The 144,179-nt window shown below is 44.7% G+C and overlaps 2 protein-coding genes across 2 annotated transcripts; both read left to right on the top strand.

The window, feature by feature from the left end:
- Window positions 1-23,258: 23,258 nt before the first annotated feature.
- Window positions 23,259-140,536, top strand: LOC148038851 (synaptotagmin-5-like). The gene is made up of 13 exons (XM_087674742.1): window positions 23,259-23,473; window positions 26,626-26,730; window positions 32,208-32,258; window positions 72,407-72,527; window positions 72,607-72,728; window positions 76,076-76,177; window positions 76,285-76,359; window positions 107,058-107,137; window positions 107,215-107,365; window positions 107,440-107,673; window positions 130,553-130,849; window positions 130,926-131,039; window positions 139,816-140,536. Exons 1-13 carry the CDS (start codon window positions 23,369-23,371, stop codon window positions 139,966-139,968), a joined length of 1,710 nt encoding a protein of 569 aa, XP_087530868.1. The 5' UTR covers window positions 23,259-23,368; the 3' UTR covers window positions 139,969-140,536.
- On the top strand, window positions 118,740-130,334 carry LOC148038852 (uncharacterized). The gene is made up of 2 exons (XM_087675568.1): window positions 118,740-119,458; window positions 130,312-130,334. Exons 1-2 carry the CDS (start codon window positions 118,771-118,773, stop codon window positions 130,332-130,334), a joined length of 711 nt encoding a protein of 236 aa, XP_087531694.1. The 5' UTR covers window positions 118,740-118,770.
- Window positions 140,537-144,179: the final 3,643 nt, after the last annotated feature.

The following is a 144,179-nucleotide window of genomic DNA, read 5'->3' as shown; positions in this document are numbered from 1 at the left end:
TAAGATCGTTAGAATAGGAAAGAATAAATCCACAGTTTTGTTAGCTGACCTTGAGGGGATAGAATTTAAAAATAAGGTTAATCTTAATAAGATTAAACCTTATTACTTCTGATTGTACTAATGCTATAACTGCCTTGCAGGTCTAGGCAAGATTGATCAAACATCTGCAAGGAAATCGTGATAGAGGTTGATGGGTCGTCTGATCCCTTATTTAGAACACCCATATTTGGAACAGAGGTATCATCAGGGAAAGCTCATTTGGTGGAGCAAAGGATACAAGGTGATTGAGCAAGAAGGCGGGACATTTATTTGGGAAATCAAGGTCTTCTGCCATCATTGCCTACAACTTTTGACGAGCATCCCTGTTGAATTCAATGATGATGGAGGGATGGAGCCTACAGTCCACCCGTTGAATATGCTGAATTTCGATTACCATAATTACGAGTAGAGTTCAGGATGGCAGGATATGTAAACCCTTTATGGACGTACACCTTGTACTTTGATGGGGCGTCCAGGGGTGCATGCAAAAAAGGAAGTGTAGGAGTTGTCATCCGAGACCCCCGACGACGCATTGTCATGAAGTTAGCTGCTTATCTTGGGGTGAATTTTACCAATAATATGGCAGAATACAAAGCCCTGATTATGGGTTTGAATATTGCAAAGAAGGGTGGTATCTGCCAGTTGTTGGTGAAAGGGGACTCTCAGTTGGTTTTAAATCAACTCAATGGGACGTACATGGTGCGGAACCCGATCCTTTGTATGTACCATCATACTGCCATAGCCCTGCTAGACGAATTCGATAGAGTGTCTTTTCAGCTGATTCCACGGAATTGGAATCAGTTTGCCGATTCATTGGCTAATCTTGCGTATGAAGAGGACCTCTTCTTTAATTGTGGCCCTTGTCCCGATATATCTATTGATGGTGAGACAGGACCTGGTCGTTTGTGGGGTATGCTTTCTGAACATGCCCTCTTTGGCAGACGATGGTTGATTTGGGTGATGCAGAGGGTAAGCGAGACTCATCTACCTTTATTATCTCAGACCCACAGACTGATTCGACGACATGTGATGCGCACACCTCTTGCGATGTACGCAGGAGGGATAGGTCATAATTTAATGCACCTAGTTTAGGGCTATGCGCCTTTGTTCCCCTGGGAATAGTATGCTTTGATGTCTATCATGGTTGTTTCCAGGAGGATGTTATGCATAGTATTGTTTGATTTCATTAGGCCAAGAGGGCCGATTCAGTTTTGTACCAAAGTCATGTCTGATTTCATTAGGCCAAGAGGGCCATTTTCCTGTCTAGTGCGGGTGCGTTTAATTGGGTTTTTGTTGAGTGTTGTGCTAGACAGGTTTCGTGGTTCGTGGAATTTGGTGGAGCCTGGAGGAGCCTTTGCTACGATGGAAGCTTCTTGTGGCCACTCCAGGTGATATTTCTCCTTTACGAGTACCTTTCTTTCCTGTTATATGTGTATTTGTACTTGTTGAGGGGATACTTTTTGTTGGGGACCGGCGACCAAGGCATGAAGTCCCAGGTTTAGGCTAAGTATGTTTGAGGGAGGTCGAAGTAGCCATTGCCTCCTGTAAAGACATTGTTAGACATTGAAAGATCTGTTTTAGAAGGAAGCCCTAGTGGCTCTATTCTGCTAGCCTGCTAGGCAGCCGTTCTAGGAGTTCTTGTTAGTAGTGAGGCAGTTAGAGAAGCCTGCTAGAAGATAATAATGATGATGCCAAGGAACCCTGAACATCCCAAAAGATGAATATAAATGCGAAGGTGTGTAAAAAGGGGTTCTAACCCCTATCAATGAAAAGAAAAGAAATGAAAATATATAAGCAGTTGATCATCGCCTTGCGAAGGCCTGGTAGGTTCCTGGGGACGAGTCAGACCCGGGGCCGATACCTTGTCTTCCTCGGGGTGGCTTCTTGCTGGAAAAATAATATCAAAACAAGGAAGGTTGGAGCGAAAATAAAAGTGAGCGTTAGAAAAGGATTAAGTGTCGCCTTGCGAGGGCCTGGTAGGTTCTTGGGTGCCGAGACAGGTCCTGAGACCGATGCCCTGTTCTCCTTGGGTCACTACGCTCAGCTCCCTCCTTTTTACATGCCCAAGTATGTTCATCCAATCAAAACCCTCAAAGAAGAGATATACTGAAAGAAAATATCCTTTGCTCAGGCTATAGGAGTCCTCGCCTTGTAGGAGCTCCTAGTTGTGTTGTCTTTAGTTGGTCAGTAGTTCAGACTACCACTTAGGGCAACCTCTTTGGCAGTTCTTTTTAGTTTGGCTGTGTTGGAGCAGCTGGTTAGTGACTCACTTCGGATCTTCTATTAGATGATGCTAGGCCTATTCCTTGTGGATGTCATGCCTTGGTTCTGTCCAGGGTAGGGGGAGCATTGTGCTGAGTTTTATGATGATAATTGTTTTGTATCAGTTTGATGCTTCTTTGGTTGTTTATGTGCAGATATGTTCGTGGATTCGACGGGCTGAGTCGCCCTATCCCGTGGTCGCCAATGAGAGCGGAATTTAGGTGACGGGAAGTGCTTAAAAATAGCTAAAAATTATGAATATCAAGGGAAAAATATTCACTGTCAAAGGCGGCGGCTCGATCTAGGACGATTTTAAGCGCCAAAGTGCTTTAAAGGCGCCCGAGCGACACTTGTTGATTTTTCATAATTTTTCAGACAGTTGTGCGGGTTGACACAAGCTACTGGCCAATGCGGGATGCTAAGCCGGACGCCCAGGATTTTTCAGAGCTCAATTCGGAGTCCGGACAGGAAAATGGCCAAGGAAACGGTCAAGATATGAAAAGGTGGACACTTGGGAGGCCAAATTTGAGCATGCCTTTTGAGTTTGGACCCCCCCCAAAAAATTTATGCACCTTATGAAGCAAAAAACGTGGAGAGAGAATGAAGAGGCATGAAAAAACGTGGAAGAAGATGGCGCCCAAAAAATGCGCCATGAATGGATGAGAGGCATCATGGCTGCTGCAAACAACCCCCCCAATGGATTATGGGGCTTCATTCCCCTCTGTCTGTGGACTCTATCGCCGCCCTTCGCCCGTGGAATGATGGCCTTGTTTGAAATTTCTGATTCTAGTCTTTCTCTCTCCTCCCTCTCTCTCTTCTAAGAGGCAGTTCATGTGTGGGAAGGAGCAATGAAGAAAGAATGATGGAGACTTGTCCGGCATGGACCGGATTGCTACACGGGCTGAGAATGGTGATTTGGGATGTTGCTGGACATGAAGTGTTGCTGTTTTCCAAATCTACAGCCATGGACACAAAACCCGAAACACGCGTTTAAGCGGTAAACCAAAAAATTACAAAGAAAATTTAGTGTTTTATGCTTTTGATTGATGGAATGCCGTTCATATGGACTAAGATTTGATTATGCTGCTGATTCTTCTGAGTTCTTACTGTTTATAACCAGAAATTATGAAAAACATGCATTTCATGGCCCGAAATAATGTCAAGAAACCCGAAAATGCATGAAAAATGGGGAAAAACAAGGGTTTTGGGCATATAAATGGGGAAAACCGTCGATACACATCAACTAATCTTTCAATTTTGTTGCAAATGAACTAAGGGCCACAGCCCACAAACTGGTTTTCATTTTCAGCAATTTAAAAAATACAAGAAAATGAAGAAAATGGGGAAAAATGATAAAAACACCATGAAAAATAGGGGAAAAATACATTTGGGGCTACGAAAAATATAGAAAAATAGGATTTATGTTTGTTGATGTATAGCAAGGCTGGGGCATGAAGTTATGCTTCAGTTCAGCCTTGTTTATATGTTTTAGTGCGTGTTTCCTTCCTTTCTCCACATAAAAATGGCAAGGAAACCCTGAAAGAAATGAATGCAATGATGCACTATCAACGGGGAAGGGTAGAGTTGTGGAAAAATGGTTAAATGCCGCTGAGCATGAGGAATAATTTGCTGATTTTATATGCATTGCATCTAGGACGGAATAATAATGATAAAAATTAAAACCTAGTAGCACGAAGATCACTTCGGTGCTAGGTGCTGCAGCGAAGCACAAAGCGGTTAGAAAGAAAAGCATGAAAGAGATGTTTTGCACTTGCACGCTGGTGGTTTTTAAAATGTTTGAGCACTAGGCATCCACCTCTTTGCATGATCATTTAGAGGAAATTAAAAGTATCAGAGTTAGCTCCTGGATATGCATAGCAATTGTTTTCAGCAGGCCTGTGACCCACCGTTGAGAGTGTGAGGTTCCTATGCTGTAGGCTAGTCGAGGGTTATAGGGGAAGTCAAGTAAGGACAATGGTACATTCTTGGATACGTTTATTTGGTACCTTGAGTGACGTTTGTGCGAAATGTCTAAATGTTGAGCGGCGCATCGAGGGGCCAATCCCCAAGGTGTAGGAGAGTCGCAGAGGGTTGACGGCATTCAGCCGTAGGAGGAACCCCATGTGTATGTAATTCGAGCCTTTTGGCTATGTGGAAGGGACTCCCTTTGAGGAGTAATATTGGGTTAGGATCAGTTGGACTACAACGTATTACAAACGCAATGTTTAGGAAGGCAGAGATTTTGATAGACGCTCCTGGCCGCGAGGCCGAGGGGGTTGTCTTGCGCATAGTGACGAGGTCCGGCTAGTGCATGAGCCAGTGCCGGCCCGTTTTTAGGTCCATATACTAATGTACTAGCATCAATGGCACACATCAGTAGTGCATATAGAACACCCAAATCATAGCTAGAAGTAATAGGTATATAAAATCCATGTTAAAAGAGGTTCAACCTTGCTATATAGAACACTGAATATATTGTCAAACCAAGCTATATTAGTACCAAAATAATCTCCAAATCCAATCCATAACATGGGCATAACATTCCCATACATGTAGTCATCACCCCAGCATAACCAGGCATCATAAGACCAACAAAGATTACCATAGAAGCATCAAATAGAGTGATGCCCTATATTTCCAGCCAAAAAACCTTAGCAAAAACAAAGTAAATGAAGTGGTTAAATCATTCCAAAATCAACTCTAAGTAATGACATAGCATCCCCGAATATATAAGCATCAACTAGGCATTATCGGGCATCATCTAACGAATGGCAATGAGTATAGACATCAAAGATAAGTGCTACCCTATTTTATGACAGTCTGTGGACTATTATAATATTTTGAAACTAAAGCTTAGCACTCAAATCAAATGCCAAGAGTGAAAGGATCAATGCCAAGCATCAAAACCAAGTATATAAGTGCTTGTTGTATAGCTGCCTAATGAAGAAGATATGTTGTAGGAGATGAAAAACACAAGTTGCTACTAAAAAAAGGGCATGTTTCACACAACATGATGCTCCACTAGTAGGGTGAAGGCTATGGGGGGCTTCTCCAACTTGCTCAACAAGGCTCAAAGAGTGCCCAAGAAGAATACAACCGATAGGAAGCTCGAGCGGAGTGGCTATGGCTCCCAACAAAGAGATGACTACTGTAGGTATTTGAATGCTAGCTAAGAGTGTGCCAAACCAAAGCTCAAGCTTGCAAAGAAGAAGACTCTAATACCAATTGAAGTGAGGTGATCCCTAAAGCAGAAGCATGAGTGGGAGTAAGAGCTATGGTGGAAGGAGCAAGAGCAAGAGAGAGACACACATACAATGTGGGAACTTCAACAGTAACAATGTGTGTGACCAACCTTCCCTTTATTCAAATGTCATTGAAAGAATAAAGAATGAAGTGACAGTGATGTGCGCCCATCGCCTGTAGTGTGTAGATGTGAGTACCGTCAGTGTAGTAATACATAAGTGGCTAGGCAAAGGCTACTTTAACCCCAACAAGGACTTAGGCTAAGTTCAATGTGAGGCTCAGTATCTGCGTGGCTGCGTCATGGGCATGCAAGCATTAGGAAAAAAATGAACTCACAAATGGGCCTTTTACTCCCCCCTCTCTCCTCCTTAAAATAAGGAAAAGAGGAGAGAAGAATAATAAAATAATCATCTTCTCTCTCCACTTTTGCAATCTTGATTTGCCTTTTTTATATTATCTACAAAGATATACTCGGATTCCTTTTCTCTCCTAATTCAAGAATTCTTTTTCAACCAAATTTTATATTCAAAAAGGAGTTATTTAAGGGAGCGTGGTGCTTTGTTTTCATTGCAAAATGATTAGTAGATACGAGGTTATTTATTTTTTAATCAAGAACAAGGAAAATGAAATTTCGAAAGTTCCTTTTGAGATATTTCGGGGATTTTTTATAATCTAGCTTTTGGTCAAAAAACAAACCAAGTGGTCAAATTTCGTGTTTTTTGGAAATTTTTTTGGACGTAAAATAGAAATGTCTAAAATACGAAAAGTCTTGGACATCCCTACTCTCTGAGCTATTTTTCCCCATATCTATACTCTCTCATGGATCTATTGTGACCTCTTCTCTGTGTTTATGTAAGCTTCATTAATAGAGTAAATTATTACACCCTCCTTTCCCTTGGCACCTTTGTGTGCCTCTCTATGTATCTCCACTCTATCTCTTAGGACAACCAAGTAGGCTCCCCGTTTCTATTAATAGTAAAATGAATACAGGGAAGAAGGAGCTGCATATTGAGGTAGAGATTGAATACGTCCCATTATTCAAAAGAACCCAGTGTACCAATGTCAACCCTCAGGTTCTCTAGAGTTACATGCAAATGGGATTGAAACATGCGGACTTGTGGGTTGATGGGGGAATCTACCCAATTGACCCCTTAAAAAATAGGCCTCCAACTTTCTTAGGAATCACAAATTTGTTGAAGTATATGTGCAAAGGTGAAAATGGGTTGCTCGGTTACATTAGGCGGCTCAATGATCAGGCATTCAAAGTATTTACAACTTGCCAAGCAACCATAAAAATTTATCATGATGTGATCGTTGTACATCAACTTCATATACAACAACTCATAGAACAAGTGGTATAGTTCAACAAAAAAAATTAAATTATTTCAATGCATAACACTATCCATAACATTGGTATTTCATATGAGGAGGCAAAAGCACAATTGGATGACCTGAGAAAGATCAACAGCAAGCTAACACAAGAGCGCAAACGAAAGAAGAAGCAAATCAATGAGTTAATTGTGAATAGTGACCAATGGAAGTGACATATCAAAGCATGTGGTAGCTCAAAATGAGAACCTAGGTGAGGGTGAGATTGGATCACGTATTAATAGATTGCTAAAGGCAAGTACATTGGAAAATGCTTTGAGCAATCCTAAGTTTAAGGCTGTAAAGGAAAAGGTGATTGAGTGTACCTTAAAAGATGTGTCAAATGAATTCTCAGTTGTGGATGCACAATCCATTTGTGACAGGGCCGGTTTTAGCACAACAACTTACTCAAAGATATTCAAAGGTGTGAAGGATAGTTTTGGACATGTGCTGAAGAGAAATAGAATTGTGCCTCTTCTTCAACCTTCAAAGTCAATAGATGCCCGACGACAACTTAATACAAAGGTTTTGGTGCTAATAGGAGATCCCATGTATGTTCAATACGTGGAAACACTAAAGGTTGGGACCAAAAATGCATATGAGGTGAAGTTCACTAAACTCAATAATTACTATTTAGATTTGTACAAGGTGCAGTCGACAATGGTAATGTACTACAATATGTCTGTTGAGGAATGTAATGGTAAACTATAGTTTGTTATAAAATTGGATGAAAGTGAGGTCATCAAAGGAGTAAAACTTAAAAGAGTTAGTGTAACTTTGATGAATAGAACTTTACAATTCAACAAGAACAACCCAAGGAAGTTTAGTTCTCAATCCGAGCACCATGTGTGGTGGCTCACTGCATTTGAAGTTCCTAAGGAAACATTTGAGATACTGCAGCTATTCTTTACACACACAAGCATTCCAAGTATCATCGATCATCACGAACATGGTGAGATGCTCTGGGTTGAAGGGTATGGTCAATACTTGGTTGAACGGCATCTTGCAGGAGACTTAAAAACTTTAAAATGCATGTGTGGAATCTCCAATGGTGCAAATACAAAGAATCCATGCCTATATTGCTTGATAGAGAGGGTGGAAGGAAAGGATGAAAAGAAGAATTGGCAAAGGGTGACAAGTGCTGCACTGACGTGCAATAGAGAAGATCCCACTTGGAAGCCCATATTCAAAATTCCATTGGATTATATTCACATTTGTTCATTACATGCTTTTGTCAAAATCATGGAGAAACTTGTATATGAATGCATTTTCTTTGCTTATAGGATGCAACTAGAAAAAGAAGCCATTGCAGCGTGTAAGAATGTGGAGCGAGTGCTATCAGAAATTGGGCTACACAAGCATTGTGAAAAAGATGAGAAGAGATCAGGAAAACCTGGTAACTTGCCAAAAAAGCCTTGCTTTGGAGGAGCAAAGGCTAGGAAATTTCTCTCAGGAGTTGTCCTTAATGGTGGTTACTAGTTACAATGTCATGCCAACATGATTAGTTCTTTTGAGATTTTCCTTTTTGTTTTGGTTATATGGACATATAAGGGATACGATATGTCTTGTTATTTTTCTTTTCTGCCTGATAGGGGGATCCAGGGTGTCTGATTGTAATGCATCACATGAAGCTTTCGGTCGCACGTGTGTAGAGGTTATGCTGAATTTTTTCTAGGATGTGGATTGGTTGGGATGGTCAATTAGTTGTTCGATTCTGTGTTCATTCCTTCATATTGATATTTTATTCCTATCCTGTTGTTTTTCGAGCATTTGTTGTGATTGTCTCTGTGTGTGTGTAATCCATCTGAATGGCGTCCCGTACTCCTGCGCCAATTCAATACGTCCCATTTGTGTCTAATGACTATTATTTATTACTGGAGTTAGATCTTATTAAAAAAGCAGGCTTAGCCAAGTTCTTCACACTCTCATTGCCACTCATATTAGTGAAGTGCCAAAAGATATGGTTCAAGAGGAACAGCCTAAAGTAGAGGAATTAGATAAGATTCTAGTTCCTGAGTAGATCCTGGCATATAAGGATAGGAAAGTGAAAGGTAGAGTTATAAGAAGATTTTTGGTGAAGTTCAAGAACTATTCACCAATGGATGCCAAATGGATGGAAGAGGCTGAATTGGCAGATTCGCCTCAGTTATTGCAACTTTACCAAGAAGCTTTCTTACTAGAATCTACAGTGACTTAGAATGCTTTTTGAAGCAATGTGCATTCTCTATTGTACAATTGAATACTACATCTCATTGAATAATGCACAATGTATGGTTTACTTTTAGCATCAACATGTGTATCATTGAATGAAATCTCTGTGCTTTGAAGTTGTATTTGTTACACTTCAATTGAATGAATATGCATGTTGTGACACTAATAGTTCGCGCATACGTGCTATCCCCCTATGTTGCATCCAGAAACCCAGAGGATACTGATACTTGTGATCTGTTTCTAACCTCTTATAGTAAGAGGTTTGGCCCTGTCAGAGGAACAGCTATCCTACAGACACCTAAAAGCTTGGGCAAGACTCTGTCTTTACCCTATCGGGGAGACTCTTTTCCTATTGCTAGACAATTTTTCTCGAACGAGGATATTCTTAAGTTGCTGCATAAGCAAACACAAGATGTGTTGGATCCCAAGAAGGTTCTTACTACTTCTGGCATTAGTGTCTCCATGATCTCTAATCCTGTGTGAAAGAAGCTATGTCAATTTCTTTGGGACAAGTTTATGCTTGCCAAGACGCCCTCTAATTACCTTTCAAAGGAGTTGTTTACAACTTCCAGAATGGTGTTGAAATACATAACTATTTATTGGAGTTCCTACCATTTGTCAAAGATTGATCAACACTTCTTAAGAGCCACAGGAGGTAATGTAACTAATGTTACATTTGGTTCCTACCTTTCTGTCTTCTTGACATATGCCGCCTCTCTGAAAGAAGTTCCTACCTTGATAGTTGATCCACCAGAAGCTCCTCCTCCTACTGAACACTCTAATGTTGTCATTGAGGATCTTGATCCTATCCCCCCTGTGGTAGTTTAGAGGAAACGCCTTAAACGAATGGCTCAATCAGCCCCAGCTCCTCCTCTAGTCTCCATTCCTGTTCAATCTAGCAGTCGTCAACTATCATCTTTCCTCACAACACCGAATCTTTTCAAAGCACATCGTGATGGTACTATGGAGATTTCCATTCCTTTAGTAGAACGCTTGGTAGCTGGAGATGCAATTCTCTTTCTTTGTCAAGACACTCAGCGTTCTATTGAACTCTCAGTGACTGCATGTATCCAATAGCTCTATTCCTCTTGCTATGATGAAGTTCAACAGACCAAAGAAGAGCTAACAAAAGAAAATGATGAGCTTGCTTCTGCTCATGAACGATTTTCTGATCTTTGTACCCAAATGGAGTAGCAGACTAAGATCATTGATGCTCAGAAAATAAAAATTTCTAGTTTGCACAATCAGTTGGTTGACACTAAAATCCAAGTGGTTAATGTGACTAATTATTAAAGGAATCTCAAGAGCTTCAAGATTTGATAGTTGTCCAGAAAGAGGAGCTTAAATTAGCACATACCACCCTAGAACAGAGCAGCATCCAAATTCAGCAACTTAACGATCAGTTAGTTCAGTCACGTTCTTCTTCATAGAGCCCTACTGTACATCTAGATTCTTCTTTGTCCCCTATGAACTTGACAGTTTTCCAAAGACAAGCCACGTTATGCCCTTTGTTCCAGGCTAAGGTGGAAATGCTTTAGTCCAAGATGGACTTATTATGGTCTTCATTTGAGCAGTTCCAGGAGTATGTTCCTTCAAATCACTCATTTTTTGTGCACTATCAACTACAAAAGTTGGCTTTCTATATTAAGCTCTCAACGATGGATCTACCTCTTTCAGAGGATGGAAGCCTGGTCTTCTGATTTATTGACTGAAGTTGTCCGAATGGTCTTTGAAGACTTTGTGACTTTGAATACAATGATGATATCTTATATGTATTTGAGAGGTGATCTGTTGGTTCCAGACGATGAAGATCTAGCTTAGTATGTTTGGGATCTGGTCTTACAAGTTGCCTTATATGTCAAACATTTGGAGTTGTTGATAGATGAAATGTTTAAGTGTTATTCTTCCTAAGTGGCTGCTTGTCCTAACATTTCATGATTCTATAGTCCTGAACCAAAGATAGAACAAAGCCTCTAATCATGTGTAGAACATTAACCAACTGAGGGTGGAGCTTTTAGCTTATCTTTCCAAGAAACATCCATTTGATTCATCTTTCTTTGATGCTTACCATCACCGATATGCTTTAGGTCCATCTATTCCTAGCTTATCTTATTATCAACAAATGGCCCATCGATATTATGCTTATTTTTCCCTTTATAAATTCAACTCAACAGTCATTTTACCTCTCATTTTCCAACCTCAGGGTGCCCCTCAAATTCCAATTTTTATCTATTGTTTTTTCATTGAAGATCGAGTATTTTTCCCTTCTCCGTCTTGTCCTTCCCTATCTATACATATTCCTTCCACTTTTCTTGCTTATCAATTAACACCTTTCTTAACCGATTTGCCTAAATTCTCCGCTAATCCTTCTTTAGCTTATTCCTCATTTTATGATTTTGCCTACCCATCTCTTCATCATCTTGTACCAGTTTCTCTTCCATCTCCTACCACTTCCATTTCTCAGCCCCCTCAATTGATTAGTGGATATGAAGGGTTTGATCAGAAGATTCCAAGAAGAAGAGGATGGAGCTCAACTGATTCTCTTATCGGACCACATATATTTTGGCCATTCATTCCAGGGGAGTGGATGACTGCTAGTTAAGCGTACCAAAATTATCTCCATTTTGCCCAACAATATTCATAATCTCCAAATCCTTCAATGAGATTGACATCCCACTTTCCTTGTTGGTACCTAGCATATATACATAAGCATTCACATAATGATCAAAAGGCCATTCCAAAGTTATGTATGAATGTCAATGTGAACATTGATTCCCAACAACTAGATGTACTATATTTTCATGTCCTTTGTCTACCTAGCAGATACCTTGTTTTGTTAGAACGGATGTACTACTGTCAATTCTTCCAGAATCCTCCAAAAACTTTTGTAGATGAATCCTTATCCATGGATCGTTTTCGTAATCATCAAGCCTTCAAGAGGGATCATCTTCATTGATACCTTTGGATGTATATTTTATGCTTCATAATGATATATCTTTCTTTTGGAGGTGCCATTCAGATGGTTGTTTTGTGTTTGTGTTGTGTTAATTTCTATGTGATGAGTTCGTGGTGGTTGAATATTGGACTTGTTCGAGAGCTCTCTTTTCAACTATTTGCAGTGATGGTAATGGTGGATGGAAAGCTCAGGATGCAAAGTTGAAGAACCTCTGATATTCTCTACGAATTTTTTATGATTTGATGTTGTTTATAAGAGATGTTAATGGATAAACATTTTTTCTTTTTTTGTATTCTTTATTAGAAATAGGTTATAAGTTGGGGTCGTGGTTGGGTGGTTTATTGAATATCCTAAAGAAGATCAAGTTTATCTCTTTAATGAACTTGTATTCCCTTTTTCTTAGGTCACAAGGATGCTCTCTTATTAAGTGTGGGGATATGTTGAATGCTGAAATGACTAGGTTTTTTAGTTGATTTTTGTTGTTTTTGAAGGCTGAATGGTTGATTTTTGATGGATTTTGAATTATATTTAATTATTTTGGAAGTGTTTGAGAGTGTTTTGGATGAGATTGATTATGTTTTGGAAGTTCATGAAGATTTTCAGTAAAGATAGGAGGCTCTGTGATGTTCTAATAGGTTTTGATGCTTTCTGATAGCCTGAGGGGTCCAGTAGAGTTTACCGTATGGTACCATGTGAGTGTAAGGGAGGGGGGTTATTTAAGGGAAGGAATGTACATTTTATAAGGTAATGTCCCATAAATAGGGGGTAGATAAGGGGTATTTTCATATATTTCTTGCACACAGGTGATGTCTCCTTATTACTACTAGTGAATCCCCTATGTTTGATAGTTTTTGATTAGCTTCTATTTTGTTCTGATTTTCTTCTGTATGAAGGATGGAGTAATGATTGATGAAGGTTGAGGTTGTTTGAAATCTCAATGAATGGTTTTTAATAGTTTGGAATGGTTTTAGTATGAGTTATGTGGTTTTAATATTTTCTGTTGATCTTATGTAACCCTTTGTTCTATTCTATTCTGTATGCCTCTGCAAGTGTTCTGTGGAATGTATGTGTGAATTTGGGAAAGTTTTCTAGCCTTGGAAAGAGATGAATGTAAATTCAAAAGAGCTCAAGGAAGTGGACGAATTAGCTGTTGAAGACTCAAGAAAAGATTGGATTGAAGTGAAAGTGATGAGCTATGAATAGTCACTGAAGTGGCTCTGGTGACCTTTCATATCAGACACACCTTTTGAAAGGGGTATCCATAACCAAATAAGGATTATTATGAGTGATTATTGAGTATTCTAGTTAGAAGATGATGTACTATTGATGGAGAGAGAGAGAGAGAAAGAGTCAAAGATAGCCAATTCTATGCAAAACAATGTATCTATATATAAGAGATTATGAGAGAAAGCTAGGAGATCTTTGAAGATGAATCATATGTGATATTTTTCCATTCAAAGTGGAGTATTCTTTTGTGTTTCCTATATCTATCAAAGAATTTTATGAAGAATATGAAGAGAATGATGGATTTGGTTAAAGTTAAAGCCGTGGGAGAATTGATTTTATGAAGCTGTGTGAAGATTTTAGAGACATACTCATATTATTTGACCTTAGGTATTTTAGCTTATACCCAAACTGGTTCTCAAGTAAAGTAAGCCAATGCTAAAATGTAGCCATGATGACACCAAAATAAGCACAAAAACAAGGCACAAAAGAATCCAAGCATGCATTATATTTTCATTTTTTATCAATAGAAAAATATTAAGTCGTATGCAAAATCACCAAAAAGAGATAGAGATATGAGGGGGCCACATCCACATCCATGATTAATAAATGGTATACACAAAAGTGTATGTGCATACACTTCTAAAAAGCTAGAAAGAATTAAAATGTAAAGGCTAAAGCCTTACAAATATAAATATATTTAAAAAATCAAAGAAATAATGATAATAATATGAAGGATTGTGTGTCTTTTGGGGAAAAGGTGGGGTGGAGTGCACGACTGATTATATGCCTCTTTCTCTCATTTCTTCCAAGACTCACACTTTCTCCTTTTGTATGGTGCCAATATTTCTCTCTCCTCTCTCCTCTAGCTTTTGTGCAGAAATTCCTCTTTTCTCTTTTATATACTTAACCAAATATCTAGAATATCTACAGCCGGTTCTAGTGGTCATAAAGTCAGATTCTAGAATAGTTTCAAGTTCAAGGATTTCAGTTTCTTCTTCTAACAAAGGAGGGTTTTCATAGACAGATGGACAAGTAATTGGCCTCTAAACTATTGTAGTAAAATGATATGAAAAGTATTATGTATCTTCCAATGTTGGGGTAGTTCTAATTTAAATGCATTGTCATTGATCTTGTGAATTATTTTGAAAGGTCCATAAAACCTAGGTGCTAGTTTAACACATGGTGTTTCTCAACACTTTGCAATCTTCTCTTTTCAATGAGTAACTATACATAATCATCAACATTGAAACTCGTGGCTTTTCTTTTCTTATTATCTTGTGGAATTTTGCTAGACTTTCGCAATCATATCTTTAACTTGAGCAAAAATAGTAGCATGCATATTGGCAGTATCATCAGAAGCTTTAACTTTATTTGACAATGATGTGACAGGTGTACACAATCTATGTCCATAAATGATTTCAAAATGTACTTTTTAAGTAGCTGTGTGTGGTGTATTATTGTATGCAAATTGAAGTAGATGTAAATGTGTATCCCATGTTTATGGTTTTGAAATTGTGTATGCATACAAAAGATCTAGAATTGTACTGTTAGTAGCTTCTGTTTGTCCATTTGTTTCAGGATGGAATGCAAATGAGAAATCAATCTTAGTATACTCAAATTAGCAAACAAAGTAGTCCAAACATTATTACAAAATCTAGAATCACAATAAAAAATAATAACTTTTGGCAAAACCATGGTTAGTGAAAAAGTCTTCAAAAACAATTGTGCAGCTTGAGATGCAATTAATGTTTTCTTGCATGGTAGAAAATATGCTTATTTGCTAAATCGATCTACTATAGTCCAAATCATATCATGATTAGCTTGTGTATTAGGCAAACCAGTTATAAAATCCATTGAAATATGTTCCCATGGACATTCAGAAATTGGTAAAGGCATTAGCAAACCATATTGCTTACCATGATGTTTCACTTGACTCTTTGGCAAATTAAACACTCAAAAACAAAGTTAGAAACATTAGATTCCATTTGTGGCCAGTAAAAATCTTCAACCAATGTTCTTAAAATAGAAATAATACCTCTATGTCCTTGATATGGAGGACAATGAATTTCGTGCAACACAAATGATCTAAATTGAATAGTGACACACAAACTTTTCTTATAAACATAAATCCATCAAAATAAGACAAAGAATCAATTGGAATCCAATTATTAGTAACTAATTTGTTACAATCATCTTGAAAACTAGAGTCATGGTCATAGGTATCCATTATAGGAGTAAGGGAATCAAAAGATAGAACAAAAATATTATGGATACTTGGTCTTCTACTCAATGCATCTGCAACAACATTCTCTCTACCTAGTTGGTATTGGATAAGTGGATGAAAACTTTGAATGAAAATAACCCATTTGATATGACGGTCAGAAATTTATGGCTGACTAAGGAGATGTTTGATACTTTGCTAGTCAGTTTTAACCATAAATTTGGATCCCATTAGATAATGTTTCCATTGACTTAAAGCTTGTACTACAGCTAAAGTTTTTTTATCATAGGTGGAATACTTCAATTTAGAAGGTTTAAGTTTGCAACTATGATAGGCTATGAGATGTGAATCTTGCATGAGGACAGCTCCTATTCCTAATCCGCTAGCATCAGTGACTTCTAGAAAGAATGGTCGATTAAAATCAAGTAATTATAGGTGCATGTGTTAAAGCATGTTTCAACAAATCAAAAGACTTTTGTTGATTGTCAGACCAATGATACATGACACCTTTCTTTAACAATTTCGTCAAAGGGAATGCAAGCAATGAAAAATTTCTCACAAATTTTCTGTAAAAACTGGCAAGACCTAAGAAAGAGCGTAACTCATGCACATTTTTAGGGATTGGCCAATTCAAAATTGCCTCTATCTTTTTAGGATCAACACAAATAGCATCAAAAGAAACAATGTGACCTAAGTATTCAATTTGGGTTTGGAAAAATTCACTCTTGTCAGGGCATACAATTGACTTGCTCATTCTCATTCTTACTCGAAACTAAAATATCATCAAAGAAAACAATCACACAATTTTGATACTTCAAAAATATACGATTCATCATACGATTGAATGTAGCTGGTGCATTGGTCAATCGGAAAGGCATAACAAGAAATTCATAATGACCAAACTGAGTTCTAAATGCAGTCTTGAAAATGTTAGGTGTATCCAATCATACTTGATGATATCCAGATTTGAGATCTATCTTGCTAAAAATAGTGGCCCCTTGTAGTTTATCCATGAGGTCATCTACCCTAGGAATCGGATATCTATTCTTAATTGTGATTTTGTTTAGGGCACGATAGTCAATGCACATCCAAGTGAAATAGTCTTCCGCATGGACTGCATGTGACAGCCTTTGCTTGTTGTGAATCGGCTCTGCTAAGTTACAAGTGGGAACAGAGGCTTGCTGGAACTACGAAACTAGTTCGGGAGTTACCACAATGCAAACACCTGCTATGGAGGAGATTGAAGATTGAATTTTTAGGCTTTAGTAAAGCTTAGGAACTTTAAGATTTTTAAAAGCTTAATAAATTTTTGGAATTTGATGAGGATGGCGACATGTTCTGGTCGAAATCGACACCGTTGAGTACATACTTCCGCTGCCAATCGTCGAATTTCGGAGGCTTAAGCCTTTCTTAAGCTTTTTAAGCTTAAAAACTCCAAACTTAGTAAACCTCTTCTCTGCTTCTCTATCACAAAAAACGACTTACAAAGGATCTTCAGATGTGGTCCTTCACCTCCTGCGAGAGGTCCTTCGCGATTTGAGGGTACAATAGGGGGTTCTTCACCACAGGAACACACCTGTATTGACGGTTCATCACGAGACAGCCTGTAGAGCCCATTCGTTCCAGGAGCTTCGCCTTCACGTGAGATGGTAAGCAATTGGAAGCTCTTGATCTCAGCTTCGCTTTGATACCATTGCTGCACAGATTAGGGGTTGTATGCGCACGTAGTGAATGCCGAAAGGTCCCCAAGAACAAAGAACTCTACAAAAAGAGAGTTTGCATGACATGAGACAAAAATACCAATTGGGTGCAATCTCCCCCCATGCCTTGTGTAAGCACTTCACAAGACATGTATTTATAGATTTATTTATCTCCAAGCTAAATAATAGCCCACTTTACAATTAGCATGCTTTTTGTTTGCTTTTGCCTAAATATAAAGTAAGGTGTTTGGGTGTCCAAAAGTCGAGCTGTGCCCAAATATAAATACCAAATAATGGAATATTTAATCGAGTACCTATGCGCATACAAAATAAAGAATATTTGTCAAGCGCTTTAATAAATAAGCACGCCTAAATAAATATTGACGCCATGCCTTTAGTGATAAGGCACGCGCCCATCAAAAATAATAATTATTCTAGTTATTTTGAATTCACACCATCGCCCAGTGCTATCCAACACCTCTGCTATGCCTGCTCTACACATCAGTTGAAGCTTTCACAATTGTTAGAAAATAATAAGGTAAAACCCAACAAAAGTGAATACCTAGCAGTCTTCAACTACAAAATAATTAAATACGTTGGAACTCTGTCCTAACCTTAATTTAAATTAAGTGTGCAATCTAAACTCATAAACGCCCATTAATTTGATATGTATTTTGTACAATCACCCGATGTGGAATCACCCACGTGCACATTAAATTAATATGATGCTTGAAAAGCACAGGCGTCCTCGTCAACTTCTCACACAAGGAATCCACCTTGTGTACGAGCCTCGTCAAATAAATATGGTTTTACGAAATCCACCGAAAAACCTCACAAAATCCACCGTGGAATATGCCTCCTGGCATCAGAGGTAGGGCATGCATGTCTGTGTAGGGCTATGAAATGGTATAGAGGGGAGTTGCAGAGGATGTGATAGAGAGAAAGCAAAGATCAACTATTGATCAGAGTGCTAGAAGTTGCCATAATTGTTGTAAGTATTAAAAACACTATAACTATTGTACCCTTTGTCAAGGTATAAAGAAACAAGATATCGACATGTAGGATGCTATGTTGCTAATCAAACCTATATATGAGTATGGGGCTAAAGTTGTTGTAGTGGCTAAGATCCTTCTCTAGCTTGATCGATCCCGCACTTCTATTTGAAACTTGTTGTTGATACTTGCTATGATTAAGAGCATCATTTGCTACTGCATCAAATCCAATCTACTAGTTAGACCACCATACATCCATCATCATGGGCTCATGTATTTTGTCATCTCATGTAGATATGCCTACAACCATCAACGTCTAGCTCTTGACCAATGACAATAGCATTGTTACCGACCTTATAGCTCTCACGCACACATGAACAACCATGGCTGGGTCAATCAGTGACAAGTGCCACTTTCTCAAAACTTCGATTTCACCAAACCATGTAGTGCATGTGATCAACCATAGTTAGGGTGGTTTCTCATAAGTCTAGCAACAGAAAGTTCAGTACAAAAGCTAGTTTGGAAAGGGGAATGCACATCCAATCAATATGAGAACATCTTGCCATGGTAGAGTAGTGTAATAGACACTTTCCCCATGATAATTGGGGAGAGTATAGTTTCTTGCTAGATAAGAGAACGTGGCCCAACCATGTCATAAATATTTAGCTAAGTGCCCTGGCCATGTCATAAATATTTGGTTGTGTGGAAGCCAATAAGCAACTTTTGCTATAAAAAATTAGTTAAGAGAGGAGGACTAGTACAATCGAGAGGTCAATCTCCTTTCTTATCTATGACAACGTTTTTTCTTTTGAGAATAGCCTTTATCACTCAATTTGGCTTTTTAGCCTAGGACCCTCCCAAAAGAGGCTAGAGTGGTTGATTGTTGTGGAGGTTGAAGAATGTTTACTAAGAAAATCATTTTAAAATTTGGAGAACTTATTGGTTACACTTTGCATAAGTCTCGAAAAATGTATTTGAGGGCTATTGTATTTCTTAGCACAACTACTAAATTTAGTAATACATGTTAGCTATAATTCTTTCTATTGGATATTGTTATTTGAATATTTTGGAAAATGGTTAACCTTCATGATAAAATTTTACTTATTACTTATTTCTTTAGTTACATACAAGAAAAGTATTAAAAAGATATATGAGACAATAAAGGAGATTATTGACATGATGTAATCCAATTTTCATTCATTATTTACCCATGTAAGAAGTTAGATGCTACCCATAAATTGTGAGGTAGCATAATCTCTCCATCATAAAGGTTAACAAGCTCAAATCTCACTATATGCATAGAAAAGTTCAATGTGAATTTGCTCACATCTAGTCAACACAAACCATATTTCTCCTAATGCAACAAAACCTTTGCAATATAGTCAATGAAGTATCACCAAGTGATAGGATACACAATTAAGTGAAAAAGGACTAGTAAGCTTTATCTCTCATACTTTGGGAAAATTCTAGTAGTTCTAATTCTATCAAAAGTGAAATTGTTATGCATGAATCTTAAAGCTAATAGATCTAGAAAAAGGGGCCGGGGGGGGGGGGGGGGGAGAGGGGCACTTATCCATCAAGATAATGAACCAATATAACCTACCCTTGAGGGGAGGGTTCTTAGAAAATCAAGGCTAGAGAAGAGAGTATGAGAAGAAAGGAAGCAAACATGTATGCACAGAGAGAGAGAGAGAGAGAGAGAGAGAGAGAGAGAGAGAGAGAGAGAGAGAGAGAGAGAGAGAGAGAGAGAGAGAGAGAGAGAGAGAGAGAGAGAGAGAGAGAGAGAGAGAGAGAGAGAGAGAGAGAGAGAGAGAGAGAGAGAGAGAGAGAGAGAGAGCAAGTACATAAAAAGCTATATAATAGTCTACTTGGTTTGAGTTTCAATACAATGAAGTTGACATAGACTTCACATGTTTCCAAGCTTCCAACTTGGAGCACTAATTCTCAATATTTGTTCATTGTCCACTTCATTACTCTTACCATGCTTTATTTTGTGAGTCTCATCCACTAGAGCAAGCATTGCTCTAAATCTGTGTTTTTTGAAGACTCCAATATCTCAACTAATTGTGCTTTATAGACAAAGCTTTAGCCCATAGAATTGATAGATCCATGATTCTTCTTACAGGCTAACTAGATTGCCCCACATATTCTAGTCCCATTCGAGTGGCCATGCTTTATCCAAATATCTATCGAGATATCTATATAAAACTCTTCTACATTAAGGAATCACTCCAACACTATGTGCTTCCACATTGTGACATTGAGTTCCAACACATGATATATCATAGGTTCCATTAGATCTTATAAGTGGAAGTTGCTTGCTCAACAAACATAGAATATGGTTTACTTACTTCCACGAGACTTGTGATTGTGGCAATTGCCTCCTAAATAGGCATCAATACATTCTTGCATAAACCTACTTGTAGATATACATGTCATAAGTTATAACTACATGGCCATAGAGCAACACAATATTTTGAGTTCATTTACTAAAGCTAGATCATAGCATATAAACAATGATCATCCTTCCCTCACACTCATCCATTGAATATGACCATTAGATGTAGCAATATTCAAATCCTTCAGGGCACACTTCAATAAAGATAGAGTGCATTTTACATGCACATCTCAAACTTTTCTTTTGAGAGTTTAGGTAGCTACTAGAGTGGCATCCACAACTCCTTTTCTTGAAAAAGTTCATCATTTGATGGCATCCCTAAACTTACTTGTTGATGATGTTGCAACAAGCATCCCTTCCATGTCTTCTTTGGGTATTTATGACTTGACTACAATCTAGTCTTCTACCCCTTACATCTACTTATTCTCAACATCATCCACAACTATTGAGTCGATGGTGTTGCCCTTTCTATTTAAGCATAAGAAAGATTTTCAAAAGGGGTAGCATCTTGATTAAAGGACCATATATCTATTAATGTTCAATTTCATGAGGGCTTTCTTCAATGGCCTTCAAGTAATACCAAAAATATCAAATTTCCACATCATAACGTTTGGAAGAAATTATTTAGGGGGCATTTGTTGATTGCCAAAAACTCTATTCTCCCACTTCATGTCAATTATATTGGGAGCATGAAGGCTAGAGTAGCCTATTACCATATGCCTTGATCAATTGGGAGCTAAAAATATTATTTATGCATCGTGGTTTGTGGCAATTTGTTATGTGTGAAAAGCTAGGTGCACTTTCAACAAGGACACTTAACCTAGGGGAAAAGCTTATCTTTTAAAGTTAAATTGTGGGTTGATTGTTTTTTCCCCTCTCAAGCTTTTCATGTGAATTGGTGATGATAAATGTACACTTTGTCTCTGACCCAGGAGCTTGATGCCTAAAGAGCATGCTTGGCAATGTTGGATTGATTTTTAGTTTTGTCTTTTGTTTGTGCTATTGACCATGCTTTGTATGTTGGCTTGTGAATCTAGTAAAATGTGCGGTCATCAATTTGGAGTGTAATAGAAATGTTAGAGTTGTAGTTTTTGCATCTTAGGGCAAATCTTCTTTGCTAGTTCAATATTCTCAAAATATTACTTTTGCATTTGGTTTGTGATAATTTGTTTGGGTGTGAAAGTTAGGTGCACTTTCAATGGGGACACTTAAATTAGGGGGAAACCTTGTCTTTCAAAATCAAATTGTAGGTTGATTGTTTTTCCCCCTCTCAAGTTTTTAGGGCAAAGGAACTAAAAGAATGTCTCCAAAAGTTATAGGCATCCATTTATCAACAATGAGCATTAGTGGAGGTTTTGATTGTTTAACTAAAAGAATGTCACCAAAAGTTATAGGCATCCATTTATTAACAATGTGCATTAGTGGAGGTTTTGATTGCTTAACTAAAAGAATGTCACCAAAAGGTATAGGCATCCATTTATTAACAATGTGCATTAGTGGAGGTTTTGATTGTTTTTGTAGTGGTGACTATGCATTAATAGGCCATGAAATAAAAATTATTGCATTCGATGACATCTTCTACTCCACACAAACGGAAATGTGCAAAACTTAAGGACATCACCAAAAGTTACAAGCATCGATCTATCAACAATGTGCATCAATGGACGTTTTGATTGTTTTTGTAGTAGTGACTATGCATTACTAGGCCATGAAAAAAAAATTATTGCATTCAATGACATCTTTCGCTCCACACAGATGAAAATGTGCAAAACTTAAGAACATCACCAAAAGTTATAGGCATCGATCTATCAGCAATGTGCATCAATGGAGGTTTTGATTGTTTTTGTAGCGGTGGCTATGTATTAGTAAGCCACAAAAGAAAAATAATTGCGTGCGATGACGTCTTCCGCTTCACATAGATGAGAATGTGCAAAAATCAAGGACAAAACACTCCCAAATTTGTAGGACACTAACTAGTGTTAGATCTTGAGGTTCGAAAATGTTGAGGACAATTGACATGTTGCACAAGCCCGCATTAAAAAAAATAAAATTGACGTGTTGCACAAGACGATATGGAAACGTTTTGGCATGGATATGTGTTACCTTCTTGGGGGAGTGTCACATAATTGGCTAGTGTAACCTAACATTGAGAAATGTCGCATCTTTAGGTAAAGTGTCCAAAAGACTCCGGATCAATAGTGCTGCGTGCACCTCACTTTTGGCAAATTTATTTGGCAGCCAAGAGAATTAAGGAGGCTCTAGACCTTCTCACGCTGGGATAGAGAATCATAAAGTCTTGAGCTTTGGTAGTTATATGAGTATAACCAACAAGTACATGCCTACTACCTAGGGCAATTTCTCTTCACCGAAAATTATCGCCTCGGGAAACCTCTTCGGATGCCTCAGGAAGGTGTGGGCCCGCTTCCTATCGGTCCCATGTGCATCTGAAAGACTGTCGCAAGACAAGGAGAGCGAGTCAGATGCCACGTGGATTTGAGTGGCTAGTCGATTTGGCACGCTACAGTCTCCAAGCGCGAAGAACCCAAAGCCCCTTCCTCCTCCTCCTCCTCCTCCTCATCACCCCAGCCCACCCCCTCCTCCCTCCTCCCTCTCCCTCTCCCCCTCCCCCTCCTCTCCCCCCCCCCCCGCCCCCGCCCCCGCCCCAAGGCTCTCCCCCCTGCGCCTGCGCGCGTCCAGTATTCCTAGATGGATCAGTATCTTCTGCTTCTGCTGTAGCTCTCACCCTCAGCCATGGCGTTTTTGTCCGGCCTTTTTTTAGGCGCTTCCCTTGGACTCGCATTGGTGATCGCCTTCGTCTACTTCGAGAATCGGCGCTGTTTGAAGCGTCAACGGCTGGTACCCTCTCTCTCTCTCCCCCCCCGCTCCCCCCTGGCCCCGGGCGGCGAAAATTTATCATTCGGCCGTTGCAAGTGATTCTGGCTTATTTAAAATGTCTCTCTCTTAATATTATTGTACTAGCTTGGTCGCTCGTTATGGGAGTTACATTCGAACGATGAATCTCCCCAGTCGTTCTCTTACCCGATCAGAGACATTCAAATTGGCCTTGAATTTTGCTGTTTTGGCCTCTCTTAGATTTCTGACGATTGGATCTGTTCTATTTTGCTAAATTTATCCACTGCATTTCTGCTGACTGAGGTGCTCCTTCCCAGCAACGTTTTTGATTCTCTCCTGTCATCCATTCGATAAAAATAGGACAAAGTTTCCCAATTCACAGGTTCTCAGCAAGCGGCTGCTTTTGCTTCTTGAAATGATTTAACATGTAAGTGGCCCGGGTTTATGCTGACAATGCCTACTCTACTCAACTGCTACATGTGTTACGTAGTACACTTATGGTCGGGCCTTTTACTTGGAGAGTTCCTTGAATCCCTCCTCCTCTTCAAAGTCTAGGTTAGACTTTAGCTAGATTTGGTGCTGAAAATATATCAGTCATCGTCAGTGCAGTGAGGCGACTGTCGGGCGACTGTCTCACGTGATTGCATGTTTTACAAGTCTCTGCATGAAGAACTTGGATATTGCCACTCGTGTAGATAAATCAAGTAAGTCGTGAATGCATCAGGGGAACTAGGGCCAACTTAGAGTCGGAGTCTGACATATCTCTGCTAAGAAATAACAATCCAATAACTAATGGCGTAATTGGTCCCATGTGGCTTCTGGTCAGGCACTTGGGGTGCAAAAAGAGTGACATGAGGATCAGAGGACTCAGAAGTGGATCGGGGAAGGAAATGTGAATTGTGGGGGATGGGAGGAAGGTGTGCCATGGTCCACATCTTGATCCATGTCGATCCTTGTGATCCTCATGATCACGATGGTCTTCACAATGATCCTCTTGATGTTGGCAACCTCCACAACGATCCCCAGTGTCTTGCTGGTCTTCACGGCAGTCCTCTAAAGCCTTATTCAAATTTCACAAGTTAAGATTTCTTGGTGGACAATTGGCTTAGAAAGTTCTATAAAAGGTGATCATGGGCAGGACCACTCTTTCATCCTGTCTTCCATTAACTGAGGAGTCTTCAAGAGCTGCTGCCCACCTTCCATCATTTGTGTTTGGCCCTACAAGCTGCCATTTGCACCCTACTGCTGCATTTCTGCATCAATGCTACTGCAAATCATGTGAGCAGTCTTCAACTTGCTGTGCCTTGCTGCCACATAGTGCTGTGCAGCCTGCTGTATTTGGCCTTTGCACTCATCATTTGTTGCTGTGGATGTGCTTGGTTTGAGGGTTTCCTTGTCATTGCTGCTGCTTGGACCCTCTAGATCAGATTCAGCATTGTGATTTGGTGGTTTGTTGTGTTCAAAATGTAAAGAAATATTTGAACACAAACACAATCGTACAACAAAGCACATATTTATAAAAGAATTTAGTAGGGTTAGGATAACTCAGAGACCATGAACATAGAAGATGAATGAATAGATATAATGCCCAATGCAGTAAATACACTACTCAAAGTGAATATAGAACCTCAAACTCTTGGGTCTTTGAAGGACCGAGGTAGAGGGTATGAGTTGGAGAGTGTGCCGTATTTTGTATGCATCCTGAAATGCAGCAAGCAGCCTCCGAAAGTGGTCAACAGCAGCAAACACAGATCTGGAGAGACTGGTCTAAATATGAATGGAGCAGGACGAAAGAGTGGGCAGCAGGCTGAAGACTGTTGGAATGATGTAGGTGACTGCTGCAAACAATAAACTTAGCTGTAGAAGTGATCCTGGAAGTCTGGCAACAGCAAAAAGGCTGCAAATGCTGACTGGAAGGACCTGGCAGTAGCAAACACAAGCTATTAGTGGCTGTCAGACTGAAGACGATGACTGTAAACTGCCACCCGATGCCTCAAACACAATTGCCGGCTGTGAACGCAGGCTTGGAGTGTTGAAGGCTGATGCGAGGGGCTGATGGATGCTGGTCACCACTATGAACCGAAGTATTTGCTAAGGAGGGGTGTAGATAGTAGTGGGAAAGTAGACACCAGCTGGAGAAAAACGTGTAAATGAGAGTGGTTGAGTGGACAGGCTGCCTCCAATTTATAGATGAGTGGATCCTCCCAAATTAGGGTTTGTCTTATGGGGCACAGACACTCTCTTGGAAAGTGGTCATATAATGAAACTTTTGGTAATAAGCATGTTTTGGGGTTGTAATAAAGAGCTAATCAGTATATAATGCATTTTTTAGCTCAACATATAATTTGTTGGAATATGTCTTGGAGTATGTTACACTCCGCTAGCTTCTCTCAGCTTGTTTCCATGAGAGTTGCTGTCAGACGACCCTTTGCTCCTTGAGCATCCATTCTATCACACCCAGGCTGTCTTTTGTTCATTTTAGCATTCATTTTCTCATCTCCATTTACTTTTTTAGCTCATTTGTTAGTTGAGTTTGTACAGCGTATTTTCTTTGCAAATGCAAGTGTACCCTCATGGTCTCGTCATGGGGCCTAGGAGGGCTATTAGAATAATCTGTGGATATATTGTACAACCACTTGAGGGCCTTAGGCTTTAGACCCATCTGTTCTTATGGGTCTGCTTACTTCATGTTTGGAGCGTTTGGCCCTTCTAGTATAGAAGAAGTCTTTATTAACCTTGAATTTTGTTTGCATCCAATAGGAAGCTCTTGCTCAGTACTACTACTACGATTGAGCTTCCTTTGTGACATCTATTTGTGTGGTCTCTCCTCCATTTTGTGCACTGCTGCAAGTGAGGTGCAGCACACTAGCTCCTTGTCTCTCTACAATGCTGCAAGTGAGGCTCTAGTTGTCATGGTGTTGAAGAGAGCCTGGTCATCTACCACACCCCCTTGTGAACCAAGGAGATATTGGTATTGCATGTGTTAATTAAATCTGTAGGGAATAAAGTGGTGGGTATTAGTCTCTATAATAATGTAGTTAGTTTTACTCTTTGTATTTTTAGTCTTTGCTAGTTCTAGGTCTTCATGTGATATGTAATTGTACAATGAGTACCTGCTTGAAGTTTATAGATGCTAAGACAATTGTTCCGTGCAGGCTGTTTTTATTTCAGGCTTGTCAAGGTTATCACTGTCTGACACACACCACATATTTCCAAATGGGACTGTCCCTCCTTGGATCGTGTTTCCCACATGGGATAAAGTAAGTGACTCTCATCTTTTGACATGCTTTGTATTGCATTGCTAATAAGTGAAACTGCTGGTAGGAAAGTGTAATGTCCTGTTACACATTGGAATCTCATCAGCCATCATTGCCTTTAGGCTGAGAGTATAATGACTACTTCCTTTATAAGGTATTTGACTGTCAGTTGATTAATCAGATGGCATATGAGCTGGCAGCTTCTAGAATGAGTTGAATGGTATTATGTTTTTTGTGATGAAACCCTCAGTTAGTTGACGCAAGTAGAAAACGAGTACATAATGGATAGAAGAGAAGAAATACACACATGAAAACAAGAGAAATGTTTCTTTCTAACTGCTTTACAAGGTCAGTCTCTCATGCATGCTGTGGACCGGGAAAAGGCAACTTGAGCAAGAACTCGACCCTCCCTGATATGTGCTTAAGACTCCACAATCAATCTCCTCAAGCTCTTCAACTCATCATCATTCACCTAATTGGAGCAAAATGATAAGTTGACTATTGTAACTTGCATATGAAGATTAAAATTTAATTGTGGAAGACATTGGACAATTAAAATTTAAACTTAGGTTTGACTTGTGAGGCCATAGGCATCTCATGTATAATCCACAACATACGTAAGTTAGAGCGATGATAAATTAGTTGCTCTTAATTTTGGTGTGCTCAACTTATTTCGGATCTTATGGTGTATGAGAGAGTATGCTGACCAATTTCTCCCACACGTACCAGCTGAGCAATCCTAGATTGGGCAAAAAATTAAAATGCTCTTCAATATTTAACCTTCACGTAGCAACTAAAGATTTCAAACTCTTAAGGTTCTAGCCTCTAGGTGACGACTTACAAGTTTAAATTGTAACCTTTAAACTTTAAAAGCTCAACTCACCTGTGCGAGCGGTCTAAGGGTAAAATTTTGGACTTTGGGTACTTGATATCCAAAAGATTTCCACCAAAATAGAGGTTTGATTAAAGAGAGTCTCTTCCAGCATAGAGTGTTGGCAAAAGCAATTCCTCTTTGGTCGCTATAGTTGGCGATTTCTTGTAGGAATCCTACGTCCTGGTTCTCATGCAATGCCTTCGGGCAGTAGACATCTCTATTGGCTGCCAACTCTTGATCCATGAAAAGAGATGGAGTTTTATAGGCAAGATGGGAGAGGGCAACAAAACCATGGATGGGTCATCTCATCTGCTTCCATCTTTTCTCAGCCAAGTAAAGGATGTCATCACGCCTTGGCATGGTATCCAATATATCAACACTACATTTGAATAAAACATTACATTTAGCCTTTTGAATTTAAAACTTAAAGTAGTTAATCAACTTGTATAAAACTTAAAGCAGTTACCTTGCGTCCTCAACATTAATGCCTCTCTCATAAAGTGTACGAAAAGACCCAAGGTGGCATTCTCCATGTTAGTCACGTGTAACACCCTATACAAGGGGGTAATCTCTATGACCAATGCTTGTACATCGTGCCAAAATGCCTATCTTAACCAACTTACATGGTAGAAGAGAAAGAGAGGGTAGGTGAGAATGGAGATAAAGGTTGTAGATGAAGTGAAAGAGCTATTGGGATAGATGAATCATGATTCATGAATCATGAATGCTGAGATAAGACACGGAAATTAGATTTAGGAGAGGTAGAAAAATGAGTCATGAGTCATGACGATTTACAAGTAATCTAGATTGAAAGATTTTTAAAAATATAGATTGAAATGAAAAATAAATAGTGAACTAAAAACTAAAATTTAAAATTTGATTTTTAAGATTAACTCAATAATAACTTGTGGGATATCTGTGTATATGAAAGCCCTTGTTCTTCTTCGTCCTCTTTATTCTACATCCACGACCTACAGGAAAAATGTGCCAAGAGGTGAAGAAACAAGGATGTTGATGATACATTGTTTCTTCCTATCACTCCATCCATTGGAAATTATGGTGCAACTCCATACTTATGCTCATCTGGCATGCATGGGCTGCTCGAGAGCTCTCCCTCTTCTTGTTGAGCTTCTTGATCTGCATGTTGTTGTAGGTGATGCCATACCACCTCTTGCATGGACCAACTGCATCAATAGCTTTGACCATTCTTTTCCACCTATCCACTTGAAACAAATGGAATGGGAGATTGTACTTAATGATAGTGTGTATTATCTCTATCTCCACATTCCTTTGCCTCTCTTTGAGGAAAGAAAAAGGATTGGAAATACCACTCGTAGTTTCTTGTGTGAAGCTTCTGTACATGGCCTTTTACTTTTGATGGTGGTGGCGGAGCTTGAGGCCGTGGAGGTGCATGGAGTAGGACTAGGAGTTTTGGAAGTATCCACTTCCATGTCGGGGGTGACCACTTGCTCTTGAGCCTTTGCTATGCTCGATGACACATGAATGCTTTGATTGGAAAGGGGCGAGTACTTCTTCATGATTTCATCTGCCATGGATTGAGGGATTTGAGAATATGGGCCACATTGACCACCCACCTTGGTCAAATGGATGATGAGCCTTATCACACTATTTGTCATCGTCTTCCCACAAAACTTGCAACTCCAATGGTAGCAATTTGACTTGCCCATGGTCTTCTCAAGATTTGTGGTGTAAAGACAAAAAGCTTTTTAAAGAGGCCTAGGCATTGTAGAAAAGAATGAAGAGAAAGGAGGAGAGGGATTTGGAAAAGGGAGAGGGAGAGGGAGAGGATGTAATATGTATGAATGAAACTTGAAAGTGAGAGAGAGGGAGAGGGAGAAATGAAATGAAATGATATATTAACGTCTACAAAAGGCCAAAATGACCTATGAGACCATGAGTTACAATCATGTGTATGATGGTACAACTGTCTGGGCAAAATATGTAGCACAAAGCAAAATAAAAAAGGAAACTAACAATGGCTATGTGTAAACATAGAGCTCTATCTAGTAACAATGAGCTCCAAATGGTATAATCTCATGTGGGTATGGAGGGCCTAGCTCTAGCCCGAGCAATAATCCCTTGTATCTGCCTATGAAGGTGTCGTCGGTGTCTGTGTCAAGGCCTAGGACGTCCGGATCGGCTAAGTTGAATGGCTTGAAAGAGGCTAAGGCATTGCTGATCGGTAAAATCCATGACTCTGGATAGTGGTCTAAATCCGTCTCTAAAGAGACAATGGAAACGACCACAGATCTCATAATACGCTAGGTAGCGGCATATATAATGCTCCTCTGTTTCTGGCTCTAGTTGGCATATTTGGCATATGCGCTCCTCTGGTGGGATGGATCTATATCTGCCAGTCTCAATATCTAGTTGATGTGAGGAGGTACGCAACTGGCCAATAATACATCTGATCCCATGGGAAAGGTGGGTGTCCATGTATCTCGGGCGAACAATGAATCCATCGTCAATAGTGTGAAGGAAATGCTCGCGGTAGAAAGCCATCTTTGTCCCTAGCTCCTGCCCTGGCATCAGCCATGTCTGCTTGATATCCAGCTAGGTAAGATCCATCTTGATGTTGCTCAAACTAGGTCGACATCTGTGCATACCAACATGAAGTATCACCCTCTCTGGCAAGTTGCCTAGGGGATTCAAGGGCCAACCGTGCATGTGTGTCTGGGTAAGTCCCATAGGGTATGCATGTATGCGACCGATCGGGTGAGGGCTTCTACCACAATCGGTATAGCTGCTAGCTCGACTCTGATGATCTCATGTGGCACTAAGGCCTTACATCTGATCATCTTGGATATCATGGACACTAGGGGTTTCTCCATCAACCTCCATCCATCATAAGTGCGCCCTGATCTGCTATGGTGGTCAAGACTGGGCCCCCATATCTGTACTCCATAAAGTAGCGTGGATGTGACCAGTGTATCGAAGAGCCATAGCTTGGTGTGGGGTTCTTGGAATTGCACCTGTGAGCACATCCTCTCCAAACCACCTAGTGCTGTGTATCCGTGAGTCAGTCTAGTGTCTGCTGCCTCTCGCATGGAAAAGGTGGGCCCTGTGAATAAGACTCCCAGGTATGTATAAGAATCCACATACTCCAGTTCCTTAGATCCATATGTGAATTTAGGTGCTGATCTCCTGACCCACTGTGGTGTAGTATTAAATACCATCACCTTGGTTTTACCAAGGTTCACTGAAAGCCCACTGTCCCAAGTATAGGAGTGTAATGCATCCAAGTGTCTCTGTAGACCCTCTGGAGAGTTAGTTATCAATACAATGTCATCTGCATACAATAGGAGAGGTATCCAAGTGCCAGCTAGTGGAGCTCTTCTATCTCCTTCTTGTGAAATGTAATCAGCAATCCCATCAATGTACAGGCCAAATAATGTCGGAGAGAGGGGGCATCCTTGCTTCACCCCAATGGTGGAGTAAATAGGTGCCGAAAGGCCCTCAGGTGTCCAGACTTTGCCCACAACTCTCTCATACAGTGCCAAAATACCCCAACTGAGCTCTTTCGGTACTCCCATGGCATGCAGTCTATGTATCAGCTTGTCTCTCGGTACTGTGTCAAAGGCTTTGCGGAAGTCCACAAAGCAGCAGCAGGTCCATTGGCCATGGGAGACAGAGGGAGAGGGAGAGGGAGAGGGAGAGGAGAGCAAGAGAATGTGAGGAAGAGGGAGAGGGATAGGGATAGGGATAGGAGGAACTTGGAAGAGGTGAGGGAAAGGGAGAGGGAGCAGGAGAGAGGGAGTAGGGTGATTGAAGAAGATGTAGGGCGATTTGTGTGTTGAGATGGGGGGAGGGGGGTGCCATTTTATAAGGACTGAGGTGAGGGAGAAGAGAAGAGGGAGGAATATGATTCACGAAAGAGGGAGGAGTGTGAAAGAAGTTCAAACAGCCCCCCTAAAAAAACAGGCAAAATTTGAAAAAGACGCACCAACAGACAGAATTTGAAATAAAACTGCAGTGGACACCTTTTTTTGAACAGTATGATCGCACGCTACTTGAACAGTACCATACGGTTGCAACCCTGTACCTCACTTATTAATTTATTTTATTTGAGTGTACATTTGTTATTCATGTTGTTTGTACACTATGCACTTTGTTATTCTTGGTGTTCTCAATTATTCCGTCAACTTAAAATCTTCAGTGTGCGCGCATAACAGATTGAAAGAACTCACAATGCAACATTGAGCAAAGGAATGAGCAATGAACTATGTACAATGACATACTCTCTATTTAATGTATGAAAATGAGAGGGCAACTGAGTGGTATAGATAGGGGAAAGTGGGACACCACCCAAAACACGTAGGTGGGTGTACTGAAAGTGTTTTGACTGTAGCAGTGCCTAGGCCAGGCTATGGGTATACACAACATGGCGCTGGACATAAACTCAATACTTTCCTGCTTGTTTGGATTGTGAGTGTCATGCTTAGAATATTTTTTCATTTTTGAAAATTATTTGACAATTGGCTTTCAAAAACATGTCTCTTTTGAACTATATAATTACCCTTGACCACATTCAAACTATGCATGTGTATTTGGGTGTTGATATGTTCCAGTTGTCACTTAATTTCAGGTTAGATGGCTGAACCAAGAGCTAAGGCGAGTTTGGCCGTTTGTTGACAAGGTCTACTCATAACTTCCTCTTTTTGTAATCAATCATATCTCTCTTATGTTCTTAGTTTGATAGAACAATTTTCCTGTTGTATTGTGGACATCGTCTCATGCACACACAATTTTTTTTTTCAAGCCAGTGTCTTAATACATTAATACACAAAGAGGGATAGTCCTCAAAGCATGGATTGTAATAAAAATGTTAGAAACAGTGGTAAAACGCAACATGTGAGAAATATGCATTTTATGAAGATAGCAGTGGGGTGTGCTGCTCTGAGTGTCTAAAGAAGCTATAGGCATCAAAAGAATGGGCTCCAAGGAAGGCATCATTTCTCTCTTTCCATATTGTCCAAAGTGCACAATATTATCAAAGCTAATGAATCATGGTGTGTTGTTATCATAGCATCACCTGAACTCGTGTGGCCTTCATCATCATAGACATCAAGGAATGATGCTTCCTGTTAGTAGAAAATGTTGGCTAGATATCGAATAAACCTCTCTTTTATCCTTTTTTGATCATCATTTCGGATAATCATTAGTATTATCTGTTGGAACGTCACCTTGGGGATGCCCCTGAACGAGCAAGTGACTGTTCTTGCATCCCTAGACAGGATTGGCTTTTGGCGATGGGCATGGAGAGGGTTGAAATTCCCCAAAGACATGCAAAAGTGACATTTTGCTCTATATGGCTTGTTTTTTCCTACAGTCAGCTTGTTATCACCTCAGCCAGCCCCTTTCATGCAGTCTTGAGCCTTCATCCATGCATTTTTTGCTCCATACTCGTCACTTCTTTTTTCCAGCTCACCTCAATGTATGTTCGGCTCTTCAATGCAATAAGCTTTAAAAACTTCTTCAGTTTTCAACAGTAAGCTTAAAACTACTCAATAAATGAACTTTATGTTTTTTGAATGTGCTGCCCCCCACCTTGATTGTGTTCCCCAGTTTTGACCGTCCCTGTCCCCATGTCCTTGTCCCGAACCCCATGCCCATCCCCATCCTGGTTCTCATTCCTAATCTGGGGTCCCTATGTTTTTATACTGGAGGAGAATATGCCAAACAACCATAACTGTTTCCCTAAACTCTAGAAAGGAGATCTAGCGTGTCACTTGCTTGATAGTCTATCCAAATCGATTCAACTTGCCAGACATGCGGTACTGCCTTTGTAGCTTGTAAGCGGTTTACTTAAGCACTTCATAGTAATTGTCCAAGTGAAAGTCCTCCAATCAAACATGGAAACGTGTTTTCCAAGATTTTATTTCTAGTATGAATAAATTGTGCATATGCATGCCTGTGATCATGCATGTGCGTGCACGTGGCCACCCCCAAACCTTCTTTTCATCATCATAGACATCAATGAATGATGCTTCATTTTAGTAGAAAATGTGGGCTAGATATCAAATAAACCTCTCTTTTATCTTTTTTTGATCATCATTTTGGATAATCATCAGTGTCGTCTGTTGGAACATCACTTTGGGGATGCCCCTGAACGAGGGGGTGACTGTTCTTGCATCCCACGACAGGATTGGCTTTTGATGATGGGCATGGAGAGGTTTGAAATTCCCCAAAGATGTGCAAAAGTGACATTTTGCTCTATATGGTTTGTTTTTAACTACAGGCAGCCCTTTTCATGCAGTCTTGAGCCTTCATCCATGCACTTTTTGCTCCATACTCTCCACTCCTTTTTTCCAGCTTACCTCAATGTATGTTCAGGTCTACCTCAGTCTTCAATACAATAAGATTTTAAAACTTCTTCAGTTTTCAACAAAAAGCTTAAAACTACTCAATAAATGAACTTTACGTGTCTTGAATGTGTTGCCCCCACTGGTTTTGTGTTCCCCAGTTTTGACTGTCCCTGTCCCCATGTCCTTGTCCTCAACCCCATGCCCATCTGCATCCTGGTTCTCATTCCTAATCTGGGGTCCCCTATGTTTTTTTACTGGAGGCGAATATGTCAAACAACCATAACTGTTTCCCTAAGCTCTTGAAAGGAGATCTAGCATGTAACTTGCTTGATAGTCTATCCAAAGCAATTCAACTTGCCAGACATGTCAAAGTGGTACTGCCTTTGCAACTTGTAAATGGTTTTAATAATGATATGGGGAAATTTGGCACTTCATTAGTAATTGTCCAAGTGAAAGCCCTCCAATCAAACATGGAAATGTGTTTTCCAAGATTTTATTTCCAGTATGAATAAGTTGCGCAGGTGCAGTCCCTTGCTTCTGTTGAAACCCTGCACAATAAGGCAAGCCTTGCACTTGTCTAAAGTCCTATCAAACTTTCCTAAATATCCACTTCATCTCTTTGACTTTTTTGTGACTTGAATGATCCACCAAGGTCCAAGTCTCATTTTGGTCAATACTTTCTAGTTACTTTTCCATGACCTCTCATTATTGGGGCTGCTAAAGAGCCTCCTACCAACTTTTTGACTCGGAATGCTCTATATAGTCAGCTATAAATAGCGACACAAATGAAGCTTGAGGGGCAAGCCGACGAGCGGATCTTCGAGGGTCCTTTGGAGTGGAATGCGTTGGAAGGATCCCTAAATCCTGCACCTTTGAGGTAAGAGGTCTTGTGGAGGAGGCTTGAGAGCTGACGAATTTGCGGGAAGGTCAAGAGTAGACAATAGACCCAGCTCACAAGGTAGTATCTCCGATGGAATATATGGTATTGGCTTGGAGTTTGGTGCAGAAGACTACATAATATCCCTCTTATCAAAAACTACATCTCTTCTAATGATCACCTTGTTCATTAGAGGATTGAATAAATAATAGGTCTTCACTTCAGAGGAGTATCCTAGAAAAATGAGAAGATAAGCTCAAAGAATGAGCTTTTCTATCTTATCATCAAGCTTGTGCATGTACGCACAACACCCAAAGGCTCTAAAGTGGGACAAGATAGGCAGAGAGCCAAAGAATCCCTCATTCGGAGTCCTCTGAGGGACAGTTGCAGTCAGACATCGGTGGAGGATGTATAGCGAAGTGTTAACAGCCTTGACTTGGAGGTGCTCAAGGAGCTTTGCTGTGAACAGCATAGAGCATGCCATATTCATGATGGTCTAGTTCCTACGCTCTACGACTTCATTCCGAGAGGGGAAGTTGGTAGAGGTAAGCTGGTGAGAGAGATGCAATGTTGCTGTAGAAGCTTAGAAAACTCGTAGGAGGTAAACTCGCCACCACTATCACTTCTCATGCATTCTACACGACGACCAGTCTGGTTATGAACCAGTAGTATCCAAATAGAAAAATAGGAAAAGGCGTCAGACTTATGCTTAAGAAAGTACACCCATATGTATCAAGAATGATTATCCACTATCAAAAAGAAAAATTGTGTGCCATTCAAGGTGGCAGTGAATGTTAGCCCACAAAGATCAATATGAATTAATCTAAGAGGCGTCTTAGCTATGTGTGGACTATTGAGGAAATGGGGTATAGTGTGGTTTTCCAATTGACAAGCTTTACAAATATCTCAAGATAGCTTTAAGCATGGAAGACCCTCAATCATCTATCGATATGACAACTCATAAAGAGAGTTGTTTCCAAGATGTCTTAAGCAAGAAGGCCAAAGACTCTCATTATTTATGGGCTCTTGTGTTGGGGGTGAAAGGCTAGAAGCAATGGAACTCTAAGTCTACAGCTGTTGGCTCGGAAAGGAATTGGGTCATGTGATATAGGCTACTAGGCTACGCCTCATTGCAAGCAATCACTAAACCAATCTGAGAGTCAAGAAACTCAATTGTGGTCATTGTAAAAAAAGAGTGCTTGCCCCTACCGGCAACGCTATTGAATAAATAATAAGTTCATCCCAAGTTGGGGGACAGTATACATTATCCAACATAGCTAGATCTAGGCCCTAGTCAATGGCATAATAGATGTGATCATGAGAATGAATCTTGTTTGAGGAGTTGTTTCCAACACGGACTATCTTGGTTGCAAGGGCTCAAGAGATGAAAATGTCCTTGATAGGGGTCATAAGATGAGTAGCTCCATTGTCCACAACTCAAGCAGTAGCTGAAGTACTTGGTTGTGATGAGTGGGCATCTGCAACAACCTTGTTGGAAGGCAACTTGTAGATATGGATGAGGCTTGTATCCTCAAATGTCTCTAAGGAGAGAATGTGGGCCTTTTTAGACCGGTTAGACATGCTCTATGGCATTAATAACAATATTGAGTGTGATGGTTGACTAGTGGTAGTGTGGGTTTGGCCTCGCCATTGCTCCTATTGAGTGTCCCCACCTTGCCTCCCTTATTGGGGGTTGCTTGAATGGGTGGCGGGGGTTTGAATCTTAGGTTTTGGTGCTATGCCTCTTTCCTTTGATTAACACTTGTTGTCAAAATGGCGAGTGTTTTGACAATGCTGAGAATACCTATTTTTCTTAGGTACATTCTACCACCCTGGGTTTGAGAGAGGATTGGGAGTTCCCTTGCGTCTCACTAGCTTGGTTTTGGTTTTAGTTTTGTTTTTGATTTTGATTTTAGTTTTGGTTTTGCTTACCCTTCCCTGGCTGCCCCTTTTGAGAAGCAGCAATGAGAGCCCCTTGCTGCACAAAATGGAAGTATTTTTGCTGTAGCTTTTTAAGAAACAATGTGACTCGATTATCAAAGGACTTAGGAGCCCCCGTGGTAGAGAACTTGGCAAGAAGTTGCCGATACTTAGTCAACTTGACTTTCAAGTCATCTCGGTCAGTGAGTTTAAAGTTTTGGAACTCATGGTCAAGATTTATGTGACGGGTCCTATCTCGAGCTACATAGTGGTTAGTTGAGTGTGCTCGACGCTCTAATGCTAAGTCAAAATGTCGAAGCTGAGAATGAAACTTAGGCAATAAGGCGTGCATTAGCTCAACAATAGAGGAGGCATTCCTAGCCTTTCATGAGTGAAGAAACTTGCTATAGGGGATGGTTGTCGTGGGACACTATGTATATGAGGTTGGCCGGGGGGGGGGGGGGGGGAGGGTTCCTTAGAGCACTATGCTCGCTTTGCAATCAATGTATACACCTTTGAATTCCTTGACGTTGCTTGTTTATGCAAAGAGGCTTAGGAAAAAAGGTCTAGCGAAGAGGGGAGAGAAGTTTAGGAGGAAATGGGAGTTTGAAGGAAAGAAGGGCAATGCTGCAGAGAAGTTAGAGAGAGAAGTCCAAGTGCAAGAAATTTGAAGATAGAGATGTCTGTGAAGGGGTGAAGTATGGACGTAGGGAAGTCTAAGGACAAAGAAGTTTGGGAAAGAGAAGTTTGGAGGTAGAGATGGAGAAGTCTATGCTATCCTCGCCCCCGACCGATCGTCGCACCACCCCCCACCGGATTCATCGCACCTGCCCTGCCGTTTCCTCCCCGTCGCCATCGCGAGAGCCCCCTACCACCAATATCGAAAACATGAACTCCCCTCCCCCCCAATCTAGTTGCTCCCTTCCCTTGTAGCAACTCCCTCCTCCGGTAGCACAACAATGTGATAGGTAGGTTCTCAGTAGGGACGCGCAATGGAAACCTCTGGTCAGATGCTGGCGCACTCTGCGAGTGCCCCGAGTCAAACACCTTGTGCGTCCTCCTTTCTGAGGAATAGCTCTTAGTTGTTTGGGCCACGGAGTTGGAGCTTAAAGAAACAACGATATTTGGTCAGGTAGTTGGATACTCCCCAGCGAGGGCCCAGCTGCGAGATTGGCTCCACTCCACGCTGTGCATTGGCATAGTGTAGATTGTGGAGGCAGTCCTCATGGCTCGAGGGATCTTCAGGGTTCAACTCATCTTTGCGGACGCAGCTCAGGAGTTAATGGAGAGCTCGCCCTATGCCTCCACGAAGGGGGTCATTTACATGGTTCCCTGGTACAGCGGCTTCACAATGGAGACTTTTGTGCTCCACAACAAATTTCTCAGACACCTAGTCACCTTACTTTTCCCCGGACTAGCGGTAGAGTACCGCCAGTTAGTGGAGGACTTTGGACGGCTCCCCAGCACAGTCCTTCCTGTCTCCTTCGCGGATGCAGTGACAGCTGCAGGAGTCCCAAAGGTACGAGTGGCCGTGAAAGACAAAATATATCATAGTTCCTGGAGATGGAGACAGGAGATCACTCCTTTAGGCAGCAGGTCATTGTGACTGGGTAACTAGGACAGTGCTTGTGCTACCGCGACTTTGGGCATCAGGCAGTAGATTGTATGCGTTTCGGAGCCAAGGCGGCTCTGCCGACAGGCCCGCAGGTGGACGTTGACGGCTTCACATGGATCTAGAGATGACAGGGGGGGCCGCAGCTAGCTCCTTAGACACAGCCTCGACAGCAGGGAGCAGGAAGGCGAGCAACGTCTCCTCAGTAGAGCACTCCGTAGCCCCCCCTGCCCGCCCCACCCGGCAGGACCGCAGTTCCCCACATCCACCACCCACGCCACAGACTACCTCACTTGAGATCCCACTCTCCCCCCCCCCCAAACACCCACCAAGTACCTTCGACCATCCCACCATCCCTTGATCCTCTTTTCCCCCACCACCTCCCCTACCGAGCACCCCCCCCTGATCCGCACCCGGTTCAGGTGATCCCCCTTAGACCCACCCCCCTCATCCCACAGGAGGTGATGAGCCACACATGCCAACATCCTCCTCGGACCAGCAATTTTCCTCCTCCCACACAACCACCAACTCATTTGCCCCATAGTAGTTAGAAACGGTTAGAAACAAAACGTCAGAAACGCGTTTCGTAAGTTTCTTTCAAGAGGGGGTAAAATAAGAAACGCGGTTTTTTAAATATAGGATTTTTAATAGTTTTGACTAGGGAAAGAGGTTCTAAACCTCTATGGAACTCTCTCTTAAACAAAGAATGGCTAATTGAGCTTGAGGATAATGGAGTCGATTGAGAATAATACATTATACGTTACATATCCATGATCCATTATTAACTTGTCACTTATGTCAAAGTTAGCCTTTGGACAAGCTATACTATGGTTTAGAACTCAAAAAATTATAATTCATACATATCATACAAATAAATTTGAAATTAACATGTAAATAGTCTATCTATAATATGGACTGAGTCAAGTTGCAGCATCATGATTCTCATTTCAAAACAAATTGACAAAATGTCAAAATCAAGAATGAATCGTAAAATATCATAAATAACTCATAAATGAGACTAAAGTCATATAATATTCAAATCTCAAGACAAGAATAGATATTAGATTGACAAAGTTCATAACTAAACAAAATCACAAAAAAACCAATCTCTCATTCAAAATCTTGAGCCCTCACGAGTCATTACACATCATGATCATCATATTTAACGTTGCCCATTAGTTTTTGTCAAAAAAATCATATTTTGGGTTACAACTCACCAAAAAAATAAAAAAAGTTAAAAATGGCTACGTTTTTTACTCTTAGAAACGTTTTGTACTTTAGGAAATATTTCATAAGTTTCAAATTCAAAGAAACGCGTTTCTTAGCTGCTATGATCTGCCCCTACCGCCCATCACACTTTTTCGAGACATGCACAGTTAATGCCACAGGAGTTTTTCCGCAGTGGTCTATGGTTCTACCTGAGAGTTGCGGAGCGCGGAGAGTTCCCACTATCTCTAGAGGTGGGGATCTTCGTGGTTCGTAAGTCAAGGAGGGGCAAGGTCCATCTACTAGCACCGCCAAATGGACTAAACTACGCTTTTTTTCTTTAGTCCTCTCACTTAGGGGATTGGACGATGACATGGATAGCAGAGGAGTTGAAGAGTCAGGTGGCGGACCACATCTTCCAGTGGATGGGAGAAGGACTAGCATTGTTTGCACAGCAGTGGCCTGGTTGCATGATGGACATTAATTGGTGGGCTAGTGCCGAGGTCCCACATCTGAGCATTATCTTTCGAGCCCCTCCACAGTGGAGAGCTTCGAGGAATGTGATCGAGTGGCCCCTGGTGCACGCGGCCCGTTTCTAAGTGTACAGAGTCACAACTCTCAGCATGGTTGATAGATGCATTGATAGTACCACCTGGAGCATCTATCACCCCTATGGTCTGGGCGAGGGCCACCATGGGGGACTGGAGTTTGCCGTCTAGATCCGCGGCAATGCGTACTTGCATGCCCCATAGTTTCTCCTCCTCATCAGCAGACTCCATACTGAACATATGTTTCTTCGGTCAGTCACCCCATGAGCTTACACCTTGCATCCTGGAATGTGAATAGTCTCCACTACAGTGGGGCACATGGTTCCAGGAAGTTGATTGTTCGGCAGGAGCTGCAGCCTGCCCTTGCTGGAGCACAAGCTCACTTCCACTTAGGCCCAGTGGGTAGGAAAGGTACTCTCGAGCAACTTGCATACTTACTGGGAGCATGCCATAGGTGCCCACGGCAGGAGAGGAGGCGTATGCATCTCTATTAGGCGAGTCTCACTGCCTGTGTATGAGATCATGGGACGATAGTGGCATGTAGGTTCTATGGATCAGATTGGATATTGGGAACTCGTACCTTGGAGTCCTCAATGTCTATGCCCCTACGGAGGTTAAGGCACGCATCAGGTTCTGGGTGGAACTTGCGGATGGACTTCCAGAGGTGGACTCCTGGATCATTGGTAGAGACTTCAATAACCTGGAGGCTTTGGAGGACTAGCAGGGTAGAGGCAGAAACTACCAGGGCATAGCTAGGGAGGAGCAGGAGACATGGGAGGACTTTCTACTAGCAGTAGGAGCACGCGATGCCTGGAGAGACCTTGCCTTCCACAGGAGGGAGAGGTCGCTGGACTTCTCTTGGGGATACAGGCAGCTAGGTAGAGTCGTGTTGGAGTGGTTGTTCAAGTTTTATGTGGGAGAGTGGGGAGGCTCTCGTGGAGGCCAGATTAGGCAGTTGGCGGGCACCACCTTGTCCGATCATTGCCGGGTTCTCTTGACACTTGATTCCTCAACATTTTCCCTAGATACATGATCCTCTCGAATCCTTGACTCGACCTATAGGAGGAAGGAGGTGATGAGACAGATAGAGCAGATTTGGACCAAGGAGTGGGGCAGGAGGGACCGGATCGTAGAGGAGGTTGCAGAGGTCCTAGCCAAGTCGAGCAGTATCTGCCAATAGGCAGCCATACAGGCCAGGCAACAGAGTTGGAAGGAGGAGAGCACTCTGGCGGGACCTTGCAGCCATGCAGAGATTATTACAGGAGGCACCAGGGGATCCCACCCTCCACGCACAAGAGGTGCATGCGCGAGTAGCCATTGGTGGCCTAGAGGACAGGCGCTCGGAGTTCTTCCGCACCTCAGTAGCTTTCTGGGTGGTGCAGAAGGGGGACACGATGTGCAGGAAGTTTTTCTACGTGCACCAGCCTTGCACCTCAGGAGAGCAGATACGCAGCCTTCGAGATCAGTATGGGAGGACTCGTTCTAACCTAGACAAGGTGATGGAGATTGCCACCGACTACTACAGACGCCTTTTTCAGCAGGAGACAACCTCAACTAGAGGACAATGATGTAGACAGCAGGTCTGCTGGGATCACATCCCGTCTTTTATCACAGAGATGGGACGCTCCCTCCTAGCCCCCTTCATAGAGAAGGAACTAGAGGAGGCTTTCCATACACACAGGACGGGCAGAAATGCACGGGAGAGGATGGCCTCTCTAAGGCCTTTGTAGAGGTGATCAACCGCCGAGACCCACGGACCGTTTATTGTTTCAAGTGTTCCAAGTCGAGCACTAATGGCTACCTCTGACATAGCTGACACACTATCCATCTCTACGAGTGTAGTGAGCTTACCTCTACACCCAATCGAGTTGCCTCCTCTCTGGAGCACTCGGGTAGCTCCACGATCCAAGTGTAAGCTTTAAGCAAGCTCCATCCTCAAGCTCCTCACTCCAAGCTTTATCGCCGCGAGCAAGAGAAGAGAAGAGAAGAGAAGAGAGGAGAAGAAGAGAGGAGAAGATGGAGAGCTTCTCCACCACGGTCCGTCACCCTCATACACTCACTCCCTCACACTCTCACATTCCCTCTCAAGCACAAGCTCAAGTAAGCAAGAAGAAGAATAATAAGAAGAGAAGAGCTACTTTTGGCCACACACAAGAATGAGCTTCTTATTCCCTTTCGAACTTTATATACGAAGCCCTAAATCCCTTTTGGGCAGTCATTCTCTTATCCCCTTTTTTACATGGCCAGCCGTGGCCTTGGTCCTTTTTCCCATTGTCCTCCTATCTTTAAATACAAAGCCCTAAATCCCTTTTGGGCAGTTATCCTCTTATCCCCTTTTTTACATGGCCGGCTGTGGCCTAGGCCCTTTTTCCCATTGTCCTCCTATCTTCCTAGCTTCCTTCTTACCGCCCATCTACCTTTACAATTTGCACGGGTGAGAGCTCGGCGCTCTTAAAATAAATCATTGTGCGCCTTGCGCTCTTTTACAAAAGTATTGACTTGCACTTTTTCTTGTGCGCCTTTTTCATTGATTTAGAAAATTTTAGCACTTCTTATGTTTCCATATTTTTCTTGGTGTACCTTCGTCTTTTGTTTCACTTTGCCTTGGCTCTGTCTTCCACTTTAGATTTTCTAGATTTTCCACCTTATTTGTCTAAGGGCTAACATTTGTCAGAGTGCAGCGGTGCGGAAGCGTAGGACTGAGAGAGAGAGAACGCAGAGAGAAAAGGGAGAGAAAGAGACAGTGTACAATGAAGATCTGCTGTATAAAGAATGCTGAATACAAAGATATACATGGGCGCAGTGCGCTGGACTGCGTGTCTCCACCTCGACGATGCGACCTGCTGTCCACCTCGAAGTCTGCTGCAGTCTGCACTGTCTGCTGTCTGAAATCTGTGAACAGAGACAGAAATCTGCACGGCACCGGTCTGTAATCTGCGACAGAGAACAATGGACAGACCGCTGGAAACGTCGGCAATATATAGCCGAAAAACTGCCTGAAATGGGGCGCCAGAAATAGGGCGCAGCCTGGAGTAAGTCGGCTGCAGGCAGTCGGACTGCCACGTGGCAGTCCGACTGCACAGTCCGACTGTGCAGCAGCCTGCTGGTCCGATTGTGCAGGCCTGCCTGCCCACCAAACAGGCTATGATCTCTAACACCCCCTCTCAGAGCCTGGGCAGGGCAGAAGCCTGAGGGATCTGGAATGTTGCCGAAGGAGAGCCTGAGGAAGCGCCTTTGTAAACAAATCCGCAAGATTATCCTCCGTCTTGCAATACTCCACAGTGATGGTCTCATCCAAAAGCTTTTCTCGGATGAAGTGGTACTGAATCTCAATGTGCTTCGTCCGGGCATGAAAAACAGGGTTCCTCGCCAAGGCAATGCAACTCTCATTGTCACATCGCAGCAGTGTAGGACGAGTCTGGGGGCAACCAAGCTCCTCCAACAATCTCCGAAGCCACACAACCTCGCATGTGGTGGAAGACGCGGCCCGATACTCCGCCTCAGTAGACGAAAGGGCTACTGTGGGCTGCTTCTTGCTACTCCATGAAATAACACCTGCACCCAAAGTAAAGCAGTAACTTGTTGTAGACTGCCTGTGGTCCACGTCACTGGCCCAATCCGAGTCGCTCCAACCTGCAAGTACAAGATCTGACCCATCTGTCCCTGCGGGGTAATGAATCCCCAAATCAGACGTCCCCCTCAGATACCGAAGTATCCTCTGAGCAGCCTGCCAATGCACCGTCTTAGGTTCACTCATGAACCCTGCCAAGAGCCCAACAGCAAAACATAGATCAACCTTGGTGTTGAGAAGCCAAATCAAAGACCCTATCAACTGTCGATAGCGGGAAGCATCCGCCAAAGGAGAAGCTGAGTGGGAAGTGGCCTTCCAGTTCGGATCCATAGGAGTAGAGAGGGCCCGACAATCTTCCATCTCAAAAGACACCAAGAGCTCCTGAACATATCTCTGTTGGGAGAGAAAAATCCCCCTCTGAGACTGATAAATCTCATGTCCTAAAAAGAAATGGAGTAGCCCGAAATCCGTCATCTCGAACGTCCGATGTAAAGCTGACTTTGTCTCCTGGACCTGCTGTGCATCATCACCTGTGACAATCAAATCATCAACATATAAGACAAACAGCACACAACCATCCTCGGAAGTGTGAACATACAGCTGCGGATCGGCCTTGGACCGCCGATATCCCAACTGAGACTGGAGGAACGAATCAATCTTCTCGTTCCAAGCTCGCGGGGCCTGCTTGAGGCCATACAGGGCCTTCTTCAACTTGTAGACTTTCCCATCTGAAGGACCAAAGCCAGGAGGCTGCTCAACGTAGATCTCCTCCTTCAAATCACCATTCAGGAAGGCCGACTTCACATCCAACTGATAAACAGGCCATCTCCTATGGCCAGCCAAAGCAAGAACAGCTCTAATGGTTGCCATACGAGCTGTAGGGGCAAAGGTGTCATGACAGTCAATCCTTGGGCGCTGGGCAAAACCCTTAGCAACAAGGCGAGCCTTGTGCTTATCCAAAGTACCATCACTGAGATATTTGGTCTTGAAGACCCACTTGACTCCAATCACCTTCTTCTGCGGGGGGCGTGGCACAAGTGACCAAGTGCCATTCCTCTCAATAGCCTCCAACTCAGCTTCCATAGCTTTCTTCCATGGGGCGGACTGCAAAGCCTCCTTCACGGAGGTGGGCTCTCGATCCTGCATAACACGGGACATCAAACAATAATTGGAGCAAACAAGCTCCGAAGAATGCGCCTGGTGCCTCCGTGACCGCCGCGGACCATCCTGCGGTCCCCACTCCTCAGGAACCCCCTCGATCTCTGAATCACGGAGTGTGTCACGGGCCCAGCGAGGAGGAGGCCGAACCTCCCCTCGTCGTTCTCCATCAGTAGAAGACTCTGGAATGTCCACCGGTGGTAACTCCGTAGAAGGATCCGGTGGAACAGTAGACTCTGTGTCAGAAACAGAATCATAATCAAAAGGCACAGGCTCCAGTGGAATTGTAGAAGGAGCCCAACTCTCCCCGGGATCTCCAAGAACGGGATGCTCCTCACCCGTTGAAGAAGCCGGAACCTCCACAAACCGCACATCACGGCTAGTGCACACATCCCGCTTGACGGGATCATACAGTCGGTAGCCTTGGGACTGGGAGCTGTAGCCAACAAATACCTGTTTTCGGGAAGCCGCTTCAAATTTGTCACGGTGAGTCTTGGGAATGTGAACATAGGCATCACACCCAAAGACCCGAAAGTAAGAAACATCTGGCTTCGTCCCAAAATAAGCCTCAAATGGAGTCATCCCTTCCACGGCCGAAGTAGGGGATCGATTAAGAATGTGGACTGCAGTAGCCACAGCCTCGGCCCACAGAACCTGAGGGGTCTGTCGGTGCTCCATCAGGGTGCGCGCCATCTCGATCACACTGCGGTTCTTCCGTTCTAGAATACCATTTTCTTGAGGAGTATTGGTATTGGCAAACTCCTGGTGAATTCCTCTATCTGCACAAAACCGAGCAAATTCATTAGACACAAATTCACCCCCCTTGTCGGATCGCAAGGTCTTCAACTTCCGGCCTGATCGGTTCTCCTCAAAGAGAAGCCAATCCTTGAAGTGCGAGAAAGCTTCTGACTTTAGTGCCAAAAAATAGGCCCATGTCATCCTGCTGTAGTCATCCACGATCAGCATGAAGTAGAGCTCCCACGCAGGGACTCATTCCTCATCGGGCCACATAGATCCGTAGATACTAGCTCCATCGGTGAAGTAGACCGCCGCGAAGCTGTGTGGGGAATGGCATCCCGATGCTGCTTCCCCCGTATGCAGGAGACACATGGCTGCTGGCTCACCACTATATCCAGCAACCCTCGAACAAGCTGTCCACGTGACGCCCTCCGAAGATAGTCATAGTTCAGGTGACCAAACCGAGCATGCCATAATTCAGACTGTGATTGTGAGGTAAGAAGAAGAGTAGAGAGGGCAGTGGAAGACTTCAGTTTGTAAATGCCGTTCTCCTCATATCCAGATGATAGAACCTTCCTCGATTCACGATCAAGGACTCGCACAGTAGAACTGTCAAACTCCACCAAAAGACCAAGGGAGCAAATCTTATGAACTGAAAGGAGATGGTACCCTAATCCTGGTACATGCAAAACCTCTGAGGTATGGGTGCCACCTCGTCCATCCGGAATAAGCTGCATCTTATCCCGACCTGCAATAGAAACTGAAGAGCTGTCTCCAATGAGAACCTGCCCACGTGAAGGTCGCAGCTGGGCAACACCATCTGATAAAGGAGTCATGTGCCGTGAGGCACCACTGTCAACAATCCACTCTCGAGCTTGGGGAGCCGTCATCGCCGCATCAGAAGCATTCGGTGAAGCGTCCTCAATGACAACTAGATGTAGAAATGCAGCTGATGAGGGTGCAGCCACCGCTCCAGAATCCTTGGTTTCCGTCTTTTTGGTGTCCTTTGAGTCTTTGTCAGGGCAATCCTTCTTCCAATGGCCAGTCTTTCCACAAATATGACATGTTAATGTATTCCCTTAGCGAAGAAGACTTATTGACGGACAAAGTCCGCATCTGGACCTCCAAAGAAACCCTCTTCATCAGGGTCATCCGATTGTACATTTGATCAAGTTCCAGCCATATCTCACGAGCCACCGTCAAGTGCTCGATATGAGCGATCACGGCTGTAGTGCATGATAGAAAGAGAAAGGATCGAATCCGGGCATTCAGTTTGTCCCAATGAGATTGGGCCTTGGCCAACTTCGCACGAGCATCGGAAGAGAGTTTGGACTCATCTCTTACCGAAGGCCGGTCAATATCTTCCTGTACCAACTCCGCCAAATCATAGGACTCAAGGATGGCCAACATCATAACGCGCCAAATGCGGTAGTTGTCGCCGTCAAGCTTCTGATCTGTAGGAAGAGCCGGTAGGACAGGCACCTTCCGGTCCATAATCGCCTGGAACTCCAAGTCCATCTCTGTAGACATCTTCACCTGCAATGCCTTCTCAAACGCAAAAGCAGCCCCCTCTGACTGGGTAAACTCAGCCTGCTAAGGCTCTTCCGCATCCCGAAGCTGCTTCACCCGCCGGAGGCGATGAAAAAGCAAAACCTGCACTTTTAGGTTGAAAACTCAAACTTTCTCCGCGTCAAACAGCAGTAAACAGCAGCAAATCCACCACCTGTACTCCTTTCCTGTGCGCCCACACTCGTTTCAGCCTTGTTCCAAGGCGCAGCCCTCCTGTCTGCCCTTAAACGCAAAAAACACAAATTTGTGTCGCGATGGAAACTCCTCTTCAGGTTGATTCTGCGCTCAGTCAGCCCTCAAACACTGCTCTGATACCATGTCAGAGTGCAGCGGTGCGGAAGCGTAGGACTGAGAGAGAGAGAACGCAGAGAGAAAAGGGAGAGAAAGAGACAGTGTACAATGAAGATCTGCTGTATAAAGAATGCTGAATACAAAGATATACACGGGCGCAGTGCGCTGGATTGCGTGTCTCCACCTCGACGATGCGACCTGCTGTCCACCTCGAAGTCTGCTGCAGTCTGCACTGTCTGCTGTCTGAAATCTGTGAACAGAGACAGAAATCTGCACGGCACCGGTCTGTAATCTGCGACAGAGAACAATGGACAGACCGCTGGAAACGTCGGCAATATATAGCCGAAAAACTGCCTGAAATGGGGCGCCAGAAATAGGGCGCAGCCTGGAGTAAGTCGGCTGCAGGCAGTCGGACTGCCACGTGGCAGTCCGACTGTGCAGCAGCCTGCTGGTCCGACTGTGCAGGCGTGCCTGCCCACCAAACAGGCTATGATCTCTAACAACATTACCCTCCTCCTAGATGAGTGCCAGTCCCATGGCACTTAGCGTCGTAGGTAGCAGGATTTGGCATGCACCGAAGACGTGAGTGGAAGGGACTGTTGTGATTTGCCTTGGAGTTTTGGTGGTGTAGATGAAGGTGGTTGGTGGCACTTTGTTGGCTTGATTGGTTGGTGATAGGGTTGTTGAAGTTGGTGATAGGGCTGGTTTTTGTTGGGAGTTGCACTCATGGGTTGGCGCAGGTGTTGATGTGCTAGGAATTCTGTGGCGGGCGAGGGCTTGCAGGATGATAAAGGATAATAATTCAGAGTTGAGTGTTGATGAAGAGTTGACGGTACTTTCGTTGGAGTCTGCAATATCTGCAATTGAAAACCTCTCATATGTGGTCTCTCCCTAGCATAGTGCTAGTCTCTTATGTACACATTTACGAATCCATGTCACTTCGTGAGGATAAAAACCAATTGTAGAACTCAGGATTGTATTGGAGTGTGACACACGCATCCAGTACTCGTGGCAGCCTACTTAATAACAACAGATATTTTGCAACATCGAGTAGCATGGTACCTTGTCCGAGTCTACTTGCAACATGTAACTCCTCCTCAGTGAGAATTTTATCAATCAGAGAGTTTTGGCTAGTTCCGGCCAAGTCCATACTCCGAACAGCAATCAGTACTCGAAAGGAAGTTGGCGCCACATAGGTTGGGTCTCTTTGAGACCGCCATTTGGCCAGTCGCTCCTCTGAGACTGTCATAATCTGGGCTTCAAGTTCGGCCATTGTAGCACGGTTTTCAAACCAACATTTTTCAGATTGACTTCGACCCTCTGATTGTCGCTTTAGTTGCTCTATCTCTAAGAGATTTGGTTGGCAAAGCACATCGTTGAATGTCGCAGTTAATAGTTTGTCGGCCTTCTCGTCAGAGATGAGTTGCATGCGTTCATGTAGGAACTTGTCATAGTGCTTGTTAAGATATTCTTACTCTTCTCAAGATAGATGATATGGCAAGTAATTCTTAAGCTGCTCCTAGAGAATGTGCCCATGTCTGCAAGGACGTAGATATGTGCGAATATTTTGAGTTTAGCATCCAACTCAGCCAAGCACTCTGTGATACTTCTATGTTCCATGAAGGCTTGCTCCGTTGCTATCTCATGCAAGGTTCTGGGGGTTTCCCTAGGCTTTAGCGTAACTGGGGGCTTAGGCCTAGATGAGCAAGATTGATCAATGCTAGGATCGCTTATGTCCTCGGGGTTTTCATGTTTCTCTTGAGGCTTTGCTACTATCATGTCATGGTTCTTCTCGGATGTGACTGGTATAATTTTGTCACCCTGTTGTGACAGTGTTGTATCCACTCTTGATTGGTCAATGTAAGTTCTGCTGTTGATGGATTGAGTGTTCCAAGAAACCGTTGATGGTAATGGTTGCTTTGACTTACCAGAACACGCGGATGTGTTTGAGGTTTCACCGTTGTTAGGAGAGATGCCAATGGATTCCTTGGTGGGTGGACTCAATGCTTTATTCCTCAGCTCTTCAGCACTCTTGGTCTCAATGTTCTTGGTGTCTATAACCACTTGCAACTGCTGTTGTTTTTGTTGTTTCCTCCTTTTTTTCTTGGGCAATTGAGGTGTATCCCTTGAAGACTATAGACCCTGAACTAGGTCAACTATTGACGTGCTTGGTCGGGCCTCAACATTATCTGTTTCTGGTGTGTCGTCCTGGGATATAGCCTTGGCCTGCTGAACAGCCTTGCTAGGTTGTTGGGGTACAATTGCCTCTCTTTGTGGAGAGTCTAGCTCTTTAGCTAATTTCCTTTCATTTAGCCCCTCATCCAATTGCATTGGCAGTTGCTCTTGGTTGGGCATGCGCTCTAGACTCTTATCCTTACACATTGGGACATGCCTCCATTGCTTCTTATTAGAGCGGGTGTTGTGTTTAGAGCTTTTTTTCTCTTGCTCTGGAGGTTTGGGTGACTCTAGTGTAGAACCAAGAGCCGGTTTAGGGTTCTTGTCATGTAGGCTTGGACGGAATCAGCTGAAGAAGTCAGGGTTGTATTGATGGGAAGCATAGAGATCTAGGATTGCAGGGTCTTGAGTGAGGCAACAGACCTATGTGCTAGTACCATGCTCCCTACTCCTAGCTTGCTAGCCATGTGTAGATCTTCTTTTAGAAGCAGTTTATCATACAAGGGATGTCTTTGGACAGTTGTAGAAAGCTGAACCTCATGGACCATTGCCAACACTCTTAATGAGGTCAGGGCAATGTATGTGGGATCTTGTATTGATGTCCAAAGGGCTTTCCTTTGCTCAGCAAGTGTCATTAGTCAGTGGCTAATTTTGGCTACCAAACTCTGGTTGGAGTGCTATTTTTGCACAAAGTTGCCTTGTCCTTTCCCTTTTCGTTTGATTGCTTCGAGCTTTTCCTTGTTTGTCTCACATTGAGCAGTATAGAGTTAGGGTATCAAGCACAATTCTCTAGCTGTGGCCTTTGGGATATCCTTTATGACTTTCTCAGCAATACCTTCATAGCAGGAGCAAAGATGTTGTAGCTCATCCCAAGTCAGGGGTTCGGCTATGAGCTTCGTGTGCTCTGGTGTTGGCCTTCCCATGTCCACATGGACGTATGCACGTGTGATGGCTGTCAGCTTGTGATCAAGCTTCATCATGCACTTCATCTTTGGTTCATTGGTTAGATGCGCCATCTCCTTGGCCAAATCTTCGAGAGATTTCTCCTCAAGCCTAGGTTTAAGGTGGTTCAGAAGTGATGGAGGTGTCAAGGATGTTGGTTGCGACATCTCTTCTGCAGCAGGTGAATTGCCAGGGACACGTTTCGCAGGGAGCATCATCATGACCGAAGGTTGTGACTGTTGTGATTCTTGATTGGAAGTAGTAGCGGCTAGTTCAATGGATTGTCTACTGTTGGTAGGCTGCAGTGTCAAGTCCTTAAGCAGATCGGAAGTGATTGTGTCTTTTGTTGCCCTTTGAGCATTCACTTGTGGAGATCAGTTGAGCTAGCCACGGTGGATTGCACAGGCATATCCCTAGTTTGAGAATTAGGGGTACTGTCATGTCCCACACCTTGGACAGTTGGAAGCTCAGATGGAGATAGAGATTGGGATTGAGTAGCTGCACTTGACGACTGCTGTTGTGCTTCTTGTGTCCGTCTAGGGAAAGAGGGTGTAGGAGCTTTGGGACTTCTAGGTGGACTTGACACTAGTTGGAAGATTTGCTTGTTGCTGTTTGACGATTCTGCTATTTGCTTTGTTGAGCAATCAGCTTTACCATGAGCAACGTTGTGCCTGTGGTGCTCATCATCCTCTTGGGAAGTCAAAGGCTCCTTGGGCACTAGTGGCTTTTGTGCACACTCGACGATTACATCTGCTGTCCGCTTGCTAAGCATGCTAGGCTGAGGATCTACCTTTCCAATAGTCATGTTTGGTTTCTTGCCTCGAGACGTGGATTTTCATTTAGATTTCCTCTTGCGCTTCTTTGGTTTTGATATGATCTGGCCTTCAGCTGACAGAGGTGGTTTAGTAGGGGGCTTTGGCACCCAAATCCATCGGTTACCTGCGTAATACCCTTGAGCACGTAGCAACACTTTGGATATCCATCGCTGTGTTGTGTTGGCTCTCTACCATCGATACCTTCGTTAATAAGGCTTGGGCTTCTTTTGCGGTCTTCTATGATATTTGTAAGTCCAAAGACTATCCTTGGCATTGTCTCCTGATCTTCTTGTTTCAAGAATGGCCTCGCTTACTGGTTCTCTCTATCCAACATGCACTTGTATCAACTCTTCCAACAAGTCCTTGCTCTCGTTAGTAGGCTTGCCTTGTATGTCAGAATGTTCCTTGTCTTTTCCTCGAGGTTTGATGAGGTCACCCTTGCTAAAGGTTGTGATTATCCTCACAGCCGGTAGTGTCAAGTGTATTCTTTGTGCTACATAATCAGCCTCACACTTCGTCGCCCTTTTGAAGGGTCGTCCCATGAGGGTTTCCTTTCCAGAATTTGCACTATTTGGAGGAACATGGAATAGGATAGGCAAGCTTCAGTTTCAATAGTTACAAGGATTTTGCACTTCCCTATAAGTGCTTGTGGGTGTCCCTCGTAAGGACTAAGAGTTGCATTAGTCGCTGCGATCTCTGGTTGGCCTAGTAGGGTCCATGCTTCATAGGTCAAGATATTAAAATCAACTCCTTTATCGATGAGAGTATCGACACTATGCTCTCTTTTTGAGGTGAGTTTGACACTAAGATAAGCAAGCGGTACTATGTCTTCATCTTCCGGGTCTTGACTTACAGATTCAAGCCTTTTGATACATGCCTTTGAGTCCCCAACTGCACAACTAGATGTGGATTCTCTACTGATGTCTTGGGTTATCTATGCAGTGTCGTTCAAGGTGCATCTATCGTCAGGACTGTTATGTCTAGTTATCCTCGCAGTTATAGCTTGATGTTGTTGCATTCCGCTTTGACTAGATGCAATCCAAATGCAACCTATACATGTTTTTGTGGTGTGGCCTTTTTGCCCTTGTTGGCTAGATTGGCTCATTGAGGTTCTAGGGTCTCTGTTTGTCTTTGTTTGGGTATGGGCTTTTAGTTGATGTTTTGTAAGTGAGAATCTATGCTTGTGTTGAGCCATTTCTACACTAGGATCTAATTTGGAGGACTTGTCGCTGCACCCGTTTTCTCTCCAACCTACTTGGGGGAGGTGCGGAGGGGGCAGAGCCTCCTCTGCGGGGGTCGGGGAGGGAGGGGCAGTCCCCCCCGGCCTGTAGGGCCGTTACGCTAAATTCCATACGTGATTTGAAGGACCGTTGGTAGCCAAGTTTTGAACTACCTGCTCTAGATTTTAGCCCAGTGATAGATCTATGATGTGTTTTCGGCTCTATACGGTCTCTAGGTCGGTTTTAGGGGTTAGATGTGTCAAATTTGTATTCTGTTCACGTGTTCGATTTTGATAGTTTTTTGTCCGATTCTCAAAGGTCCGATTTTGACGTATTCGATTATCAGAATCAGACTTACGATTTTGGGTTAGTCCGATCGGCCGATCGAACGATTTGAGTCCCAGTGGTCCGATTCAGGTGGTTTGATTATGGGTTGGTCCCCGATTTTCGTGCATCCGATTTGACAGGTGTTTGATTTTGGAGTGTTCGATTCTGGATGGTCCGATTTTGGTGCGTTCGATTTTTAAAATCGGACAGGGTATGTCTGATCGGACAGGATGGGTTGGTCGGAGTCCGAAAATCGGACCGTTCGAGTCTGATTTTAGAAATCAGACATTGATAATAGTGTCCGATTCTTGTGGACGAGTTTTCAGCAATGACAAAAATCACTCGTTTCTAACGATTCTAGTTATGAGGGGTCGCACAAACTTCCAGAATGTATGAATGGACCCTAATGAAGGATTGCGTATACCTGGAATAGCAAATAAACTCCAAAATACAAATTGGCAAACAAATCAAACCCTCTTGCCCTGTTATGACAGTAGAAATCCTAATGCTTATTTTTCTTTTTTTCTTTGTTTTTTCCTACCTTAGTGCATCCAAATCACAAAGAAAACACCTACACTAATCCAACCTGCTTTTCCAAATCCAAAAAACAAAAACCCTACTTACTAAGGAGATCGAATACCTCTTCAAACTCCCTCGCTTTCTACCTATCTACCTAAAGCACCGGTTTCGGGAAAACCCTACTTCAATGCTCGATTCGAAGCGCGCAAGTGCTCAAGGCTTAAATCCATTGGTCCTGGCAACGGAACCAAAATATAGAGGCGATCAACAACCAAGACCCACAGACTGCTTATTGTTTCAAGCGTTCCAAGTCGAGCACTAATGGCTACCTTTCACATAGCCGACGTACTATCCATCTCTACGAGTGTAGTGAGCTTACCTCCACACCCGATTGAGTTGTCTTCTCTCCCGAGCACTTCGGTAGCTCCACGATCCAAGTGCAAGCTTCAAGCAAGCTCCATTCTCAAGCTCCTCGCTCCAAGCTCCATCGTGGCAAGCAAGACAAGAGAAGAGAAGAAGAGAGGAGAAGATGGAGAGCTTCTCCACCACGGTCGGTCATTCTCACACACTCACTCCCTCACACTCTCACACTCCCTTTCTCAAGCACAAGCTCAAGCAAGCAAGAATAAGAAGAAGAAGAAGAAGAGGAGCTACTTTTGGCTACACACAAGAATGAGCTTCTCATTTCCTTTTCAACTTTATATACGAAGCCCTAAATCTCTTTTGGGCGGTCATCCTCTTATCCCCTTTTTTACATGGCCGGCCGTGGTTTAGGCCCTTTTTTCCATTGTCCTCCTATTTTCTTAGCTTCCTTTCTACCGCCCATCCACTTTTACAATTTGCAGGGGTGAGAGCTCAACGCTCTTAAAATAAATCATGGTGTGCCTTGCGCTCTTTTACGAAAGTATTGACTTGCGCTTTTTCTTGTGTGCCTTTCTTCTTGATTTAGGACTTTTTAGTACTTCTTGTGTTTCCATATTTTTCTTGGCTCGCCTTCATCTTTCGTTTCACTTTGCCTTGGCCCTATCTTCCGCTTTAGATTTTCTAGATTTTCCACCTTGTTCGTCTGAGGGTTAACAACCTTCTTAACTACTTACTAGGAAGTGGTGAAAGACCCCCTACTACTGATGGCCTTCCAAGAGATTTTCACTTGAGGACAGATGCCGGGGAGTCTTTCGGCAGGCCTTTATTAGTCTCCCCCCCAAAGGGGGAGACCGGTTGAAGCTTTCCTAGTGGAGACCAATCACCTTATTGTCAATGGTCTATAAGGCACCGACAAAGATGATTGGTAGGCGACTACGCCCCTTGCTTCCAGACATCATCCATGACACACAGACAGGCTTTGTCCAGGATAGGAGCATCCTAGACAATGTATTCACTTTCTTTGAGGCGACAGAGTGGGCTTAACACAGTGGGCAGAGATTGGCCGTACAACTCTTGGATTTCGAGAAAGCCTATGACAAGGTGGATTGGGATTTCCTAGAGGGCATCATGGTAAGGTTGGGTTTTTCCCAGTCTTGGATTCGCGGGGTTTTCGCACTTTATAGATCGGCCACCAGCTGGGTTCTCATAGGTGGTAGGTGAGAGGAGGAGTTTCGGCTGGAGAGATTGGTCCAGCAGGGATGTCCCCTAGCCTTATTCCTGTTCTTACTCTTTGCAGAGACGATGTCTCACTTCCTCGGGTCACGTGTGAGCAGATTGTGTGGCCTCTGAATTCCAGTGAGAGAGGAGACTGAGTTGTTAGACTCAGAGTATGGTGATGATACAACACTCTACATAAAGGACGATGAGTTGATGGTGGAGAGAGTGAGGTTGGCTCTTGAGGTGTTCTGTTCTGCAACGGGAGCGAAAATCAACTGGGGAAAGTCAATTAGTTTCCTCACAGACCTAGACTCTAGCACGGAGTGGGGCGTCCACCTGAGATTTAGATGGGTGAGCAGAGGGCAGACCATCCGGTACCTAGGGTTCCAGATGGGACTCGACATCACTCCCGTTCAGCAGTTTCTTCTAGTCCTCAATTCTATTCGGAGGATGTTGACCTACTGGAGTACGGCTCACCTCTCATTAGCCGGCCAAGCCCTGGTGGTTAACTAGGTCCTCCTAGCGACGACGTGATACATCGCCTTGTGTTGGTGCTTCTCCTCATCCTACGTAGTGCAGCTTTGCCACCTTGTGCGGAACTTCCTTTGGTCGGCTCAGACGGCTCTAGGGATTCTAGGGCCAAGGTGGTGTGGGCGACCATCATATGGCATCTGTTAGAGGGAGGGCTTGGGATCATAGATCTAGAGTATTAGAGTATGGCCCTCTTGGGTAAGCTAGTTGTCCACGACTTCATACCAGGAGGGCAGACTTGGAAGGTCCTATTGCAGGAGGGTCTTCAAGATTGTAGACTGAGGCTTGGCGGTGAGTGAAGGCCGTTCCTGAGATGGATCTTCACGTCAGTCCACATCACCCCCCCTAGATCACCTTTCCTACGCAGCTTGCTCCGCGTGTGGCTGTCTTTATCATCTTCCTTCTGCTACGGCACCCTTGTTCCCTTGTATCACATTTACTCCATGATTCAGAACTTCATCATTCCATTCATCAGAGTTTCTTCTCTCTTCCCTTGTATCACCCTTGTTCCCTTGTATCACATTTACTCCATGATTCAGAACTTCATCATTCCATTCATCAGAGTTTCTTCTCTCTTCCCTTCTCTTCTTCATGTTTGTCGAGTTCACTCCGTGTTTCTCCCCACAAACCCTACTGTCTCGTTGGTACGTCATCTTTTGACATGGTATCGGAGCTGGATTTGCTCAAATAGCGGCAAAGATCCTCCACTCCAGTGAAGGCAAATACCGGTGGTAGGTTCGGCTTCCACTTTTCTTTTCTTCCGCTACATCAAAATCTCGTTTTTGCAGATTTTAGGTGTTTTAGCTTGCTGCCCATACCCCGTTCGCGGAGGACATCTTAGCCGAAGTTGTCCATTGTTGTCTCCATCAGTTGGCGTCTGATTTTCAGCCCTCTTCATAGAGTTTGGAGCTGATTCCAGTCAGGCGACTGCTGTTCTTGTGCAGACTTGCTGGCGTACAACCTGCTACGTCATCACAGTCCTTCTACCTGCGTTTTTAGTCTTTCTCTCTCCTACAGGTTGTCCTGCCTGCGTTTTTAGTCTTTCTCTCTCTTGCAGGCTATCCTGCTTGCGTTTTTAGTCTTTCTCTCTCCTTACCTGCGTTTTTTTACTAGTTGCAACCTCTTACTGCTGGTCGCATTCTCCTCCCACTAGCAGCTCACTTCCGGCCCTTCCACTGCCCTCCCACCCTTTGAGCGGACATTGCGGTTCGTGCTTCACACTGCTCTCACATCCCTTGAGGCGGAGGCGGACATTGCGGTTTATGGTTCATGGTGGCTGACCTCTTCCTTCTCTAGCAAGGCACACTGGTATCCATGGCTTCTTTACCAACAGATGATCAGACTACTGGATGCTCCTACTGTAGCATCACCAGAGACACCACCGATGCTTGCCGACTTCGACCTTTGCTCCCCACCCCCCCGGAGTATATGCGTCTTTCACCAGGCACTCCTTGTGCCACCTCTCCTTTCTGGGCCATAGAGAACGTTCTGCATCGGCTATTAGAGTACTATGCTCAAGGCAATAAGACGCATCCGATACGCACTAAGTCCTTTCGAGCATATGGAGGATCGATTGGCGCCATGACCTCCTGGAGATCGTCGCAATGCCGACGGCAATCTTCTCCCACTTATTTTTAGGTGCAGTGGCTTCCACGACCTATAGATCTGTAGTCCGCTCCATCGAGAGACAATGATTGTTTGATACTGTCTCCTCGTCAATCTGCTCCTTCAAAAGAGAGTGGTTGCTTAACTCCTTTCGCTTCTTCGGCTACCTAGTTTGCTCCACTGAGTGACAGCGACTGTTGCCCACCTCTTGCTCATTCTGAGCCCTACCCTTCCCCACCCTCAACTAGTCAGGTTTGAGAGGCTACCTCTGGGAGCTCTTTGGCACCCCAGATACCTTCTTCCGGACGACTGGCGGTACTTTCTTCGTCATCAGACATTTCGGAGTCTGTGATCCCATGAGTTTTTGGATTCCCTATCTACTTTAGAGGGGGATGTTATTTCTTTGTCCTCAAAGGAGGCATCTACTTCTTCTTCGACTTTAGCGGGGGAACCTCCACCTCCCACCTCAGAGGGGAAACCCACTCCACATGAAGTTCTTCACCCATCCTCTACTTTCTTAGGGTGGCTGTCTTCGACTAGTCATCTCTTCTATTGATATCCAAGATCTTCACGTACGACCTAGATCGGGACCTCGGCAGTTCAGCCGCGACTTGGTGACGAGGCCTTCGTATTCCTTCCAGCATGGATGCACGGAGCTAGTGGCTTTTCTCCGGAGGTTGTGTTTCAGGTTCTCCAGTTCACTCTGTCTACTGGTCTTTCCTGCAGGTTCCCTTTCTGGTGGAAATCTTGGATCTTAGGGATCCTCTACATCTTCCTCCTCTCTTCTTCTTGCCTTGGTCACTTGGTCAGTATGGAGCCAACTCCAAACATCGAGTATGGGCATATCCTTATGATTCTCGGCACCACACAGAGTCTGACATTCCTCCTATGCATTGCATGTTTTCATCATCTTTGTACTAGGGCGCTTGGGCTAGTGAACAATTTCACCATGAGCGACACTCTCCATGAGCATTCTTCAGCATGTAGCATTGCATCTCCACCTCACTCTTCCCTTGTTCCCCTTTTTGGGCTTAAGAGGGGGTGTTGAGAAACCCTTTACCCTTCACCTGCGGTTTGCGTTTTTTGCGTTTCTGCGTTTTGCGTTTAGGGTTTGAGTTTAGGGTTTGCAGTCACCTCTTCTCTTCAGTCTCTTCACTACCCTCACACCCCTTCAGGAGGACATTGCGGTTCGTGATTCGTGGCTGTCTTCATCATCTTTCTTGTGCTATGACATCCTTGTTTCCTTGTATCACATTCACTCCATGATTCAGAACTTCATCATTCCATTCATCAGAGTTTCTTCTCTCTTTCCTTCTCTTCTTCATGTTTGCGGGGAGTTCACTTCGTGTTTCTCCCCGCAAACCCTACTGTCTCATTGGTACGTCATCTTTTGATAGTAGGGCCTTCATAAGGCCCTAATCCAGAGCCCCCAGGCTGCCAAGAGGAGATAGACCGTCAGCCGGTAATTTGGAACCCCGAGGTCAAAGATCGGAAAGGAGCATAGATTGGTGAGCGTCCCCACATCTAGTGGGCTGGTTGGGAGGGTGGCTTGGCTTGTACCATTAGGACATGGCGGGAGGTGTACAGGATGGTGGACGAGGAGGTGCTGCAGTGAGTATCAGGTTGCCAGAGAGGAGTGGAGTTGAGGGGAAGGGAGATAGACATAGCAATACCTTTGGAGTGGCTTGCTTCCCCGATACGAGAGCCGATAGAGCATGGGGAGGTATGGGCTGCTAGGTTTTCACCAGTAGGCATCTCCCTATAGGTGGTAGGTAGAGTGGCCGGCGCTCCACTTGGGACTTTCTTCATCGTACAGGAGGGGGGGCATCTGGTCCTTAACAAAGGGCAGCAGGATGAGGGGATAGCTGTCTTTTCGTGGAAGAGGATCCGGGTGATTGCCCTTTAGGGGAAGACATGGCGGCCGGACCCTTTTGTCTTCTGGCAGGAGCTCAGGGAGTGGCGCCTTTGGATCTGGGAGGGCAGGCCACTTGATGAGCTGGAGTGGGATCATGGAGAGTGGTTATGGCCGGTCACGGCGGTTGCCAAGAAGCCATTGAGGTTCCTAGAATACACCGCTAGGATTGGCAGACACAAGTACTAATGCAGGAGGATATGGATTGGGCGCCATCACGAAGCAGGCACTGGGCAGAGCACAACATCACAGGTTCTTTCCGACGGACCTTTTGGCGCCGCCTATGGGATAGCTAGAGGCCGAGGAGGGTATCGTATTTTTTTATGGGTGGTGGCACATGGAGGCTTGGCGGTGGGAAGCTGGCTTGCCTAGATGCAGGAGGGAGGTTGTAAGTGCTGCACATAGTAGCCTCTGGAAACCCCAAAGCACTTCCTTTGGTCGTACGAGGTGGCGCAACTCGTGTGGAGAGGAGCATGCCGCATTCTTTGCCGCATCCTTTTCCGTATTGCACCCAGCCTTAGATGTATCTCATGGGGAGCTTTGGCACGCAGTCTTAGCCAGGGCCGTCACCTTCTGTATGAGGCTGGGATATAGGACATGATATTCATTATCGAGGTAGGGTTGTGCATAGTGGTCGATTTGGAGGCTCTACCTATCCGCTAGATACTGGAGTCCACAACAGACCACTCTGAGGTATGGGAGATCATAGGGAGTCTTACTGGTTGGCATATCTAGAACGCGCGGTGTTAGGAGGCTTTCGGCGGAGAGAGACTTTCAGTATAGACAACCTTAGTAAAGCTCTGGACCTCCATCATCCACTCCCTCCGTGGCCGATGGAATTAGGTGCAAGGCAAGTCCAGGGCTCGCCAGGAGCTTCGATGTCATTTCATGCGCACTTGGGGCGACCAATATCAATTTTTCTGATGCAAGTAGGCAGCCCCAGATGGCGATACACCTCCCTCCATGGCTTTTTGCCCCCATCCCCCCCAGACTGCCTTGAGAGGCTTGTACACATGTAGTTGAGACTATCATTTGCTCCAACTAGTCTGTTGAGCATGAGCACTCCATTGTAATTAGTTTTTTTTGAGTAATATAGTCAACCACATTTTATTTGCAAAAAAAAAAGAGATGGAGAAGTCTGGAAAAGAGGAGACGTCTGGAGGTAGAGACAAAGAAGACTGGGGGAAGAGAAGAAGTTTGGAGGTGGAGATAGAGAAGTCTGGGAAATAGAGAAGTTTGGAGACAGGGCTAGATATAGGAAGTTCAGAGAAAGGAGAAGAGAGAAGTGAAGTTTGGGGTGAAGGGGAGAGTGAAGAGAAAGTCTGGAGACAAGAATGAGAAAAGAGAGATAGTGACGCCCAAGTGGTGAGAGACAAAAGTACACAGATTTGCAAGAGCATGATTGTATTAGCATAAAATGATTGCTTAATACATTGGTTGCCTCCCCTCTCTTTTTATAGCTGAAGAGTTTACAACTTAAGAGAGGGGACGAGTTTTTACAATATCAATATCTAGAGACTGAGTGGTGGAGGAGGTTTTTTCCAGATTGTCGCTAAAAAATATTTGGGTTGGGAGTTTGTAGTCGGGTCTAGTATGCCTTCAGAATTCTCCAGACAAAAAGTTTGTAGAAAAAAATGTGAAGTGGAGTGGTTGTTGAGATAAGTCCAGAATTGGTCTGTTGCCAAGGTCCAAGAAGTATGTAGAGAAAGTTTAGTATGGAGAAAAGTTACTCAAGTAAAATATAACTTGCTAAACTACCTTGTATATGATAAAGATTATTTCTAGGCCATAAAGTGATATAACTTTCTGTAATATTCCCGCCATAGTGCTTTATATCAAAAAACGAATTTGGGCTTGAGGCATTTTAAAAAGTACTCGTCGAGCTATCACATAGGTAACAGCACGCAATTTTCTTAATATTGAGTCTTGCATTAAAACAATTCCGCAATCCGACACGAGAAGATGTCTCAATGTTCCTAGCTAATAAAAAGCAAAGACGCCTCGTAAATAATATTACGACGGCTTGATCATAAATTTTTCCACATTATATTTGATTTAGTATTCTCGATTCCATTTAATGCATCAAAGATCGCATTGATTTTGTAATTGCAAGACAAATCGCAAAAGCCTTAATTGGTAGACGAAGAACACGTAAGAACGAGCATAATATTGAGTAAGTTAAGTATCAAAGAGTATGACATGACTTTATAAACTAGATAAGTCATGAGGTAACTTGGCAAAAAACCACCAGATGAAGTCATTTTGAAGGAAAAAAGACGTTTTTGTAACAATAGGTCAAAATTCATGACGTTTTTGACACCTGGAAGGAGAGAAAGTATTTTAAAATCATCCCTATGTCACCATCCAATAGGTAGGCAATCAAAATACATTTTTAATAAAGCTCACCTGGCTCTTGACAAGTAGCCAAAAGAATGAGTCAACTGTATGCTCCCTCTCATGCCTATAAATGCACCCCTTCTCCTTTACAAAGAAAGCAAGAAGGAAGACCTTCTGATGATAGAAAAATTTTTCTACTTCTCTTTTCCATTGTAGCTCGAGTCTTAAAGGAGGAAAATACCTCTCTTTTACCTTATTTCCATTTTCTCTATCCCTTGTTACGCCTTCCTTCCATACAGTCATATCGCTAAGCAAAACGTTGGCGAAATTTTTCTGAACGACTACAACTCTCCTTGAACTACCACGTCAATTTCGCTTGACATTCATGGCTCCACGAGGTCGCAAAAATTCAAAAAGCTCATTTGAAGCAAGGGGAGCAAAGAATGCGGCTGATGGAGAAAATAATGTGGTAGGAATTGGCGAAACCCCCATTACAGCAAATCTGAGAGAGGCAACATCTCGTCGGTTTGGAAAAAAATAATGTTTTATAAGCTTATTGCTATATTTGGCTTTAAACAATTACAAACGCATTCTAAAGAAAATGCATATGAATTGTCGCTTAGGAAAATAGCCTAAGTAATATAATAATTAACTATTTAATGAAAAGACTCTTTCACTTAGAAAAGGATTATATGTTTGTCATTAAGAAAATATCTTAATTATGGTTTATTTTGTGATATTTATTGTTATTTTATTAATGACGCATGTGATTATAATAACAAAAAAATATAAACGGTGTCAGGAAAGGGAATATTTTACAATTTTTTCTTGAAAGTGACTATCTCTATTTTATTTTGCTAATGATAAATAGATGCATATGAGTTTTATAATAATTTATAAAAAATCATTTAGATAATATAATGAAATAATCAATGCATTAAATCAACAGAAAATTGTATAGAAAAATATATACTAGACACACATAAATTAGATACGTAGTAATATAATTTGATGTCTAAAAGATGAATGAAAAATTGCACTTATGATTTTTGAATTGCCTAGAAAAAAGTTTTTAGAAAAACAATTAGCATTGCACATATGACATAGCTAAATGAAAATTGTTCTTTTTAGATAACGTTGAAAGTTCGGCAAATGGTTGGATATCGTCGATTAAACCATAGAATATGAATAGAATAAAATAAAAATTATTTTCTTGCTAAAAACACACGCAATGTTAATATTAATGATTATATTAGCGAGAGAGTCAATATCATGAGTTGACCTACGTATGAATGAGCGAGAGAACCTAACCTAAAATATCGAGAATATTGAAGCAAAAACAACTATGAAATACTCGACAACCTTGAAACTATTAGTATAACTATGAGGAAATTAAATAAATATCGGAAGTCTGTAAGAATTTGTCAATACAAATTCTAAAGTCTAAATAGACTTGGACAAGCATTTGAAATCCTGCTAAGCACAGGTTAGAGCAGGATAGTGTATGAATTGCCTGCCATAGGTATAAATGTCCATTTTATCTTTTAGGGTGGAAATTTTTCATAAGGATAAAATAGACTTCAAATTTGCAAAATAACTTGTGGATCCCGAAAAAGAGTTGTAAGTAGGAAGCGAAATCCTAAGAATAAGGTGGGATTTTAAAAGAGAAACCCTAGATTTGGGCGGGGTTGCTTGTGTTAGCAGTCATGTTTGTCATGCCTTGTTATCTTCTGCCTGTGAGCCTCAGTCTGAGTCAGACGAGGACATTAGGAGCTCTGACATGTCTGTCATGTGTTATGATGGGGGAGGCTAGTCACTCTCGACTGGCTATCTTAGGTTGTGTATTTCTTTTTGGCCTCTTTTAGTGGGCAGCCACTGGCTGCCCGGCCACTTTTTGGTCACTGTTGTGGGGCGCGCATTTTAGGGCACTTTTAGGGTTTGCGCCCATTTTAGGGTTTGCGCCCATTTTAGGGTTAGGGTTAGGGTTTGTCCTTTGCCTATTTATAGGCAGCCCCCCTCCCCACTTGATCACTTGTCTTCTTGCAGATTCCGACACTCCTCCCCCGTGGTGGTGCTGCCATCATCATCAGCCTGATCTGGTGCCCTCACTGACGCTTCGGGCTGCGTGCAGGGTCTGATCAGTCCATTTCAGTGTATTCAGCATTCATTTCAGTCAGTGCAGATTTCTCTTCCTTATTTTCTGCTTTCTCTCTCTCTCTCTCCCTCCGTGTTCGTATTTCCTCTTCCGCAGCGCACTCTCACATGGTATCAGAGCCGAAGGAGAGTACACGGAGCTGAGTTTTACGCGGGAGAACACCCACAACTTTGCGTTTGCTGGTCAAGACGTCTCCAACAGCTGAGGCGTCACCTTCTGCACCATCTCCTTGCTCAAGGCGGCCTGTTTTGGTGTCACATATTTGCGTTTGCTGCTGGCGCCTTCTCCAGTGGCTGCCACGTCATCACCCACCTCTTCCTGCTTGCGTTTTCAGCCTGGGCGACATCTTCCTTACTGGCGCTTTGAGGCAGGAGGCTGTTTTTCTGTGGTGATTGCATCGTTAGCATTTGCGTTTGACATCATCCTTGCGTTCTGTGCAAGGCGGCCAGCTCAAGAGCTTCTGGTGTTTGTGTTTCGGCACCGGCAACCTTCCCTTGTTGTGTTTTGGTGTTTGCAGATATCGAAGATGTTTTCTCATCAGTTTACGAGCTTTGATGACTCAGATGACGAGCTTTTGTCTCGACACTCATCTGAACGGAGGCGTGATTTCTATCACGAGGACCGTCGTCCGGAGTCTATTCCTCTCTCCCGTCCCCCTTCTATTCATGTATCTCGGCGATCCCCTTCCAGTGGGCCGAAGATGCAGCCTTTGGTACCCCCTGTACAGGTATCCGTACTTCCTCAGCTGCCCAAAGAGGACCGGTTGGATGGCTCCAACTTTTCTCTATGGTCCTGCAAGGTGGAGTGTATCTTGGACTCCTTCGATCTTTGGGAGCTTGTTTCTGTTCCTATTCCCCGGCCTCAGGTGGATCCTGCAGATGGGACATCTATGGATCGTGCAGCCTTATGGAATCGGCTTAATTCTAGAGCCAGATCTTTCCTCTTTCTGAGTTTGCAGGATTCTGTTCTTGTTCATGTTCATAGGTTGAAGACTGCAGCAGATGTGTGGAGCAAGCTCACGTCTCTCTATCAACAGAAGACGTTTGCCCACCGGATATCTCTCGAAAAGAAGTTGCGGATGCTCGCTATTGATGATAGTCCTTCCATGAAGGACCACATCAACAGATTACAGGATATGAGGGATGAGCTTGCATCCCTCGGTCGGACGATATCTTCTGAAGACATGGCTATGATTCTTTTGACTCAGCTGTCATCGCCTCGGTTTGATGTCTTCTACACCAGCCTTCTTACATCGAGGATCCGTGAGAAGCTTCTATGGGAGGAGCTATCCCCGCTTGTCTTGGAGCATGACGAGCGACTCAGAGAGGTCAGTGCTAGTGGATCCGACTCCACTAGAGCCTTTGTTGCAGGTTCGAGAGGACAGAAGATGAAGCAGAAGTCAAAGGCTAAGAAGAAGGACAGTTTTTCAGGCTCTGACTCAGATTCAGAGAGGCCGAAGTGCCCACACTGTGGGAAAGAGACACATCCCGAGGAGAAATGCTGGAAGAAGTACTCTCACCTTCGTCCGGGAGCGAAGAGTGGATCTACGGAGCCTTCTTCTACCTCTACACCCGCTGTTACCCATGAGTCAGTGTTCCTTCATATCCATGCTTTGGAGGAGGATCCTTCTTCCGTGGCTGCAGTGTCTTCTGCGCAGCCTTGGTTAGTGGACAGTGGTGCTTCGAGTCATATGACTCCCCGAGGTGATTTGTTACAGGATCTCCGTCCATCAGAGGGTTCAGTCACTGTTGGTGACATTTTATCGGTGCCTATTAGTGGTGTTGGCACATTGCCTTTGTTTACCGACCGACCTTCGAGCTTCTTTTCACAGGCCCTACATGTTCCAGATTTGGGCCTTCCCCTCCTCTCAGTTTATGGCCTTATGAGGCTTGGCACACGAGTGATCTTCACCGAGCATGCCGTTGTTATTGAGGATTCTTCTACAGGAGCTGTCTTATCTACAGGTTGGCAGGAGAGCGGGCTTTACAGGCTCCATTCCCCTTCTTTGATGCAGGGTCTTCCGCGGCAGTCTATTGCTACACCCGTTCCCGCTTATGCACCTTCTATTCCACAGGTTCCTTCCCATCCCCCACCTTCTCCTCCGGTGGTTCCCTCGTACCCCCCATCCCTTTCAGAGGGGGACGATCTCGGTGATGCGGCTGTGGATTCCCTGGCCCCTAGTGTTTTAGAGGGGGATTCCCAGGATCGTGAGGATCTCCTTCAGCAGCAGTCTACATCGACGGACTTCATCCACCTTGGCATTCCTCTTGCCACCCTAGGATCCGTTTCTCCCTTGGCCTTCAGCCACATCCAGGATCTGAGAGGGGGTGTTAGCAGTCATGTTTGTCATGCCTTGTCATCTCCTGCCTGTGAGCCTCAGTCTGAGTCAGACGAGGACATTAGGAGCTCTGACATGTCTGTCATGTGTTATGATGGGGGAGGCTAGTCACTCTCGACTGGCTATCTTAGGTTGTGTATTTCTTTTTGGCCTCTTTTAGTGGGCAGCCACTGGCTGCCCGGCCGCTTTTTGGTCACTGTTGTGGGGCGCCCATTTTAGGGCATTTTTAGGGTTTGCGCCCATTTTAGGGTTAGGGTTAGGGTTTGTCCTTTGCCTATTTATAGGCAGCCCCCCTCCCCACTTGATCACTTGTCTTCTTGCAGATTCCGACACTCCTTCTCCCCCGTGGTGGTGCTGCCATCATCATCAGCCTGATCTGGTGCCCTCACTGACGCTTCAGGCTGCGTGCAGGGACTGATCAGTCCATTTCAGTGTATTCAGCATTCATTTCAGTCAGTGCAGATTTCTCTTCCTTATTTTCTGCTTTCTCTCTCTCTCTCCCTCCGTGTTCGTATTTCCTCTTCCGCAGCGCACTCTCACAGCTTCCTATACTAAAAAAACTTACTGCTATTTCTTTTTGATTTGCGCATGCATTGATGGTTGCTCAAGAAATATTGATTGTGCTTGCAGCAGCTAGATCTTACTGTAAATATATGAGCGGGATAATAAGAGAAAAGGTGACGCTATGCCTCTCCCATGGCTAGACGTGGAACTTTGCTGCAAGGGGGATTGTTTTGTACCGCTACAAGGAGCTTTGGACCGGCCCCGATGGCGAGAGGTCACTCAGTGAGGAATCCGTTAGGCAGGAGGAGGCGAGAATGCTAGGGGGCTCTTGTCGTAAATCTCTTGATCGCTCCTAGGAACTGCCTGACCCTCATACGAATCAGGGTGGGATCCTGGAGTCCTTGGTACTAGTGAAGGGATGGAAATCTTGGAGGGTTTTTTTTTCTTCTGCACAGAGAGAAGGGATTTTCCGGTGAACGAAGGTTTATCTTTTGCATAGGTAGAAGGGGAAAAGCATCGCAAATAACTTTGCGAAATATGTTTTGCCAAAAGACTGTTTTCTGTGTCTGTGTTGCATCGTAAAATTTTGCGAAGGAACCTGTGATAATGGGTTAATTAACGAAGCTGCTTTCATATGTCATAACTTAATGTGATAGATAATTAGAAAACCAAAGAAAACCATTGTGGGAAGCGGGTGGGCGAGATTCCTGACGGATTCGTCCTACAGATAGGTGGTCTCGGTAAGCTGGGAGCTTCTCTTAAGAGATTGAACGAAACGTTAATTAGGAGAAATTAGGTAGAGCCGAGCATTGACTTACCTAGGGTCAGGTTTTCAAACCTTGATTAGTAATTATTTTAGGGAAAAGATGCGATGTCTGTGCCAGAACTTCGTTAAGGTTCCCTCAATTCTAACTACTTGCTGGAAAAAAGCGTTGCACTCCATGAACCAAGGGTAACTATGATCGCTCTAGTAGGACGAGAAGCCCTTGTGGGACACCTTCGATGGAGCTAGCTGATGTATCAAGACCTCAATTGTCAAATTAGGACCCTGAGCTTGCAGGTTGATCCTCGTGGGGACAGCCGGTACCTTTCGTTACGGGGTGGGCTCTGGGAAACCTAGACGATAGACCCTGTGCATTCTCGTGAGTGCCGGGCGAAGCCGTCTAGGATAGTTCCCCGATGGACCACTAAAACATGCTGCCAGGGAATTGTTAGGCAGGCACATGACACTTTAACACTTGCTACTATATACAAGTGTGAAGTACAATACAAAGCTTTTTACGAAAGAACTCAAGTGTGGTGTTCCCATACAGTGTACACTCGTATGGAACAAGTGTGATTGAGTTGGGGTTCCAACCCTTGCAAAATATCCCATAGGTTCTTTGAGTCAAGGATGTGTCTCATCAGATTTGACCAAATAGTGTAGTTAGACCCATTAAAATGAGTCTTGTTAGTGAAAACATGCTTGGATGATGAGAAGGAAGAACCATGAGGTGTCGGATAGGTGGGGTATGAAGGACGGTGTGGATAAGGAGGTGGTGGTGGAGGGGGGTAAGGAGGAGGTGGAGGTGGTGGGTAGGTAGAAATAGGTTGTGAGTGTCCAAAGTGTGTTAATTGATATGGAGGCATTGGAATATGAATGTTTCCATAAGGTGTTAGTGGAGGTGGAGGCATTGGGATATGTGAACCTCGGTTGGGGCACAACAACATGACCAGAAGGCCCACTAGGTAATGCCATGGACTTAAGAGGCAAATTGTGGTACCAAAACTGATCCACACTCAGGAATGGCTGGGAGGGTATCCGAGGCTATGAGAAGCCCAAAAGTGTGTGAAAGGGAGGACGAGCCTCCATCATAGGTACATCACTTGGCATCGGGATATGTGAGTCTTATCCAAAAGTCGGCTGGGGCACAACAACATGACCAGAAGGCCCACTAGGTAATGCCATGGACTTAGAAGGCAAATTGTGGTACCAAAACTGATCCACACTTGGGAATGGTTGGGAGGGTATCGGAGGCTATGAGAAGCCCAAGAGTGTGTGAAAGGGAGGACGAGCCTCCATCATAGGTATATCACTTGGGTGAGGAAAAGAAGAGGACCTAAAGGCTATGCCTAAATGTGAAGAACCCCTAGTGTGATGTGTGAAGGGATGTGAGATGAACCATATGGATATGTGAATGGAGTTGTAGCAGAAGGAGAGGGAGGGATGGGTCAGAGATTAAATGGATTTGTGGGTGCAATTTTGGAAAATGTTTCATGTTCCTTTTGTCCTTTACATACATTCAATTGAAATGAAGAATGAGATGATTCATCTATTTGAAAATGACATTGAGATAAAGAAATTAAATGAAAAGAAGAGGAAAAACTTATTGGTGGAGGAATTAACCTTTTGTACTCTTCACCTTTCCCATAGTTCATAAATAGAAATTTGTCTTCTTCAGGACTAATGAACCAATATCTTGATTGAATGGTCACTTCTTCATGAGAATCACCAAAATCTTGCAGCGAAGAGGAAGTGGAATCAAAAGATTTAGAAGTACAAAACTGTATACCTGGCATGGGAGTAAATGAGGGTAGAGTTGTAAATGGCATAGATGAGAGAGGTAGAGAAGTGAATGGTTTGTACTTCATGCCTATTTCCATGACAAGATGGTGAGTCCCGTGTGGAACTTTCATCCTTCCTACAAATTTATTAGACTATGCATCGAATCTGAAGGGGAAAATTCATATTTACCTTCAAGTTGTTGTTGAGCCTGATGCATAAGGATGAGGTCATAATTGGGTTGTGAGATCTCATAGGGTCTTTGGACTCTATGGTAGTTCGATGTCTCTGTGACCATGTTGGAACCTTGCACAACAAGTTGTGAGACGCACTCTTGCTCGTTTCTCAATTGATTTGGCTTGGGAGTGTGAAGCGGTGATGAAGTGTTTGAAGTCATCTTTCCCTCCTGTTGTTCCTACTTCTACGAAGAGCTTTCTAATCAAAGTCCTAGGTCTCTTCGGAGAGTACCTAGCTCTAATACCACATAAAGAAATGCCCTAACATAGAAACACAAATACAATTGTATGACAAAGCACAAACTAATAATAGAAGACAATTAGGGTTAGGGTAACTTAGAGATAGTGAACATAGTGAATAATTTGAAATGAATGACTCCTAAATATACAATACTCAATGCAGCAAATGAATACTAAACCTCGAACTCTCATCTCTCAAGGACTAATGCAGAGATAATGAACTAGAGAGCGTGTTGTACTGTGATAGATACCAAAACATAGCAAGGTAGTCTTCAAAGACGTATGGCAGCAGCAAATGCAGTAGTGTGGCAGCTCGATCAGCGTCAGGCAGGCAGAGGAGAGAGAAAAGCTGAAAACACAGTAGTAGGAATGATGGCGATAGGCTGGGCAGCTCCAAGAGAGGAAACACAGCAGTATTTGCAGTCCAATGCAGCCTGGTGATTGTCACCAACAATTGGAGGTGCCTCCGGAGCAGCAAACGCAATGTGCGGCTGGTCTCCAACAACAAACGCAGTAGGAGAGAGGACCTGGATCAGCAAGTGATGGCTGCAGGAGGAGAGATCAGCAAGAAGATGGCTGCAAACAGGTGCCAATAGGTGGTAGATAGTGTGGAACAGCTTCGCTTGAGATGTCCTCTGCGAATGGGAAGTGGGCAGCAAAGCTCTGGCACCTGCAAACTGCAAAATAAGATTGGACTGAGTGGGAGGACAACCTGCCTACTGATAGAAAGTTTGGGGCCTCCCAAATTAGGGTTTGCATGTGGGACATTGAAACTCTCTAGGTGTTTGTTGTAAAGAAAATGTTTAAATTCATTACTTAACTTGAGTTTTGGGGCTATTTAATCAAGGTTAATGATTTTTTAAAGCTCAATAAAAGGGCTTTGCAGCTTAATCTTGCATGTGGAGGCCCTAGTGAATATACATGCCTTAGGTTTGATTTTGGGACATTTAAGGGTTCCACACACCATGTTGTTGTGAAATTGGTTATAGACAAGAGGCACTGCCTTGGCTGAAATGGATGCAAGAAATGATACTGAAGGAAATTCAGAGGATGGAGAGTTTTCAATGGAGCAAAGCATTTGATGATGCATTGGTAATTGTAGCAATAAATAATTGCAGCAAGAAGAAAGGCTGATTTTGATAGTCAAGGGCATGTGTAGGATGAATGATGGTCTCACTCAATACCACCTTCCATCAAACTCAAGGATGCCTGCTGGTTGAGAAATCACCGTATGCCTTTGTGGAGGTTGATTTTGAGTATGGTTGAATAGTTTTAGCTGGTTTCTCCTGTGAACAGTGAAAATAGATAACTTATTGGAGCATTTCGCACAATGTAATGAATTTCTTTTTTCTTGACATGACAACCAATAACTTTTATCTGTTCGTGCTTTGTATTAGATGATCATATTGATTCGCTTTGGCATCCGTTGAATCCCCTTCTAAAGCACAAACAATAATCTCAAAAATCTCAACCAGTATGTTTCCGCTTAAGGAGAGGCTTTTCTTGTGGCAATGTATGCTTCTCATTATTTCCTTAGGCCTTGGGTTCGATGCCTGGCAAGAGAAGGATTGCTCCTGCTACATATCATACATGTGTGGTTTGGATGAGAATTACTCTCATTTTTAGGAGTTGTTCTTGTATGTAGAAGCTGTTATATTAGGTGTAATCATCTCTCAGACCCGGTTTCCCTTCTTTTGGCTTTGGCAAGTTGAAGTGATGTTTTGAATCTCCTCTTGTGAGATTAAAAGCATATGTTGGGTGTGCTTCTAGATTCTTTGGAGCCTTCACAATTGACAAATTTTTTTTCTGTAAAGGGTAATTGTATTAATTACCAAAACATAATCTCAAAAGGACAGCATGACCAAGAGTACAAAGATAGCGTATGACCAAAAGTACAAAGGTCTATATGACTGACACAGGAGCTGAAGAAACTGCAGGTGGCAAGAAAGCAAGTCCTGTCAAGGGAGAATATCTGCCAGCTGAATCATGTTGAGCTGCCAATTGGCTACTTTTAAGGCTACTATATCTGATGGTTACACCTACTCAGATATCTGCATCACTCTCTCTGACCGTCTTATCACTCCAGGATTTGATAAACTTACTATGATCTGTTTAATTAGTGTTTTCAAGTTATTATTTTCATGTGAGGATTAGAGTGCAGTCATAAAAGCTCAAAAACACTGATGAAAAGGATATATTGAGGTATTTTCATCAGTGTCTTTGAGTTATTATGGCTGCACACTCTGTGTGTGTGGAATTTCATGGGGCTTCCCAGAAGCATCTGGTAATGGAGGGGCCTCATCACACATCAGTTGAGGAGATGTGGCAATCATGAAAAAAAGGAAGCTTCCACTAGGGGTCTCTAGGCTGGCATGTGCATAGAATGTGATTCTTGATAGTCCACACTGTCTGAAGTGCTTGAGATAGAACCTGAGTAAAGAAGAGAGTGTGTGCAGAACGTAATAATATATCAAAGAAAACTTAAAAGAGAATGAACTTGTAAGCTGCATTGTCAATCTGTTTGAAAGGTACTGTATGGAATCTCTTGCAGATGAATATCAGTAAAATAGAGTGCACAATCTCCTGTTCCAATCATGTCAATTGCTGCAGCAGGTCACACAATGACAACTTTACTTCTAGTAGGCAGATCTGGTTACTAGATAGGATTGTTTCTTAGTGAACTAAAGCAAAACATGTCTTCTCCTTCCAAAATAAGCAATAAAGATTTGTATGTTTCATAAGACACATTTTGATTCGAAATGTATTTGCATTTCTTCACTTTGCTACATTCTTCCTTTTACTAAATCTAGCAGCTATGATATTTCTCACCAAAATTTTACTTCCTCTATTGTAGTTATAATGTGATCTACACAAGTCTGGTTTTGGAACAGATGTTAAATAGCATGAAAGTAAACTGCAATTATGATATTGCTGTGAGTATTGTTTAAGAACAAAGTAGAGAGATGCTTGCCTTTTAACTCTAAAATTTCAAGTCTGGATTATGCCGCAGGCAGCATCCTTGCTGTTGCAGTCCATTTTGGAACCTTATTTGGAGATGTACAAACCAAGTGCTTTTTATTCATTAAGGTTTCAGAAGTTTACTCTTGGGACTGTAGCTCCTCAGTTTACTGGTTTGTATCTATCCTATTATCACCTGCAATTATGGGTTGTTATGTAGAGGAAAAATATGAACTTTAGTTGTGTTGGCAGGGCTACGTCTGCCAGAATGTGGAAAGGGTGAAGTAGTGATGGATATTGAAATCCAGTGGGATGGCAATCCTAGTATAATATTAGCTGTTCATCCAGTACCTGGCCTTAATTTGCCAGTGCAGGTAATTTTGAATTGGTTTTGAGAATTTTCAAGGTGGGGCACAAGTTCACAAATGTGCGTTGCTTGGTTTTATAGAGAGCATCCTTCTATGTTAAGGGTAGATACTTGGACTAGAACTTGTTCCCATTTGTGAGAGATGGCAAAATTATCCAGATTTCGAGTCAGCTACTAAGGTTCTGTTGACTGGAGGGATTTTTGGAAATTGTTAACTTTTGTATAGGACTTAACATGAATACTGGCAATTAGTTGAGAAATACTGGTAGTCATCTATGTTTACTTAAATAAGACCTTGTGTACTAACCAGCATACACCATATTTGGGGTTATATAGATGAACTTTTGACTATTCGATGACACTCTCATAGAGCTGACTTTGGAGGTTGATTACCGTGTTGAGGAATGTGTGACACAACATAAGCCTTACTCAGGTAGATTAAACATAAGAGAATGGACATCAGACTCGCCTCCTAGCCATAGAGCCAATATGGGCTCTTTTTGTGATTTGGATACTTGCATTATGAAAACTTGCATTTATGGTCATCTTTCCAAGTGAACATCCTTGCATTTGTGTAGCATGTTTCCCTTTTACCTCATTGAGCGGAGAATTGTAGGCTTCTTTGCTCACCCCACGGTACCAAGCAACTCCCCTACTTCTTGTGGCATTTAACTTTTGCCCTATTATATCTTCATTGTTGACCCCTTTGATGGTGGTCTTGTACTGTGTTTTCACTTTTGTATGGACTAATCAGCAATACAAACAAACAAAAGAAAAAAAAAAATCCTCTTTTCCCAATGGAGTGTTTCATTGCGTTTGTGATCATTACAAGCCCTTGGCTAGTCCTTTGTAGCATCCTTGATCTGGTGTTGTGGTTTCACCAGGGTGGACCTCTTGGGCGAGTCAAAAGTAGATAGCCCCTGTGCAATGTGTTATGGCATCCATGGTCTGATGCCTTGGTCTCTTTGGGGTGGGACTTTTTGGGTTGGGGCGTGAAGCTTGCTTTTTCTCCTGTAGAGGAATGTGTTAAGCTATTTAGACTTAGCCTCAAACTTAGACTAATTTTATCAGCTGAAATCCTTCAGCTTTTGTACAATTTGCAAATTAGCAAACTAACATGAATTCTAAGACTCAGAGGACAACTGGCTTAGAAAGTTCTATAAATGGGAATCATGGGAATTGCCACATTCATCCCATTATTTCGCTTCTCACGAGTTAGCATCCAGCTTTTATCTCCATCACTCATTGCCATCATCACAGGATGCTGCCAGCCTACATCAGCACTGCCCTTTACCTCTCAGTGACACATCCTCCTGCCCTGGTGACCTGCTGTGCTGTTCATGTCATTATCCAGCTGAGGTAACATCATTCCCTGCTGCCTGGAGGTCCCAGCCTTGAGTTTGCGGTCACAACTGCTGTGTTTTACCCTGGTGCCATACTGCAATAGCATCTTGTGTGTACACTACAGTCTATCACTTGCATTTTATCCTTGTGCCTTGCTACAACTGCAACTGGAATAATTACAACAGCTGATGGAGCTGCATGTTGCTGCTGCCTGGCATCTCCTCTATTTCAGTAACCTTTTTCGATGAGAAGCTGCTGCATTCCAGCTCTCCTACTGCCTTTGCAACTGCCTGAATTCTTTTCCTCATCTTCAGCATTGGTGGTGTGCTGCACATAGGATCCATTGGAATATGTCACACTCCTCACTCCTCTTTCACTCCTCAGCCCACTTCCATGAGAGAGCGGCTGTTGGGACAACCCTCCACTCCTTGATTATCCATTATTGCATCCCTCGCATACTCAGATTGTTCATTTGATTTCCGTTCAACATTCATCATTCATTTTCCTGCTTCTTCATTTGCATTCTTGTCTGAGTTCATTTGTTAGTTGCGTTTGTACATTGTGCTTTCTCAGCAAACCCCACTGAACCCCATAAATGCTAGTGGCGGTAAAAGCCTTGTTCATAGTATTGAACATACGCTTGGAATTTCCATGGCTACTATATTAGCAAAAGTTGCATAACCATGTAATTCTAAACTGTTATTTAAGGTCATTCTAAATGTTTGTTTAAGATTTAGTAGGAAGTGTTTGCTTTCTTAAAATGGTTATGTTTGACATTATTTTCCATCTGGAAATAACATCTCAGCACTTGCAAGGATATGAATTTTGAAGCAGTCACCTTTGCAGTTAGTGGAAGCCCAAGTTGCTCAAGTGCATGACAAACAATTTCTGTTCTTGTTACAAATCTTTCTTCAGCTTGTCATGCACCCATATATCAATGAGTCATTTAGCTGACATGAAAGGATAAAGTGAACTGAAGTTGTAACGGATATTCCCAGCCCAACAAGCATCCAAGCAGGCAAACGATTGCCCAAGTGTGTAGAGAACAATTCTTGTGGTTGTAGAGAACAATACTACCTACAAGAACATGTATTTGTACCAGTGAGCCTGCAGTCTCCCCCAGCTTTGTCCCCTTGTATGGGATGGTAGTCCGTGGCACATTAGGGCCCGTAAAGGATATGGGCTAGACAAGTGTCAAGTAGAACTTGTTGATTTATTGGAGCCTATTTAAAAAATACTTAAGTAGGATAAACTTTCACTTATGCTGTTGCTTAAAAATATGATAATCTTTAGGGCCATGTATGGTTAAATAGAGGCAACCAACAAGAGTTCTATTCTATATTCATGGCTGTATGTGTATTTGTGTGGGAAAACCCATATGGGGGCAAGGTGGGGAGAAGGGAAGTGACAAGAAGGAATAGGCAGCAGAAATGAGAATAGCATGTGGGCACCTGTAGCCCCTGCTGTGCAGGACAGGGAGGTGAGAAGCCAAGGAAAGAAGACGGGAAGGCTGCCGGAACACAAAATCTGTTGTGCAGGCTAAGAGGAAGAGACGAGGAGTAGCTGTTTGGGGTGGGCTGAGAAAGGCTGATGGGATGGTGCAGGAAGCACCTGTCCACACAAACAGGGTTGGCAGGCAGGCCATGCTTTAATTTCAGTATTCTGTGTGTATAGCACTATTGGCTCACTGTTTCACCAAAAACCTTGAAGCAATCTTCTTTTTGCAAACTACCCAAAGGTTGTGTTAATTTTGCATTATTAGTCATTTCATTTGATGAGTCTAATAGGAATGTTTTTGTTTTGGTTGTGACTATGGATTGAAAGTAATGCATGCTTGTTATGTTATTGCTATAAGAGTTCCTTTTTCAAATTTCCTTCTTTACTGTTTTTGTATTGTTCTCTTTTGTTTTTTTGTGGGGAAAAACAGGGGGGGAAGGGTCCCCCCGAGGATGGGGGGTGGTGTTGTGGTAAAACAGCAGTATGCATTGCAGAAAGTTTATACTTTGACAGGTGAAGGATGCTGCATTTACTGGCATATTCCGGCTGATCTTCAAGCCATTAGTGAGTGAGATGCCTGGTTTTGGAGCTTTAGTGTACTCCCTCCAAGATATTGTAAGGCCACCTTGAAGATCTGTTGTTGTTGATGTTTTCTGTTGTGCTACTTTTGGTACTGTAGCTTAGCCGATCTCACCAAATCTCAATATCACTTCTATGCACAGAAAAAGTTCGACTTCAAATTGAAGGTCGTTGGCGGTGATGTTACAGCGTTTCCAGGCTTGGATGGAGTAATTGAGGTAAGTAAAATATTTATTTTGTGGGGAAACATGTCCATTGATTTCTGAACATGCATGAGCCATGTTAGAGTGTTTGTTCAGATTGTGTTTTAACTGCTCCAGCTTTTGAACTTCTTTTTGGGGCATGTACTTTGAGGTTTTGAAAACCTTATCTAACTAAATACTGAGGTCTTTTCAATCCTTGAGTGACAAGGCTGTCAGATTGGATAGTTGCAAGGATCTTTCAAAGAAAGTTAACCATTAGAATGGTAGTCTCAAAGGTGGCCAAATTGTGAAGGTTAAAAAGAGTCTACAGAGTCAAGGGCAAAAAAAGAAAGTAGTGAAAGGCCTCAATCTGACTGGGAAAGATCCAAAAAGGCCACTTACCAAACACAAAGGAAGGAAAATTGAACTTGAAGGAAGAAGAAACCCGATGAATAAGCTCTTGCGCATGATGATGACAGCAAAGAATGTGCATCACATCTACCTCTCCTCATGTGGGAGAAGGAATCAAGTTGGAATTGAAGAGGCACTTAAGTGGACAAGTACGTTAATGGACTGCCAAGTATGAACTTTAGAAGAGTGATTAATAATAAAGGTCATACCCTTTAGCCCAAATAATCAAAAAATAGCACGTTCATGTTTGAGATGCCTCTAACCATGTCAAAAACAAGCGTGATCTTTGAGAGACCATTGCTAGATAGCGAGAAGTACGCCAAGAAGAATTGTGGAAGGCTACTGTGAGACATCGTTTTGTTAGATGACATATCGGCTTTCGTATTGGAGTGCAAATATGGGGCTCTAGTCTTAACTACCATAGTGGATCTGGCCATACTTATGGTGACATACGGAGATCGATCTAGAAGCATCTTGTATCCATGATTTCTAGGCTGATCAGATGTAAGGCCTCAGTATTGTTTATTTTAATGTTAACATTGTTATTAATGCAAATGTTAACAATACTGTTAATATTAATTTATTTAACAGTTATTGTTTATGGTGTTGAAAGATGTAAGATTTAGTGTATGAAGAGAGTCTGCCACGATGGATTAGGGCCAATGTGGTAGGTGTCCTCATTGAAGAGAGAGTTAGTGATCACGTGGGGGCTGGGGTTGTTTGTAGGGAGGGGTAGGATGGGGGACCTGGGGGGAGAGAGAGAGAGAGAGAGAGAGATGAAGATATGTCATCTAACAAAATGATGTCTGATGTTGTATGACTCTATCAGCTCTCGTATCGGGGGAGCAAGCCACTCCTGAGGTATTGCTGCGTCTATCTCCCTTCTCCTCAGCTCCACTCCTCTCTGGCAGTCTGATACTCGCTGCAGCACCTCCTTGTCCACCATCCTGTACACCTCTTGTCATGTCCTGAAGGTATGAGCTGGGCCGGCCTCCCAACCAGCCCATTGGACGTGGGGGTGGTCGCCAATTTGTGTCCCTTCCCGATCTCTGACCTGGGGGTTCTAGATCACTGGCCGACCGTCTATCTCTTCCTGGTAGTTTGGGGGGCTCTGGATTAGTGCCTTATGGAGGCCCTACCACATGTGGAGCAAGTTGCGTAGGAAAGGTGATCTGGGGGGGAGTGATCTAGGGGGATTGACGTGAAGATCCATCTTAGGGACGACCTCCACTCACTGCTGAGCCTCGGTCTACAATCCTGAAGACCCTTGTGCAATAGGACCTTCCAGGTCTGCCCTCCTGGTGTGAGGCCGCGGACAACTAGCTTGTCCAAGAGGGCCATACTGTGATACTTTGGGTCTATGATCCCAAGCCCTCCCTCTGACCGATGCCATATGATGGTCGCCCACGCCACCTTGGCCCTGGAATCCTTGGAGCCGTCTGACCCGAACCAAAGGAAGTTCCGCACAAGGTGGTGAAGTTGCACTATGCAGGATGTGAAGCACCAACACGAGGCCATGTACCAGGCCATTGCTAGGAGGACATGGTTAACCACCAAGGCTCGGCTTGCTAGTGAGAGGCGAGCTGTGCTCCAGTAGGTTAGCTTCCTCCGAATAGAATCGAGGACTGGAAGGAACTGATGGGCGGGAGTGATGTCGAGTCCCACCTGGAACCCTAGGTACCGGACGGTTTGTCCTCTGCTCACCCATCTAAATCCCAGGTGGACGCCCCACTCTGTGCTAGAGTCCGGATCTGTGAGGAAACCAACCGACTTTCGCTAGTTGATTTTTACTCCCGCTGCAGAACAGAACACTTCAAGAGCCAACCTTACTCTCTCCAGTATCAACTCGTCGTCCTCTATGTAGAGCGCTGTATCATTTGTATACTCTGAGTCTAACAACTCGGTCTCCTCTCTTATTGGAAGTCGAAGGCCATGTAAACCGCTTACACGTGACCTGAGGAAGTGAGACATCGCCTCTACAAAGAGAAGGAGCAAGTACGGGGCGAGGAGGCAGCCCTGTCAGACCGATCTCTCCAGCCGAAACTCCTCCCCTCGCCTCCCTCCTATGAGAACCCTGTTGGTGGCCGATCCGTAAAGTGCGGAGATCCCAGAAATCCAAGCCTGGGGGAAACCCAACCTCACCATGGTGTCCTCTAGGAAAACCCAGTCCACCCTGTCATAGGCTTTCTCAAAATCCAAGAGTAGTACGGCCAGTCTCTGCCCACTGTACTGGGCCCCACTCTGTCGCCTCAAAGAAGGTGAATACATTGTCCAGGATGCTCCTTGTTAACCCCAAGCCGAGAAGGCGGAAGAATGCCCAAGACGAGAAGGTGGAAGAATGAATGAAAAAGTGGGAAGAAGATGGAAAAGAAGCAAAGACACGCAGGCGGTCTCTAAAGCTAGGGTGGGGCCTAAAGCGTAATTTTAAATAAAAGGCACCTCAAAAACTTCAAAAACTCTTGTAAAAGAGCGCCAGGCTCCCTCCTGTGTCACTTGTAAAAGAATAGACAGGTATAGGCTTAGGGCATGAAGCAAGAAGAGGGAATTAGAAAAAGGGACATTGTCACAATGGCCGGTCATGTAAAAAGGGATGGGCGCCCATGGGGTTTTAGGGTTTGTATATATAAAGTTTAAAAAGTGAATGGAAGCTCATTCTTTGGTGTGTAGCTTACAAGAGCTCTTCTCTTCTTCTCCTCTTCTTACTTGTGTGTGCTCTTGAGAGGGAGTGTGAGAGTGTGAGGGAGTGAGTGTGTGAGAGTGAGGGATCAAGAGGGTGAAGCTCTTCACCATCTCCTCTTCTCTTATTCTCTTCTCTTCTCTTGTCTTCCCTTCTCTTGCGTGCGTGGCCATGGTGGATGGAGCTTGGAGATGGAGGAGGCTTGAGGATGCTTGAGCTAGCATCTAGGATCGTGGAGCTACCGGTGTGTGCGAGAGAGAAGGCAACTCATTTCGGCATCAAGGTAAGCTCACTACACTCGTAGGATCGACGGTGCGTCGGCTATGTGAGAGGTAGCCTTTAGAGCTCGCTTGGAATGCTTGAAGCAATAAGCAATCCGTGGGTCTTGGCGTTTGAGCGAAAGCTCCCACATTTTGGTTCCGTTACCGGGAACAACGGATTCAAGCTTGAGCGCTTGCGCGCCCCATATCGAGCATCAAAGTAAGGGATTCATCCCCAAAACGGAGCTTGAGATAGGTAGGAAGGTTGGGTGTTTTAATCTTCGAAACAAGTAAGTATTTTGGGTGGGTTGTTTGCTTGATGATTGGAAAATAGGGAGAAATCATTTCAGTTTGTTGCTTTCGATTCTTGTTGTATTTAGTGTAGGATAGGATTAGAAAATCGAACCGGGAAAGGGTAGGGTTTATTGTTGCAAAATAGGGCAAAACAGGGTATAAATCATGCAAAAAATGGCAAAAAGCTTGCTTCGGATACTTAATGTCAGTAAGTGAGTGATTGGGAGTGTCAAAGTCTTACCCGAGAGGGGGTTTAAGAGCCAAGAGGCTAAGGGAGAGCTTATTTGCAACCATTGCATAGAGAGAGAGAGAGAGAGAGAGAGAGAGAGAGAGAGAGAGAGAGAGAGAGAGAGAGAGAGAGCCCCTGCAAAGATTCGATTCGATCTCGTCATTGGAGAGTCTACCGCTCACCCCAGGTATACCAATCACTTCCCTTGGTGCCTTAGTTGGGATTTGGAAGTTTGTGCTTGGAATGATTGCCTGACTTGTGAGATTTGATCAAAATCGTCATCGTGCGGCATTCGTCGCGCCGCGTTCGGCCCATCCGAGCGGCCTTTGTTAGGCTGAGTCCTAGACTCGGCCTTCGGACCCTGCCATTCGGACCTCGACGCGGAAACCCTAATCAACTCTCGGCCCTTTGTCCACTTGGCTCGTCCGAGTGGCGGCACTCGGCCTTTTGACCAACTCAACACTTGGCCCGAAGTCCACTCGGCCCCATTCACCAGTTCGGCCCTCGGCCCAGGACCGGACTCGGCCCTCAGTCCAACATTTGACTCGGCTCGTTCGAGTCACGCTACTCAGACCTCGGCCCGCGAAAAACTTTTTGTACTCGGACTAGTGCGATTCGGCCCGTCGTCCGAGTCACCCACTCGGCCCCTGCAATTCGGACCATTTGGGCCGAGTGTGTATTTGCCTCAATTTCTCAGAAATTTGACCTGATTGGATCTAAAAACGGCAAGGCCACGTAACCAAAAAGCCCTAAATCCCGTCTAGACGGCCAGAGAATTGATCGGCTAAGCCTATCAGGCCCAAAATGAAGCGAGGGTGCGTAAGATGCTTAGAGGCTGTTTGCCGCACTCACCTTGAATTTCCGCACTTAAAGTGCACTTAAGGAAAACGGAAAGCCCGATTGAGCACAAGTGCACTAGAAAGAACACACTCATTGAGTGGAGATAAATTGAGGACTGTATTTAATAAGTCAAGGAACTCACTCAGATAAGCCACTTAAGGAACCCATGAATAGGAGAGAACCTACAGACAAAGACAAACCATCAGCACGCGAAGTAGGACCAAGCAAGCAGTGCAAACAAAGTGGATTTGACAAACCTACTTAACCAGATTGATAGCTTAGCGGAGCACGAGAACTCGACTATGGCAGAGGAAAGCTCAGACCGCAGGTCTAACGAGGAACTCGACTTAGGCGTCTTCCCAGAGGCTATTCAGCAACTGGTCAGTATCTGCGTTGCGCGCGCCTGGTATGAGCACCGCGGTTGGACAGTAGATGCTATCATTGCAGACTTAGAAGAAGAGAGAAAGCTAGCCCACAAGGCGTTGCAAAGCATAGCCGCATACAATAGAGACCAGCAGGCCAGGAGTCAAAGGCAAAGCACGGAGTTGCGTGAGGTGCAGCGAGTGTTGAACTTAGCCAGCAGAAACCGAACGGATCACGAGAGAGTCCTAGAAGGAGACTTAACGCTGAGCGAGCTTCTTATGAAGCGATTGTTAGACAACACCGCAATAGAGCAAAGTGTTGCAGCATTGGCGATCTCACTACTGGCAGGGTTAGGAGCAACCCAAGAATCTAAGAGCCAGTCTAAAATCCCAATAGTCGCAAAGCAGCTCGACAAGTACCAACCCCATGACGACCCGTACAACTTTGTAGAGCAGTTCGAGCAAGTTTGCGAAGCCAACGGCCTCAGCGACTTGACTCAACGCTCTCAGGCGTTTGGGCTCTGCTTAGGTGACAAGGACAAGACTTGGTATACAAGCTTAGATGCCACAGAGCGAGCAAATTTCAATAGCCTCAAGAATCTTTTCATTAAGAGATTTGTCGAGCTTGGATACTTCGACAATCTACTAGTACGATTGATGAATGTCAAGCAGAAAGAGGAGGACATTCGCGATTATGTAACCCACGTGAGGAGCCTCTTCAAGAGAATCCCTACAGGCGAACGACCGACTGAAAGAGTAGTTTCAACTGTGTTCATTGGCGGAATTTGAAACGAGGAACTGTATAAGGCTTTGGCAGCCAACTCGAGCTTGCAGCGAGATGCGCTAGCTAGGGTTTTTGAGGAAGCTATCAGAGTTGATGATCAACTGAAAGAGAGGAGCTCCAAGAGCTCCAACTCAGAAGAAGCTATCTTGCGAAGTTCAGAAGGAGCATCAGCCTCTAGTGAGCGACCAACCCCATCATCCCAAGATAAGGGAAAGGCCACCGAGACGAACCAAGACTTGGCTGATGTCAAGATGGAGATAGTCAAGCTGTAAGACCTGTGGAGACGACCAACGCAGCCACACGTCCAATGTGTGTACAGTGGCGGAAACCATTTGCCGGCCGAGTGTAAAGACCCTCGGTCGAGACCTTGCGCTAATTGCGGCAGGTTCGGTCACAACATTGTGCATTGCAGATTGCCCAGGAGACTTCCGTACTCTGAACCATACGGTTAGCCTTACCTAGCGAATAGGCCGCAGCCACTTTTCGGAAGGGGAGCCTCATTGGCCCTTCCTGCGCCTAACGACATTAAGCCGGCTGTCCCTAGGATGGACATAAATCCTACGGGTATACCTAGACCGCGTGGTCCCTATGTGACCCATCCACCGAGTGATGCTCCAGTCCACTACATGGAAGAGGCAAATGAGGAAGAGACTTACTTATACCCTTATGTCTCTCACGACGATGAGGGCAACGCGGTCCTTATGGACTATCGACCAGTACCAATGATGGCATTGGGGAGAGGACGAGGTAGAGGCCTAGGAGGGCAGACGCAGGATCCAATCATCTGTTGGACTTGTGGTCACTCGGGTCATGTCTTATCACGTTGCCCCAAGAGAGAGCAGCATAACAGAGGAAAAACTGACCTAAGGTGCGTTGAGTGTGGAATCACCCATCTCTTCGTCGATTGCCCAAAGCAGAAACCTTCTGTAAGTTCAGCCAACGTAGTATCTGTTCCATTGGGGCTGTTTGGTGTCGAGAACCTTGATGGGGAGGCCACACCCATCCACTTCAACAACTCCATTGATGGAGCTTGTTCGGAGCTTGTTCCACCTTCAAAATCCCCTATTCCTTTGACTAATCAACCAACTTTTTCTTCTTCTGTTGCTTCTAAAAATGATATCATGGATGAACTTATTAAAAGCATGCGTGACCTTCATTTGAATCTTACAGAAATTAGTTCAAAAGTAGAGAAGGTGGATGTCAAAGTTGAAGAACGAGGACGATCATCAACTCAAAGACCTATGAGAGGAGGCTTTAAGAGGCGCTGTATTTGGTGCGACAGCCAACAACATGACAAGAGGGAGTGTTCTGCCTTCCGTGAGGCTGAAGCATAGAAGCTCATCTTTTGGAAAGATGGAAAAATCCATGCAGCTGAAACTGGTCTTCCATTGGAGCCAAATTTTGGCAATGGTGGAATGAAGAAAAGATTAGAAGATTTAGTTGTAAAGAATGCCTATGCAGGATCATGACCCGTGCCCAGACAAAGCAGGCTGGCATATCACTACCGGGACCCAGCAACCTCGATGCAGCCTCGATAGGGAAGAAGAGCCGCAGGCGAAGGAAGAAGAGGTCAGAGGCTAAGATCGCACTGAAAATTGAGAGTGCTACAACTCTGCCTGTTGGAAAGAAGGTCACGGACATAGAGGTAGAAACTTCAGCCCCCAAGACGGCCGAAAAGGGAAGTGCTAAGGTAGGGGAGTACTCGCATCCGAAGCGCCAACTCGAGGCCATAGAGAAAGTGAAGGACTGGGTGAAAGTGGCCCAAGAGCACTTAAGGGATGCCGAGCCCATCCTAGAGGACGAGATCGATGATCTCACCAGCATGAACACGACGGTCTCACCCCCTCGACCAAAGTCAAGAGATGCAACCGCACCGCAGGCAGTACCCCTTAGGCCAAGCCTTGATGTTGCAGGCTCTCAAATCAGTCACGGCCGTTGGCCAGGACAATCCAGTGTAAGAGAGGGTCTAGCAGTCGACAGCCTCCTTACCACGCTAGTGACCACCTCTGTGACGTTAAGCCTGGGAGACCTGCTTAAGCAGCATCCCACCCTATGGCAAGATCTCAAGCAGTGGGTTGAGGGGTCACGAGAACAAGTTGCGGATCTGCATGATCAGGACACAGAAACACAAATACCGAGTCTAATGCTGCACTTTGTGCCAAAATCCTTGCACATTAATGCTTTCTGGGAAGGCACCGAGATGCATGCAGTGTTACCAGTCCTAGCCTTAGGCGACACAACGAGAAAGGGGATCGTAGACACGGGAGTCGGGGTTAGTGTGCTGAGCCACGCAACACTACAGACCTGGGGAAACCCACCTGTTGAGACCGCTCGGTTTAATGTCACATTAGCAAACGGCATGAGAGTGAAGCCATTCGGGGTACTTAAAAACTGGCCAGTGAAAATCGCAGGTGTCTAGTTCTTTGTCGACTTTATAGTCATGAAGGGGGTGGACTATGATATCTTGTTAGGCTGACCTTGGATGCGCAATGTCAGAGTTATTGAAGATTGGGGTAATGGCTTGATATTCTTAGGCAACAGGATGGAAGCTGTGAGGGTAGAGATGGACACTTGGAAGACCTCACTAGTCAACTTGGATGCCATGTCCGTGATGCTCAAGGGTGACGCTCAAGTCAAGAAGTTTTATGGGTCCTTGACCAAGTATATCCCATGCCCAGAGGATGAGCGGGATTGGATGCATGTCCTTGCTATAGTCGAACTGCCGTTCTCGGATCAAGAGGCGTATGAGCAAGCCACCAAGATGATGGGCACGACTGACTGCACGCCCTTTGTACTAGTTTGCATGATGGAAGGAACCCTTCTTGGGAGACCTAAGCCCGTCACCTTCCAAGTGCCAAGCAACAAGAGAGAACTCCAGGAAGCTCTGGAATACTTAACAGACAAGCACAAATACGGGCAGACTCCAATCCACAAAAGAGAAGTGTCTACACAATAGAGCGAGGAATCATGCGCATGGATTGTGATTGTGCTTGGTTAGAACACTAGGAGCCATAGACCTTGAGCAAGCAGGCCTAGCTCAACCAGGAGCGACACCGGTGCTAAGGGCAGAATCACCATTTGAACTGCGACCACCAGGGGAGATCCCCTCTTTTAGCGAAGACGGCGAGTTCGACTCCGAGTCGGAGGTAAGCTCGGATAGCGACCCAGAAATACCTAGGCCGCCCAAGACCCGACGCACCAACGGGGATCTAGCCGTCCACTTGAGGCGCAGACGATTGAAGCAGGGAAGGGCGAACCAACCCAGGGATACATGAACAGACGAACAACGAAAACCACGGGACCTCCCTAAATGATTTACGAAATTCAAGAAAGAAGATAGGGTAGTGATCTTGTTGGGTGCCAAACGGCAAGGACAAACGAGCGAACCAATCGAGGGACCAGCCAGGGTCAAGGAGGTGAACTTAGCCCAGGAAGGGGAGACACCCCGACCAGCCTTCATTGCCAATGAATTGACTGAGGAAGAAGAAACGAGTCTTGTCGCTCTCTTGCGAGAGTACGTAGATGTATTCGCATGGTCCCTGGAAGAGCTTAAAGGGATAGACCTGAGTGTAGTGACTCATAATATACCCATGACACCAGATGCAGCGCCGGTGAAGCAGCGACCGTACCCAATGAATCCAAAGCACGCTCATGCTATCAAGGAAGAGATTGATAAGTTGATGAGAGCAGGATTTATTTACGAAATTGAGCACACGGACTGGGTATCACCCATAGTCATCGTGATGAAGAAAAACAAAAAAATTAGAGTGTGCGTCAATTACAAGAAGGTGAACGCTACTACTAAAAGGGACAATTATCCATTGCCATGTACCGAGCACATGCTTGAAAGAGTGGCGGGCAAGGAGGCCTACAATTTTCTCGATGGCTTCTTAGGATACAATCAGGTGTAAGTGCATCCTGCTGACAGGCATAAGACTGCCTTCGCCACCGAGTGGGGCGTCTTTGCTTACATAGTCATGCCTTTCGGGTTGACTAATGCCCCTGCCACCTTCCAACGTCTCATGTGCACCATATTTAAAGACATGCTTTGCAAGGAGTTGGAAGTCTTTGTCGATGACCTCTGTGTTCACTCGACCTGGATGGAACACTTAAACAAACTCCAAGAAGTCTTTGAGCAGTGTCACCTATATCGTCTCTCCTTGAACCCCTTGAAAGGCCAGTTTTGGGTGAAGCATGGATGCATCCTCGGCCACGTGGTGTCAAAGAACGGCATTGCCACTGACTTCTCGAAAGTCAGGGTTATTGTCGACCTTTCACCCCCAACCAACTATAAGGGAGTTCAATGCTTCTTAGGCCATTTGGGATACTATTGGCGGTTTGTGTTGAATTTCACATTGATAGCCAGACCTTTATACAAGCTGCTGATTGTCTTTGAATGGATTGAAGCATGCCAACGAGCATATGAAGAGTTGAAGAAGGCTCTCACCACAACAACAATTCTACGAGCCCCGGATTGGACCATAACCTTCCACGTGCATATCGATGCTTCTAAATTTGCTGTGGGGGCAGTATTGTGCCAACCTGGCGAGCACAACCTAGACTATTCAGTGAGCTTTGCTAGCAGACAACTCACGGAGACGGAAATGAACTACTCGACGACAGAAAGAGAGGGCTTGGCCATGGTGTTCGCTGTAAAGAAGTTCCAGCATTATCTATTGGCTACACCCTTTACCTTCTTTGTGAACCATTAAGCCTTGCTATACCTAGTGAATAAACCTTGCGCTATAGGACGCATAGCCCGGTGGCTCCTTCTGCTTTTGGAGTTTGACTTCTCCGTGGTTGTACGGAAGGGAAAACAACACTACATGGTTGATCATATGTCACGCATCCCCATAAGAGAATCCGCTCGAGAAGGCATTACTGATGAATTGCTAGACGCCCACCTCTTTAACCTCTCCAGCGGGAGAGATTTATTCAAGGCCGATCTAACGCCATATTGGGCAGATGACATAGTCTAAGTGCTTGAGCACGGACTGCCTAAACGACCAATAGAGAAGGCAAGGCTGAGGCGTCTTATTCTCAAAATCCAACCCTACCAGTTGATAGTAGCAGGCCAGCTGTATCGCTTAGGGCAAGATGGATTGCTGCGCAGATGCGTGTGCGAATATGAGATGCACGACGTGCTCTCAAAGGCACATAGTGGAATTGCTGGTGGACACTTTAGTGGAGACATGACGGCCCGCAAGGTGTCGTAGTCTCAACTATGGTGGCCAACGCTGTTCCGTGATGCCGCACGATTTGTTAAGCATTGTGACGAATGTCAGCGGACGAAGGTTCCAATTCGCAAGGATCAAATGGAGTTGACCCCAATCATTGCACGACAATCCTTCGAAAAATGGGGAATCGACTTCATAGGACCCATTAGCCCCGCTGTACAGTATTCTCAGGTCAAATACATCATTGTGGCCACAGACTACCTAACAAAGTGGGAGAGGCGAGAGCAACACGAAAGAACGATGCTCGAACGACTACCAAGTTCTTGTGGGAGCAGGTGATCTCACGATTCGGATGCCCCATCGAAATAGTGAGTGACCAGGGGACACACTTCATCAATGAAGTGATAGCTCATCTCCTATCCACCTTCCTAATTATTCATCGGAAATCCTCTCTATACTACCCTCAAGCAAACGGCCAGGCAGAATCCACAAATAAAAGATGATGGTAGCCCTGTAGGCTTACCGCACAGCTTACAAAATGGCTGTCGTACAGACCCCCTTTAGGTTGACCTACGGAACCGAAGCAATTCTCCCCGTAGAATTCTTCGTGCCTAGTCTGCGAATTGCACTTTAGGAGCGATGGGAAGGAAAGGAGGCATGGACGCAACGCCTAGTTGAGCTCGAACGCCTCTCGGAGACTCGCCTTCTAGCCACTCATGCACTCATATGTGAGAAGGCACGACGCAAGAGCTGTTTTGATGAGCATGTCAAGCAACGCGACTTTGAACAAGGCGACTTAGTGCTCCTATACTCAGTTAAGGGGTATAAGCAAAAAATGAAGTTTAGGGGTCTTGGACCTTTCAGAGTTCATGCGATCAGCCGAACGGGAAACGTCGAGCTCGAGACTCTAGACGGTGAGGGAATAGGCTTCTTCAATGGCAGTCGTGTCAAGAAATACTATCCTCCCACGCATCCTTTGCATGAGCCACCAATGTTGGAACTGCCTGTCAAGGTACGAGTAGCCACCATCACCGAAATCGATGACGAGGATGAGGAAACCGTGGAGCCTACATATCTGCACATTACGGTCACTGCCAAGTGAATATGCGTCTTCAATGCCTTAATTGACGAGGTAGCGAACTTCAATGTCTTGACTCACGATCATTGGACCCAACTTGGCAAACCACCACTACAACCCACTAGCGCCAAATTAAGCTTCATTGGACCCAACTTGGCAAACCACCACTACTTCTCGGCAAGTGCAGGGCCACCATTTCTATCGAGTCTGAGACTGTACCAATAATCTTCTACATGCTGCTAGACGCCAAGGCCGCAGGCACAGAGACACTGCTAAGGCGACCCTTCAAGAAACAAACTGGTTGCAACGTTGATTATGAGTTGCAGCGCATTCACCCCACCATAGGCAACATCCGCATTGATACAGCTTTCAGCAAGGGCTGCGTGATAGAACAATCCACACGGCCACCAGTAGAACTATTAGCAACCAAATCTAAGGAGAAGGGTAGTGCTCGGCCACCACCTACCACCTCTCAAGAACCGCTGCTTGTGGTAGAAAAAGCTAAGGCTCAACAGTCTAGTTTCCAATGGAGGCCTAAATAGCCGCAACCATCGCCTAGGAGTCGTCACACACAACCTCATAAGACCTGAAGCTCTAACCCTAAGACACCAAGGCACAGTTACAGAAATCGGCGCATAATCAGGCAAAGGTGGGTTCCTAAAGCCCTCCTGCACGCGTAAGGTTACTATGAGGGGATGTCTGGATGTGGATTCCTAAAGCTTGCACAGCGAAGGGCACCACTCGTATGCTACCCCCAAGCCTGATTACCCTCAGCCCCATAGAACCTCAAAACCATAAACCGCAGTGCTCCCCAGGCCCACATCCATTAAGCTCATCCACACATATGCCCAAGAGAGTCGAACAAGCCTATCGGCCCAAACGACAGATATCGTCACATGAGCCATCACCCGCTAGAGCCCATCCGACTACAATGATCCACTCTGAAGGCAACAGTCCATCAAAAGTAGCTGCTACTTCCCCAGCCCTAAGCCAGGAAGCCCTACCGTAGCCTCAAAAACACCCGCAACCACAACTATCCATTGTCAAAGGCTCTAATGCTATCAAACCCCAACCACCAGCACGTCTTAAACCCTCCTACGAGCGGAAATCATTTTTGACATTTGCCTCAGATCTAGCCGAAGATACAGGGGATGACGTGGCTAATTGCATTAGATGGCTCAATGCCACCTTCAGAGAGCTAGCTTTGAGCTACAACCTCTTGGACTTAGGCTTGTTGCCCGAGCCTTTTGTAACCGAAGTTCATATGATGCCTCGTTCTTGGGAGTCGTTTGAACTCGCCTTCGCAAAGGCAACAAACTCCATTGCTGTATTGCTCAACAGCGAGATCTCTAAAGAGCAAGCCCTCAAACGACGCCTCATCACGTCATACGATCAGCGAACCACTTCTGCCATTACCGACCAAGAAATTGCAGAATTATCCAAACTTGCTGAGACTGAATCCCCATTCTTGCGGCACTGGTACACTCTTAGGTTGTAATGGGAAGTAGAAGGGTGCCGAGTCATGACAAACGCTGAGCAGCGCCGCACAATCAAAACAACGGAGTACGACCCCACTTATGTCTCGCCAACTTCGTATAGAGTGTTAACCACTCTTCGCGATCACTCCCTGGAAGAGCACATCAAGGGACACCCTTACCTCGATCGCCTACTGATTGAGGAAGAGCTACATATTGCTAGCGGCATTGCCTCCGGTGACTTTCTAACAGATGTTCTCACTTACATTACACACGTGGACACTCGACCTTTTGATCTCGACCGCGCAGCTCAATTAGAGTACAACCCCTATTTCTACATGCCGGTAACTCCTAGCCCATTGCAGAATGTTCTCGACCTCCAAAACCTTCAATCCTAGGAAGGATTCTTCTCGAGCTGGGAGGGGAAGGGGAGTGAGGTGAATCAAATTAAAAACCAAGGAAAATCAAGGTGAATCAAATTAAAACCAATAAAAATCAAGCAAAACGTATAAACACGCGAACAACGAGCGAGGTAGGAAAATGTCAAGAGAACTTTGAAATAAAGGGCAAGAAGTTAAAGTCGGAAGGGAAGATTCTACATTGGATGGAACTTTAATGCTTTCATTCAATAAACATATAGAGTCTTTCTTTTTAAACTATGACTTTTCTTGCGAATTGTTAATGTGGAAGCACTAATGGAAACTTGGGATTATGACAGGAACAAAAGATGTCGCAGCACGACCGCGCCCACCGACTTCCGTTCACGGAAGAGGAAAGAGTGCAATACAAGATCACTCTTGAGAGCCGCGCCTACAACCAGCTTAAGTTCTGAACCATTCACAACGTAGAGGGTGTGGTGGCCAAGGAGGAAGCGGCCAAGAAAGTCATTGAACAATGTAACTTCACCAAGTACCTTGAAAAATTTGCGCAAGAACCTAACCACACAAAGTGTGTGGAGTTCCTCAGGTCTTACGACCCTGACAATGAGTGCGGCACCGTCAAGGTAGGAAGGGGAGAAAACGCCAAATAGGTACAGGTTCGCTTAACCCTTACCTTGGTGGAGAAGGTGTTGGGATTGGAGCCAAAGATAGAGAAGAAGCAGAAGAGGGATGTGTACGCCATGCTGAAAATGAAAAAGGAGGACGTGCTAACTAACGACGGCATCAGATCCAAGACATCCCTGATGCGGAAGCCAGATTGCAAGCAAAACTAGTACATGCGCTCTTCTCCAGTCATCGCTACAACGCTCTAATGCATCGAATCAGCGTGCCTGTGCTGGAGAACGTAGTGGCTCACACCCTGCATGAAGTCGACTGGAATGGTTATGTGCGCAAAATCATCGACCAGGCGGCTAAAGCACTGGCTTTAGGAAGCACACCAGTAGGAGGAGAGTCCCCAGCTTCAAGGCCATGGAGAGAAAGAAGGTCTCGTCCAAGGCCTCGTTTATTGCCTATGAAAGCATTTTGACTATGCTCATCCAAGAGGCAGTGAAAGAGACACAAGATGCAGAATAAGGGGAAGGAGAAACGCCTGACAGGTCACCCCCTCACCAGGACCAAGAGAGGTTCAGCGATAGGACCGAGACTGATAAGGAAGGGCAGGAACAAGAACAATCGGGCAAAAAGCAGGCCAAGAAACCCAAGAAGAAGACAATACAAAAGAAAAAGAAGCCGGATGAAGGCCGCAAGAAGGAGAGAGGATTTGGAAAAGGCAAAAAGACAATCCCTTAAGGAGGCCAAGGAGAGAGAGAAAAAGAAGAAACAAGAAGAAGAAAAAGCAAAGGAAGAAGTCAATAGTGCTAAAAAGGTGTCAAAATAGGAGGCCGAGAAGAGAAAAAGGGAAGAACAAGAAGAAAAAGAGAAATTGGAGGAAGAGTACAGGAAAGCTGAAGAAGAAAGGCAAAGAAGAGCTGCGGAGGAAGAAGAGGAACTAAGAAGGAAGAAGGAGGACTTGGCCGAAGTCACACGACGGTCCATTGAGCAGCAGACCCTAACACCATTGACAGCTGTGCCATGGCGCGTTTAATGTTGAGAGCTAGCCTTCTCCCCTCCTTTTGCCTAGCTCTCCTAGAGGATATGAACGACAGCCAGTTCACTAGGTGTAACCATCCCTTTCTCTCCACCACCTCTCTCCACGTCTGCATGAACCTCAAAGGGTACATGCAAAGCCATCAATTTTTAAGCAAATCCATCCGACCCCCTTCTCCGCCTAAATCAGACGAGGAAGATTAGGTACATGCTGTCGTTCTACTAGTATAATACTACAAAAAAAAAAAAAGCATCCAAGGAAGAGCAAGTGGAACATTACACATGGAATGGACAAAACAACTCACTTACAGAAGCACTTAGCACCACGTAAAGCATGATCACTGCACCTAGGGGTCCTCAAGTTAGGCGTGCTCGGTGGCTTCGGTCGGCTGGCTCCGCTCCTAACCCCCTAGTCCTTTTTGCTCCCCCACTTCACGCTTAGGGCCTATCAAGGGCAGGACATACCTAGGGAGGTCACAGTCGCCTATCGTTAGACCTGTCACCCTCAGCTACTTGCACTGCACCTCTTGCACGAATGGGGCCCCCAAGCGTGGGATATCACCGAGGCTAGCTTGTGGTTAGACCCAACTCTCCATTTCACCAGCACGAGTATAATGCACTTCACAATAAGGTAGATATCCTTTTAGGTAGAGCACTGCACCCTTTTCTTCCAAGCATCACAAAGGCGACCAACCACCGACTTCGGAGGCCCCCGTCAACCACTTCCTATCCATTTGGCTTCTCCAACAAACCTTATTACCAAGCTTCCACGAGCACCCGAGTCTACACGTGGCCCTGCCCTTACACGACTACTTCGCCAACTGCCTCTTAAACCCCAAGAGTCGCCAAGAGTGCCATGGGACTGGTACCCGTCTCGGAGGGGGGTAATGTTAACCCCAAGCCGAGAAGGCGGAAGAATGAATGAAAAATCGGAAAGAAGATGGAAAAGGAGCAAAGACATACAGGTGGCCTCTAAAGCTAAGCCGAGGCCAAAAGTGTAATTTTAATAAAAGGCGCCTCAAAAACTCCAAAAACTCTTGTAAAAGAGTGCCAGGCTCCCTCTTGTGCCACTTGTAAAAGAATAGACGGGTATAGGCTTAGGGCATGAAGCAAGAAGAGGAAATTAGAAAAGGGGACCTTGCCACAATGGCCGGTTATGTAAAAAGGGATGGGTGCCCATGGGGTTTTAGGGTTTGTATATATAAAGTTCAAAAAGTGAATGGAAGCTCATTCTTTGGTGTGTGGCTAACAATAGCTCTTTTCTTTTTCTCTTCTTCTCCTCTTCTTACTTGTGTGTGCTCTTGAGAGAGGGAGTGTGAGAGTGTGAGAGTGAGGGATCAAGAGGATGAAGCTCTTCACCATCTCCTCTTCTCTTCTTCTCTTATCTTCTCTTCCCTTTTCTTGCGCGCGTGGCCATGGTGGATGGAGCTTGGAGATGGAGGAGGCTTGAGGATGCTTGAGCTAGCATCTAGGATCGTGGAGCTATTGGTGTGTGCAAGAGAGAAGGCAACTTATATTGGCATCAAGGTAAGCTCACTACACTCGTAGGATCGACGACGCGTCGGCTATGTGAGAGGTAGCCATTAGAGCTCCCTTGGAATGCTTCAAGCAATAAGCGGTCCGTGGGTCTTGGCGGTTGAGCGAAAGCTCCCATACTCCTATCTTGGACAAAGCCTGTCTATGTGTCATAGATGATGTCTCGAAGCAAGGGCGTAGTCGCCTACCAATCATCTTTGCAAATGCCTTATAGGAGGCCACTGACAATAAGGTGATCGGTCTCCACTGGGAAAGCTCCAACCGGTCTCTCCCTTTGGGGAGAAGATTGATAAGGCCTGTCGAAAGACTCCCTGGCATCTGTCCTGAAGTGAAAATCTCTTGGAAGGCCATTAGTAGGGAGTCCTTCACCATCTCCCAAAAGGTAGTGAAGAAGGTCTTAGAGAGGCCATCCTCTCCTAGGCATTTCTGCCCGTTCTGTGTATGCAAAGCCTCCTCTAGTTCCTTCTTTGTGAAGGGGGCTAGGAGGGAGCGTCCCATTTCCTCTGTGATGAGGGATGGGATGTGATCCCAGATCTGCTCTCTACATCGCTGTCCTCTAGTTGAGGTTGCCTCTTGCTGGAAAAGGCACCTGTAGTAGTTGGTGGCAATCTCCATCACCTCGTCTGGGCTAGAACGAGTCCTCCCATATAGATCTTGAAGGTTGCGTATTTGCTCTCCTGAGGTGCGAGGCTTGTGCACCTGGAAAAACTCCATGCATATTGTCTCCCTTCCGCGCCCATAAAGCTGTTGAGGTGCGGAAAGAGAACTTCGAGCGCCTGTCCTCTAGGCCAGCAATGGCTGCTCATGCGCGCACCTCCCGTGCGTGGAGGGTGGGATCCCTTGGTGCTTTCTGTAATAATCTCTGCGTAGCTGCAAGGTCTCGCCGGAGTGCTCTCTTCTCCTTCCAGCTTTGCTGCCTGTCTTATATGGTTGCCTCTTGGTAGATACCGCTCGACTCGGCAAGGACCTCTGCAACCTCCTTTGCGATCCAGTTCCTCCTGCCCCACTCCCTGGTCCAAATCTGGTCAATCTGTCTCGTCACCTCCTCCCTCCTATAGATAAATTCAAGGATCTGACAGGATTGTGTGTTTAGGGCAGATGCTGGGGGATGAAGTGTTTGGAGAACCGGGTAATGTTTGGACAACGTATGAGAGCCGCCCCACTCTCCCACATAAAACCTGTCCAACCGCTCTAGCAAGACCTCACCTAGCCGTATGTATCCCTAAGAGAAGTCGAGCGACCTTTCCCTCCTCTGGAAGGTAGGGTCTCTCCAGGCATCGCTTGCTCCTATTGCTAGTAGAAAGACCTCCCTTGCCTCCTGCTCCTCCCCAACCATGCCTTGGTAGTTTCTGCCTCTGCCCTGCTGGTCCTCTAAAGCCTCGAGTTTGTTGAAGTCTCCTCCAACGATCCAAGAGTCCACCTCTGGGAGTCTATCTGCAATTTCTACCCAAAACCTGCTGCGTGCCCTAACCTTCACAGGGACATAGACATCGAGGACTTCAAGGCACGAGTCCCCAATATCCAATCTAATCCAAAGAACCCTCCCTGCCACTATCGTCCCGTGGTCTCGTGCACAGGCGGTGTAACGGGCCAATAGAGGTGCATACACCTCCACTCCTACTGTGGGCACCGATGGCGTGCTCCCAATAAGTGTGTGAACTGCCTGGGAGTACCTTCCCTACCCATTGGGCGTGGGTGGGAGTGAGCTTGTGTTCTTGTAGAAGTAAGATGTCGATCCGTTAGGCAAGGGCAGGCTGTAGCTCCTGCCGAACAATCAACTTCCTGGAACCACGTGCCCCACTATAGTGGAGACTATTCACATTCCAGGATGCAAGGTGTAAACTCATAGGGAGACGTGTGATTGACCGAACAAGCATCTATTCGGTGCGGAAGCTGCTGAGGAAGAAGAGAGAAACTATGAGGTATACGTATGTGCTTCGCTGCTAGTCTAGATGGTAAACTCCATTCCCCCATGGTAGCCCTCGGGCGGACCATGGGGGTGATGGATGCACCTGGTGGTACCACCAGGCCGTCTATCAACCAGGCTAAGAGGCGAGACTCCGTACATTGGTAGAAATAGGCCGGCTGTGCCGCCAAGGGCCACTCCATCACATCCATCGGCACTCTCCACTACGGAGGGGCTCGAAAGAAAAGACTCAGATGAGGGACCTTGGCCCTTGCCCACCAGTTGATGTCCATCATGCAACCCGGCCACTGCTAGGAGAAAAGTGCCAGACCACCTTCTCCCATCCACTGAGAGATGTGGTCTGCCACCTGGCTCTTTAGGTCCTCCTCTATGTGAGTCGTCGTCCAGTCTCCTGTCTGAGAGGTTTGAAAGAAGAAGGCGTAGTTTGGTCCATCCGGTGGTGCTAGTAGATGGACCTTGCCACTCCTTGACTTGCGTACCATGAAAATTCCCACCTCCAGGGGTAGTGGGAACACTTCGTGCTTCGCAACTCTCAAGTAAAACCACGGCCCATTGCGAAAAAAATCCTGTGGTAGTAGCTGTCTGTTGCGGAAAAGTGTGATGGGCGGCATGGACGGATGAATTGGTGTCTCTCTAGGGGGTGGAGGGGGGGCTAGATTGCTGGTGGGTGGAGGATGTCGGCGTCTCGGGCTCCTCACCTCCTGTGGGAGGGGGAGAGGGGCGCTGGTTGGGGGGGTGATGGTGGGGAGAGGGAGGATCGAGGGACGGTAGGGTGGTCAGAGGCGCCTGGCGTGTGTGGGGGGGGACCAGTAGCTCACGGTGAAGGGGGGTGTAAACTAGGGTTGGGGGAAAGCCGTGGGGAGGGGGTGGGGGCTGTGGACCCTCGGGTGTAATACGGCCTGTGACGCCTCTGTGGGGGGTGGATGTGTAGGGCTGTGGATTTGTCTGGTAGGGCGAGGAGGGGGGAGCTGCGTGCTGCTCTGCCGGAGGGGGCAACGCTCACCCCTTGGCCCCCCCTGCCATCTCACTCTCTGTCGTCTCTGTACTCATGTGAAACCGTCCGCATCCACTTGTGGGCCTCTCGGCGAAGCTGCCCTAGCTCCGAAGCGCGTGCACTCTGTTGCCTCGTGCCCAAAGTCATGGCATCGCAAGCACTGCCCTGGCTGCCCAGTCACGATGACCTACTGCCTGAAGGAGTGTCCGCTTGCCTCACTCTCTAGGAATTGTGGAATATTCTTGGTCTCTTTCACTGCCACCCGTACCTTTGGGGCTCTTGCGATTGTCACTGCATCCACAAGAGAGGCGAGAAGGACAATGTCGAAGAGCCGTCCAAAGCCTTCCACGAATTGGCGATACTCTATCGCCAATCCGGGGAAGAGAAGGGTAACCGGGTGTCTAAGGAACTTGTTGTGGAGTGCAAATGCCTCTAGTGTGAAGCCACTATACCAAGAGACCATGCGGATGACCCCCTTCGTGGAAGCATAGGGTGAACTGGCCAGTAACTCACGTGGAGTGAAGCCAATCCCGCAACTGGGCCCTGGATGGGGAGTGGCCTACTTCATGACCAAAGATTGCTATTTCTTTAAGCTCTAGCTCTGTGGCATGGAAAACTAAGAGCTATTCCTCAGAGAGGACAACATGCAAGGTGTTTGACTGGGGGGCACTCGCGGAATGCACTGGCGTCTGACTAGAGGTTTCCATTGGGCGTCCTTGTTGAGAACCTACCAAACACGCTGCAGTGTTGCCGCCAGAGGGCGGGGGGGTGTCCCTGCAAAGGAGGGAGCAACCGGGGAGGGGGGGTGATGGCGAGGAATGGGGGGGGGCGGGTTGGTTTCAGCGATGGGTAAGGTGCTGGTCTCCATTGGTGGCTTGGTCTTGCGGGTGGGCACAGGGGGTTTTCTGGCTGTCAACAGGGGGGTTGTGGAGTGTGTGAGGAGAGGTTGGCGAGAAGTGGAGGGGGGGGGACGGCCCGTCACAATGATGGGGTGTGCACTGCAGGGGGGAGGCCCAGGCGGATAGGCGTGGAGAGAGAGAGGCACGGAGGCCGGCAAACAAGAGGGGGGGGGCGTGATGGTTGCCGAGGGGGGGATGGTGGATTGTGCTGGTGGCTGGATGCCGGGGGAGAAGATGCGGTGGGTCCAATTGGGAGATGGCGGAAAGGGGGGAGGCGTAGTGACAGATGGAGAAGGAGGGGGGTACGGTGGCTGCCGGGAGGGAGGAGGTGAGATGTGACGACTAGGCAGTGGGAGGGTGGCACAGTGGCGGCCAAGGAGGGGGGCGCGTTGAAGGACAAAGGGTGGGGAGGTGCTATGGTGGAAGGAGAAACGGGGCGGGATGGTGGGGTGGTGGCACACAACGCTTCAATCGGGAGCTATATCCACTCTACCATCCTTGTATTCTGTGTATTTCCCTTCCCTTCGTGCCTCCAATATCCTAGGCATGCTTTCCTGTCTATGTTCTACCAATGTCAAATCTTCATTGAATAATGAATTTTAGTATGAGGATATGTTCTGTCTTGTCCATTGAGTCTCCATGTGCCATACATGTAGGATGGGTCTTTCATATAGTCTCATTTTGTCACTTAGCAAATCCCGCATGGTTTGTTGGTACTAGTGAGGTAACGGGTCTTTTGGAGGTGGCCTGGAAGTTGATGTATCTACAGGAAGGTCGGGAGCGGACATTAGAACCGGCTCAGTAGGCACAATCTCAAATGATGTGAATAGAGGGGAGTACGAAGAGTCGAGTGCAAAAGATTGCACTGTCTCTCTCTAATAAAAACGACATCTCTCCTAGTGATCACCTTGTTTGTTTGTTCGAGGATCGAACAAGCAATAGTCTTTTAGTTTGGAAGAATAACCCACAAAGATCAAGAGATTTCCTCAAGGACTGAGGTGTCATCTCGAGTATGCGTATAGGCAAGCTATCGAAAACTCTGAAGTGAGAAATAACAGGCTGAGAGCTAGAAAATGCCTCATACAGAGTCTTTTTAGGGACTGCTATAGTTGGACATCGGTTAAGGATATACACCATAGTATTAATAGCCTTAACCCAAAGGCACTTAGGGAGCTCTACTGCGAATAGCATAGAGTGTGCCAAATTCATGATTTTTTGGTTCCTATGCTCTATGACTCCATTTTGTGTGGGGGAGTTGGTAGAGGTGAGATGGCGTGCAATGTCATGCTCTTGTAGAAACTTAGAAAACTTGTGGGAGGTAAACTTGCTTGTAGAGACTTGTGCTTGAGGAAGTACAACCATTTAAGGTAGCAATGAATGTGGGACCACAAATATCTACATGAATGAGCCTAAGGGGTTCCGTAACACGAGTGATAGATTGCTGAGGAAAGGGTGTATGATGTTGCTTATGTAGCTGATATGCTTTACAGACTTCTCGAGATAGTTTTAGGTATGGAAGGCTCTCAACCATCCCTTGACACCACAGCTCATAAAGAGACTCGTAGCCAAGATGTCCTAAGCGAAAATGCCAAAGATGCTCAAAGTCTGTGGGCTTTCATGTGGAGACTAAGTCCTGGAAGTGATGGAACTTTGAATCATCAGCAGTCAGCTTGATAAGAAAATGGGTCATGTGGTAAGGGACTAGACATCAGACTCACCTCCTAGCCATAGAGCCAAACAAGCTCACCCTTGAGTTTGGGAGTTAGCAGTACTTTGGGCCATGACCATGTCCGAAGGATTGGTATCCCATACCACCAATCCATACCATCTCGGTGTATGGATATGTCGGTCAACGGGCAAAGAGTCCAAGAGTGGTGACTACACAATGAATGTGCTCAATAGCGCCTGGAGTTCTATAAAGAGGACTTGGCTGCCCTAACCTCAAAGTGCCCTTAGTGCATTCGCACTAAGTCATCTCATGACCACTATGAGCGATGTTACTAGCACCCATCCGAATGTCTAGGGACACAACACTTGCAAAAGCAAACCATGACCATAAGTCAGTCCATAAGAATAAGTATACCAAAGATATCTCATTATATGCACTGCACACAAGCAATCCAATGTGACATCTTAGGTGTATTGAAATATGGAGTAAGTAAAGAAACAGAGTATGCAAGGCCTAGCCTAGTATGAATCAACCAAGAGTTACTTCCCTACACATGACCTATAAGTATACTCATCAAAGGGCTGACCTAGAGAATCCTTAGAAAGCTTGGCAGTGGGAGCAAGTGGTATGGCTATAGGCCATGTCTGATCAGTGTAATGTTGCTCGACTAACCGAAGGGCGTACATTTACTGTGAGACCAAAATACTATCTTCAAATTAAACTACCTCAATTCCTAAGAAATAGGACAACTAACCAAGGTTGGTTGAATGTGGAACAAAGTTGGGCCTTTATATTTGCTAGGGTAGTAGAATTTGAGCCTCTTATAAATAGAGATTATTAACATATAGAAGGATATAGCTGACCCCCTTTGAAGCAGATTTCACATGTAAGTTCTTGTTGTAAAAAGAGTTGTAGAGCTGCTTGATTTCCCAGGCAAAGAGGAGAAGATTCACTATTTTCTTGATTCCGTATACATTGTCAAGTCTCAACCCATGTTTCATGACTGAAACGTGCAATTTCTGCAGGCAAAGACGAGAAAGAGTGGTAGCTTCCAAACTTCTATTGCTCAAATGATAGAGAAGAGATCCCAAATAGCCAACTAGACCAAACTTAAGCACTAGGCAGGCTTTACAACTTAAGTGAGCTGCTTATTAGCCACCTTTTGGGCAAAACTTTGAAATGATCATTAAATCTTAGGAAAATTTCACAATTATTAGATTTCCTTGTAAATTGTATATTTTTCAAGTTCCTTTTGGCATGTCCTTTATCGAAAGCCCATACACTTGTCCATTACACATCTGGTATCAAAGCCTTCACTATCAATGTAATGTTCACCATGCCAAGAGCTAGGGTTACTGTCACGGGGATGTGAAATTTTGAGTTGCTTTAATCTTGCGGATAACATTAGATTAAATTATTAATCAAATGTGCAAGGTTGTTAGCACATATGATGCACATGGTAGTTATTTCATGGTAATAGGCCAAGGACCTCGAGGATGCAGTGGATGCTAAAGAAAAAAGTTGTAATAAGTTATGTCTGACACGTATTAGGTGATACCTCGTGTCAGATTTGGGCCTAGACCAATCTATTGGTGAGTAATTTTAGTGGTGCTATTAGAAACTAGATATTAATTTGTTAATTAATACCGGTCTAGAGGTCAATAACTACTCGGCCATGCTTGGAAGATAAATTGGCCTAGCTAATATAATTATTGGTTGGTGATATTAATTTTCTGAACACTAGAATAATTATTAAATTAATTTTTAGAATTAATATTTTAAAAATTAATTTAATAAGTTGGATGATATTGAAAAATGGGATTAAAAGGCTATCACTTGGCAAAACTTGCCCATGCTAGTGGGAAAAACCTTTTTAGGGGCTAGTGGAGTCTATTCCAACCATTGTGAGAGAGGAGGAGATTGTTAGAGAGCAAGGAGAGGTTGCTTATGTGATTTGTAACCACCAAGGATCAGTCCTATAGCAAATGACAATAGCTTGGAGTCCTCAAGAGTAGGTGATAGCAGCCCAAGGTCCTTTTGGTGCAGATGACAACATACAAGAGAGGGCAGTAGTCTTTTTGGTGGTCCTAACTTGTAGCTGATAGCTTCCATGACTGTTTGAGTAGGGTAGTAGTAGTTTCTCAGTGTTTGTTGCAATGAAATCTTGAAATTTCTCTCTTTACAGTGTTTTCTCTCATCCCCTAGCCATCTTTAAAGTTATCTTAGCATTTTCCAACAGTTTGAGCCATTAGAGGAAGAGATTTTAGTCAATCTCTGCTGTAAACCCTAATTTACACAAAAAATTAGGGTTTTGATAGCTGCCTCGAGATGCATGCTCAAAATTGAGAGCCTAGGGCTTGAATTTCAGTAGTTGAAATTGAGGACTTTTAGGGAGATCCAAGAGGCCAGCCAACTAATATTAGAATTAGGACTAAATTTGTCTTTCAAGGAGCAGGGTGAAGGCCAATCCCCAAGCAAACCAAGGGGCAAATTGGTTTGAAGGCTTGTTGGTTAGTTTTGACAGCAAGAGGCACTTGGATTAGCAGAGGATATTTGAGGATCTCAACTGTACTCTATCCATTTGCAGTATATGTTAAAGAAATACTGAAAGGGGTGCCAATTTTAGGGCCAACAGGGTGTTTGATGTCCGAGTTTAAAGTGGTAAAGTGTGCATTTTCAGTTTATGTGAATTTGATGGTTGCTGTAATTTTTGCTTAATCAGGTTATTTACCACCCTTTCCGAGGAGGAACGCTAGTTTTATGGTTCCATTGCTGGGATACCATCAATTCCCTTGACTTGGTGGGCCCAGTGTACTTGATTGAAGGTTAAATGCTTTGCTCTAGTATTGAAATTGTATTCAAGTGAGCATTAGAGCAAGAATGTCTTCAGATAGTGAGCTGGGAAAAAGCAGGGATGATGCCTCTAAATCTGAAAATGCACAAAGTGTTGGGAAAATTGCAGTGCCTAATCTTGGACAAGGCATGCAGTATGGACAATAAGTTGATAATGTTGGTTTAGATCAAAATGTGGGTCTTTCTAGGCCTTCCGAAGCTAATGACCGACAAGAGTAAGAGAAAATTGATTACCATTTTAAAGATCAGCTGATGATATCTCAAATGTTTGTGTAATTAGCAAATGATCCTTAGCTCATATACTTTTTGAATCCCTTAAAGGAGGGTAATAAAGGCAAGAAGAGGAACCGTCTTAAAGAAGTTCCAGATAGCAAGGCGCACCGAAGGAAGAGCCAATACAACAACGTGATGTTTCAAACATAGGCAATGAGCATAAGCAATTGATGCTAGTGGGGCAATTGATGCATATATAAGGCCAACTGGAAAGTACTAATCCAATGTCTTTTAGACAATAGGGCATACATGCAATTATGGGGCAGCCAAGGTGCTTTGGTGGTGGCACTAGTTTTCATGCTATGGTGGGTTAGGGACCATATACGGAGATGCATGACACAACTCCTTATCATATGCAGCAACCAATGCGTGGTGTGCAAGGCTCAATGTATTTGAGTATGGCTAGTAATATGCATAACCCCATGTATAACAATGTTGGCCTGATGTTGGGGCACAATGTTGGAAGTTTGGCAATGCAAATATAGAGCCCACTATGTTTGTTACTCATGATATTAATCCTGGTCATGCAAATGCTTACTATTGGTTATGAGGAAAAATACTGCTAGTAATGCATGCAATGTATGGGAAAATTTATCTTGGTATGGTTGGTAGTATGCAAAGTTCCATGTATAGTCAAATTGCAATGGTCCAAAGCATGCAAACAAGAATGTTTTCTAATGCATTTGCTGCTCCTAGCATGTTAGGTACACATGAGGGGCTGGTCAACTAGATGCAATGTTGCATATTAGTTAAGTTAGAATTACAACAGTATGAAAGTATAAAGCATCACAATGCTCAAGGGGAAGAAGGGCCTATAACCTAGTGAAGGTTTAGAGGCAAGTAAAGTTAGAGGTAAAGTTTTCATATGCTTCTTGGTGAAGCTTAAGCATTGTTTCACCAATCGATGCAAAATGATCACTTTTGAGATTAGTTTGATCAGTTTCAGAACCGTTTATGGTCATTTTTAGGATTAGTTTTGCATCAGTTTTTGCATTAGTTATTGATTAGTTTTTGCAATTGGTTTGTGATCAGTTTGGGATCACATTTACAATAGTTTGTGATCAATTCTCAGATCAGCAAATGATCAGTTTATGATCCAATTATGCTTACTTTTCAATGATTTACAGTTGGTTCCATGGATAGTAGCATGATAGTAAATGCCATTGACGATTTCAGCCATAGTTTATGCTAAAAATATGCGTTACTGCGGTTTTGAAGTCATAACAATTGAGAAATATGAGTTATGGATGTATCCAATGGGCTTCTAGCAATAGTTGTAGATTGTATTTCAGATTTATATCATGTTATGCCAGTTGGAAAATTTCAGTGGGTTTGGGGCATATGGCATGGTTAGACAAGAGTGGCCAATGTTGTCACTGTGATGCATTGTGGAAATTCGAGATTGAGGATGATTGTAGGGATTTCAAGGGGGCGGGGGGTTTGTCAAAGGGACGTGAAATTTTGAGATGCTTCAATCTTGCCCCGGTAACATTTGATTAAGTTATTAATCAAACGTGCAAGGTTGTTAGCATATGCAATGCACATGGCAGTTATTTCATGGTAACAAGCTAAGGACCTCGAGGATGCAATGGATGCCAAGGGCAAAAGTTGTAATAAGTTATGTTTGACGTGTACTAGGTGGTGTTAGATTTGGGCCTAGACTAATTTATTGGTCACTAATGTTAGTGGTAACATTAGAGACTAGACACTGATTAGTTAATTAATACCGGTCTAGGGGTAAATAATTGCTCGGGGATACTTGGAAAGACAAATTGGCCTAGTCAATTTAATTATTGAGTGGTGAAATAAAATTTTTGAGTACTAGAATAATTATTAAATTATTTTTCAAAATTAATATTCTGAAAATTTAATAAGTTGAATAATGTTGGAAAATGGGATTAGGAGCTTGCCACTTGGCAAAACTTGCCCATGCAAGTGGAAAAAGCATTTTTAGGAGGTGTTGGAGTCTATTTCAGATATTGTGAGAGAGGAGGTTGTTAGAGAGCAAGGAGAGGCTGCTAATGTGATTTACAGCCACCAGGGATCAGTCCTACAACAAGTGAAAACAATTTGGAGCCCTCTAGGAGCAGGTGATAGGAGCTCAAGGTCCTTGGTGTAGATGATAACATACAAGAGGAGGCAACAGTCCTTCTAGTGGTTCTAACCTGTAGGTGACGGCTTCTATGGTTGTTTGGGCAGGGTAGTAGCAGTTTTTCAGTGTTTCTTACAATAAAATTTTGAAATTTGTCTCTCTACAGCATTCTCTCTTATCCCCTAGCCTTCTCTCAAGTTATCTCAGCAATTTCCACTAGTTTGAGCCATGAGAGGAAGAGATTTCAGTCAGTCTCTGCTGTAAACCCTAATTTACAGCAAAAATTAGGGTTTTGACAGCCACCTCAGGATGCGTGCTTAGAATTGAGGGCCAAGGGCTTGAATTCTAGTAGTTGAAATTGAGGAATTTATGGGAGATTGAAGAGGCCAGCCAGTTTGGGACGGAATTTGTCTTTCAGGGAGCAGGGTGTAGACCAATCCCAAGCAAACCAAAGGGCAAATTGGTTTGGAGTCTTGCTGGTTAGTTTTGACAGCAAGTGGCACTTGGATTAATGGAGGAGATTAGAGGATCCAAGTTGAACTCCAAGTATTTGCAATATAAGTTAAAGGATTATTGAAAGGGGCACCAGTTTTGGAGCCAGCAGGGTGTCCAATGTCCAAGATTAAAGTGGTAAAGTGTGCATTTTCAGTTTATGTGAATTTTATGGTTACTATAATTAGTACTTAATCAGGTTATTTACCACCCTATCCGAGGAGGAAGGCTGGTTCGAAGTACCATAATTAAAGTTTATATTATAAATCTTGGTGATGTTCAATTAAATCATTAAGTTCTTTTGTCAATGTGGTGACAACAATAAAATAAGCTTTCCTCAGCTCTTGAAGAGCTAAAGGAAATCTGCTCCTATTTATGCTTTCAAGATGCACAGAGAGAGCTCGTGGAGTTTGTATGATACTCCATCTTTAGATCCACCTGAATTTTTTTCCAACTCATAGTCAATTTAGTGGAGAAAGGACAGCCATCAGTTCTTCCTTGAAAATGTCCAAAAGAAGCTTTCCAATGATCAATCAAACATTGTCCCATTTCTAAAGAAGGTCGTGGATATATTAGGACATTGTTGATGGCATTCTATACCAAGGCTACCTTTGCTGTACAAGTTCCACCAGTAATGAATCTTTTCTGGCCAAAGTATTTTTATGAATACCCAATCTATGAACCCCACCACGCAGTTTCAGAGTTGGTAACTTATTAACAGCCAATGGGCGCGCGCGCGCGCGCACACACACACACACACACACACACACACACACACACACACACACACACACACAACTTTACAAGGATGAAGTCAGAATCTGCAGGTTGAAACTGATGAGCTTCATATACATTGTACATGGCTGAAACAGCAACTGAAGTGGCAGCAGAGACAGAGTCAAAGTCAAGGCTGAGAATGGAGCAGCTATAGTTGCAGAAGAGGATGGATAAAAACAGGTTGCAACAGTGGTGGCACAAAATATTCATCAAAAGCAGTCTGAAAAACAGAGTGAGGTAGATGTGGATTTAAGAGAAAGGCCACAAATTGAACCACAAGGGGAAGATGAGCAAAAACAACCCTTGTATAGATTTGTAGGATCCTAAAATTCTAGAATAATGAGCATCAAAACTAGCTTTAGCTTTGAAATGACTGGCCTCCCAAGCATGCATGGTTCCTTTATGCTGAGATAGTTAACAAAACCAAAAGTCTAACTTAATTGAAGAACATGGAACATTTTGCATGTCGAGATAAGAATCTGATCAATAACTGGAAGAATCCCAAATCTGTATGCAATAAATATGGCAAAAAACTGTTGAAAATTTCTATTTGAGAAAACTCTAGTGGCTTGGCAATGCCAAAGGAGGCGTGGAATTGTCTTCTTAGCATGCTAGCAGCTCAAATATTGGAGTGAGGCAATGCAGTGGTTAGCCATTTGTGCACCATGGAAACACTCCAATCATACACCTTGATGGGAGCAACCTTTGTTTCAAAAGGACAATAGATTTTCATAAGTTTATTGAGGTTGAATTTACACCACTAAATTTTTTATCCAAATGCCAAATAGTGACGGGGTACAATATGCCTACAAGCCCTCATGGATGCCATTACTTAGAGCGAATATGTCATCCCGGAGTGCTATATTTTAAGTTTCCAATCCATAAGTATGTCAATTTTATTGAGAGAAGGGGTGGGCTGAGTAATCTGCAGCGAAGGCCTTATTTTCCTCCAAGTGGTTCTAGGATGCATAGCTCTGATATGCTCCTGGATAGCCAAGGGTCTTAAATGACCACAGTCCAATTCATGCCTTGCTTATATATAGAATTACCCTGTGATGGTACTTTGTCAGATCATTGAATGCGGGTACTGCTCTCTTCCAATCTAGTGACAATTGGAGTTGGACGTGTCATCGAATTTCCGTATGCATTTGTTCTCATATTCATACGCATGCCAACTTACATGATTGTCTAGGGCTGTTTCTGCTGAAAGAAAACAGCTAGTAGTAAGGTGGCCTTCCTTCATAGCACATGGATGACAATAGTAAAGATTTAATGCATTAAGATTCTGTGCATCTTTTGAGTGCAGATCAAGTCTATGTTTGGCAATCTTCAAGCTTTTGTATTTTATGATTCTGTCATAAGAACTCCATGCTAAATGTATTGCAGCATATGCACTTCTGAATGCTCTTGCCATCATAGACTATACCATGCCCTTTTGGAAACCTGTCACTGCTTGCCCAATTATGGCTATATTTTCCAATATGTTACATTAGACTTCTTTCCAGTTCAGGTTCTTGGTTTTAGTCCCAAAATTTAGTATGTTCTGAAAGTGTAAGTACACATTTTTAAGTGTAGAAGTCATATAATTGTTTTAGCTAATGTCTGCAGGGTACCATTAAAACAGCTGTTCAGGACTCATTACTTTGGCCTGCTCGAAATATCATCCCTATTGTGCCAGGAGATTACAGGTTCTTTGCTGCTAGTTTGTGTATGAGTGTAAGCTCTTGTCTGTTGTAACATAACATGCGAATCATCTCCTGTACAGGGATCTTGAGTTGAGGGTGACTGGAATACTTGAGGTTAAGTTGGTGCAAGCGAAGCAATTAAAAAATAAGGATTTGATTGGAAAGTCGGATCCATATGCCCAGGTCTACATCAGACCAATCCCAATCAGGATGAAGAAGACAAAAACCATTGTAAGCTAGATCTACATAAGATTTCTGCCTCCTTTCCTTCATTTAATGGCTCTAAAGTTTAGTTTCTTTTGCAGAACAATGATATCGATCCTATTTGGAATGAACATTTCAAATTTGAAGTAGAAGATCTGGCTACACAAAAGCTCACAATCAAGGTATTTGATGATGAAGGGTTCCAAGCAGACCAACTTATTGGTTTAGCCCATTTGGAGCTAAAGACCTTGAAGCCTGAAGCCCTAGAGGACTTATGGCTTCCTTTGGTAAAGGAGTTGAAAAATGGAGAAATTTCCCCTGGATATAGAGGGGAGGTATGTATATTTCTGCCACAGAAGTTTGTGTATATCCAAAGCACAATCACCTTATTTGAAACTCTTTGTGCCATCCTTGTTGAGAGAGTGTCTTGCTTGGCTGAGACCTTGGGGATTTAACTAGTACTTGAGGTTCTATCATGAAGCTTGCCATTTGGTTTTGACAGTTCGGAAAAGGACTAATTTGTCAATATTTGACGCAATAGATATTATAGCTAGACATGAACGTGTAATGAGAAAAAGTGGCAGCAGAGGAAAGAGGTTAGAATAGAGGTTGCAGGTGAGATGGAATTGAGAATGGAGCAGTGAAAAAGTAAACTGAGACCGCGGTAAGTGAGACACATGTTTCTTTGAAGTTTGTTATTCTTCCTGCTTCAAAAGTACCGCATAACAAGGAATGTTGTAATACTTGCCTGGAACCTCTTGCCATCAGCTGCAACTTTCCCTTCACCCTTTTACCATCGTTTCATTTTAGTATGCTAAGTCTGCAGCAGGTTTTCGGGCTCTTACATGCTCCTTTCAACATAAGAAATCTTTTCTTATGTGCATTTCGTTTGTTTTATGTGTATGTGCACATACACTTCTTTTTTTTTTTTTGGTGTGGGGGGGACAGCAGCCCTTGTATGTACTGCAAACTCTCATTATGCAGTGAGAAAAGCATCCATGGTGATGCATATAGGCCCTACATGGGATTTTTCTAAAAAGAAAGAAGGGAATGAATATATGGTTGACTGATCACTGATTTTGTGATATACTTTATCCATCAAGGAGCGAATGAATATATGGTTGACTGATCACTGATTTTGTGATATACTTTATCCATCAAGGAGCAAGAAGCTTGGCTAACTATCAAAAAGTGATGCCTTAAGTGTGAATCTCACCACATTAAGCATGTGTCTGGAGTATTTTCCTCATGACAAGCATTTTACATTTGTTACTTTGTACCTGATGAGCAAATGCTCTCAGACAAAATATCCAAAGGCAACTTACAAAATTAGCCTTGTAAGGGACTTCACAAAAAACAAAAGAAGGGAAACAAACCACTATACAACAAAAAGATACAAGGCCTGACTGAATAACCAATCAGGAGGCCTATAATGCCAAATATGTGGTTGGCAGTGAAAGAAAGTGTCAGAATCCTAAATTATCAGAAAAGCCTCTCTCCTCTACATACTCTCCATGCCCTATTTGAGTTGACCTACATGCTTTGCCACCTCTTGCAAAGAGTGTGGACATACTTGGTGTTAGCTTTATTTATTCTTGTGTGTGAACACACATTAATGTGTGTAAAAGTGTGTTTAGGTGTGAACATCTTTTGCACCACTTAGCATTGAATAAGGGTGAAAGGGTTAGCTACACAGCCTAGCCTATATATTCAGGCCCTATCACTTGTACTTAAATCACACATATCTCATGTATCATTATCAATCTCTCTCTCTCTCTCTCTCTCTCTCTCTCGCTTGTGCCCTCCCCCTCCATGATGTTCCATCCGCCACAGCCTGCTGCTCATTCACGAGCTCCATACTCAACAGTGGTATCAGAGCGGGTTTGTGACTTCAGCTTTGACTGTGGCCGCCCAATCTTTTGCTGGTTCTCTTTGCATATTCATCTTGTGTGTTTGTCATGTTCGCCCACCACTATTGAAGAAGAAGAAGAAGAAGAAGAAGAAGAAGATGAAGAAGAGAAGGAAGTGAAGCATTGTACTTCCTGTCTGCCCATGTGCCTTGTACCTTCTCCCATGACTTGTCAGACTTGCACGCTCCTTACTGGGTCACCTACTGTTAGATGTAGCCATGTCACCAAAATTTAATGAGGTGGTGCTTAAGGTAACTATTATTTACCTTTTAAATTAAAAAAGAAAACACACCTACCTGTCCTGCTCTCACTAGTTACCCTGCTCCCGCCAATGGACCTGCTGTGCTTGCACAATGACACATCTTCCTGTAGCCATCAGCCTTGCACGGCTGTCGTCTGCCTGTTGACTTCCATGTGTTTATCCCTGCCGGTAGCCTAGCCATGTGTGCTGCCCGTTAGACTATGTGCTGGCGGATCATCGATCACATAAGCCCAAAATTAAAGTTGAATAAATTGAAATTTAATTAGTTAAGTTCAAATAATTGTATACCAGAGGAGCGCATATGCCAGATTTGCCAATTAGAGCCAGAGATAGAGGAGCATTATATTTGCTGCTGCCCAGTGTATTATGAGGTCCGTGGTCATTTCCACTATCTCTTTAAAGACGGATTTGGACCACTATCCAAAGTCATGGATTTTACCGATCAGCGATGCCTTGGCCTCTTTCTTCTTGAGATACGACGGCTTTGTGACATGCGCCTCAGGAGTACAGCTGCTCCAGGACATCGAGGCCCTTCACAAAGACAACTCACAAACTTCTTTGCAAAGGAGACTTAGAAGGCTTCAATACAGTTACAGCCACAATCCACACACAGACAAGGAGTACTGATTGATCAAGCCATTCAGCTTAGCTGATTCAGACGTCCTAGGCCTCGGCACAGACATCGACGACACCGTCATAGGCGGATACGAGGGATTATTGCTCGAGCTTGAGCTAGGTCCTCCATACTCACATGAGATTGTACCATTTGGAGCTCATTGTTACGAGATAGACCTCTATGTTTTACATATAGCCATAGTTAGTTTCCTTTCTTATTTTGCTTTGTGCTACATAATATTTTTCCCAAACAGTTGTACCATCATACACATGATTGTAACTCATGGTCTCATAGGTCGTTTTGGCCTTTTGTAGACGTTAATATATAATTTCATTTCATTTCTCTATCTTGGGCGAGCATTTCCTTCATAGTACAGATGATGGATCTATTGTTCGCCCTAGATACATGGAAACCCACCTTTCCCATGGGATCAGATGTACTATTTGTCAGTTGCGCACCTCCTCACATCAGCTCTAGAGATTGAGACTGGCAGATATAGATCCATCCCACCAGAGGAGCGCATATGGCAGATATGCCAATTAGAGCCATAGACAGAGGAGCATTATATCTGCTGTGCTGCCTAGCGTATTATGAGGTCCATGGTCATTTCCACTATCTCTTTAGAGACGGATTTGGACCACTATCCAAAGTCATGGATTTTACCGATCAGCGATGCCTTGGCCTCTTTCTTCTTGAGATACAACGACTTCGTGACATGCACCTCAGGAGTACAGTTGCTCCAGGACACCGAGGCCCTTCACAGAGGCAGCTCATAGACTTCTTTGCAAAGGAGACTTGGAAGACTTCAATACAGTTATAGCCACAGTCCAGATGAGAGCCTCTCTCACCACCACAGTCTACACATAGACAAGGAGTACTGATTGATCGAGCCGTTCAGCTTAGCCGATCCAGATGTCCTAGGCCTCGACATAGACACCGATGACACCTTCATAGGCGGATATAGGGGATTATTGCTTGGGCTAGAGCTAGGCCCTCCATACCCACATGAGATTGTACCATTTGGAGCTCATTGTTACTAGATAGAGCTCTATGTTTTACACATAGCCGTAGTTAATTTCCTTTCTTATTTTGCTTTGTGCTACATATTTTGCCCAAACAGTTGTACCATCATACACATGATTGTAACTCATGGTCTCATAGGTCATTTTGGCCTTTTGTAGACGTTAATATATCATTTCATTTCTCTCTCTCCACATCCAAATTTGCAAATATTGTCCAGGCCCTGATAATAGCAACTGCAAATCTGACTCAAAACCTCTCTCAAATCCTGTAGTTCTGATTTGGTAAAAAATCCATTGAATTCTAGGTTGCCATGCTCTTCCATCGGCAAGAGCTAATCTCCATAGCAATAACTTTGTCCATGGTTCATCACTTGGAAGAAGATCCCTCACAATGAGCCCAAAAAACAATGCGTTATCTTGACTGCTTCGGTCTACAATCCCCAGTATAGATCTAGGCTGAATGATAACATGCGTGGCTATGTTACTCCTCACCGGGATTCCATTTTAACCTGACCAACTTAAAATCTTGATATGGTGCTTCATATGGCCAATGCATTGCTGGGATAAGGGACAGCAAGAAGTCTTATAGCACATGGTTGCAAGTAGAACTTGGTTAGCCACCACCACCATACCTACTAGAAAAAGTCTAGTTTGTGCTCTAGTAAAGGAGCTTTTTCCTAATGCTCAAGTGTAAGGGTGCCAACTACTGCTCTAAGGTGATATCAATGGCCACATGACAACCCAGGTGCCTCACTAAAGTGCCACCCGGAATCTAAGTGAAGTCCTCACATGGTCTCCAATCCAACTGTTGAGTCTCACATACCCAGAATCCATAGGATTTGTGCCAATTAATTAGAGCTCTTGAGGCTCCATCATAGTGACCCTCAAACTCTTCCCATCTCCATCTACATATATGGCTATATCATTTACTCAGACTCTAGGATGGGCAACCTAATGCAACAGATACCTATAGATCCATTTTTGGGACATGTTCTCATAGCCTTTTCTACAAACAAGAAGAGTAAAGGGGCAAGGGGGCAACCTTGTCTCATTGACATCTGAATGCTGAATCTATCACCTCCCAAACCACTGATGAGAACCTAGCTATGAGTCGAAGAGTAAAGGGCTGCTACACCTCTGTTAGAGGTACATCCCTTGGACCAGCAGTGGCCATGTGGAGGGCCTTCAGGCAGTTGGGTAGGGGCGGCAGCTAAGGCGGACTGTTTCCAGGTGGTGGAGAGTCAGTGCATGCAGTGGGCAAGCAGCACAGGAAAATTGAAATCAAGTAGATCATGGACAGGTTTCGGCAGTCAAGCAGGGTAGTTGGACAGTAGGCTACAGTCTGACAGGCAGGGTGTCACATGGCACAGCAGCAGTCAGCTACATTTAGCCTGGCCAACTTGCATTGTTTTTTCTTTTCTGGCCCCTATTTATTCTGCCCTGTTTCTAGTAGTCTTGTACTTTGTTTCTCTATTAGTAAGAGTAAGGTTGGCGGAGTGCATACTTGGATACACAGCTTGTACCTACTGAGTTCATTCATTTCTGTGTTCTCTCTCTCTCTCTCTCTATCTCCACATTCCATTCTCAGAATTACAGAGATGTCTAGGGTTTTTCCTCCCGGAGCTCCAGAGGCACCACACAAGACTACTATGAGACATGAGATCAGCTTGTCCAAAGGGATCCAGGCAGAGAGTAGTGACATATTTCTTTCACAGACTATATTCTATTGGCACTACTAGTTCAATAGACAGAGAATCATCCTACCCAACCGCATCTACCCCACACCACAAAGTCACACTAGACAGGGCCATAGCACTTTGCCAAACACAATGGCCTCAAGCACATGGTGCACAAGTGAATGGCCCATACCATAGTCAAATTAGAGCCATCATTGCGAGGCACAGGAGACTCACCCCTCGACACATCAATAGGTTGCCCTAGACCGCATCAAAGCCATGACCATATGATAATCTTAATACTCAGAGAGGAGCTACTGTACCTAGATATCTTATACATATAGGTTTGAGACTGGAGATCTTAGATACTATCCTTAAACTAACACACATTTTTTTTTTCACTTTCATGATGAGATGACATTAGGACATGAATATACTTTGGTTTTGTCTCATAGGTCACATTGGCCTTTCGTAGGTGTTAATATATCTTTCTCTTTCTTTCTTTCTTTCCCCCCCTCTCTCTCTCACACACACACACAGAGATGTAAGGCCTAGATTCCACATGAGATCATCATAGTTGAGTTAGCAGCCACACTGATTGTAGTAGAGACCTTCACTGGATCAGCCACATATGGACAAAGCTTATGGGACCTGTCCTCTCAACAGCTTGCCAAAAAGGGGGATACTTTGTGTTGGTATGCATAGATCTCAACTTGGTTTGAGCTACATGCCCTTAGCATGGACATACTATGCTCCTTTTAGTACTCCCGCGATGCACTATCTCTTGCTTTGAGCTGCTTAGAGATTGGCAAGGTTATCAAGATGGACTTCACCCAGCTAGACACAAGGAGGACATGGTTAGCACCGATGTCGGAACTAGGCATGAAGATGGCTTTGTACAAAGAGCATCTTCTTTGTACTACAGATGATGCATTTATTGTCGGCCTATTATACATGGACACCACCTTTCACATGGGATCAGTTGCACTATTGGTCAGTTCCGTACCTCTTCTCACTAGTTAGAGATTGTGACTTGTAAATATAGATCCATACCACGAGACAGGGCATATGCTAGATATGTCTACTAGAATCAGAGACAGAGAAGCAATATATATTTGCCGTTGCCTAACATACTATTGGATCTGAGGCCATTTTCATCGTCTATTCAGAGATGGATTTGGGTCACTATCTAGAGTCATGGGTTGCATTGATCATCGACATTGCCTTAGCGTCTTTCTCCTTGAGATATGATGGCTTCGTGACACGCTCCTTAGGAGTGTAGCAGCTCTAGGACATTGAGGCCATAGCGAAAGGTAGCTTACATCTTATAGATTCCTCTGTGAGGGAGATTCAAGAGGGTTGAACATAGTCACAAACTCGATTGCCTACACACACACACACACACACACACACACACACACACACACAAGGGATATTGATTGATTGAGCCATCCAACTTGGCTGATCCAGACATCCTAGGCCTTGATAGAGGCGTTGATGATACTTCCATAGGTGGATACAAGAGATTATTGCTCGTGCTAGAGCTAGACCATCTACACCTCCATGAGGTTGTATCAGCTAGAGCTCTCTATTTGCTAGCTAGAGTTCTATCTTACGTATAGCTTTTACCCCTATTCATTACATTTTTATTTTTCCATTTATTGTTCTTTCCAGATAGTTGTGTTGCCATACAGATGATTGTAAGTCATGGTCTTATAGGTCATTTTGGCCTTTTTGCAGACATTAACTTATCATATCATATCATCTCTTTTTTTTTTTCCGTAAAAGGTAATTGTATTAATTACGAAAAAAGTACAAGTTTACTTGATTACAAGATACATGATGGCACTAAGCCATCATGTGAAACGGTTCTAGTTCTAAGAGTTACAAGGTCATGGCAAAGATGTAGAGGAAATTGCCATATGCCAGGGACGCAAGTCCTCCTGGGAAAGTAAGTCAGAATGCTGAAGAAGATCTATCTGCCAATACAAGAGACCCTTAACACAGGAGACTGATGCCGAGACGCCTCAGCCATGCAGAGATACACCTTCCTAGAGAACAGACATATCATTGATGGAGAGTTTTCCTTTCTCTACTCTCACTTTCAGATCACTGACATGTTTCCCTTTTATAGGACACTATTTCATTTCTTTTTCAGTCTTATAGGCATGTTTTTCATATTTTTTCTCGTTCCAGATGAGAAACACACCATCATTGTATGTACTGCTTTGGTCTCATAGGCCACATTGGCCTTTTAGAGACGTTAATATACTCTCTCTCTCTCTCTCTCTCTCTCTCTCTCTCTTTGTGCATTCCATTCTCTCACTGTGCTAGGAGGATTTAGCAAGGACCAATTCCCATCTCTCTCTCTCTCTCTCTCTCTCTCTCGCTCTCTCTTTGTGCATTCCATTCTCTCACTGTGCTAGGAGGATTTAGCAAGGACCGATTCCCTCCAGGAGAGAAACAGGGTGATCGAAAAACTGAGGCACGAGCTCGATGAATATAGAAACCTGCTAGACCTACTCAAGAAGGAGGAAGGAGAAATCACCGAAACAACGCCCACCAAGGTGCAAACCGAGATCAACGAGCTGAAGACACAAGTAACAAAGGAGCTCAACACATGGGCGAATATAGTGAAATAAGCACAAGCGGAAGTGGCCGAGAACTCCAAATGGATTGAGGTAGCCAAGAAGTCACCAACAAAGGAGGAGTTTGTGATGCAGCACTGGAGGAGGAGAAAAGGAGAAAGCTTAGAGCACTCCACATCTGGGTGGTCGGATGGAAGGAAGGGGATAGCCCCCTGGCAGGTGCCAAGCAAATATGTGAAAAACTGGGAGTAGAGGACCCTCAAATAGTGGAGAATGCATGGCGCGTAGGGAAAGACCTCACCAAGGGAAGGCCTCTTATCCTCAAATTTGCCAACTTAGAATCCAGACGAGCCTTCCTCTCTAAAAGGACAGCTCTAATAGGGGAAAAAGTCTACCTGGAGGATGACCTCACACCCGCACAGGTGGCACACCGTAAAGAATGCATGCCACAGATCCTGGAGGCTCGCAAAGCAGGAAAATGGGCAGTATACAGAGACAGTCGTGTCATCATCACAGATAAACGCCAATGACGGGGCGCGGCCTACGAGACCCACCTGAGGTTTGCAGTGTGGAACTGCAACGGAGCTATGAAAACAGATGCAGGATTATTCCAGGAGACCTTCACCGGCAAGGACATCGTCCTCTACACACAAACCCACCAAAGCCCAGGCACTTACTTACCAGAAGTGAGGGGATATAGATAAAAGGAGGGACCCGAGGGTTCGGAGGGGTGGCTGTGTTGTGCAGGGAGGAGTTACAGCCCATAGTGCAAGTCATGCAGAAAGATGAGGAAGCCCGCTTCATGTGGATCAATATACACACAGATCGCCCCCGAGACATATACATGGCGGTGTGCTATTTCCCACCAGCACACTCCCAATACGCATCACCGAAGGGCGAGTCACCATACCTACCACTGTACGAGGATTTCATGCACTACTCCAGCTTGGGGGATGTCATGTTGGCCGGAGACTTCAACGCATGCACAGCACAGAGGCAGACCCCCTTCTTCGAGAGCGAAGACCACATGTACAAAGAGATCGCACCGAAGGAGATAGGACTCAACCGGGCATCACAGGACACAGCTGAATGCACCGAATATGGTGAACACCTACTGGCGTTAGGGGGGGCACACGGACTAGCCATCCTCAACGGTCTCGACAGATGGCCCGGGTCGGATGCCCTCACATGATTCCCACACAAGCACGCGGCCAATTGCATCGGATGGGGGGCACATGGAGCACCCACACAGAAACTGGGAGCAAGCACAGTGGACTATATCCTCGGTCCTCTATCACTTATCCCTGACATCCAGTCCTTTAAAATATCACCTCGCCCACTCGCAGTGGCTACCGACCATGCGACATAACCTGCAGGTATGACCTAAACCCCCCCCCCCCCCCCCCCCCCCCCCCCAGCAAGCAACCCCCCAAGATTCCCCAGGTACCACTTTACCAGGCTAACTGCGAGCGCATACTCCGACCATCTCTACTGGAGCCTGCAAGAAATGGACCCCCACGCACCCCTGGAGGAGGTCACAACACAGTTGGCGGGCACACTACACACCTCGGCTGCCGAATACTTCCCCCACACATCCCCCCACTCCACCCCTCCGAACAAGAATGTCCCACAGAATAGCTGGTACGATGCAGAGTGCAGGGAAACCCGGCTCTGTCTTCAACAGGACGAAGCACGGGGAGTACACACGCATAAAGAGGCACGCTTGATCTTCCGTAGTCTAGTGCGATGGAAGAAACGAGCCTACCTCTCCAAAGTGGAACACGAATTCTACCAGCTATTCTTAGGACAGGACAGCAAAGAGGCATGGAAGGCGTTTCAGGAGCCCCGAGCCCAGACGCCCATTACCTCCCCGGACACTTGGCACGCATATGCAACCTCACTATACCAAGTACCCAAGCAGCCCTAGCTACCTCGGCCCCCAGGGAGTAGACCCGGATCATCCACATTCTTCAGTACGGGGCGGGTTCGGGACGCCATTGATAGACTCCAAAATGGCCGTGCCCAAGACCACGAAGGCTTGGTAGTAGAGCATTTGACCCATGCCAGAGACATACTGGCACCTCTCCTAGCACACATGTTCAACAGAGCCCTATGCGAAGGCTTCCCTGCCAGTTGGTCAGCCAACACCATAATACCTATCCTGAAGACCGGAGACCCCATGGTTCCCACGAACTACCGAACAGTCATGGTTGGCCATGTACTAGCCAAGCTCTATGGATCCATATTGGACCACAAGCTGAGCAAGTGGGCAGAGCAACACCAACATTGGGCGGCAGGACAAGCAGGGTTTAGGAGGGGTTTCTGCACCCTTGACCATATCCTCACACTGAGAGCCATCATAGAGGAGGGCACAACACATGGAAGACGGGTGTACTGCTGCTTCGTGGACTTCTGCAAGGCCTTTGATACAGTTCCATGAGCGAGGCTCACGCAAAGACTACAGGAACGGGAGGTCCCAACCGAAATGCGATGGGGGATACTGGCACTATACGAATCGGTAACGGGCCGAGTTCGGGCACCAGGAGGGCTGTCAAAGGAGATAACCAGCACCATCGGAGTCAAGCAGGGATGCCCACTCTCACCCACCCTATTTGGCCTCTACATTGATGAGATCTCAGAGTACATAGATAGATTGGGCGAGGAGGGATCGAACCTGGGAGGGACACTGATACCCATCTTACTATATGCGGACGACATAGTCCTCATCTCCAGCACACTTGAAGGGCTATAGTGCCAACTAGATGCACTACAGGCCTTCTGCCAAGACAAAGACCGAACTGTGAACCTGGGGAAAACCAAGGTCATGGTGTTCAACACGTCAACGCAATGGCTCCGACGGTCGGTACCCCCCTTCACATACGCCGGAGAGACCGTGGACGTGGTCAAAAGATACGTCTATCTGGGGACTACATTCTCTCGACCGAGATTTACCCTGAGAAAAGTAGCAGAAGATAGATTAACCCGAGGCTATGCAGCCCTCGGGTCAATGGAGAACTAATGTGCCTGCATACAGTTCCAAGAACCCTGGACAAAGCTTTGGCTTTTTGACACCTTGGTCACACCAGCCCTCCTGTATGGGGCTCCCATATGGGGGTCCAGTCTCTACCACACGCGGAGGGCCCCGCAGGACCAGTCACCACTGCCTAAGGAGGAGGCCACCTATAAGGGATGGGAGCAGATGGAGAGACCCTTAATACTTATGATCTCATGGATGATCCGAAACAAGCCCTCCGTACCACACAAGATCATCCGCGCAGAGCTGGGGGCACCGCCCCTTGTGGCTGAGGCCCTCTTCCAGACCGTGACAGAGACTTGGCTACGGCTCCATGGCCTGCATATGGACCACCTCCCCCCACTACAATACAGCCTAGATTGCCCACACCTGGAGCTCAGCCGAGAGGAGGTGAAGCGCATCATCAGAATGGATATCATCCAGACAGACACAGCCAGGACATGGGTGACCCCCATGTCGGAACTAGGAACCAAGAAGGCTTTCTACCGAGAGCACTTCCTGCACATCTCCCCGGATGGCTTCATCACCCGCCCAAGCTACATGGACACACACCTGTCTCACGGGGTCAGAAGTGCCATCGGACAGATCCGCACGTCCTCACACCAACTACGGGTCGAAACGGGCAGATACAGGGCCAACCCCCTCCCCTTAGAAGATCGAGTCTGTCAGCTCTGCCATCTCGAGCCAGAGACAGAGGAACACTATATCTGTAGATGCCCAGTGTACTACGAAATCCGGGGACGCTTCCATTGCCTATTCAGCGAAGGATTCGGACCACTCTCCAAGGTGATGGAATTCAAAGCCCAGAGATGCCTGGGGCTCTTTCTACTGGAAATACGACGCCACAAAGACCACCTCCTACGAACCACGGAGCAAAGACAAGGAGCCACCAATCAACGCACACTCAACGAATTCTACCAAATACCAGCTACCCTCCCCACCACCGAGCCCCCACCATCCCAACCGGCCCCCCGACCCCGGGGGACCACCTTAGAAATAGCCACAGCGAGAGGCAAAGCCCGGCGCCCACGCCCCACCGGCCCCCGTCCCCGCAGAAGACACATGTCTAAGATACAAGGGATACTACGCCGCTATCGGAGGGCCCTGCCCCGCCCCTTTAGTCTCTCCATGTTAGACTGACCCATGCGGGACATCCTAGGATGAACACTCTAGGAGCAATTCCACACCGCACTGGGAGTACCTCTAGATTGTATCTAGTCTAGATATCATTTTGTACCTACTCAATTTAGTTCAACATAGCATAAACGTTAGCTTCACTGGGACTTTTGAATTCAAATCTCCCAGACATTTTGTATGCAACATTTTGGTCTCATAGGCCAACTTGGCCTGTTGTAGACGTTAATATAACTTTCTTGCATTAGATGAAGTGGGATTAGTTAGATCAGCCCAAGATAGAGAACAGAATATGGAACACACCTACTGGCACTGGGAAGTGCACATGGTTTGGCCATCCTTAACGGGCTACCACAGTGGCCAAGATCTAATGGCTTCACATGTTGGAATAACAGGAAAGGGTCAAGCACAGTGGACTATTTGATTGGATCACCCAACTTGCTACCTGACATAAAAAGTTTTGAAATCTTAGACAGACCAATTGGATTAGTAGCAGACCATGCTATTCTAGCTTTCACAATGCAATATGGGCATATACACGAAGCACAGTCACACATACCAAAATTACCACTCTATGATTTTGTGGAAGCGACCTCACACATTTACAGCATTACTGTGCGAGATGCATTGAGGGAGCTAGACACACAGGCCTCTCTGGATGAGTTTACAAGACAGTTGGCCGAGATAATACACACTTCAGCAGCATACGCTTTCCCACACACTACACCGTCAGATAAACCTCCACGAGGTAATGCTCCACAGAATGGCTGGTATGATGATGAGTGCAGAGAGACACGAGCACGTTTTCAGCGAGAGTTGGCACTTGGCATATGCACACATAAGCATGCTCGAACACTCTTCAGACGGTTGGTACGCAAAAAGAAGCGGGAATACCTGAGCAGACTAGAAACAGAAATGTATTCCATGTTCTTGGGGCAGGACAGCAAGAGAGCATGGAAAAAGATGCATGAGAACCAGCCACCCCTACAAATTACTAGACCGGATGATTGGCATGGATATGCTTGCACACTCTATGATATCCCTGGCCAAGAGCCTATGCCACTCCCCTCAACCTCAAGACCAGCAAATTGCAGATTTTTCACAGAAAAAAAAGTGAGGAATGCCATATGGAAACTGAGAAATGGAAGAGCCCAAGACCATGAGGGTTTAGTGGCTGAACACTTCACGCATGCCTGTGATATTCTGGCACCAACGCCGGCTCACATCTTTAATAGGGCAGTTTGTGAGGGATTTCCAACGTGTTGGTCAGACCATATTATTGTGCCGCTCTTTAAGAGTGGAGACCCCGCGCTACCTAGTAACTACCGAACTATCATGATTGGACACATGCTGGCCAAGATATATGGCTCTATCGTGGAACAAGCATTGAGTGAATGGGCCGAGATGCATGGCCTGAGGTCAAAAGGCCAGGCTGGCTTCAAGAGGGGATATACAACTCTAGACCATATCTTTACGTTGAGGGCAATCATTAGGCAAGGCATTCAAGAAAAAGATCTATTGCTGTTTTGTGGACTTTCGCAAGGCCTTTGACACAATGCCACGTGCTAGACTCATGAAAAGAATGCAAAACATTGATGTGCCCGTAGAGATACAGTGGAGTATCTATGCCCTGTATGAGACAGTGACAGGCAGAGTACGAACACCTGAGGGCATCTCAGATACAGTCAATAGCACCATTGGGGTGAAACTGTTGAGATATCGAGCTTCACTCGTGATATGCTAGGGTGACCGTTGTGCATTTATGTCACCGACTTGTCAGTTGCAGATGCGGTTGGTACACCGCCCATGAATAATAGCTAGATGACAGCTATCCTTATCTACTCTAGTTCATGGCTCAGTTAGTATGCCACCTTAGTTAGTTGAGTTTGGTTTGAGACCCATATATAGGGTTCTTCTATTTCTTTTGTATGTGAGTTCTTTTTGGCTTATACAACTAAGAAGAGGAAAACTGTTTTCAGCCTCCACCTCTGTGTGTATTCCCCCATTGTGCAAGCAAGAAAGCTACAAGTGAGACTCCTTCCTTCTCTCCCACAATCTTGACATGGTATCAGAGCCTTGTTCGTGGTAAGGAGCTCAAGAAAGCAAGCCAAGTTCGCGGTGTTCTGGTAAGAGGACCAGTGTTGCTTTCATTTTTCTGTTCTGGGAGCAAGTCTCTGCAGGTAGCACAGCCGGGAAGTGCAAGAGTGCATTGTCTCAGGTTGAGACGCTCTTCGCGGTGAAGCAAGAGGGCAGTATATGCTGCGGGAAATGGCTTTAGCCCTTGGTGACCCTGTTTTTTTGATTTGAGGCCATTTCGGGGTCTGTTTTGGAGGCGCAAGTTTTCTGCACGCACTCAGGAAAAGGCCCTATTTTATGCTGTCGACTACTGTTCTACAGGTCGGTGAAAAGTTACTGTAGAAATTGCATCGTATGCTTGTGCGCAGAGACATTGCGAGTTACAGAATCATCCTTGTTGCTTGTTGATGCAAAATCATCACTAGAAAGTGACTGTGTGGTCAAATACCACTTTCGTCAGTTTTGCAGATTAGCCCTTGGAGGCTGAAGCTGTGTTCTTTGCAGTGACAATTTTTTTTGCAGTGTTTTGTAATGGCGTCTGATTCTCTCTCACAGATTGTCACTAAAAAGCTTGACAAGAATAACTTCCAAGCATGGAAGTTTAGAATGATGAGTTTCCATATGGGAAAAGGATATTGGGAATTTGTTGCAGGAAATAAAGAAGAACCAGTTCTTCCTGATGTTCCCAATCAACAGCAAATGTAGGCATTTAAAGCATGGCATGAGAGAGCCAGGAAAGTTATGTACTGGCTGTCTATCAACATTTCGGACTCTATGATTGTGCATATTCAAGATGCAAGTACGCCAAAGGAGGCATGGGATACTTTGTCAAAAATGTATAGCACAAATACGCAAGCCAGGAAAATGCAGCTCAAGCAAGAGTTGCATAATGTGTAAAGAGAAAATATGAGCATCAATGACTACTACATGAAGGTGAAGAAGATTGCAGATGCACTTGCTTCCATTGGGTCACCAGTGGAAGATGATGATTTAGTTTCTGTGACCTTGAATGGTCTAGGAAAGGATTATGCACAGTTTCGAACATCCATTTCCGTCCGTGAAAGATTTCCTGATTTTGAGGAGTTGATTGTTCTTCTAATTTCTGAGGAGCAGAGAAATGGTGGTGCATCTTCTTCAGGAGGAACTTCAAAAGAAGTTGTCTTCTACTCAAATGCTGGAAGAGGTAGAGGAGGCCGATCTGGAGGCCGTGGTAGAAATCAGAATATGCAGCAAACTCAAGAAAACCAGTCCTATGGAGGAGGACGTGGTAACTCTAGAGGCAGGGGGAGCCAACGAGGTCGTGGTGGATGGCAAAGAGGCCAAAATGCAAACAGTAATGTTGAATGCTACTACTGTGGTAAAATGGGTCATATGGCTAAAGACTGCTATAAAAAGCAGAATGACATCATGAATGGAAAACTGTAACAAGGGAATTATGCATCTTCTAGTAGACAGGGTGATGACAGAAATAAGCATTTGTTTATGGTGCAGCACATGAATAATTCTGTGACAAGTGCAGAAGAAAGCAACGATGTATGGTATGTTGACTCAGGTTTCAAACCACATGACAGGTCATGCAGAATGGATGGAGGATGCAAGGAAAATGGAAAAACCAGGATTTGTGGAGACTGGTGATGATACTGTACATCCTATTGTGTAGATTGGAAAAATTCCTTTGTCTATGCAGGATGGGAAAAAGAAATACCTGTCCGATGTATTTCATGTCCCGAATATCACCAAGAATCTGGTTTTTGTTGGTCAAATGGTTGAGCAGGGCTTGCAGGTCAGATTTAATCCTCATGGATGCTTTGTTGAGGATATGAAAAATAAAGGTCGCTTGATAGCAAAAGGAAAGAAGAAAGGCAGAATGTTTACTTTGGAAGCAGACATGCCTGAATTGAGTGCAGCAATGTTTGCACATGGGACCGGTGTAGTTGCAGATATTGATATCTGGCATAAACACATTGATCATGTTAATGTACAGCGACTTAAATCAATGCAGGCCCAAAATATTGTTGCAGGATTGCCTAAATTCAAGGTTGCAGAAATGCATAAGGTATGTGAAGCCTGTCAGTTTGGAAAACAGGCAAGGAAACCATTTCCTAGACATGTTCAAGAGAGTAAGAAGCCATTGGAATTAATCCACTCTGATGTGTGGACTACTAAAGCTGCATCTCTTGGAGGCTGTCATTATTTTGTCACTTTTATTAATGACAATAGCAGAAAAGTTTGGGTGTATTTTATGAAAAAGAAAAGTGAAGTTTTTGGGCATTTCAAAACTCTTAAAGCTATTGTTGAAAAAGAATCAGGCCTGCAAATAAAATGCCTAAGGTCAGATGGAGAGGGAGAGTACCTCTCAAATGAGTTTGCAAGGTTCCTGCAGGAGCATGGCATAAAGAAGCAATATTCATGCAGTCATACCCCACAACAAAATGGAATTGCAGAAAGGAAAAACAGGCATATTGGAGAGGTATCTCGTGCCATGCTCAATGAAAAAGACTTGCTAGATTTTTACTGGGCTGAAGCAGTTGCTACAGCAGTTTACATAATGAACAGGACTCCCACTGCAGCAATACATGGGATGACTCCAGAGAAGAGATATACTGGTAGGAAATCAGATATTTCTCATTTGAAAATTTTTGGTTGCATTGCCTATGTTCATGTGCCAGATGAGTTGAGATCCAAGTTGGATCCAAAAGCTGAGAAGTGCATCTTTATTGGTTACTCTTTGCAGCAGAAAGGGTATAGATGCTATAACCCTTCTATTCGTAAGTTTACAGTGAGCAGAGATGTTGTTTTTGATGAGATGAGTAGCTGGTATAAACCAGTAAATGTGATTGATAATGTAGATGCACAAAATGGTAATGCTGCACAGAATTCACAGTAGCAGTCTCAGGATATTAGTGGACCTGGAGCGTCCTCTAGCAGTGGTTCACATTCTTCGCCATGGACAGGCAGATTGAGATCAGGAGAATCTTCTCAAAGCAATGCAGATAGTGGTATTTAGGTATCACGAAAAGGAAAAGAGAAGGTAGATCAGCCCATGTTTGATGTGAATGCAGGTCACTCTTATGTGGATGGTGAATCCAGTGGCTCAGAACAGAGCATTGATGATGAGTTGGGTATTCCTTCTATTGTTACACCTGGAGTAAGGAAGACCGGGGATGTTTTGAGAGCACCTGGGAGTGAATCTACTTTGCGCAGGTCTACCAGAGCTAGATATCCTGTGGATAGGCTGAAATATGATGGATTTACAGCCATTCACTATGTCTATATGGTCAAAGTGATACAGGAACCAGAACCCACTTCTTTTGAGCAAGCCATGGGAAAAGAAAAATGGGAGAAAGCCATGGATGAAGAAATGGATGCCTTGGAAGCAAATGCTATATGGGAATTGGTACCTTTGCCTAAAGGTAAGAATGCAATTGGCTGTAAGTGGGTTTATAAGGTGAAGCACAATGCAGATGGTTCTGTGAACAGATACAAGGCAAGATTAGTAGTCAAGGGGTATGCACAAACATATTGCATTAATTATGAAGAAACATTCAGTCCGGTTGCAAGGATGGCAAGCGTAAGAGCAGTCATTGCTATGGCTGCATCAAAGGAATGGTCTTTACATCAGATGGATGTAAAGAATGCCTTCTTGCATGGCGATTTGCAAGAAGAGGTATATATGGAGCAGCCACTAGGTTATGTGCATGTTGTTCATCCTGAGTTTGTTTGCAGGTTGAAGAAAGCATTGTATGGCTTGAAGCAAGCACCTAGAGCATGGTCTGACAAGATAGGACAGTATCTTTTCACTATTGACTTTCAGATTTCCAAGGCAGATTTCTCACTTTATGTGAGAAAAACAGAGAAAGGTATTATGCTACTTGTCATTTATGTTGATGATTTGATTATGACAGGTGACAGTGATGAAGATATCCTTCATGTGAAAATGCTATTGAAGCAAAAGTTTGAGATGAAGGATTTGGGAGAGCTGCGTTATTTCTTGGGCATTGAGGTGATTAGATCACCAAGTGGGATACGGCTCTTGCAGAGGCAGTATGGATTGGACATGCTGTCCAAATATGGGATGACAGGCTGTAAGTCTATTTCAATTCCTTTGGAGCAGAATGTGAAGCTGAGCGCAGATGCAGGTGAGCTTCTGGAAGACCCTACTATGTACAGACGCATAGTAGGAAGTTTGATTTATATGACTATTACCAGGCCAGATTTGAGCTATGCTGTTGGGTTGGTAAGTCAGTTTATGCAGGCTCCAAGGAAACCACATTTGGATGCGGCTAGACGCATACTCAGGTATGTGAAGTCCACATTGCAGTATGGACTATTTTATGAGACTGGGGTTCAGATACAGTTGCATGGATACACTGATGCTGATTGGGCTGGTAGTATTTCAACAGGGGTGCAACAATGGCTGCATGTGAGGTAGCTTGGTTGCATAAGCTACTTTATGATATGCATCAGCCTACAGATGGACCAGTTGTCATTTATTGTGACAACATGAGCAGTATACACTTGGCAAATAACCCAGTCTATCATGCTAGAACAAAGCACATTGAGGTGCATTATCTCTATGTGCGGGAGAGGGTTTTACTAGGTCTTATTGATCTAGTTTATGTCAGCACAGAGGATCAGGTAGCTGACATATTTACGAAGGCATTGGGCGCAGAGAAGCTGCGCAAGTTCAGAGACCTGCTTGGTGTGCAGGAATTGGGATTGAGCTCGAGGGGGAGTGTTGAGATATCGAGCTCCACTCGTGATATGCCAGGGTGACCGTTATGCATTTATGTCACCGACTTGTCAGTTGCAGATGCAGTTGGTACACCGCCCATGAATAATAGCTAGATGACAGCTATCCTTATCTACTCTAGTTCGTGGCTCAGTTAGTATGCCACCTTAGTTAGTTGAGTTTGGTTTGAGACCCATATATAGGGTTCTTCTATTTCTTTTGTATGTGAGTTCTTTTTGGCTTACACAACTAAGAAGAGGAAAACTGTTTTCAGCCTCCACCTCTGTGTGTATTCCCCCATTGTGCAAGCAAGAAAGCTACAAGTGAGACTCCTTCCTTCTCTCCCACAATCTTGACAGAAACAAGGTTGTCCACTTTCACCGACACTTTTTGGGCTGTATATAGATGAAATTTCAGAATATGTGGATAGGATGGGTGGGGCCGGAGCCAGCCTAGCTGGAGTGCTGATACCATTACTGCTTTATGCCGATGATATTGTACTTATATCTGACTCACCTGAGGGACTAAATAGACACTTGGATGCATTATCAGCTTTTTGCAGAGATAGAGATCTTAAGATGAACCTTGGGAAAACTAAAGTTATGGTATTTAACACTTCAGCTGCTTGGGTGACAAGAGCTGAGCACCAGTTTACTTTTGACGGAGAGCCAGTGGAGATGGTTAGGCAGTATGTTTCTTTGGGGGTCACATTGAAGGGACCACAGTTCTCTTGGAGAGAGACATCAGAGGCTCGTTTGGCAAAAGCATATGCAGCCTTAGGTGCATTGGAGAGGCAATGTGCTGACATACAATTTCATGAGCCGCGCACCAAACTGTGGCTTTTTGACACCTTGGTTACACCCACACTCCTATATGGGGCAGCTATTTGGGGTCCGAGTCTGTTTCACACGAGGAGACAGCCTTTGGGAGACCAGGATGGACCAGAGAAGGAATACTATGATGGAAGGGAGCATATGGAAAGACCACTGGTCATGATGATCTCACGCATGATACGAGCGAAGAGCTCGACCCCACATGAGATTATCAGAGCTGAGTTGGGGGCATCACCCATGGTGGCTGAGGCCTTGGTTCAGGCAGTGACTTTCATACATAGACTATGGGAGCTCCCCCAAGATAGATACCCACGGCTAGCCCTGGCCTCTTCTAGACAACTAGCAGCAGACGGTGACAGACACAATTGGTATGCTCAGATGAGTACATGGATGCGTCTACATGGTCTGCAGATTGACAGACTAACCCCCTTTGACTATAGCCTAGATTGCCCTATACTTGACCTAAGCCGATCAGAGCTAAACCATGTGATCAGAGCAGACATACTGAAGTTAGATACGGAGAAGACCTGGATCCGACCCCCCTTGCCCCATAGCACGAGGATGGCACACTACCAGACCCACTTCCTCTAGGTATCTGAGGATGGTTTCATCACCCGACCCAATTACATGGACACACAGCTGCCTCATGGACTACGCACAGTTATTGGTCAGATCCGCACCTCATCCCACCATTTGAGGATTGAGATAGGCAGATGGGAGGGTATACAGACAGAAGAACGCATATGCCCACTATGCGACAGAGAGCCAGAGACAGAGGAACACTACATCTGCCGATGCACTGTATATTATGACATACGAGGTAGATACCACTGTCTGTTTCAAGAGGGTTTTGGACCCCTGAGACGGATCATGCAGTTTGAGGATCAGAGATGCTTGGGATTTTTCCTCTTGGAGCTCCAGAGGCGCAGAGCAACAATTCTACGGAGTAGGAGGCCCCCACAGCTCGGCTCACATAGACAGAGAGCAGTCACTGACTTTTTCACTGATACACGACAAAGTATGGCAGATACCACTACTACTGCCACACAGCCTACAGGAGTACATCATCATTGGACCTCATCTTCTGTAGGTGTCCCTTTGGATAGAGCAGTGGTGCTTAGCCGTTCTAGGCGCCCACGTCCACCCTGACGAAGGCCTAGACATCCACACCACAGACAAATTAAAGCCATCATTGAGCGCCACAGGAGATAGATGCCGAGATGCCTCAGCCATGCAGAGATACACCTCCCTAGAGAACAGACATATCATTGATGGAGAGTTTTCCTTTCTCTACTCTCACTTTCAGATCACTGACATGTTTCCCCTTTTATAGGACACTATTTCATTTCCTTTTCAGTCTTATAGGCATGTTTTTCATATTTTTTCTCGTTCCAGATGAGAAACACACCATCATTGTATGTACTGCTTTGGTCTCATAGGCCACATTGGCCTTTTAGAGACGTTAATATACTCTCTCTCTCTCTCTCTCTCTCTCTCTCTCTCTCTCTCTCTCTCTGTGCATTCCATTCTCTCACTCACCTGTGCATCTGCTTCTACACCGTTGCACTCTAATAGCCTCTAAGCCACTTGTTTAGAAAACCCATCCTCTACATGTTGCCCTCCAAGAACCCCCAATCAACTCTATCATAATGTTTTTTGAAATCAAAAAGTGACATGATGATGTCCTTATCTCTGTGTGTGTGCAAGAGCTATGGATTCCTAGAAGGTAAAATATTGTCCAAGATTTTGTTCATTCAAATGAAACCTGTATGGTTAGGGTGGACGATATTTGGCATACGAGTAGATAATTTTAAGACTAATCACTTTGGCAAGGATCTTATATGCAGTGCCAAGCACAATAATTGGTCTCCACGGAGTGATCTCCAATGTGCCGCAGTTTGCTTTGGGGATGAGGTGAATCAATCCCTTATGGCATATCCCTTGATGTCATAATGTCCTGAAGGCTGCAAGATGTCCAATGCTCATAAGGTCCTAGTAACTCAAGAATGCGTTGTTCAGTCAATCATCACATGGGCCCTTGCCCAAGGTCAAGGTTTCTAGAGCTTTTGCAAGCTCCTCTGCTAAAAGAAGGGCCATCAAGTAACTGTTCATACTCTATGATTGCCTTGTTGATATTCTGCCAAACGATCTTTTTGCCTCATAACCTGGAGATCTAGTAGTGGAACCTAGCAAGGTCACAAGTGGTATAATAATCTATGGCCACCTGCCCAACCTCTTGAGGCACCCAGCCTAAGGATCCATCAGCTCTCCAAGACTCTCCGAGCTCAATCATCCTCAGCACCAGAAAACTAACTTGAAACGTCAAGCTTGCAACTCTAATCAGCTAATTCTTCAGGATACCAAGTGGCTAGAACCTCCTTGGCTTTACCATCTTAACCTGAAATGGGGCAGGTAATAACCCTCGTTGCTGGTAGGTGAAATATCTCTTCAGGGAGGATGTTCACTCCTAAACCTTCATCCAAAAGAACATCATCATACTTTTTCCTTGCATACTCCACTTGAATGGTAGGGACCTGAGTCCACCGCATCTCTCTGAGTGGCTAATACTGATTGACATTCAAGAACTTGTTGAACTGGCAAGGTTCTTTCCCCAAGAACATCCTGCTGCGTTTGCCTAATCTTCAAGAGGAGCTTCTCTCTTAAAAGACCTTCAATAGTCATAATCCTTCTCTGATTTTTCAAGTAAAAGTTCATCATTTTGTTAGTGTTTTGTCTTCATGAGATGATGCTAGATAGGTTCAGTTAGCTTCAAAAACTACAAGAAGGTCAGATTCTTAAATTTGATATAGTTTCTCATCTGCCTGAATCATGTGCCGTTGAAGCTACAGGAAGCTGTAGTGAGTGACCTTATAGGGGTGATGATTATCATATGCCTAGTATAAGGCATTGGAGAACAAAGGAAACACTTGGGTACTAGTTGATTTTTGGACACGTCTACTCAAAGGGTTTTGCTGTTCATTACTCATGTCATGCATAATGGGGGAGGAAAAGGTCCAAAGTTCAGAGTTTTTCTTCTTTTGCACATGTTCATAAATGAGTTCACTGTGAAAGGATTCACTGGCGTTGCAGTCTGTAAGGCACCTCATGTATGATGTACATCTTTGCATGATCCATAGGATCTCAGGGATTCACTATGCAGATTAGAAAATGTTATTTTCCTCTGTCATGGCTTATTATTTGGATGAACTCTTGTGATGTGTTTGTCATTTTCTGTTTTTCTTTCGAATTCCGTGCAATTGCGTTGTCCTGAGGAAGGAGTTTTCTTTGAAGAAAGTATTGTCGAAGTCTAGTAATTACAATTAATGTGCAGGTACATGTGGAGCTTATCTACCATTCTTTAGATGACGAGATATCGGATATGCCAACATTTTCGTCATCAAACACATCTATGCCCCTGACCTCGTTAGAGAAAGTAATTACTTCAAACATGAACGGGTCAAAACAAATGCCTTTCAAGTCATTGATGAGAGAGGGTGCTGTTATCCGTGGCATACTTTCAGTAACTGTGGTGCGAGCAGAAAATCTCTTGTCAAATGACTCCAGCAAGACGTGTGATCCATATGTTGTTATAAGGATGAAGAAGAGTGACGCAAGAAAGGCAACCAAAGTATGAATATTATTTTCTTTGTTGGTTAAATGGTAATTTCTTGAGTCACCTTTAATTTTCATTTTTGCATTTGCAGGTGATCCAGGACTCCTTAAACCCTGAATGGAACCAGAATTTTGATTTCATGGTTGAAGATGCATTGCATGACATGGTTCTGCTAGATGTGTATGATCATGATACTTTCATGGAGGTAAGACTACCCTTACGGGTTGTCACTGTGCTTCTTTTCTGTCGCATGACATTTGTTTAGTCTAGCTGATCTTTGAGCAGAATTGATTTATGAAATTGCTTCCCAGCTGGCTAATGGGAGGATATAGTTTCTAAGTATCTAGTGAAAGGTATTGAGTATCACCATCAATTTACAACTAGGACATTAGGTTTGAAGATCATTTGAAAGACCTTTTAGAGGAGAGGGAAAATAGAGTGCAATGAATGAGGATGTAGCCAATATAATGTTGGAGAAAGAGCTAAAATTCATTTAGCAATAAAAGTGTGCAAATAAAGTGTGGCTAATTATATTACTTCAGAAAAAAACCTTAATACAAAGAAGTGCTCATGCTCAATAGACCAAGCTGGAGCTGGTGAAAGTCATAGATACATCATATATACAAGCCTCTCAAGGCGGTCTGGGGGGGGAAAGGGGCAAGAATCCATGGAGAGGGGGTGTATCACCATCTGGGGCTACCTGCCTGCATCACAAAGAACAGGTCTTGGCCGCCCCAAGTGCGCATGAAATGACCTCGGAGCTCCTGACGAGCCCTTGACTCGCCCTGCACCTAATCCTATCGGCCTCGAAGGGAGTGGATGATGGAGGTCCAGAGCTCTGCTAAGGTCGCCTGTACTGAAAGTCTCTCTCCGCGAAAGCCACTTGACACGGCGCCTTCCAGATATGCCAACCAGTAAGACTCCCTATGATTTCCCATACCTCAGAGCGGTCTGCTATGGGCTCCAGTTCTTGGCGGATGGGTAGAGCCGCTAAACCCACCACTGCGCATGACCTTGCCTCGATAATGAATATCGTATCCTGCATCTCGGCCTCATACAGAAGGTGACGGCCGTGGCTAACCGCTTGCCAGTAGAAAGCACCCCAAGAGATACATCCAAGGCTGGGTGCTATGCGGCGTAGGATGCGGTATACTCCTCTCCACACGAGCTGTACTGCCTCACACAACCAAAGGCAGTGCTTTGGGGTTTCCATAGACTACTGTGTGCAGCACTTACAAACTCCCTCCCGCATCTAGGCAAGCCAACTTCCCACCGCCAAGCCTCCATGTGCCACCAGCCATAAAAAATCCGATACCCTCCTCGGCCTCCAGTTGTCCCATAGGCGGCACCAGAAGATTCGTCGGAACTGCTCCGTGATGTTGTGCTCCGCCCAGTGCCTGCTACATGACGGTGCCCAATCCATGTCCTCTTCGATCAGTACGTGTCTGCCAATCCTGGTTGTGTTCTCCAGGAACCTCAGTGGCTTCTTAGCGACCGCAGTGGCCGGCCAAAGCCACTCTCCCGGATCCCACTCCAGCTCATCAAGTGGCCTTCCTTCCCAGATCCAGAGGCACCACTCCTTGAGCTCCTGCCAAAAGACCAAAGGGTCCAGCCGCCATGTCTTCCCCTGAAGGCCAACCACCCAGATCCTCTTCTATGAAAGGACAGCTATCCCCCCGTCCTGCTTCCCTTTGTCAAGAGCCAGACGCCCCCCTTTCTGCACTGTGAAAAAGGTCCCAGGTGGAGCGCCATCCACTCTTCCTGCCACCTGTAGGGGGATGCCTGTTAGTGAAAACCTAGCGGCCCATACCTCCTCGGGCTCTATCGGCTCTCGGATCGGGGAAGCAAGCCACTCCTGAGGTATCGCTGCCTCTATCTCCCTTCTCCTCAGCTCCACTCCTCGCTGGCAGCCTGATACTTGCTTTAGCATCTCCTCGTCCGCCATCCTGTATACCTCCCGCCATGTCTTGATGGTACGAGCTGGGTCAGCCTCCCAACCAGCCCACTGGATATGGGGGCACTCGCCAATTTGTGCCCCTTCCCGGTCCCTAACTTGGGGGTTCCAAATCACCGGTTGACGGTCTTTCTCCTCTTGGTAGCCTGGGGGGCTCTGGATTAGGGCCTTACGGAGGCCCTGCCACACGCGGAGCAAGCTGCGTAGGAAGGGTGATCTAGGGGGGGTGATCTAGGCTGACGTGAAGATCCATGCCAGGGACGGCCTCCACTCACCACCAAGCCTCGGTCTTCAGTCTTAAAGACCCTTATGCAATAGGACCTTCTAGGTCTGCCCTACCGGTGTGAGGCTGTGGACAACTAGCTTGCCCAGGAGGGCCATACTCTGACACTCTAGGTCTATGATTCCAAGCCCTCCCTCTGACCGATGTCGTATAATGGTCGCCCACGCTACCTTAGCCCCGCAATCCCTGGAGCTGCTGACCCGGACCAAAGGAAATTCCGCACTAGGCAGCGAAGCTGCATTACGCAGGAGGAGGAGAAGCACCAACACGAGGCGATGTACCAGGTTGTCGCTAGGAGGACTTGGTTAACTACCAGAGCTCGGCTGGCTAGTGAGAGGCGAGCTGTGCTCCAGTAGGTTAGCTTCCTCCGAAGGACTGGAAGAAACTACTAGACGGGAGTGATGTCGAGTCCCACCTGGAACCCTAGGTACCGCACGGTCTGTCCTCTGCTCACCCATCTAAATCCCAGGTGGACTCCCCACTCTGTGCTAGAGTCCAGGTTTGTGAGGAAACCAACCGACTTTCGCCAGTTGATTTTTGCTCCCGCTGCAAAACGAAACACCTCAAGAGCCAATCTCACTCTCTCCAACATCAACTAGTCATCCTCTATGTAGAGCGTTGTATCATCTGCATACTCTGAGTCTAACAACTCGGTCTCCTCTCTTACTAGAAGTCGAAGGCCACGTAAACCGCTCACACGTGACCTGAGGAAGTGAGACATCGCCTCTGCAAAGAGAAGGAACAAGTATGGGGCGAGGGGGCAGTCTGTCAGACCGATCTCTCCAGCCGAAACTCCTCCCCTTGCCTCCCTCCTATGAGAACCCTGCTGGTGGCCGATCTGTAAAGTGCAGAGACCCTGGAAATCCAAGCCTGGGGGAAACCCAACCTCACCACGGTGCCCTCTAGGAAATTCCAGTCCACCCTGTCATAGGCTTTCTCAAAATCCAAGAGTAGTAAGGCCAGTCTCTGGCCACTGTACTGGGCCCAGTCTGTTGCCTCAAAGAAGGTGAATACATTGTCCAGGATGCTCCTATCCTGGACAAAGCCTGTCTGTGTGTCATGGATGATGTCTGGAAGCAAGGGGCATAGTCGCCTACCAATCATCTTTGCCAATGCCTTATAGGCCATTGACAATAAGGTGATCGGTCTCCACTGGGAAAGCTCTATCCGGTCTCCCCCTTTGGGGAGAAGACTGATAAGGCCTGTTGATAAACTCCCTGGCATCTGTGCTGAAGTGAAAATCTCCTGAAAGGCCATTAGTAAGGGGTCCTTCACCACTTCCTAGAAGGTAGTGAAGAAAGCCTTAGAGAGGCCATCCTCTCTCGGGCATTTCTGCCTGTCCTGTGTATGGAAAGCCTCCTCTAGTTCCTTCTCTGTGAAGGGGACTGGGAGGGAGCGTCCCATCTCCTCTATGACGAGGGACGGGATGTTATCCCAGACCTGCTGTCTACATCGCTATCCTCTAGCTGAGGCTATCTCCTGCTGGAAGAGACGACTATAGTAGTCGGTGGCAATCTCCATCACCTCATCTGGGCTAGAATACGTCCTTCCATATTGATCTCAGAGGCTGCGTATATGCTCTCCTGAGGTGCGAGGTTGTTGCACCTAAAAAACTCCCTGCACATCATGTCCCCCTTCCGCACCCAAAAAGTTGCTGAGGTGCGGAAAGAGAACTCAGAGCGCCTGTCCTCTAGGCCAGCAACGGCTGCTCGTGCACGCACCTCCTGTGTGTGGAGAGTGGGATCCCCTGGTGCCTCCTGTAATAATCTCTGTGTGGATGCAAGGTCCCACCGGAGTGCTCTCTCCTCCTCCCAACTCTGTTGCTTGGCCTGTATGGCTGCCTATGAGCAGATTCTGCTCAACTCAACTAGGGCCTCTGCAACCTCCTCTGTGATCTGGCCCCTCCTGCCCCACTCTCTGGTCCAAATATGCTCTATCTGTCTCATCACCTCCTCCCTCCTGTAGATCGAGTCAGGGATCTGACAAGATCGTGTACCTAGGGCAGATGCTAGGGGATCTAGTGTCAGGAGAACCAGGCAATGATCGGACAACGTGGTGCCCGCCAACTGTCCCAATCTGGCCTCCTCGAGAGCCTCCCCACTCTCCCACAAAAAACCTGTCCAACCGCTCCAGCAGGACTTCACCTAGCCACCTATATCCCCAAGAGAAGTCCAGCGACCTCTCCCTCCTGTGGAAGGCAGGGTCTCTCCAGGCATCGCGTGCTCCTACTGCCAGTAGAAATACCTCCCATGCCTCCTGCTCCTCCCCGACCATGCCTTGGCAGTTTCTCCCTCTGCCCTGCTTGTCCTCCAAAGCCTCCAGGTTGTTGAAGTCTCCTCCAACAATCTAGGAGTCCACCTCTGGGAGTCCTTCCGCGATCTCCACCTAGAACCTGTTGTGTGCCCTAACCTCCGTAGGGGCATAGATATTCAGGACTCCAAGGCACGAGTCCCCAATATCCAATCTGATCCATAGCACCCTCCCTGCCACTATCGTCCCGTGGTCTCGAACACAAGCTATAAGACTCGGACCAATAGAGGTTCATACGCCTCCACTCCTACTGTGGGCACCTATGGCGTGCTCCCAGTAAGTGTGTGAGCTGCCTGGGAGTACCTTCCCTACCTGCTAGGCCTGGGTGGGGGTGAGCTTTTGCTCCTGTAGAAGTAAGATGTCGATCCGTCTGGCAAGGGCAGGCTGCAACTCCTTCCGAACAATCAATTTCCTGGAACCACGTGTCCCACTATAGTGGAGGCTATTCACATTCCAGGATGCAAGGTGTATGCTCATGCGGAAACTTGTGATTGCCCGAACAGACATCTATTTGGTGTGGAGGCTGCTTGAGGAGGAGCTATGAGGCATGCAGGTACGCTTTGCCGCCGGTTTGGACGGCGAGCTCCATTCCCACATGGTGGCCCTCGGCCTGACCATAGGGGTGATAGAAGTTCCAAGTGGTACTATCAATGCATCTATCAACCATGCTGAGAGTCGAGACTTTGTGCACTGGTAGAAACGGGGAGCCTGTGCCAGGGGCCACTCGATCATATCCCTCGGAGCTCTCCACTGTGGAGGGGCTCGAAAGATAATGCCTTAGGTGAGGGACCTCGGCACTAACCCACCAGTTAATGTCCATCATGCAACCAGGCCATTGTTGTGCAAACAATGCTAGTCCTTCTCCCATCCACTGGGAGGTGTAGTCCGCCACCTGACTATTCAACTCTTCCTCTATCTGTGTCATCGTCCACTTCCCTGAGTGAGAGGACTGAAGAAAAAAAGCTTAGTTTGGTTCATCCAGTGGTGCTAGTAGATGGACCTTGCCCCTCCTTGACTTACGAACCACGAAGATCTCTACCTCTAGAGATAGTGGGAACTCTCTACGCTCCGCAACTCTCAAGTAGGACCTTGGGCCACTACGGAAGAACTCCTGTGGCAACAGGTGTGCCTATCTCGGGAAAGTGTGATGGGTGGCAGGGGTGGATGAGCTGGTGGCTGTATGGGAGGGGGAGAACTGCTGGTGCGAAGAGGATATAGGCGTGTGTGGCTCATCACCTCCTGTGGAAGGAGGGGGGGTGGATCTGGGGGGGATCGCTTGAACTAGGTGCGGATCAGGGAGGGTGCTCCGTACGGGAGGTAGTGGGGGGAAGGATGGTCAAGGGATGGTGGTATGGACGGAAGTACATGGCGGGTGTGGGGGGGGCTGGTGGTCCTAGAAGTGGGGGGCTCTGGGTCAGGGTCAGTGGGGGGGGGGGGGGGGGAGGGGGGGCATGGGATGTGGAGGGTGGTGGGTGTGGGGGCTGTGGGGACTCAGGAGAGGTAGTCTGTGGCGCGGGCGGTGGATGTGGGGGACCTGCGGTCTTGCCGGGTGGGGCGGGAAGGGGGGGGTTGTGGAATGCTCTGCCGAGGGGGCGTCGCACGCCCACGTGCTCCCTGCTCTGTCGAGGCTGGGTTTGAGACGCTGGCTACGCCCCTCCTGCCGTCTCCCTCTCTGTCGTCTCTAGACCCATGTGAAGCCATCAGCGTCCACCTGCGGGCCTGTCGGCAGAGCCACCTTGTCTCCGAAATGCGTGCAACCTGTTGCCTGATGCCCAAAGTCGTGGCAGCGCAGGCACTGCCCTGGCTGCCCCGTCACAATGACCTGTTGCCTAAAGGAGTGTCTGCCCGCCTCAATCTCTAGGAACTGTGGGATATTCTTGACCTCTTTCACTGCCACCCGTACCTTTGGGACTCCTGCAGCTGTCACTGCATCCGCGAAGGATGCGGGAAGGATAGTGCCGAAAAGCCGTCCAAAGTCTTCCACAAATTGGCGATACTCAATCGCCAGGCCGGGGAAAAGAAGGGTGACCGGGTGCCGAAGAAACCTGTTGTGGAGTGCAAACGCCTCCACAGTAAAGCCCCTGTACCAGGGGACCATGTGTATGACCCCCTTCGTGGACGCATATGGTGAACTGGCGAGTAACTCTCGAGCTGCGTCCCCCGAGCTGAGCCGGACCATGAAGATCCCTTGGCCCAATAGGACTGCCTCCTCGATCTACGCTATCCCGATGCACAGCGTGGAGTGTAGCCAGTCCCGAAGTTGGGCCCTGGCTGGGGAATGTCCTACTACCTGACCATAAATCGTTGTTTCCATTAGCTCCAGCTCCTTAGCTCGGACGGCTAAGAGCTGTTCCTCAGAGAGGACTACGCGCAAGGTGTTTGACTGGGGGGCACTCGCTGAGTGCGCCGGCGTCTGAACAGAGGTTTCCATTGCACGTCCCTGTTGAAAAACGTGCCGATCACACTGCTGAACTGCCGGAGGGGGGGAAGCATTGCTGCAAATGGAGGGAGCAACCGGGGTGGGGTGGCGGTGGTGTGCGATGTCGATGAAGCGGGGGGGGGGGGGGGGGTGAGGGGTTCTGTTTTCTGACGGTGTTGGAGGCACCGGGCGCCACAAAAGATGTTTCCAGACTGAAGTTGCGCGGGTGAGGGGCCTGGAGCTGCCAATTGAAAGGGACGGGGGACAGCGCGGGAGTTGGGGGGGGGGGGGACTGAGTGTCAGATTTGGGAGGCGCAGAGGGGTCAGAAAGGGGGGGACAACAGAGAACGTCAGGTTGGGCGTCTGATTGGGGGTCAGCGCAAGATTTTTTTTTTGGGGGGGGTTTTTTGCTGGGCGTCAGATCGGAACCAGGGCGGAGGGAGTTTGGTGTGAAGAGGTTTTTCTAGCGGAGCCAGAGCTGGGGGGGGACAGGTGTGGGGCAGTGCTGTTGGAAGCAGCTTGATGGTGCAACAGTCTGGTGGGGGGGAGAGGCACAACGCGTCGCGGGAGGGGACAGGCGGACAGAACGGTTGGGTCGTGGGGGGGCGCTGTGGCGAGTCAACGGGAGAGACGGGGGTTGCGGGAGCGTGGTGGCAGGTCAGCAATGACGGGCGACGGAGCGTGATTCCTGTTAGAAAATATACATTATTATACATACAATAAAAGTGTTGAAGTACGCATTTAATAAGGGCATATTTTTCTCACATGATTGAGTATACATTCAATGTGGTTATCTTTTTCAGATGAGGTAACTCACTTCATTATATAGCTAACATCATCATTTGACATGAAAAAGCACTTTGAAGCCAAACATTCCAGACATTTGAGTCTCTACATTTCTTTTGATCGTATTTTAGAGTAGAATTTAACATTTTTGATATCAACAATACGTGGAGTGGTTGAAAACCCCTAAAGAAACTTTTGAATCTCTCAAATCGGACACGGGTAGAGGGAGAAATGGCCAAAACAAGGGCTAGGAGAGGGCTTCTGCAAATTAGGCAGCTTAGCTAGAAGGGGGTTTCTGCCGTCGGGTATGCTCATGGCAAACCCCTTGTGGTTTTGGCTCTCTCCCTCTCTGACTGGCCAATTTGAGTGATTCAAAAGTTGTTCCGGGAATTTCATACCAAGATATCACTAGCTAAGTGTAGACTGTTAGGAGAGTAACATTAACTTTTCAAAAAGGTACCATATGATGCCATCAGCACCTTTCCAATCCGCAAAGTTTGACAGTGATGTGTAGCCAGTGCACATATCTGATTCCCCTTGATGTGCCTTGAGCAAGTGTGGGGGAATCAAAGAAGGGACTTGGGGGTTAGAGACAGAGCTGATCAACCAAGGCCCATTGCACTTCCTGCCAGGGTACTAGAGGGCTTGAGGTGATAGTGTTTATCTTGTTAGGTTGCATTTCTTGCAACTTGTGAATTTTTTTTGTCAAGTATTGATTTAGTGAGGGTTTCTTTTGAGCAGTTCATCTAGAGAGAAAACCTAAGAATTTGTGAATTCCTTACAAGGCCCTACAAATGACCTCCAAAATCCATGTCCTTACTGGTGTAGCCTAGTAAGATGCTTGTTTAGTTTGATTCATACAAGGAGGCTAGATCTTTTAACTTCAACGGTAAGGTTGCAAAACCAGTGGGCTCTTAATAGCTTTGATTGCAGATTTGTGAGAACCTGCAAGCATAGGGAACTATCCCTAGGTCTAATATTTTGAGTTGTTGAAGTTTGAAAGTGGACTCGCAGTAAATACAGATTTGGGGATTAACTTCAGAATTTGGGGACTGCCCACACATATCAATGTCATTTTTTGTAGTGAAATAAATGTACATTCACCTTTGGTAGCTATAGTATGTAGGAGGCCTTGAAAGATATTGAAATCATTGAACTTATATGTTTGTATAAGTAGGAAGCCCTATTGGTTTTGAGCTTATACCTATAGCTATAAATTATTTTTGCAGAAAACACTGGGCAAATGTGCTCTCACATTGACCAGAGTTTTACGGGACACTGAATATGACACTGAGGTTCAGCTTCTAGGAGGGAAAAATGGTGTTCTCTACTTGCACCTGAAATGGACACAACCGCTACCCCCGGATCTTCAATATATTTGAGGATGCAGCCTGGCATGATTTCATACATACATCAAAAGGGGAGGTGAACAGTAAGATGAGGAGTGCTGCCTCAGGTTCCTGGGTGAGTTCCAGATAGCAGGGAAAATGCTGGCTTCATCAAGCTTAGTGAACTTCTTTTCAAGCTGGTCAGCGCCAGATCAATGGCAAGTTCATGCAGCCCAGTAATGGGTATGCCTGGGTATGTTGGCCCCATGTATGGTGGATTAGTAATAGGAATAATGAGTGTAACTCCTTAAGTTTTCTTATAGCTAGTTAAAGGCTTCTTAACCAGCATAAAGGGGGTTATGCAGAGTCCTGACTGGACACAAGTGCTGATTCGCTGATGTATAACAATCTGGCTGTATCTACATTCTGTTTGCATCTCTTAAGATGTGCCTTACTGCCTAATTTTGTGATTTTCAAACTCCGAGCTTGTGTTTTGTGGGAGGAAGATACTAACTGATGGCCAACTTTGTTTAGGGCACATGTTCTGCTTGATTCACAATCATGTAATCACAAATGCCTGCAAGATTAATAACGTGTCAGGGCCTTTTGTTTGACATACTATATAAACAAAGCCATTGCAAAAACATTACCAAATCGGATAGGTTTGTGTAGACAAGAAAGAGTAGCTCATTTATTGCTTTCTTAATATCTAAATCAACTGAAGTTTTAAGTTAAAGTTCTTGATACTTCTTTTTATGTAATGCAAAAACAAATTTACATGAGAACAAAAGGTCGTATTCATCTCTGCACGTATTTGAATGGGCTACTTTCACTGAAATAAATTGGCGACCAGAGTCATTAATCCTTACTTGTAGGGGCTTCTTTTATTTAAATTATTGCGGACCAGTCATTAATGCTTGTAATAGGCATAGAAATTGATATACAAATTAGATATAAGGGCAAAAAAAATGTGACTTTGCAAAAATTTAACAACCAGAAGGATAATCTAAGTAAGCTACTGTTTCCAACCATTATGAAAATTGAAACCAATGATACTTCTGACGTGGTGATGTAATCACAAGGGCCTCCCTGAGTGAGGTGATTTTTGGAACCAGTGCAAAAAGATGGTAAGTAAAACTTAGATATAAGGATGGTGAGTACAAATGGTTTTTTAAATAAAGCCATAGCACTAGCATATGGTAAGGAAATTGATAAACAAATTAGATATAAAGATGGTAAGGACAGATGGGTTGTTCTGGAAGGAGCAATTAGTAATCACAAGAAGGATGGGGAAGACATGCAATTAGTAAATATATGATAGGGGAAAATACTTGAAAGAGTGACTAAAAATGATATGCTTCAATGTTCTTGAACATGCATCGGATTTCTTGTGTGTTGAGATCCACCCTCTCACTAAAGCATTGAGGAAGTTAAGAAAAATCTCAGAAGGAAGTGTGCAATAAAATATAGTTGTGATTTAAAAACCTAGGTTACATTGAGGCGCTAGAGCGGGCACTATTTGAGAGGAAAAGAAGATGTGGATGGGAACCATCCATTTCATAGATTGGCAGATTGTACCTATTGTTTTCTCCAAACAAAGTGTCATCCAATTGGCGATAGATTTTTTATCCTTGCATGCCTCCTATTCTATTGGCTCCTTTACCCTTTAATTTGTCTCATGCACTTAGAACATGTGTATTGAAAGAGTGCAGATTTTTACCCTCGCATTCCTCCTATTCTATTGGCTCCTTTACCCTATAATTTGTCTCATGCACTTAAAACATGTGTATTGAAAGAGTGCATATCTAAATCACCAAGTATACATCTTTCGAAAAAAAAATAGTTTTGGGCTACACACATTAGTGTTAAAATATCATTTAAATCATTGTGGATAAGGTGGTTTACGTAGTATTGTTTTTATGTCAATTTTTTAATGCATACATTGGTTGATAAATCATGAGTTGTAAGTATATTTCTAGTATTAATGTTGCATATTAATTCACATTTGCTCAAAATTTGAGGTTCACAATACATTCTCATGCTTGAAAACTTGGGAAAAATGTTTTAAGGCACTTTTTTGGTGGTTACCGAATGATCCTATGATTGTGTACTATAGTATCAATATATGAATAATGTGATATATTGATAAGATAAGACTGGAAGATAAACATGAAAATGCGTTCATACATGTATGATAGCCACATGTCTATCATGAAACAAAATAAGCATTGAGTTATAAATATTTCAAGTAGGTTTCCATGTTTGCCATGAAATAAATAAGAGTGGTATGTATACATTACAAGTTGGACTTGGTTTAACTAGAGGAGTACATTTAGAGACTTGAATCAAAAGTGAGTATAAAAAATCACTTTTAGAAGAGAGCCTACAATTGACTAATTGATATCGAACCTGATTCTAGCGATAGGTTGAAGATTGCATCCTAGTAGTAGGTAGGTAGTTTCAGATGCTAATGAAAGTGTGCATGAGGGTTTGCAAAGGCCTATTTGCATGAGAGATAAGGGAGCCATAGGTGTGCAACGTACAATATGAGACCAAATGTGTGGAAAGTTTGTAAGGTCTATAAACTTGAGGGACTTTCTAATCTTGCATATGCACTTCTAGTGTGACATTAACCTATAATGGATACTCTACCCTCGACTGTTCTGTTGAGATACATTGTAATGTAATATATGCTTTTTGCTATCTTGGCTCAAAAGAGGGTGACACAATGTTGTAATGTAATATATGCTTTCTTCTATCTTGGCTCAAAAGAGTGTGACACAATGGCCCTTAAAATGTTTGCAAGTGTTGAACTTTACATGCACTATTATTGTCCCTAAAGTGAGAACCAAGCTATTAGAACAAAAAGTTGTAATGTTTTGGATCTCTAGTTATAATGTTTTGGCGTGTGCTAGGTGTGGATGGTCCTAGGCCCTTTCAAGAGTGGGTGTCCACATAGAAGACATCGGCCCACTAGGCTACCCATAGGGTAACTTAACCATAGTTGTAATAAACTCCCTTGTGAACATTGGTCCCATTAAAGAAGGCCCAAGAGCATGGCTAATGTACTATATAACCATAGTTGTAATAAACTCCCTTGTGAACATTGGTCCCATTGAAGAAGGCCCAACAGCATGGCTAATGTACTATATAGAGAGGTGGTTCGATTGAAGGAGAAGAATGCCTTTTGATTGTCGAGCAATTCTCGAGTGTTTCACACCAATTGGTGGAGACGATGAGGCTTCTGTCCCGAAGCACCTGCTTGTAATTAATGCTGATTGCCGTGGGTCGAAAGAACTACACAAATCGGCCTTGGACATTAAAGGCTCGCTTTTATTGAAGAAATTCTTATAATCTTCCTTACCTTAGACATTCAAATCTTTGTTTAACTATAAATCAACTTTCCCTTCGATTAGGGAAGAATTTCAAGACTCATGCATGAGGAAAACAATGTGTCTTTTCAAGACCAAATAATCCACGATCCAAGTGACCACACTTTATTGTCATTGTTAGCCAATCAACAAGGTCAAGCCTCCATTAAGACGAATGCACCTTTGGATCATCTTGTTTGTTCAAAATCTTTTTCAGGCCTATCAATAGAAGATGTGCTTATATAGCTAGACCATTTCGAGAATGTGGTCGCACACCACAGATGGCAAGATGACCAAAATTCACATGAAATTCGGATGGTATTAGAAGGAATTGCTACAACTTGGTGTACACAACAAGCAAAAATAATTAAAGTAAATTGGTCTAAAATTAAAAGGCAATTAATGAAAGATTTTGCATAACAAAATGTAATGAAAACACCACTTCAATAATTAAATTATCGCAAGCAATTGGAAAAAGACCCAGTTGCATAGTTTTCTATAAATATAATCAGTTGTTGCTTAGAATAGATGCAACTATGTTAGAAGTAATGAAGTTACATTTCTTGTAGCCTTATTTTAGACACAATTTTACACACCTTTGAGTCCAAGATCAAGGCCCTAAAACTTTACATAAGGCCATACAAATTGCACAACGTATAGAGAATAATATCTTGAATGAGAACATGATTGCCTTTCATACAACACATAAACAACAAGATAAACCTACAACAATGGACATGGATATTCAAAATGTTCAATCTTTTAGGAAATTGCCATAAAGAGATAATCAAGGACATCCTAGATGTTATAGTTGTAGCGTGTTTGGTCATGTAGCTAAATATTGCAGAAAACCCAAAAGACCAAGGACAAGTGAACTGCAAAATATACATGTTG

This window comes from Lygodium microphyllum, chromosome 3 (assembly GCF_053477565.2).
Source record: "Lygodium microphyllum isolate KBCC chromosome 3, Lygodium_microphyllum_v1.1.10, whole genome shotgun sequence".
NCBI classification, from domain to species: Eukaryota; Viridiplantae; Streptophyta; class Polypodiopsida; order Schizaeales; family Lygodiaceae; genus Lygodium; species Lygodium microphyllum.
This window is presented reverse-complemented; position numbering and strand designations above follow the sequence as displayed.

What these genes read in the sequence shown, in the direction of transcription:
- LOC148038852 (XM_087675568.1), top strand. Translation starts at nt 118,771, where the DNA reads ATGGACCACCTCCCCCCACTACAATACAGCCTAGATTGCCCACACCTG. An exon ending in AGAAATAGCCACAGCGAGAG is followed by an intron (nt 119,459 to 130,311) that starts GCAAAGCCCGGC and finishes CTGGCGTTGCAG; the next exon opens with TCTGTAAGGCACCTCATGTA.
- LOC148038851 (XM_087674742.1), top strand. Translation starts at nt 23,369, where the DNA reads ATGGCGTTTTTGTCCGGCCTTTTTTTAGGCGCTTCCCTTGGACTCGCA. An exon ending in TTTGGCCGTTTGTTGACAAG is followed by an intron (nt 32,259 to 72,406) that starts GTCTACTCATAA and finishes ATTATGCCGCAG; the next exon opens with GCAGCATCCTTGCTGTTGCA. An exon ending in ATCATGATACTTTCATGGAG is followed by an intron (nt 131,040 to 139,815) that starts GTAAGACTACCC and finishes TTATTTTTGCAG; the next exon opens with AAAACACTGGGCAAATGTGC.